At 42.1% G+C, this 144,179-nt stretch overlaps 1 protein-coding gene and 1 pseudogene across 2 annotated transcripts in view; both read left to right on the plus strand.

Annotated features, from left to right (window-relative positions):
* Positions 1–8,654: 8,654 nt before the first annotated feature.
* AMPH (amphiphysin) lies at positions 8,655–110,806 on the plus strand (the record flags this gene model as incomplete). The annotated part of the gene is made up of 22 exons (XM_079538207.1): positions 8,655–8,723; positions 51,418–51,498; positions 63,588–63,642; positions 69,719–69,813; positions 72,254–72,349; positions 73,654–73,761; positions 74,134–74,219; positions 76,011–76,086; positions 76,972–77,054; positions 79,839–79,977; positions 81,425–81,553; positions 84,343–84,450; positions 87,629–87,652; positions 89,164–89,187; positions 91,790–91,822; positions 93,171–93,221; positions 95,465–95,581; positions 100,874–100,930; positions 104,980–105,129; positions 106,122–106,379; positions 108,010–108,111; positions 110,699–110,806. 22 exons carry the CDS (start codon positions 8,655–8,657, stop codon positions 110,804–110,806), a joined length of 2,049 nt encoding a protein of 682 aa, XP_079394333.1.
* Positions 110,807–143,452: 32,646 nt separating this feature from the next.
* Positions 143,453–144,179, plus strand: part of LOC306948770 (AT-rich interactive domain-containing protein 5A-like) — a 1,333-nt pseudogene continuing 606 nt past the window's right edge. The window contains exon 1 of the transcript in view: positions 143,453–144,179. This exon is cut by the window's right edge and continues 606 nt beyond it. The product of the transcript in view is annotated as an AT-rich interactive domain-containing protein 5A-like (transcript).

Consider the following 144,179-nt stretch of genomic DNA (forward strand, 5'->3'; position numbering starts at 1 on the left):
AACGAGGCATGTTTGGGAAAGTGAGACTCGGCACCTGATGCTGTTAAGTGCCTTAAGTCGTGAGTTTTCTTCTACGGATAGGAAGGGTAGGAGGTGAGATTGTTACCATGCTCTTGTCTAGTAAGAATCTGTCGTTCAGAGCATCTACTCTGCAAAGGGAGATGCTGGTTTTTTTGCTCTTTACAAAAAGATTCACCTCTCTCTCTCCCTGAGAGAGCTGTGACCCTGAGGCCAGAGATCATGTGCTCAGTGATAGCAGCTCCTCCTGGCTCTGATGGACACCTGCCCATATGGGGCTGCTCCAAGTAGTGTTTGGGAATGGCTCTGCAGCAACACAGGGTAAGGCTATGCATGAGGCCACCATGGAAGCTACAAGGGGTCTCCTGGCATGAGAAGTTCCTTACTTTCCTCCGCTCCCAGTGGAACCCTAAAAATGGACCAAAAATGTGTGGCCACACTGGATTCTCTCAGATATTATGGTCTGCCGGAGAGATCTGACTCTGTTGGCACCCCAGACTTTTTTGGTAAGGGATGGAAGTATCGTTTGAGGGGGAACTTGATGTGAGTGGTTAATAGATCTGATCCTCATGAAACAAAACCAGCTTCTTATCTTTAACTTCTCCAGGAATTCTTTGGATATCATGACATCTCCTTTTGATTTTTCATCCCATTCCTGCCCTGGGAGTTAAACTCAGGGGGAAAAGCCACGTGCCTGCCCTTGTTTGAGGGACTCTCCCATGAGTGCCTCCAATATGAGTGTCAGGGCAGTTTAATATGGAGAAGTGTGCTCCCACTTGCGAGGTGGAGCTCAAGATACCTCACTTCAGCTTTCCCTAATGCCAGTGAGGCAGAGTGAGACTATGTCAGTCTCTCAGGTATTGCAACAGGAAAAAAAGATTCTCCTCTCCTTCCTCCCTGAAAATGCCCATATATTTTCACCTCAATTTTGGATTTTAGAATCACGTTAGAAGATACTGACTTATGGGGGAAAAAGTCTTCTTGAGAGACGTGAAGGGAAGGCTCAGAAAAATCCTTTTTTGCACTCCACGTGTGGAAGCAGTGTAGGCTTCACAGACTTGCTCATGGGTGGATATCAGCTACACTGGTAATCAGTGTTGTGCACATCGCTGTTCCAGCTCATGCCTCTGTACCATTTCCCAGCTGCCCTGTTGAGCTCCTCGTTAAGGTTTCAGCTGGTTAGCGTCCTGTTTGTTCTCTGGCATTCTGAAACTATTGACACCAGCACTTACAATACTGACAATTTATCTGATGTTCAACTTAGGTTTCCCTGCCCTTTGCCGGATTTAAACAAAAACAGTGTGGTAACTGAAAAGACTGTTTTTTTAACAACGCTGTGTTCAGGTGATGAGAAACCAGTGCACAGTGAAGAATACTCATGAGATTCTACTCCTTTTCTGCAAAGCCCCACAAAAGGGAAATTTTTCTTATTGTGGTGTTGCACCAAGGGGTCTGAACCATCAGCCTGCCACAGCGCTGCTCTCTGACCCTGTTCTTCAATTTCCTCATCATGGCAGGCTGTATTTCATCTGCCTGTTTTACAGGTGTACTGGGAATGCAGAGCAGTATAATCAGTCCGCGACCTCTCTCCACAGAGCAAAGCATTCATTATTGATTATACAGGGCGTACTGGTCTAAAGGCATTTGCAGGGTTTTTTGTGTTTTTTTTGCTTCTTGTTTTTTACTTAATTGATCAATTTACTTAATTGATTAATAGTAATTCATGACTATAGTTTCTTTTCTTTCACAATAAAATGCAAACACGGCTTTTAACAGACGTAGAGTTATGAAATACCATCTCTGCATAGTTAGCACTGTTCTCTCACTGTGTCACTTCTCATACACAACAGGGAGAACAGTGGCAATGTGTGAACATTTCCCAATACCGTTCTGAGGAGGGAGAAAGGAAGGGAGAAGGTGTTAAAATTTAATTGGATTATGTAGAACTTAAACTTTTACCAAGGCTGCCACAGATGAAAGATGCAAAAAAAAAAAAAAAAAAAAAAAAAAAAATTGCAAAAATATGCTTCTAAAATAAAACTAGCATAACATTATTAGCTAGAGACTTCTACTTTTTCACTTCCCCACGGTGTGAGAAAAATCACTGTCTGGCATGCTAAGGACTAGGAAGCCTGCAACAGTTGCAGTTTGGTTCCTATAGTGACTGTTAGAGCAACTCCTAGCATATAAATTATCTTTTCATCTAGTTTTTGAAATACTTCAGAGAACCTTCTTCCAGAGACAGTTACTTAGAGTGCAGCTTTCATTATCTTGTATACATCTCCATAACAAGGTGACACAGATCAGAAATGGCTTTCAGAGAAAGGTCCAAAGAAGTTTTGCTGGGGGTCTGAATGTAGGCTGTTTTCCAGTCCCTGTTCTTTGCTTATAGCTCTTCTAAAAGCTGCACAGATATATTGCAGGGTGAAAAAAAAAAAGAAAATAAACTTGGATCTCATCTTTTCAAATATGCTGAAAAACACATGGGCCACAGTTAAATAACTGTCTCTTAAGCCAGTCGGGCTTAGGACTGCTTTAACTCACTCAAAGTCTGCTTTCCCCTGAGCCTGGCCAGGAGAACTCTGGGAGGAATGACGGTAATGGAAGCCATTGTAAATGAAAGATTTTCCTCGTGCAAATAGGAATGTATGTTGTAACTTCCCAGCGTGCTGCTATTACTCATTTCAATGCCTGCAGTATGCAGGCATGACATTCAATTTGGGGTTCCTTGGAACAACTCATCACAAGAAACTGAAGAGAAATGAGGACCAGACTAGCTCAATTAAGAACGAGTTATGCAAAAAGAAAGAAGAATGAAGATGTGAATAAGAATCCTTTTTAATCAAAAGCTGGCAGCGTGATCTTCAGAGTCCGTGGTTCCTTCGACCTGAAATTCGACTGCACAAATAACAACAGATTCTAGCAACAGATGCTAGAATTTGACTGAGTCCTGGGAAGGGATACGGCTTTTTGAAGTTTGGGTTAATCTCTTGCTGTGTTCTATGAACACATCTGTACCCAGATGTGGCATTTTTTTGGAGGCCTCACGCTAGTAGCAATGGAAAGATATCTCCTCCTTAACTGTTTCCTTGAAATCACTGGGAGTCCAAACAAGATTTGATGCTTGAGGGGAGATTTTCAGCTTCCATAGCGTGGCTGCAGGGGACTAGGAGGAAAAATATTCTGATATTTACAGAACACTGTGAGATGCTGAACCAGAACAATTACCCCACAGTTGTTCACATACATGTGTTTTTCATCAGAAAAAAAAAAAAAAAAAAAAAAAAGTCCTGTGATCTTTATAATAAAATGAACTTGCCCCTTATATTTCATGGCCTTTTCAAATAAAGGCAGATGCAATCAGAATAGTTACGGCTCTTTAGCTGTCTTTCTCCTCACACAGATTTTAAACTTTTCAAGATTAGGATTATAAATCTGTCAGGCCATTCCTCCCCTTAGACAGTGTGAGTGGTGGAGGCGATGGCACTGTGTAAATGTGCACTAGTGCTAGGAATACAAAATGGATGGGTGATCCTATCAGGTGTTCCTGATGCAATTATCCTCCAGTTCATGAGCAAAGAGTCATTTAGGGAATCAAACTGATGTTGTGCAGCTGTCCCCTTTACAAGTGCCTAGTCTAAGTGAGGAACTTCCCACCAGTGAAGGATTCACCAGGGAAAGCAAGATCTGTGGTGGAAGTGATTTTAAACAACAGAGACATTAAACTTCACAATATTCATTGCTGTTGTTACACAAATGAAAAGTGTGATTTTTCTGGATTCTCACTTTAAAGAAAAAGGAATATCATAAATATATTTGATGGAAAAGAGAACAGGAGGTCTATGGGAAAGTGTGTAACGGGGGAGCACACTATTTAAGCAAAAAGATTGTTTTTTTCTTTCAGGAGACATACAAAGGGTGTCTTGACAGAAAGCCTATCTGTCCTTTTCAGCTGCCACTTAAAAGGCAGATATTTCGGGTTCTGGCCTGTGACCTTACGAAGGAGAAGATGAAACGTGCCAAGCACATCTCTGCCGAGATTCTTCAAAAGCAGTTTGGGGTGACTTCTGAATGCTGAGTTCACAGACTGAGGGAGCCTGAATTTAGGGCATGGGGGGTTGGTATTTTCAGAGAAATCACACAGATCTTAAGACTCCTTAGTTTGGCAGCTTCCTTGTTTGTTTGTTTGTTTGTTTGTTTGTTTGTTTGTTTTGGAATCTTTCCTGCTTAGGTGTGGGAGCTCATAAGTTGTACTCACTATTTTCCAAAATCCTTTTTCTGTACTACTCCGTCTTTCATTTAAAACCTGACATGCCAGGATAAGGCCTACTAAACCATGAATATCCTTCTCACAATTAGCTCCTAAAGCTTGAATTGACAACGTACTTACAGCTGATCAAGACACTCTTCCCGTCTAAATGACAAAATATAAAGCCAATTTTGTCGTGCAGCCCCCAAGCAGTTTGGGGTGACTTCTGAATGCTGAGTTCACAGACTGAGGGAGCCTGAATTTAGGGCATGGGGGGTTGGTATTTTCAGAGAAATCACACAGATCTTAAGACTCCTTAGTTTGGCAGCTTCCTTCCTTGTTTGTTTGTTTGTTTGTTTATTTGTTTTGGAATCTTTCCTGCTTAGGTGTGGGAGCTCATAAGTTGTACTCACTATTTTCCAAAATCCTTTCTCTGTACTACTCCATTTTTCATTTAAAACCTGACCTACCAGGATAAGGCCTACTAAACCGTGAATATCCTTCTCACAATTAGCTCCTAAAGCTTGAATTGACAACGTACTTACAGCTGATCAAGACACTCTTCCCATCTAAATGACAAAATATAAAGCCAATTTTGTCGTGCAGCCCCTTCTGCAATGGGGTCCGTACTGACTGTAACCCTTGGTAGGGGAGGGAGCTGTGGATCCCAGGAGCTCTAGCAAAGCAGAAATTCATCATGGATCTCAAGGATTTTCCTTCTCACCATCTAGCTTTCTCCTGAAGTGTGTATATTATTGACACTTCAACTGTGTACAAAGAAACAATGCCTAACACTAAATGAGTGATTATTCCTTACTATCCCCACCTCCTAAACCAAAAGGATTTTGGATGTCTTGTCCAAATGCTGTCTCAAACCTGGAAAGATTCTCCTCAAGGCATCAGTATTCACTCAGTATCATTGTATTCAATGCTCTTTTTGGGACTCATTTCTCTAATACCTTCTTTTCCCAGGAAGAGGACTTGGAAGGGGAAGGAACACTCGCAACCTAAAGTATAGCATGAGCATCTGTGTACCATGGGTGCTATGCAGGAATCCTACAGAAACATCACTGGTGCTCAGTTTGAGCATTAATGCTCATTAATGCTGTTGTCCAGACCATGTGCAGAGGTTTGGAAGGCTGAGGAGGCACCCAGCTGTTTGCTGACAGAAATTAGTGGCAGGATTGGACTTTGCTCCAGGGGAACAAAGTGAGGTGATTGCCAGGCACAGCCTACCTGTGTGTAGCTCTGTGAAGTGAGATAGATTCAAATAATCTAGCTGAAATCAAAGGGCACTTTTGCACCCCTCAGATAAAGGATTTCGAGTGATGAACTGCTGTTCTGTGCCAAAATGCAAGCGCAGGTTCAATGCATGTTAGCATGCTAATGACTCAGATAGAAGTGTTAATCTAGAGTTATGACAGTGAAAAAAACATGTGGGGAAAAAAAAAACACGCCTTGAATCTAGCTTTAATTATAACAATTGTAATTAAAAGCAAATGGTTAAGTCATTAAATATAGAACATACCTTTTTTTTTAAATTCATACTTTTATTAAAATCTTCCTATGTATTTTTACAGAGTTTGGCATGGCATTTGTCTTTTCTTTTGACAGTGCTCCTTTCCTTCCTGTTCTTATGATTCTGTCAGATAGATCTCCTCACTGTGATCCACATCCCAAGAGCAGTAAGACATACAGAAGCTGCCCTGATGACGTAGTGGGTCTTTTTCTGCTCACTGTATCCCAATTAAGCTGCTGGCATACTATAGTGGAAATGTTGTTTGTAAAAAGATGTTTTAAATGCAGGCCCGCTATATTTTAAGTCACTGAACTTCTCACGTTGCTTTCCCATGAATTCTAATCTGTATGTCCTGCCTGGTGTTGAACTTGGGTGCAGGCCTTCTGCTCTCTGAAATCCCCAATTACAGAATGATTTTGGCTCCCAGGCTGTCCTCTACTTTCATCTGGAAAATCTTCATTTCCCACTGCTCTGACCTGTTAACTGATTTGCTTATGATGGTGATGTCTTTTACCTACAGTATCTGAGGTACAGCTCTGTTATTCCAAAGCTATCAATAGTTATATTGTAGTTATCATTCCAGTGGAGATGGTTGCAAGACTCGCCAACTTTTTTCTCTTACTGACACCATAGAATTGACTGCTATGGACCAGTATCTTCTCATTTTATTGCTTTAGATGAATGAAGAGTGCTCAGAAAAACAGATGTAATTGGAAACCATTGTGGATGAGCCAGGAGAGGTGAAGACATGGGGTTTGTTCCCTAACATTTTGGGTGAAGTTGTCACCTGGCAAAAGAAATGCAAAACATGCATCTTCTCCCTGCACCTCAGAGATTTTCTGTTTTAAAATAGCCACTCCATTTTCCTGTGAATGATTATCATCTTTGCTATTCAAGGGCGAAACTGAAACAAAAGATCTCATTTTCAAGTAACGCCAATAACAAACAATACCATCACAACTATTAGGAAAAAAACAAGCAGGGTGCGTTGCAGGAAGTGATTCTCATTTTTAAACATTATCTCTTTCAGATTGAGCTATAAGTAATACAGAGGAAAAAGAATGCTTTCACACATATCTTAACAGGAAGTTTTCTCTTAAGAGAGATTTATGATAAACATTATACATGGCAGGCAGAGATTTTGCTAGCACAGGGAATATGGATCTATCAGCCTGATCATCTGCAGATAATTACTTTCCAAAATGTAGAGCACCATGCACATTCATAAACACAGCAGTGAAAAAGCCATTCCTGGCTTTTGTCCAAGGCCATTAAATCGGCAAAGCCAGTGCAGGTCGACTGACTAAGTAGGAAAAGACTGGATCTGTGACGGAGTACAGCTGATGTCTCCATGCTCCTTGTTTGCCAACATGAAAAAAGCATTTTTGGGCTTGGCACTGTGAGACCTACTATTGCTAGATCTGATATCTGGGGACTAAAAGGCATGGGAGAGTCTTTATTCCCATAGTAGCCTGCATGGAGCCCCACAACCAGACATACTCTGTTGGTGATACGTATCATGCTGGCCATCTTTTGTTGAGGACAATGCATGAGTACACAAAATTAAGGCACTTCTTTTGAAGGACTTTTTAACATTAAAGTGGTATGATCCTTTTGCAGTTTAAACTGGCCAGACAGTTGTCAATTTTTGACATCAAGAAGATGTCAAAAATTACTACAAAGAACTGGAGAGCCACAGGCATGCTGGGATTTTGTTTTGATCTTCCACCAGTCTAACAACGTTGTAAGACACTGTGACTTTTTGGGGAAAAAAAAAAAAAAAAAAAAAAGAAAGAAAAAAAAAGAAAAAAAAGAAAGAAAAAAGAAAGGAAAAAAAAAGCTTTCCTTGGTTGCAATGATGTGTTTTCCTTGCATTTCTGCTTTTGTTTTGTGCACGTTTTTTTAAAAGTTACGTAAGAATTAAGTACCTTGGTCACAAGTTTGTGCTAAACATTGTTACTGCTGCAGTTGGTGTGTTAATTCTGCTTCCTAATATTGCAGGAAAATGTGTGATGCGGGTCTATGACTGGACTAGGATCAGAAGTACAAGGTTTCATTAAACACAGTTTGACTTTCTGGCTATAGGAGATGTTGGCGGGCACAGGGAACGACCTTCTGGTTTGTGTTTTGCACCCATCTGAAAGATCAATGGGAAGTATTGCAAATACAGAACAGCTCTCTACAGAAGAACACAGGCACAAGGCTCAGAGCCTGGAGCTCCTCGGTGTTTTGCTTTGCAGCGCCTGTGACTGCATTCTGCTCTCTGGTTCAGGGAACTCCGTGAGCGGGGAATTTGGCACCACAGGAGCTAGGAAGGCTGATTTTGAGCTGAGTGCTGTCGCCAGCTACACCTGACCCAGCCCTGGGAGTGGGTCACCCCACTGTCATGGAATCACAGAATCGTTTGAGTTGGAAAGCCATCTAGTTCAACTGCCCTTCCATGGGCAGGGACACCTACAGCCAGCTCAGGCTCACAGCCCCTTCCTCTCGCCCCCAAGAAGGGTGCTGGAATGCTTGGATGCCGGCAGTCCCCCAGCAGGGCGGCACAGGGCGGCTTCTGGAAACTACGGTGTGTCCCCGGACCGTTCCTTTCTGTATTTTTTGTTACTTGGCGGAAAAACCCCAACGAAGGGATGCCGCCCATCCCGAGGGGCCAACGGCCGCCTCCCGGGGGCCACCGCTCACCTGAGGCGCCGGCAGCCCCGCCTCTCCCAGCCCTGTCTTTAAGGCCCTCCTCCTCTTCCTCCTCCTCTTCCTCGCCCTCCCTCCCTCCCTCCATCCATCCATCCATCCCCGCTCTCCGCCGCTCTCCGCCGCCGGGCTCTGCCTCGCCCGCCTTCCCCCACCCCGCTCCCCCCGCCGCCAGCCATGGCCGACATGAAGACGGGCATCTTCGCCAAAAACGTCCAGAAACGCCTCAACCGCGCCCAGGAGAAGGTGCGGGGCGGGGAGGGAGGGGGGTGCCGGGGAGAGGCAGCCTGACCGAGGGGCGGGCGGAGCGGAGCGGAGCGGAGCGGAGCAGGCTCCGGTGTTCCCCTGCAACGGGCGGTCGGAACCGCGGTTACATAACCGGCCCGGTTCCCAACGCGTCGCAGCGGCGCTCGGAACCTGGGCACCGAACCGGGTCCGGGTAGCGGCTGCCCGCTTCGGCCCGGCCCGCATCGCCGTCCCCCCGCGGGTACAGGCCGGGCGGGCGCAGGGCTGCAGCCCTCCTCCGCCGGTACACGTAAGGTTCGCCTCCTCTCTCCGCCGCAGACACGCCGCCTAAGAGGATTGCTTTTCCTTTAATATCCACGCCGGCTCATCTCGGGCTAAAGCCCCGCTCTCCCGGCCTGGCCGCCCCTCCGCGGGCTCGGTGGGGAGCGGAAAGGGGCTGTGGCGGCCCGCAGCCTTCCGCAGCGATTGCTGGAGTTGTGGACATCTCTTCTGAATGCTCTGGCTTTAGCCGAGGTGTCGGGTAGCCAGACCGGGTTGATTGCTTAGGAATCGCGGTGCCGGTTCTTGCAGCGCTCTCTCTAGTAGCCGAAGCCTAGTCGGGAGGGTGTTCAAGTTTCTGAGGAAAGACCTTTGCTAATGAAAGGCTGTAAGCGTTCTGCTTCAACGCCTGTTCAGCTGCCCTGTGCCTCAGAACAGGACCATGGACACGGGCATCAAACCAAGCAGGAAAGCATTTGCGTGTGACTGCGCGCAGCATCCGCACCAGCAAGGCTGTTAGGAAGCTGTTGTCAGCCTCAAAGCAGTCAGCGAGTGGCCTGCCACAGCCTTTCCGAGGGCTGATGAAGCCTCGGCGCCCCTCTAGCCGGCGTTCTGTGTTGTTGTTGTGTGTCGCTGTCACAGGGCTCTGCAGAATTAGAAGAGATTACTTTACGACCAATGTTTTTCATATCTCCCTGCCTAGAAATCGCTTGCTGCCTCTGCGCTGTGCACTGAGCTCTGAGGCGCTCTAAGGGAATACAAATCACTATTCATATGTTAAAAAGACTCATATGTAGTCATATCGTTATTTATGAACCTAATTGTTGAGACTGTTACAGTCAGGTAATGAACTTTCTCTTCCCAATGCTCCTGCCTAGCTCACAAGGTCATAAAGTACTTTTCAATACCAAAGCTGTGATGCACTGTCCTTCTTGAAGGTATCAACTGTGTCTGTTTTCAGATAAAACACAAATTCTTTAATTTTTTTTTATCAGATTTGGAGATTTTATTATGTAAGCTCAGCCGGGTCAGTAGTTGGAGCAGAGATCTGCCAATGCCATTTGTTTCCTGCAGGCTTTGTCGGTGTCGTTTGCTGGTGTTGTTGCTGTATCTGGTAAATCATAGGTGTAGGTCTTAAAATCATACGTTCTGCTCCCAGGTGTGTCTGTTCTGCCACAGGACATCTGTAGAAACATACAAAGCACATCTTGACTTGAATACCTGATGTTCTGGTGTTGTGGCAAATTCAGCTCATATTCTGTCCCTTTCCATTACTCCCTCCCCCCTTTAAAAAAAAATATATGTTTATATAGAGAGTAATTTGTTACAGGATAGATTAAATTTCAGGACTTAGAAGTCTAGGAATTAAAAGTCTGCTATTTGATGGTGTGAACAGGATGGCTCTGTGATGAGTACGTAATACCGTGCTGGCTTAAAGAGATTTTAAACACACTCTGAGTTGTTTTATCTTGTTACTTATATTGGATTTGAGCACCTGCAGTTTTCTTAATGTGTTCTTACAGTCAACTGGGTTTATAACGCACTTATAAATAGTATCTATTATTTGTTATTGTGTGGCAGCTATATTAAAGATATGGAATGGCTACAACATGTGAGCCTTTATTTATGAAAACTGTTTTTGTAATGATGCACCCATTATTTTCATTTCTTTGTCATCTAGGAGGAATTTTAGTAGTGTGGTCTAGGTAGTGTACATACCTGTATATGTAACTGCTTACTATTTATATGAGAAAAGCTAAATAACTGATGGAGAAACAAATCCTATTGGACAAGTCTAGCTGTCTTGCATTAGCAATGCTTAATCTGACAGTTCCACAGTTGTGTCATTTGATGTTATTTTCCTAGTTACAAAAACAAGTACTAATCATCTGTGATACAGCAGGCTTCTGGTATTTTTTTATATTAGACTTGGTAATATCTTTCCTTGTAAGGTTCCAGAAACTTTGTAGATTCCTTTACACTGTGGAAATGAGTGAGATAAATGCAGCAATGTCTTGATATGTTACTGGCATTACAAAATAGCCTAAATTAAAGAAAGAATGAAATCATGAGCTTAGAGTGCTAACGAGAGGAAGAAGGTGATTGCTCACACTGGGCTGGACGAGTCCAGTTCTCAAAAAGGGACAGGATTTGAAAAACCAGAAATAGTTATTGGTCACTCCATTATTTTTTTTTTTCCATGTCTACTGGAATGCAGTACTTCCAGCAGCATGTGTGCCATGGCAGCTTTATTTCTATGCAAGAATGCCCCCCGTACTTTAGCAGTTCTACACTACACTGTTCTCCCCTGCATTTCTTGAATGACTTTTTCCCCACTATTTGGGTAGCATAGACATGCTGAGCTTGCAGCACCTGCTGGCTGCTGCCGACAGTCAGCTGAAGGATCTGGTTTAGAGTTCTAAAAGCATCAGAGCAATTCAGGAGCCTACATGCTAGTCATAAAAGTAAATGAAACACTGATGTGTTTAAATGTCTGCTTATACTGAAAACTGAACAGATGTGTTTGTAACCGAAGCTGGCTCAGTCAATCCTGAGGACAAGCTGACTTGGATGAAAACACTGAGTTTGTGTCCCTGGATTCCTCTGAAAGCTTGAACTAAAACTGCCAACCCAATTTGAAACAGTGGTTACCACTCATACCTCCCCATCATACCTGACACCTTTAGCTGCACAGACTGAGAGTTGTCACAACACATCTGAATTCAGTAAGGCCCGCTCCTGGGAGCTGAAGTAGCTTTTGAAATTCCAACTGGTGTGCTATTAGATGTTCAGCTTCCTGTTAGCTGGCTGTATGGTTACACCAAAAGTTAAAGTCATAAATGCTTTAGGACCTTTGGAGGAGAAACTAGTTTTATTGCAAAGGAGGAGCTGCCATAAATTGAAAGATAACTCTCAAGAAGGCAATTTGACAATTCTAGGCTCACCACGTGCTCTGCTGTCACTGAAACAATGGCTCTGAAGAACTGAATGGGGATCTGCATTTGGAATGCATTCACGAGAGACATGTAATGTGTATTCCGACTGCCTGCAAGTGTGATGATGTAGCTCTAGAAACCTCAGGCTCTTGAAAGAAAATTACTGTCCAGTGGTTTAAAACTTTGGCCCCTCATATGTTATAAAATGTAGCACACTGAACCCATAGAAGTGTTATGACAGACTCCAACATCTGAATCTTTACTAGCACAGGCACATGCAAGGAAGAGGCACTTCCATTTGCAAAGAGCTGTTTGCTACGCTATTTGTTTGCTGGCAAACAAAACTAACCAGAAGTCACTGAATTCTTATGTGAATGCAATGTCTAACCTCTGCAGCCCTGATTCAGGGTGCAGTATAAAAAACCTTGAACTTATTTACCTTTTTTTTTTCTTTCTGTCACAGAAATTGCAGAAAAGAGGGAGCACAAGTGGTCATCTGGCCCATTTTTCTAAGCAAAGCAGAACCAGCTGTACTTAAATAATTCCATAGCAATGCTTTTCTTGCCTGCTTTTGAAAATAGCTGATGTTGGAGATTTTGCATTTACCCTAAAGTGATCTGTGCCGTTGCTTATGTATCTCCAGTCAGAAAGTTCTATTCTCACTTAATAAAAATGTCATTGTTTGCATTTTAAGCCCCTTATTCCCCATCTTTCCTTGATATTGAGGGTGTGCTCTCTTTTTGCCTCAAAATTTACAAGTGATATTCAGACACATACTGTCTGTATGCCCTTTGATCTGACTGAAGCTACAGCATGACCCTTCCAACCAGCCCAAAGAGTAGCTGCTTTTAAAATATTAATTTTTTTTATTAATTGATTTTGATCCTTTTGCTTTCTAATATGACATGTAAAACATAGAGGTAGATTGCAGTAGTCTGGCTGCCGAACGTGTAAGAATTGGAAGAGGAAATGGCCAGAGCTCCTTCCTTTTATTCCTTTGTGAAGATTTTTTTGTTACGTGAAGCAGGGAAATCAGTTTCCTCATTTCCAGTTTTCTCCCCATATACAATAATAGCCATGATGCTGTAAGTCACCATGTCTTTCCCTTCAGCTTCCATCAAATCATCAAAAAACAGCATAAAAGTGCTGTTTCCTAAGTTTTATGGGAATCAATATTGCCACATTCACTGACCAAAGTATCATCAATACCAAGGTGACCTGTTCCTCTGTTCTTGCTTGATGGCTTCATCTTCTCACTTTTATTTTTTGCCCATCTCCTTTTTTAGTTCTTGGGCGCATGCCTGTTCCTCAACCATTATCTGTGAAAGTGGTTTCCTGAGATCTGTCTGTCTCTTCATACATTTCACTGAGAAGTAAAAGGAAAAAAATATCTGTTGCTGCTTTTTGGGCTTGGAACTCAACTCTTTCTTTACTATGTCTTGCCCTCCTTTCTCTTGGAAAGCAGATCCTTTCCCTTGCTTTTTTGTATCATCAAAGAACTAATGCTCCTGAATTAAGGTCTGCCCATGACTGGTGTTTGGTGGGGCTACCATGAGTGGTCCACAGCTGCTCTGCAGCACAGTGCTGCCGTCATACTGTGACACAACTGAAAGTGAGACTTAAACGGTGTGTATGGGAGAGACATTGGGCTATCAGCAACTTGGTTCCAAGTAGCTTTGGCATCTCCTTCTACTAATCTTGCAAAGAAATGAGGGACTGTGTTGCCATGTTTCCATGCACCAAATAGGTTTGAAGCTTCTAATTCATCCATGCAGCTTCCTCCAGGAAGACAGCTGTGGCTCTCTGAACTCACTTGGAGATAGCAAGTGGATTCTTTCACCTGCCTAAAATATAAACAGTGGGGTTCATCCCTACCAAAACCTATTGCAGAAGTCACTGATTGCTATGCCAGCCCTTCTACTCTCTTCAGGAATTGAAGAGCAGTGGGGGAGAAGGGTAGCAGATGGCTCTACTGCTTCAGGATGGAGAGTGTTTTCCTTGGGGAACTTTTTCCTGGTTTAGTTCATTGGGCTCAGCTGCAAGGTCAGCTGCGTGGAATTTCCAGCCCTGAATGTTTCAAACACTGGGGTTCTGGAGAAGTTAGGGAAAAGTCTCCAGCATCCATGCTGTGTGGTGCTGAGCCTATGCTGTTCTTGAATATGAGCTTATTTGATCCTGACCTGATGAATAGCTGGTTAGTCAACAGTTGCCAGAATCTTAAACCAATGGCTGACTTGGAAAAGCAGATGAACAATTTTGTAATGCTAACTGGAGTTTATCCATCTGAGTGTTGCATAAAACAGAGTCCTATGATAAAGATACGCGTAGCATATTTCTCAAGTTCCATTTGTGCAACAAGAAAGCTTATGTGGGAAGTAGCCTATCCCTCTTCTTGGCTGCTCTACCTTTCTTTGTTTTCTCAGTAATCTTCTTCTGTATCTGTAGAAGAGCAACATCTTTAAGACACTGTGGAATTGAGGACTGGTGAGGACGAGCACTTTGAAAACATCTAAACAGCACTGTACCAGCTAAGAATGGTGGTAGGGCAGTGGGAGAGTTCAGAGGCCTTTCTTTGGGCAGAGACAGAGAGAAGTAAGGGGCTGGACCACTTTTCAAGTCTCTAATTCCCTGTGCCCTGCTGCTACTTCTCAGTTGTCTCTTGTTTTTCTTCAAACCACCTTCTATTTTTTTTTTTCCTGATAAAAAAAAAAAAAAGCTCCTGCTTACTCCTAGTCCTCTCAGATAGGTTGCCTTGTTTCATTCTCCTTGCCTCTGTAGCTGATTAATTCTTTTGATGCTTACTTGAGTTCTCAGCTTGGAGTCTCTTTCACCTTTTTTTTTTCCACCTAGAAGACTTAAATCTGTTGAATCTGTCGTTTATAGTGATACAGAGCCCAGTGCTGCAGTCCATGAGCTGCAATCAATTCTCTTTATCTATGATACAAAAGAGGAGAGGAGGCTTGCCAAAGTCTTGGATTGTCACTAAAACAAGCCATTTGAAAACTAATTTATAGTCTAAGTTAACAAACAGAAACCCTTATTTTTCCAGAAACAACTCAAAAAAATGCCATCGTTATAGTGCACACACGCACATCTAACACAGAGGCTGAGAAGAGCTGCAATCCTATTTTTCCCCTATTTAGGTTTCAAATTGAGAAACACTATAAGAATAGCGTGGTGTCACTGTGAGGTTTGTTTTTGCTTTTTAGCAAAATTCTATTTGAAGAAATAAAAATTGCCTTAGGAACACAGAATGTGACTTTCTTTTCTAGGGCGTCAGCAAACATTTGCTTTTACAGAAGTAGAAGGGTTTGGTGGTGTGTGGCAGAGGTAGATGATGGTGTGCAGTGCTAGAGGAGCACAGTTGCATCAGAAGCGATCCCCCTGCATGAGGATCAGTATGCATAAGCATAAAATACAACCAGATAAAAAGCTTCATTCAGATAAGTCTAACTGAACAGAGACTCTGCGTTTTCCATGAAAAATAATCAGTACTTGAGATCTGAGAGAAGATGTTTTTTTCACATCAAATGCATATGTTAGATTTAGATTCAGAGCGTTAATATTTTGTTTCCATGTAGGGCATGTAGAGGAGTAAATAAAGATGTGGTATGTTTATTGCACTCGTAGAGCTCTGTGTGGGTGCCATTATCAGATAAATACCCTTCCAGGTAGTTTTATGTGGATGAAACAGTTTCATCTTTTCACGCTGGTCTGCATGCTATGGATGATTTTTTAAATACATGAAGCATATGCTGAGAGCATGAAATCATTTTGTCAAAATAAAATTATCAGTAATTTTGGGTATGGGGCAAATATTAGGCCTGTTTTTACATATGGAAAGGTTAATGAGGCTAATTGAAGACAAAACTGATTGTTTCACGTAACTCAAATCTCTGCTAAGCGCACTGGTATCACAAGAACAACAGAAATACTAGGATCAAAGGAAAAAGAAAAAAATTATGGTAGACTCAGGCCTGAAGAGAGGAAAGGAGCAGGGCTCAGTTCAGAAGCAGGTTGGTGTAGTGCTGGCTTAGGGCAGTGGTCTCCAAAGCTGACCTTGGTAAGGGGAGAAGCACACAGGGAGAAAAGCACATGATGCAAGACAAAAGGAACTCCAGGGCAGGCACAGCAAGATGCTGCAACCACAGCACTGTCACTGGGGGACCACGTTTAGGAAGCATTAAAGGAGCAGATTCATTATATGAGAAATGGCAAGAGAGAAACAACCACGAAAGAACGAGGTCAGTTTTCAGGTGAGTTGTCTGGATGAGATCCAAAAACGAATCTGATGTGTTGTGATAGGAATTCAAAATGTATGGAATTTGGATAACAGTGTATAACAGTGCAAGGGAGTTCCTTTGAATTTAAAAAATACTACACTCTTTCCTCTCTGTTCTGTGGAATCTTTTGGATTAATTAGTAAAGAAGTGAACGTATTCCTTATGATGTGACAGTCTTGCAGACTGCTAAAATGTGTCTCGTTGATAGCTCATCTCTAAGTGTTGCCCTACTTAATTCTCAGCAAAAATGTGGGCAGAATTCATCCTATCAGAACAGTTGCTTTATCTTTCATGTTTTTTCACCTTCCATCTTCCTTTTTTTTTTTTTTTTTTTTTTTTTTTTTTTTCCCCCCCATCATGCTTTCCTTGCTTTTAATTTGCCTTCTGTTCCACATTAGAGGTGGGTCAGATGGAACCTGGCTATTAATTTAGGGTCTGACGGGCAGAGCAAGGCCCTCCCATTGATAGGAAGCTGAGAATAAAGTGACAGAATACCACATAGGCAGTACATTTATCTAGTAGTTAAAGATGCCAGTGCATAAAAAGCAAATGTCAGCTGAAGCATTCTGCAGTGGGCTACGCTCACAAGCATTATTTTTATAGGAAGCTCCAGCTAGATCCACAAGAATTTCACCTAAATGATTGCCTTAGAATGTAGCCCAGCAGTGCTGTTACTCCCAATGCAGTGAAGTCAAGGTGCTGTGTGTATCCTAGCGCTTTGGAACCTACTTCTGCTCTCTGCTCCTGTTTATATTAAAAACAAACAAACACAAAACAACAGAAAAACTTCCTATGATAGCTGCATCTCAAGGATCTGAAAAGCATGTTTCAGAGAAGGCAAGCCTTGCTGAGCTGAAGAATTATTCTTAACACCACCCTGGTGTTATGTTCCCTTCTAGCACCAATCCAAGATTCTATTTGTTTGAAGCAGAGTGCCAGATCTTTTGTGCTAAGTTACATTCTAAGGCAAAAATAAATGGTAATTCACAAATTGGTCAAAAATCTAGGTTGATTTGACAGCCAAACTGAAAAACTGGGAGGGCATTAAAACAACTGTGAGCTAACAAGCTCCTGCCTTTTGTGTGTTGTCTTACCTAGTCACATCTCCAGGAGTCAGAAGAGCAATAGGCAGGACAGAGGGGGGGAACTCTGAGAAATACCTGGAGTCAAGAGCACGTGTTTGCAGACTGCTGTAAGAGTGGCAAACTTGAGTATGGAGTATTTTCATCAGTGTTTCAACTTGAATTGTGATGTTTAGATCTGGCTTCTACTGAGAGGGCCGCTCTGAAGAATAATTTAAGAAATTATACCCCACTGAAAAGTATATCTTAAAGGATTCCCTATGCAGTATCAAGGCTGCTAAGCTGCTGTTCAGAAAGATCTATTTTTGTGAGCAGTAAATTGTGGGGTGTCTTCCCCCTCCTACAATCCAATTTCAAGTTTGACTCAAAGCTTTTGTACCAGTATCCATTTGTCAGTGTCCACTGGTGCATGCCCATCCTGCCAAAGGCTTATGCTGACATATGCTGTTTAATAATGCTGTCAGATTGCTCTTTAATGTGTGGTATCAGAAGTGTTTGTAGGATTGAAGTTTTAATATCAACCCTGCACAGACTTGCTCCCTCCACTTGCTGAAAGCATTTAGTTCTTGGTTTGTGTTTTTTTGGTTTTTTTTTACACTTTATATAGAAATATTCTTTACTTGCATGAAAACAGTCACCAATCAAGCAAACTTTATTACAGATTAATGGGTCTTGGAATATTTGCACGTTTAATGGATCTGGAAAAGAGTCATTAAAAAATCAGTCTCGCAAGCAGATCACTTAATTTCCCCCTTTTCTCTCTGCAATTCAGGGTATTTTCAGTTCCACTTCTGGCAAGCTATTATCATTAAGTGTTGACAAAAAAAAAAAAAAAAAGAGCCACCTCTGGGGGGTTGTGAATGAATTTCTGCCTTTTTTTTTTTTTTTTTTTTTTTTTTAATTAGCTTTTACAAATCTGAAGAGCTAAAATAAGTGGAAATAGCAAAAAAGTGAGGAAAGGTTTTCTGGAAAGTGTCACAAACTCCCTTGTGTTCTGCAGTGTAGAACATTAGTAAAACCAAGTGTTGACTAAATACTAACAGGTTACGTCTTCATCTAAACCAGCTTCATCTGTAGCAGTAGTGAACAAATGCTATCCTATGGAGCCAAATCAGCTGCTGTACTACTCAGAAGTGTTAAATAAAGACCGTATTTCATTCAAGGTCTTTGCCCCTTTCCTCATTTTATTTAGGGCTGTTGGTTCTGAATTCCTTACTCCTGAAGTACCCTTTCTGTGCAGCTAATGCTTGGCTGACTGTGGTGCAGGAGGTTTCTGCTCAGCACTCCTCAGCTGCCTAGAATTGAGACTCCAGGCATGAGCTGAGAGTAACCTTGTAAGTTACTCCATGAAGACACAGTGTGTTGTCTGCATCTTCATCCAATGTCAGCTCCAGTAAAATAAGAACTCTCCAAGCCCTTACTTGGTGAGGCACAATGCAAAGTATAAAGCCTTCCACTGGGCAGGGGCATATCTCTGTGCACTGCAGAAAAGAAAGATTGCATTTGTGTTTACAGTGGCCCAGGAAAAAATGGGGTCTGAATCCTAAACACAGTTTGTCTGGTACTTACAGTATTAGCAAAATAAACAGGGAGAACGCATTGATTGTTTGTTTGTTTTTTTTTTAATCCCTATTCTGATGCTTTTATGCATAAAAGGGAAGAAGAAAAATTTAACATCAGACTAGTCTGATGCACATCAGCAGAGTTGTTGAACAGTTCTAAAATAGAGACATGTGAAAGACATTCACTTGACAATGACACACGCTCAGACTGAACATCCGTTGCAGTGAATGAGAATAATCAGTGGGAAACCTTGCATTCACTTAATTGAACATCTGAATGCAATGGGATGCTGGTAAAAATGGAAATCTGATAGACAACCAGTGTTTGTTCAAAATAAAAGAAGTGCCAGCTGAGTTCCTTTGCTTTAATACATTTGCTGTAGGAGTCTATTTGTCCAAAATGGAGTACATGTAGATTTTCTTCATGGATGTTTTTTCACGATGAAATGCAAATGTTAGCAAAACATCATTCACATATGCAGTCTGAAGAGAATTTTGTCATAACTTCATGTCAATAAGGTGAGAAAACACACCCGTGTTAATATAAATTGAACCCAAACAGATGGCTGCGTTACTTTTATATAATCTATGATTCCATGAAAATTAAATAGCTCAGTCTTAAAGCACTGGCATTTTAGTAAACAATGAAGTAGCTGGGTCCAATACCCATGAGATAATGCTGGTATAAGACTGAAGTGGTGCTATGGTTGATTAAGGTCAGCTCTTCTAGATGAGAATTTGACTTTCAGTGGGTTTACCTGTTTAGAATTAAAGGGGAAATCTATAACTTCTTAATTTCTTTGCATGTACTGAAAAATAAGAAAAGAATAAAGGTTCAAATAAGGAAAAAAATCAACACTCAGTTATACAACGTTTTTATAGAAGTATTACAAAAATGACAAATGTCTAGGATTTACAGTTAATATCTCGTATCTGTTAGAAGAGCATACGTGCTGTCAAATATAAAATCCATCTGTTTGCATCACGTAAACCTGACTTGCAGTAAAGAGCTTTAATTTCAAAACAATGGGTTGTTTTCTAATTCAGGACATGTAAATGCATATTATTGCTTGGTCCATAAAATCTGCAGTAGCTAATTTTACCAGAGACACATGAAAATGCCTCTACTCCCACCTGGGATCTTACTGATCCTTTAGTCTTTGACAAGCGTAGGAATAACAGAATTCTTCCTTTCTCGCTGCCTGCATCAGAAAAGGCAGTGATTTAGATGCATTGGATAGACCAGGGGAAAGGTCCCTCTCCAGCACAAGCATTTATGGGATGCATACACATACCAAGAGTTATTTTACTCTATTAGTAATCTCACTGACATGTGGTGGGCTGCTACGCAGCAGAAAGAAATGCACACCAATCATTGTCAGCCAGCTTCCCACCTGGGTTACATTTACTCCCATTGTCTTTTTTATTTATTTTTTTTAAATGTTTTGAGTTGTTTTAATACAAAACCTGATCTTGAGTTGAATCATGTAGGAGTTCAGTCTGTATGAAAGAATTCAGATCAGAGCCACACATTGAGAAACAGACATTACACCCATCATAGTATTTAACCTTTATTTCTATTACAAATTGTGATGAACTTGTTATCAAATGACTCTTAACAGATGTCATACATAAGTTTTCCTGCTTGTGTTGATTTTACTGGCAGCAGAATATGGCTCTGCTGGTAAAATGTAATCCACTTCAACATGCTAGCACAAGATTTAATGCTACGTGGTCTCTGTAATGGCTCTGCATGGGACTGAATTTAGCCATATCTAGTTGCATGATTTTCTGCAAATGACAGCTGGTCATATGTATACATATATTCTGATGTAAGAGGAACTTTTACTTCAGTATCAGAAGCCGTTTTTCTCCTTGTTTTGAGGGAATCCAGCTGGCTCTGCCAGCAACAAATCTGACCTGTGATCATAAAATTCCTAGATTCTATGATTCTATAAAATTCCTGGCTGACGTAGCTGTTGTCTGCACAAGTTGATACTTCTGTTTTGCTGATACTGCCAGTTTTGTGGCTAATTGTAACTACTTCAGGACACCTACATTGTCCAACAGAGAAAATGCCCGACATTGACTTTGTGCTAAGATTTAGCAAGGGAATATGCATGTTCACTCCCTCAAGCCTTTTGCTTGCTACCTTTGCATCAAACGCCTACACACAAATACAGAGGACTTAATAGAAGAGTCTGGGACCGTCTGTCACTGTTTTTAATCCTGCTAATTTTTCCTTGCCTATTTGTACCCATCAGTTGGAATGTACACGCAGTTTGATTGCTCCCTTTTCATTTTGTACACACCAACAGTGTGTTTTGTTTCACTTCATTTGAGGCCTGAAGGTGCAAAATGTTTAATCTGAACCCAAAGAATTATTGACCTGAAAGATGGTTTTTCATCACCTCCTTTGCTTTTGCAGAGTAAATTCCAACATTTTGTTGTTCTGTTCAAAACAGTGAAAAAAGAAATAAACCAACAGGGAAGGACAGTGACAGGCTGTATTCTTCATACTTGGAAGTATAATAGGAATTTCTGTGTTCCCTTTCATCTTATTAGCGGCATAGCATGAATTTACTGAAAATGGGAGCAAATAGTTATTCCCCTCATTCCCTTTGATTAGCGTTTTTCACTTTAATTTTTAATCACATGCACAGCCCTCACAGTACCCATCACTGCTTCTTTCTCTGTTTCCATCAGGACAATGTGTCAGACTTCATGTAAGTTTGAATTTAGAAGCGTAGAATAATTTAGGTTGGAAGAGACCTGTGGGTGCCATCTAGTCCATCTCCAGCTCAAGGCAGAGACATCCTCAAAGCTGGGTCAGGTTGCTCAGTGCTGTACAGAGACAGAGAGTTGTGTTGAGTGTGGCAGGAGCGAGGTACTGCCTGCCCTGAAGTGGAAACCAGCCTCCAAAATAATGTAGGCATTCACTACACATGGATCAGTTAGACTCTGAATCACAGCCAACCTTTGGCTCGTGTAGGTGAGTTCTCTGGAATCAATGGAAATGCATCTGGCGCAGCTGAGAGCATTTAAAAACAAAACAAAAACAACAAAAAACATGTTGATTCACAATTCTGTGATTCTGTGATTCTGTGATCTCCACAAATGTTTTTGCTTAATCAAGACTTGAAGTGCTCCTCATTACTTTACTTGATGGCCTTGAAAAAGAATGGCAGTGTCTCTGTGCAGAAGTTCCAGATTCAGGCCCAGATGGCCTATTAGTTAGCCTATGAATGAAATCCCTGATTTCACTGGAAGGGACCATAGGGAGTGGGTAAATGAAGCCCTACTTCATAGATATTTAACTCCATACTATTTGTGCAATAATCTTAGAGTTCCATTATGTTTCAGTAAACTTCATGAGTACAGCAGCATCAAAAATATCATAACTTCATCAGAATCATAACTGCAGAACCTAACAGCTTTGTGGTATCTGTGCCTTGCTGTTAATTTGTTCCTGTAACACTTCTGTGGAGTCCAATATCAATAAACATCATCCTTCTGCACATGATGCACCAGGTGGGACTGTTCTTATTTCTCATAGCAGAGAGGAAAGACTCTCACAGACTCCTTTAGATGTAGATACGCTTCATGTGGAGAGTTTGAGATTCTTTGCATTTCATTTGGCATTTCCTGGATGCATTTACTGTGTAGAAATAGTCTCAGGCTAGTTTGTTTTGCCTGTGTGCTGTATGGTTGTTTCATAAGTGCACACAATGCAGTCAGTGCAGGAGTACATACACCTTTCTGCCTTGAAACTGGAAGTCCTGGAAGGAATAGGAGTGTCCCTTCACATCTTCACATTACCTGTGGTGGTGCCATATCCATGGTATGGAAACATCTTGTGTTTGATATGTATCAAAACAACTAATCTGAAGATAACCTATTGCTCTCTGCAGTAGAAATACAGGGCTATGTTCTCAGGTGCTGTATCAGCTCACGACAGTCTGCTGACTTCACTGACTTTAATGCCAGATGAAAATCTGGCTGACATCTGGTGATTCTACCTGCATTAATTTTAATGTCCTTGCTATGGAAAACTTTGTGCCACCCTGATTCTTTGTCTGGATCAAGACTCTATGGCTCCCAGTATTTGTGTTTTTGGAGGGTTTGCTAAGGGCAGTAGAACCTGCAACATTACTTCCACCATTCCCCTTTGCCAAAAACTGTAACTTCCTGTTTAACAGCTCTTCATAGATTTTCAACTATGTATATATTTAAATTTTGAATATATTCATAATTCTGCAACCTATTTTGCTCTCAGTTCTGTTATATTCCTTTATTTTAACTTTTCTGATAAAGCAGAAGCTTTGGAGAAGGGGTTAGACCTCTAATATCCTATACCTAACACCTGATTTTTTTTTTTGCTACCTGATTTTGCAGGCAGTGTTTATTTTTTAGTTTCCAGTCTGTGTTTAACGTGCAGTTGGCATCCTGAAAGCTGAAATGCAGAGCAAATGTAAATCCAGTGATAAAACTCTGTTTTGTTAGGGACTACAGATCTAGAAATCTACATTTTGCACTGTGTAGCATCCTTTCATCTTTTGGAAATGGATAAATAAAACATCTGCATCATCTCTGAAGCCATTCCTAAGATTTGTGAAGTGCTGGTGTATTTTGCCATACAAAGTGGATTTGATTGTCTTTTGTCCCTCCTTTATTAAAGCACAAAGCAGAATGTAGCATGCATTTTCTTTTTCTTGATAGGGCATACTCTTTAGGAAGAAAAAAATAAGTTTTTTTTTCTACTTTTAAGAAACATCACCCACTTCTCACCCTTGAATTATGTAGGGATGGGAGAGAATGGCAAAGGTGTGGGCAGAAGACTGTTAATGCCTGGGCAGCTCAGAACAGAATGTTTCAGATTTCTTTCATCTCTTCTGTTATATAATGCCATCAATACTTCACTGAAACTTGATTTGATAAGCTCAGGTTGAGTCCAGTGACAGTTAGAAAATACCTCTGATACAGAGTGCATGCATGCATTTTTCATTAGAGGTCATTGTTTTTCTCTGTGGACAGAACAAAAGGGGCTACAGAAATCAATTAACCTGAAGGAGCCCAGATGATAAAAAGCTCGTGCCAGCAGTTTTGCCCTTAGAGTGGAATGATGTCAAGAAATCTTTAGATCTCATCAACTTTAAAAAGATTTTCATCTTAACACTTCTCAGATTTTTCTAGTATTGAGCCTTTTTTTGCAGTGTTCTGCTGGGTCATTTTTGAGAGTGTGGGAGACTTACCTGTTTATTATTTTTAATTGCATCTGCAAATCAAAGCACAGTGACCAAGCAATTTGAATATTGTGTACGTGATTCCTCTGGTATAAATTGTGAAGAAAATGAATACACTTAATACAGCTGGCAAGAGTTTTCCCACTGAAATTCTTCCCTGAGCTGAGAAGTTTCTACTGAAAAATGCCCCTTAGTATGTTAAATACTGAGTGTGTCTTGTTTGTTAATAATTTAAAGACATACTTTTGTTATGGCTTTAAATTATTTTCTTTTAATTCATAACAAAGCAAAGCAATTACTTCTTGCTATTACCATTCCAAAAGCCTCTTCTTAAAATGTTAGAGACTTCAGCATGAAGTCAGGTCATCTAATTTTCTTCACTATTATAAAACTTTCCTGCTAGAAGTTCATTTTCCATTTAACTTGTATGAATTAAGCAAAATACTTTGTCAGTGTTAATTGCCATACAACCAGAAAAACAGCTATATTCAAAACTGATGAAAAGACTATCTTTCCTTATTAAGTTAGTTTTTGGGAAAAGCCCTTTTTTTTTATTTTAATAAGATAAATATTCTAAATGTGGTAGAAGCACAGCATCGGACTGCATCAGAAAATAAGTAGATCTTTTCTTTGCAATCTCAGATGATACTGTGAAATTGGCCTGCAATTCTGAACCTACTGATTTCATTATTTTTCTTGCTCTTTTGTTTCGGGGGGGGGGGGGGGGGGGGGGGGGGGGGGGATGGTAGGGTGGAGTGCTTAGCTTTGGAGATGATTTTATGCAATTGTGTTCAGACAGAAAACTTGTTCATCATAGATGTCCTATGGACGAGTGCAGCTTGAACCTCCAGGAAACTTCATAAAAATTGTAGATATGATGCAAATGTTTCAAACAGGAAAAAAAAAAAAAAAAGATATTAACCAAATGCTGAGCTGCAGCATAGCAAATTAGAGAAATGATTTAATGTGGGCTGGGTTGAATGGCATATATCTTAGATAAGGTACCCAGGGCAAATACACATATTTCTAGAGGGTGTCTGTCATGAACGACCAGAAGACAGCTTTAAATGACTTCAAGTTTGAGTGCTGCGAAGACAGGTGGGATGGTGGTAGGGAACAGCATTTAAATAGTCTGTCCAGTTATCTCTGGACAGGTCAGAATATAGAAGTGTTGGAAACTTATCAAAACAGCTTACTAAGAATTTGAGTTTGTGTAAATACTTGTAGAGAAGACATCAAATGCGTTAGAGGGAGGAGACTAAATCCAGGGATGTCAGCAGATGTTGTTTTTAGTGGAGACGGATTGAGCAGAATCAAGCAGAGGGCGTCTTTATGCATATATAAATATATACACACATTCATATACAGAAAGGATTGTTTGCCCTTAAAATTATCACTTGTGATAAGGTGCAGGTAGAAAAGATTCTGGCGAATGTCCCCACTGTCACACAAAGTTGGCCCTGCAAGTGTTACTGCTTGATGGAATGGAATGGATGATGTATTTGACTGACATCAGACTGTGCAGCAGCCCTAGGCAGAGTGGCAAATGAAATGATAATCCAAATTAATTTGACAAACAGAACCAAAAAGCTGAAATTTGGTAAAAATGAACAAATGTCAACAGTACAAGGCTAGTCAAAGAACTTTACTTAGGAGTGATCAGAGCTAGTCGAGTCACATTTACAAAAAGGCAAAAGGTAAAAAAAAAAATAAAATATCCAAGCCATTGATGTTAACAGTTCAGTTGATGACTTGTGTAGTTTTGGGTAAGAATTACTTGAGAGGTGAGTAGGAAATATACAGAGATCGAGGAGGAAAAAATGGAATGCAACAAAGTATTTGAGGAAGTTGACTTTCCTTAGTACAGAACAGAAAACACTAAGTGGAGAGGTGATGTCTTCTATGTGAAACTATTTACCATTACCAGACTGGGATCTGTTTAACTGATAGGAACTCTTTTCTACACTGTCAATTCCTTGAGAGCATATATGTAAAATTTCACTGTCACACAACTTGAAAATTTTCGTTCATGAGGTGTGATTTGACTTGAAGGGTATCTAGATATGATTCGAGTTCACTAAGATGATATTATATGGAAAGAAATAAAATCCTGCTATTTGGGCATATATAAAATGCAAAATAGGGCATGGAAAGGGGACTGTTGTATCTTCTGTGTTTCTGCAGCTTTGTTTTTTTCTTTCCTTAAACCTCTGTTGTGGTTGGTTAATGAAGGTCCGCACTAGAACACGACAAGTTGCAAAAGCTGGTCCATAAATATTTATATATTTATGATTTTTGCTATTTTAGATAAAATGTGAGCCATTGGAATCATTAATGCCTACGGGAAACTTAGTTAAATATTTTTTAACTTGTCTGGCTTTTCCTGAGCTTACAGTATTTTTTCTGTTGTCTCCTGTTAGAGCAGATTTGTGAACAACAATGGGGAGACTGTAGCTTTCTCTTCTATGGAAAAAAAAAAAAAAAAAAAGGAAAAAATAGAACATAAAATAGTCTGTCATTTAGGATCTCTGTCATTTGGAGACAGTTCAGTAACGTATTTCTTTCTAGCTTTTGCTCTGTTAACAGTATTAATGTGTCTCAGTACTTGTCACTATGCAAGCTAGAGAAGTTGATCTGTTGTGGCACAGCAAAAAATATTGGTCTCAAGATTTGACTTTCAGAACCTCTTCAGGGCACTGGGAGGTTCCAAAAGGAAATTTCCAGCCTGAAGATGTTATATGCTAGAAGGAATCTCTCCAGTTACAAACCAGGCTGAGGAGTTTGTAGGTGTCATGCAGTTAGGTTCCTTTTTTCACAAAGCAAAGCAAGTGTTGCTCTGCTAGTAGCAATCTGTTTGCAGTATCTGGACTGTGAGTCAGATTCGAGCTGTGGCTTAATTGCAAGGGGAGAAAAATGGAAAGAAATTACTTCAAGCCTGATATTGTACTGCCCTGCTCTAACAGTCCTTTGAATGTGCAGAAGGCACCAGGCTTGGTGGTGCATCCAGGAATTGTTTCTAGAGTCAGGCTCCACCTCAGAAGCCCAAGAGAGTTCTTAATTATTTATTTTGAGCATAATTTTTTTCTTGACTTTCAGTATTGAAAACTACCACTTTCTGCCAAGGCTGGAATGAATTAATTGTTGATTGCTCACAGTGTTGTTCTTAATCCTCAGTTGTGAAGTTAGGAACCCAGGGAACATATTTTAGTTTTGATGAATCCAGATGTGTAGTCATCAGGAACAGGACGCACCTACTAGTGTGAGCTGTAGACACAGACAGCTGAGTGAGACATCCACTGATCAAATACTGCCCTTGTTGTAAAGGCCATGAAACAAACTGAGGAGAACTGTGATGGGTAACTAAACACATGCCTGCCATGAGCCTCACATTGCTCTGAAGTACCTACGCCTCTCTGTTGAACCAGAGAGGAGTTATGTGGTTACAGGTGACCAGCCTAGCAAACTTCGTGCTGGAAGATGGTGAGCATCTGTGATCTCCACTAGCAAAACTGCTCCAGCATTGAACTAAAATGTTTTCCCAGTTCCAGTTTGCTTATGGACTTGGTATGCTAACTGCTGACTCCCTTATGGTCTTGCTAATTCGTGCACCCTCTGAGTGAGGTTCAATTCCCACATACCTATTATGAAATCCTTCTGGCATTCCTGTAATTCTATTGACATCTTCCTGGATGGGAAATGAGATTGAATAAAAATGCCATGATAAAAATCAGATGGAAATAGTTAACATAACTAGAAAAATCACTCTAAGTAGTGTCGGTATAAAGCAACGGTTTGTGTGGAAGCACTGAGTCTTGTGTTGCTGTGGAGTGTAACATAATCAGAAGTGTTAATTTACAACACAGAATACAGCACTTCTTGCTTTCTCTTCAGCTCTTTTCTTCTTAGTATCAAAAGGAATTTAAACAAGATGAATAATCGAAATCTTGAAACAACCATCTATATGGATATTTTCAAATTAAGATTTGTTATGATAAGAATAGCACAGTGGGATTCTTTCTCTGCTAAGTGGTGAGAATTTGCCAGAAGTTTGGGGAATACTGTATGTCTGTTCAGATGTTTCAGGTATTTGTTGATTTGGTTCATCTGTGTTTTCTTTCCATTCTTAGCCAAAACTGTTCAGGTGTCAGTAGAAACAGGAGGAATAGATCCATTTTAAGGTACAGATATTGTATCAGCACAGCCATTCAGTGAGTGGTAACTCAGGTGTTCGGCTCTGCCTGTGTTGTTGTGGCTCTCTGATGTCTGAAACCAGGGGTGTAAAACACCAGCTGGTTGTCTGTGGAGACAAACAGAAGAGGAGAGGGTCACCTTCCAAGCCTTCTCCATGTCATATGCTCTCTCTACCTGGCATCACAACACTGAATCATCTGGCCCCTTGCCATCAGTGTTTTTCCAAGTGCTTTCAAGCATCCAAGGTTCTGCATGCATTGAGGAATCCCTAGCAGGTTTACATTATAGATACATTTTTTGTAACTGTCTTCAGATAATTTCATGGTATAATTTAATGTTCAGTACTCTCGTGCTTACTTGTTCTCAGAAGAATGGGTGGTTCTTGGTGACCTTGTGCACACCAAGCACAGGAGTCCAATGGTGGTATTTCCAGGAACCCCTTCCTACTATCTACTTGGGTTTGCATTTCAGTTTTGGTTCTTTTGTTTTGTTTCTCATTCCAAAAGGGTGATATTTGAGTTGGCCATAAGCTGTGGTGATGGGGCTCCATGCTTCTTGTCTATGGGCTTGCTGAAGTAGCTCTGCATGCCTCTGCATTGTGCCTGATTGGATGTCAGGAGGAAATTCTTTACAGAGAGTGGTGAGGTGCTGGAACAGCTGCCCAGAGAGGCTGTGATGCCCCGTCCATCCCTGCAGGTGTTCAAGGCCAGGTTGGATGGGGCCCTGGGCAGCCTGGGCTGGTATTAAATGGGGAGGTTGGTGGCCCTGCATGAGGCGGGGGGTTGGAGATTCTTGATCCTTGAGGTCCCTTCTAACCCTGGCCATTCTGTGATAGCTGTATCCTTTGTTCACACTGAGGAAAACTGCCGTTAGGCAAGTAAGAAAACACAAACTGAAATTTCTCTTTTTGAAAGCTTCTTCCAGCGTGGGATTGAACAGATCAGTCCTGAGTTGCGTTGGTTTTTGATGACTCTGGTTAGTATAATCCTTCTCTACTGAGAAAAAGCTTGCATTTTTGTACTGTTGGCTCATACTGTCCATAAATTCTCAAGAGAGAAAAGCAATTATCTGAAAATACATAAATGTGAATGATAGGTTGGATTGCTTTCTGTACCCTCTTCTCCATGCTATCTTGCATCTTCAGAGTTGAGATGCAGTGCCCTATGAAGCATTCTTCTCACCTTGCTGTGCTCCTGTTGAATAATTTTTCCTTACATGGAGTAAGCATGTCAAGGAACTGCATATAAATTCCTCATAAAAGATTCATTTCTCATATTGTAAATGTAATTATATGTAAAATGTTAATTAATACAAACTGTTCATAGTACAAACTTAAAAGAACAGCAGTATTTTTATAGTTTACTCTAAACAGGCTTTCTTATACATAAGATACATAAATACATAAGATGTTCTTATGTATTTATGTTGCAGTTATATTTAAGGAAAAAATGTTTTTTGAGGACCAATTTATGCTATTAAATGGAGAGGTAATAAAATCTTGAGATAGACAAGGAGAACTGATACAAGTAAGTCAAAGCATTTTTAAATGAGTGTTTTTGTTTTTTTTTTTCCTAGCTGCTATTGATTTGTATACTGCTAATAAGCATTTCACATGGTTAACTAGCAATTAGTGCTTCATAACTTGTTAATGAAGAGTAGAAGCTGTATGCTGCTACTGAGGATTTGGAAGTGCAATAAACAGGCAGACTTGACCTTTTGAGGTCTGATTAGTTCAGATAGAGAGCTCTGAGATATGATCTTATTTAGTCAGAGCCGGGGAAAAAAAGGGAATGATATATGAAATAAAAAAGTAATGCAGATTTTTGTTGAAATTTTTCATCACAGTTTTTAAAGCAATTTCCAGATTTGTTACTATGATTTGCTGCTGTTAGCAATATCAAGAATACTGTGTACAGTGTGGAGGCACTGAAGCCATTTTTTTTTTATAGTTGCTTTCATCATTTTGTCCAAAAATGTAGGGGTTGTTTGGCCCTGTGGTGAGAGATGCACAGCAAGAAAAGCAGTAAAAAAAACTCTATCTTCCTTCTGAAAGTAAACCAGATTGAACATTATTCTTGCAAAAATAAGAGCTTCCTGGTATTTATTTGCAGGAAAGGCTTATGAATATGAACCAACCTACCTCTGCTGCATAAGCACAGAAGCAATTCCCAGTTCTAAGAGGCTGATGGGCACTGCTGTGACTGTAAGGAGCGCCCTGAGTGGGTGGGAATGGCAACACCAAAATGTGAGCAGGTGTCTGGTTACAGTGAAATTAACTATTCTGATGGCAATCATGTTTCTGAATGTGATCTGATTATCTTCTTGCATTGTGATTTTGAACAGATTTCAATTTCTTCAAGTTATTTATTACTTGTCACTTAACTAGCTTGTCCATAACCAGAGCTTTAAAACTGATTTACTTTTTTGTTTTAAAAATACTTGAAATAGTCACACAGGTGACTATCCAGTCACAAAGGCTGGATGTTGTGTTGAGGGACATGGTTTAGTGGGAGCTATTGGGAATAGGTGAGCGGTTGGACTGGATGATCTTGTAGGTCTTTTCCAACCATGGTGATTCTATGATTCTATGATAGGTATAAAAATAATTATCCTGTAATTTAAATAAATTATTAGTAAAAAGCAGAATATTTATATATTCAATATTGATGAAATTTTCCTTTGAATTTAAACCAAGTATAAGAGATAAAAAATGGAGCATTTAGTCCTGAGCAAAGTGTCAAGACAGACTGTGTGGTAAGGTTTCAGGTGGAGGTAGAAAAGATGACCAAGGTGGTGAGCTAGGGAGAAAACTCGAGAGAGAGACAGGAAAGAAAGAGTTGGACTAAGGGCCAAAAATCATGGAGATGCTGTGACAGAATAACAGACAAACAAAAGAGACTGAAAGGAAACTGAGCAGAGCTGAACTGTGTGTTTGCACGTTGCTCATTAGTGTCGATACGTGTGTTTAATTTGGGAGAAAAACTTGTTTCCTCTCAAAAACGCTGACTAATTCTGTTGTTTTCTCTCGTGATATACCTTGGGGACTTGATGCAGTTTTGCTCAGGAGTATTTATAATAGGATGGAAAATCCTGATGTAACTCTGCACACTGCCTGTTTGTTATCAGTGGGATTTCCAGCACTAAAAGCATGATGCACAGAAGAAATCTGACTGCATTTTACCCTTAAGGGCTTTCTGAAAGATGACTTCCTGCCTTAGCAAAGGTTACTTAGCTAAAAGCCCATCATTATTTCCTCAATCCTGCTACAGCAGAAAAAGCCACCATGAGTTTCCCCATGTAGTTTGTATCTAGCTAAGGTTAACTATTTTTTCAAAATCGCCCTTCATTTCTTCAAGTGCTTCTATAGCCAATATTCAACCAAATTGGTTATCAATTGTACTTTTGTGGGGAAAAAAAGACACAGCACTACATAGAGGTACCAAAGGTACAGCTCCAAGAGCATGGGACCATGGGAGCAGGCCCACCAGAGCTGAGGTTTTACTAGGATGGAGCTGCTGCTCTTGCAGAGCTACGCAAACCCACCCAGCCTGGTGTCTCTGCACACCCCTACACTTATGTTTTGTGATAAACCATCTGGCATTCATTTAGCTTTTGTATCTGCCTCTTTCCCTTGCTGCAACAGCTTCCAGATCCTTTAAGTCAAACAACTTTAGACATTTGACAGCATAATTAAAATATCAAACTATATGAAGGTTTTTCAGAATTGAGATATTCTTGGATTGTAATTTTCTGCACCAATCTGGCCTTGCAATAGCAAAAATGAATTTAGGGGGGTTTATTTTATTATTTTTTTTAAATACGAAGACCCAGCACTCAGATAATGGGTGAGCATAAATGGAATACTGCATATGCTAACAGTACTGTCTGTACTTTCCCCCCCCCCACCCCAGGAAGAAAATACTCTGTGTTCTTGCCAAAAACCAGTGTACTTGTTCCACCCTGTAGGTCACTGGTGTACATGTGTGTGTGGAGGCTCTGCATAGAGGTGTTTCCTGGTGCTCCCCTGAGCTGTACTAAAACTAAGAAGCAGGTGACCTCCAGTGGGGGCATTCAGCTAAACTCAGCTGCTCATACGTTTACTTTCTGGCAGCAAGCTCCTTCCCACAGTTTCCTCAAGCGATGACAACAAACAAGCATTTTCATTCTCATGCTCAGCCATTCCTTGAGCTGGCACTGGCAGGACTCACCTTGCTCAGGGACTTGGTGAGTCAGCAAAGAATCTTGCAGAGGCACAGAAGCAAAGCTGCAAACCCGTGCTTGTGAAAAATATTCATTTACTAAAAGCCCTTTTTGTTCAGCAGGGAAAAACAACTGAACAGATGCACAGTTGTTTGCCAGACTTCTCACGAATAAAGCTTTTCAATTTACAATCAAAAAAAAAAAAAAATCCCTGGTCTGATAGCTTGGCATACGCAACCCAAAATGTAAGAATTAAAACAAGTTCTTGCTGTCATTGATGATAAAAGAGATTTTTCAGACAGGATCTCTTTCTTAAAGTCTATGGGTAACCTTAATGTAAAATATAACCCAATTCCCTTGGCAAAGCAAATCTAACAAAGGGAGGTATAATCACTGTGTTCTAAAGCTCGACATTAATAGACACCCTTCTTGAAATGCGTCAGAAATTGTTCTGCTAAATAAGGATAAATATTTTTATAATGGGCTTTAATCACATGGTAGCAAGATTTACTGAATAAAAGGTCAGCTCACGCGGAATTGGTCTTCAAAAGAGCCATCATTTTAGACAGACAAAAAAATCATCCCTGGGTTTGATTGGTGAATTTTGATTTTCCTTGGTTGTAGGAACTTCTTGCTCAGTTTCTTGCATTAAAATGTGTATAAAAATGGAGAGCTGAGCAGATTAGTTCTTCTCAGAAAATTTTCATCCTGGAATTACTCAGCTCTCACCTCAATTTCCAGCTAAAATTTGAAGATGCCAATGGAATGACCTCTTTGTGCAGCACACAGCGATCAGACTCTCTGGATCCCGCAGAAAAAAGATGAGTAATAACTGCACTGAAGCAATGTGGGTTGGAACTGCAGGGCAGAACCACGTCCATCGTGTCTCTTGCACTTAATGAAAACTGCTTCATCCTTGTGTTTTAGGGAAGGGGAATTTATTTTTTTGCTATTATTTCCCTTATAAGTGATAGTGTATTTATAGTTGATCTGTGGTACTCAGTAGTCCTTCACAAAATGAGAAATGGGGAACTATGACTGCAAAAGGAAAACTAGGACCTGCAAGCAAGTGAGAAATCTCAGCGCTGTGCATGTAGAAAGTGGGAGCTAGAGGTTCTGGTGATGTGTCCCTTGCCGCACAAATGCACCACCTTCTCCTGATACACAGCTTATCTGCAATATTTGGGAAAATCTAAGTCTTCAAGTTATGCAGGGTATGAAGCATTAACTTGGAAAAGCTGATTACCTTTCATATCACAGAGGTTGTTAAGGCTCTTCATCTACGTGAAAGCTGTGTATGAGATTCCAAGCTTGTTGTGTTGAGTGATATGGTGCAGAGGGAAGGTGGTTTCTCACAGTAGAACGTTTGTATTTGTTTGGTTTTATTTCAGAAGGAGGTGTTTAAATGGACATCATGGGTTTGCTGGGTTCAGACCAATCTTTTTAACATCTCTGTGCTTGAGGCTATTTATTTATTCATTTTTGTCGGTGTGTTTGGTTAGCTCCAGTAAATCTTACTGCAGCAGATTCTGAAACCCTTTTGAGAGTAATTTATCTCGTGGCCTAGGAAACTGGCAAAAGGTTTTATAGGTTTTGGATTTGATAAAGGATTAAAGCTTATCCAAAAGTGAGTTTTCCTGCCTATGCCCAGGCACTTTCATCTGTGTGATGCTCAATATCATTCCTAAATGTTTATTACTGTAACTTAACTTTGAGCCATTAAGCTTTGGCTCTGTGAGCAACTGTTTGTCTTCCAGAGTTCATCTCTTTCTTTTGTCGTCTTTACTGGCATCTTTTTGGAATGTAATATCTGCTCAGAAGATAAATAATTTCAGTGTAATTAACGGGTTGTAATTGTATGATTGTGTGGGTAGAAATTATATTTCTTAGATTTGTGGGTAAAATGTTGTAAAGTTAATGCTATATATTTTATGCACCATTTCCATTATAAAATGATTATTTTATAATGGAAAACATGCTTCTCTTGAATTTGTGTAAGACTCCTTCCTGTGCTTCCTGTGCTTTCTGTCTTGAACTAAGCAACAGGAAAAATTCCCCTATGGCTGATTCAAATTCTCATCTAAGTTATCCTGGCAGGGGAGTTAGATGCTGCATTTTTATTTCTTGATTACTTGATTGATTCCTTTCTGATAACCATTTGATTTTACTCTGATGGCTTTTTAAGTTATCCTGACTTACAGTCAGTTATTCCTGACTTTTCCAGGCTCCAATCTATGCTAGAAATTAATTGTTTGTATTTTGTTTTTCATCAAAGTTTACACACAATTATTTTTGAGATTGTTATTGTTATTGATCTTGTTCAAAGAACTGACGGACTTCAAGCTTCAAAAATCCAAATCTGTTTAACTTTTTTTCGTGGCATGTGGAGATGTGGGAGTCGTGGGGAATCCGCCCTGAGCAAAGACTAGCAGATTTCCCAGGGGTTGTTCAGCACATCCTTGCACATGCACTGCACTTCACAGCAGCACATGGCCAGCAGCTGCCCTGCAGGTAGGACAGCACAGGAGCTGTTTCTTCCGAAAGGCATCCTCTGGGGACAGGGTTCAGTCTTGCAGCTGTTGTGTACCCAAATGCAAAGACTATCTATAATTATGAAAATCTTTGAATCATAGAATCATAGAATCGCAAGGTTGGAAACGACCTGCAAGATCATCCAGTCCAGCCACCCTCCCATTCCCAGTACCACAAGCACTAACCCACATCTCGTAGTTCCTCATCCAGGCGCCTCTTGAACACTGCCAGGGACGGCAACTCCACCATTTCCCTGGGCAGCCATTGCAGTGCCTGACCACCCTTTGAGAGAAAAAGTTTCTCCTACTGTCCAACCTAAACCTCCTCTGGTATAACTTCTGGCCATTTCCTTGGGTCCTACTATTTGGGAGAAGAGGCCAGACCCTTTTTCATCACAACCTCCCTTCAGGAAGTTGTAAATTAATTCTGCTTTAATTGAAGCGCACATTCTTGTGGTAAAGCCTGCAAAATCTTGCTGTGACTCCTCATACATTTAAGGCTTCTTGATGCTGCCAAGGAAGCAAGGTCTTCCATTCTGCAGTAAATTGTTCTCACCTGCATGTCTTTCATTGCTGTGATTTACTTGTTGAGATGCTGTGCAGTTGCATGGTCATGAGTCCTTCATTTTTTCAAGAGTCTGGCATCGTTTAATATAAATAAATAACAAGACAACTCTTGAGATCTCCCCTTTATTTCTGGTGTTTTCTCCACTGAAAACTCCACTCTCTATCTGTTGTTTCAGGCCGTTAATATTCATCCTCAGGTGCTGCCATTCAGAGGAGCAGGTTGCGGCACAGGAAGGTTGCTGGGGCTGTTACACAACAGCTGGAGCCTGCAGTGGTTTTGAGAAACAGAGCGAGCTCTGACTCAAGCTACGTGAGTGAGGAAGCAGGGCTGTGCTCTCTGTTGCCTGCAGCAGCCATGTAACCTTTTTGTGACCTGAACATGCTTTCCCACTGATGAACAGAGGAAGGTGGCCATAAGAAACAACAGTGCTTTGGGCCTGACTCTTCCTCAGGATAAGTGATTTTTAGAGGTTTTTTTCTCTGAGCAGAGCATGTCTAACTACTTGATTTCTGAGCAACCAAGCTGGATTCTTTCCCATCTGCGCCAGGGTTTGAGAATTTTTTTCATCCGTTTTGCAGATTTTTAATGCATTTCACGTACTTACAAATGCCACTGTCATACTTGATAATAAAAATCCTTCCTCGTCCATATTCATAAGGAATGTTGTATCACTCTGGTAAATCTAATTTTTCTCTTAACGTGACCCCAGAATCTCTGAAGCATCTATATTTAGCCAAATGTTGTAACCCACATGCAGCGTTTTCCCCTGGAATCAGCTACTGTGTCACTGTAAGAGATCTTTAAGCATTCATGGGCGCATATTTATTTTGAAGCAAAATAGTAAATAGCTGGAGATTAGAAAAAGAAATGCTGTACCAACACGGTACTTTGAGTCTGAAAAATGCTTTAAATAGTGTCATCCTAATTTTGAAACAAATTTAGAATCAATTAAGTTAATTATGGAAAGAGAAAGCAGAGGACTGATGTGTTGCAGCTCTGTTAATCACACTGGCTTGCACTTAATCACACAGTTTCACATTAATCGCGTAGCTCTGCATTTACATTCTTTTATCATCCATGAGGACCGCTGTGTTTCATGCAGAATCCATTTCAGGCACTACTGAAATGCAGTTTCCTTTTGCGGGATGTAGCAAGTGTTTCCCAATGCAACACTGACAACAGCTGAGAACGGGGAGAGAAGAATATATCAACTGGTAAATGGAGAAGAAAGTTAAGAAAGGTAGAACGTAAGAACTTGAAATTATTCTTCCTCCTAGGAAAAAACATGCTGTGATCAATGCCTGGGACTAACAAGATTTAGCTTTGGTACTTGTGTGAAAATGTAGCATCTCCAATGGGCTCCTAGCAACCAGCTGAAGTACTGGGATTAATTTAAATTTGAGGAAACAATGGCATCTACTGAATAGCTAATACAGTTTCTTGCAGCATCCAGGATTTCCATTGCAGTTATCAATCACAGTATATGTAATATATATATATATAGTGCATCAAATTCAACATTCAAAGACATATATAATTTTTATTCCTGGCTTTGTTCCTTTTAATATTTCCTCTGTCCTCTTATTAATTTGCGTATTATGAAATTTTCTTGTAGAGCCTTTAGTCTTCACAAACAGAAGCAAGTGGGCTACCTAACAAAAGAGTTATCCTGATAGGAGTAGCATCATTATTTAGGCAACCTTTCATTTAGGTTCATTTCATGAGCTTTCTTTGCCTTAGCACTGTTTCACAGCCTGGAAATGCCTCAAAAAACCACTTCCTTTCATTTTCCTCACCTTTCCTGCAGTGCTGTAGGAATCGTAACAGTGATGAACATCACATGGATGAATTAGTATGAGTCACATAGATATTACAATGGAGGGGGCATTAGAAGACCAGGAACACTCATACAGACGTCTTCTTTTTACTAAAACTTTATCACGCCACATTACATCTGCCTAGTTTATTATTCAAACACTTTATTTGCAGAACTGTTAAATAAGGAAAAGGACCTGACAACAGAAAATGTTTATTCCTCAAACATCCTTCCAGACTATCTATCTATGACCTCTCAATTTATGAAGCTGTAACTGGTGCTGCTGCCCCTGCTGTCTGCAGTGCATCCCATTCTAGGGTGCTGGTCCATCCCCTGCGTGTGCTTGGGGAGAACTGCTGGTGCAACTAGGGCAGTACAGGGGGAATCCATACAGATTAAGCTGACTAATTAAGCTTTTCGTGTTTTCAGACTGAAAAACTCTCAAAGGTCCTTTCCTTCCCAGTACTTGTACCTTAAACATTTCTTCATTGAGAATGATACAGATTCCACTGTGACACAAGATCATCTTAAATTGGTCGCTTTCAACCAGTCATAGAGTTTCTCTGGAAAGCTGAGGGCTGAGAAGATGCTGGCTTTGTCTTTGGTCTTTTCAGAAGAAGTATGAGGTAAAAGTTTGATTTCCTCTTCATCAGAAAAAGTTAAGAGAATCCTTTTCTTCCTTTATCCATGCTGCTGCAGCATCATCCCAAGCTGTTCCTTGATGCTATCCTGGGGGAACAGCAGAAGGGGAGCCTGAGGGCTCAACAAGCTCCTCTGGATCAGAAGCAGAAGACGTTTCTGATCCAGGTGGCTCAATTTTAATTTCTCTTTTTTCAGTTTGGTGGAGGTTCTCATGCAGAGACACTTCTGCATGTCTTTGCCCGGCCAGTTGGCAAGCAACATCCAACAGAGAGAGCGTCCATAGGAGGTCTGCATGATAGGAAAGGGTCTGGAGGGCAAGGAGCACCTACAGTGCCTTGCTTTGCTCAGCCCAGAGCAGAGGAGCTGATGGGAGGCCTGATGGTGGCTGCAGCTCTGCTCTGTGTGACAGCAACAGGGCAGAGGGAATGGCATGGAGCCGTGCTGGGGGAGGTGTGCATTGCAGTGATTATGGTCCTGAGCTGCTGGAGCTCAAGGAGCATTTGAGCAACACTCTCAGACAAAGGATTTGAGTTTTGGGTGTTCCATTGTGGACCCAGGAGCTGTACTTGATGATCCTTGTAGATCCCTTCCAACTCAGGATATTCTGTGCTTTTTAACTTCAGTGGCAACAGGATAGATCATGAAATAATTCAATTCAATTCGTCTCTTGCCTCTGGGATAGTTACTATGAATTAAGACAGCTGATTGCTTGAGTATATAATATGTATTAAATAAAGCTTTTCCTGCTTTATTTTCCTGCAACATTTATGAAGTCAGAAGAGGTTTGTGTGTGGTACATGATAATGATTTCCTTAATAATCATGGCTCAGATCTCAGTCCAAACTGAGTTCTTCACATTGTGGAAGTCTGATTAAACTTGGCAAATTTAGGTAGATTAAAAAAAAAAAAAAAACAAAAAGAAACCCTTTTTGCTTAGTTTAATGTATTGACTGGTACTTTATGATTGCATTGGTGGAAACTTTTTTGAAGTAAAAATATTTTTCAAGGAGTCTTAAGATTAAAATAAGCTAACTAACAAATCCCGAAAGGTTAGACATTCCTGAAGTGCATGAGACTCAGGGGATCAAATCTTCAATCAGATGTATTACATCAACTGATATTAATTTATGACAAACCACCCAGATGTGGGAAACACTGACTCTTGAAGAGGCCACAGAACTCTCCCATTTGGAATAAGCTGGCATATAGTGCAGTCAATTTGGCTTTATCAGTTTCCTTGAGGCTAACACGAGAGGAATGAGAACTGATAAGGACGTGTTTCTGGATCAAAACAGCAAGTGTGGACGACCTGGCAAGGTAGAAAAGTGGTGATACAAATATCTTGCTCTAGAATGATGACTTACAGTACAGTTTAATCTTGTAAAAGTAAGCTGTTTAATGATAAACTTCTCCTGTGACTGAAAGTCAGTGCAGTGGCTCCACTCCAATATTTGCAAAGACAAACATTTTATTACTGCTAGAATACTTGTTGTTCTTCTGAGTGGAAAAGACATTCTCTGCCGAAAGGCAGCAGATGCTGCTTATTTAGAAGGAAAGTGGGAGCCAGAGAACTGCAGCAGTAGTTACAATTCATGAACAAGGTCGGGATTAGTTAATTTGGTGAAGCCCAAACTAATTATAACACTAACGATTGAGTACATTTTCCCTCATGGAGAAAAAGCTTAACTGACAGCTTCTTAAAATCTCTTCTCCACAGTTTAAGGATACAAACCAGCTGCAGAATAAGCAACTTGCAAGTTTCCAAGTACAAGAAGGGACTTTGCCCCTTAAACACAATTGGATAAAGGGTATGTCATGATACCTTTGACTCATAGCATTATTTTTTTTATTTTCTTTTCCTCCCCTAATCCCCACAACACACTGTTTTTTTTAACACTCTTAGCAATCTCATTGTCTGTACTCTGAGATGAGCATTAGGAAAAATTTAATAGACTGAATCTTACAGTACACAATTTGGTATAAATTTTATAATTTTACTCAGGTAAACTGTGAAAGAGGAAAACATTGAACAACTTTTACAGCTTTTAATTGTCAGCTGTTCTGGACCTTGTGCTGTGGAGTGTATTAAATCAGTTAGAGTATTATTTTACTGCAATAGTAGATGAGAAGGTTCTTAATATGATCATTTATTTCCCTGGAAACCATAGTCTTCCTGGGAGCTGCTCTCTTCAAGGACATCTTGTATGAAATAAGCTGGACAGTAGAATTCAGCTGCAAGAAAGAGCTGAGACATGGATGGAAGCACAGGTACTTACGTAGGTATTTTGGATCATGAGGAGGTCTATAACGCTCCTTTATTATAACAACTTAGCATCATGTGCAGAAAAATAATTTGCCCAACATAGGACAGGTGCATGTCCTCTCTTTTTTGTCTTTTTATAGCCATCTCTTCAGTGTAGCTTGGTAGCCTGCATTCAATATCTTCTACTGTTAATCCCACAGACACTGAAGGGTACTGTGTGATTAAACCTATGATCTTGTTCAGTCAGGTGAATCTTGAAGTTATCTGAAATATATATCTCAGCAGCCTGTGAGATATTTGGCCTTTAATTTCAGTTATTCCATTAAACAAGCTCCTCTGCTATTACTATGCATGGACTGATCTTCTTTAGTCATAAACAATGTCTCTAAACATTTAAATAAAAAAACAGGATTTTTTTAAAGACACCCAAGAGTATTATGTGTTTCCTGAAGTACTTGTAGCCTCTTTCATTACCTTTGGGTGATAAATACATCTGTATTCCTAGACATACTCTTTGTATACCTGAACAAAATGGTATGGCTGTGATGCATTTCTCATCTGTTAGCTGCAGCCAGAGGTTACATTTGTATTTATAAACGCCTATAGTTCTGCTTGCCGTTATGGTTCAATTTGTTAAAAGCATTCCTTATGAAAGAATGTAAGAAAAATCATTTTAAAAATGTCTTTGTTAAGAAATTACATACTGCAGAAGCTATTTTACACAGCTGAAAATTTCAAGGATAGTATTTGATTAAGAAATGAATCAATAAATCTAATCATGCCACACACTTACAGAATTATCCACAGCAAGTTCTGATTTCCTTATTTTGCTCCAGGATCTTTAAACTGAATTTTAATTTCTTGCTATAAGAACTGTGACAGCTTGAGTAGCTATGATAGACAGTATTAAGCAGTCACTGCCATATGCATCATTTTATTTCTGGAAGTGAGAGAGAAACTAATCCTACCTCTTTCTCTCACATATTCAGATTCCCAAGTCTAATCACACCAGTGTAATAATCAAGAGTGGCCCCTTAAATGTATTTGTACTCTCTCACACATGCTTTTCTAGTTCTTTGTGTTGTTGAGTTGTTGTTGCTGAGGGAGAATTATATTCATGGGAGCTCTGGAAGTGTAATTTTCTATATTTCCTATCACTTCGTGATTTTTTTTTTTATCCCTCTCAATGTATCGAAAATGTATTTTTACCAAATCCTGAGTTCATTCACGTTGATCATGCTGGCATTGTCCTCTGGCTCGTTGTTTATACAAATAAAGGCCACTAAAAGATATAAGAATGTGACTGCAGTTGAGTGGGGACTTCGGGAGTACCTCTCACTGTGAGGGCTTTGGAAAAGTAGTGTTCTTTTCTGCCAGTTCTTCTCTGTCATTAGGAGATATGCTGACTTTTCCTGACAACTTTTTTGCGTGGAAACTGTATCTATTAGGGAGCTCTTAAATCTGTCGATTTTGCCAAGTAGAATAGAACAGGACTGCTGTTTGCTTGGCAAAGAAAGAACTTCATTGCAAAGTGGGCCTAACTGTGCTCTGGGTGCTGTGGATCCAAGCAAAACACACCAGTTTCCATGCTCAGCAGCTCTGAGCTATGTCCAGGGGAGTTGCCAGGGAAAGGGCTAATTCTGGGGTCTCATCCCTAAACCTTGCAGGAGAGAGTAGGGCCATGTTTGCTTGCAGCATCTCAAGCAAAATCTAGATGTCAAAATGTGGGCATTTTATGCTGCTGTGGCTTGTAGACCTTGCTAACACTGGCACTAATTTAGAGCCTTCTTTAACTTTTGCCTGTCATTTTAAAGTCCTGTTTAATTTGTACTATTTCTCCAACCTCAGTTATCTGCATCAGCGTGGTTATTTTCTTCCTTGGTTCTGAAATAATGTCTAAATCATTTCAAGTACCCGGTGACCATGACCTGGGGTAAGCATGAAGAAATGATGCACATAAACTCCTGAGAACAAGCTTATCCTTAGCAGCTATCAATGAGAAATGTACAAAAATGCTATGTAAGATGAGCTCCTTCAGAATACTTTAGGTTTTTTGACCATGAGTAATGCAAAAATGTTGAATAATTCTAAAATACCATGAGATGGGAAGCTGGTAACTTTTCAGAAGTATTTACTAGTATTGTGCTAGTCAAAGCTACCACGTTATGCTAGGTTAGTTGTAATTTTTATAAAGCTTGTCTTGGGGAATTTGTGATTGTTATGAAATGCCCTCAGATTCTTCCAGTAAGTAAAATAATTCTCTCATGAATCAATAAGCTTTTGAAAAAGCTATTTTGAAAACACGAATGAAAGAAACGCCTGGGTAACATAAATGATTTCCTGAGTTTTCAAGTTTCAAGAATAAGTCTATGGGATCTATCTAATTTTTCATATACCTGGGACATAATTTTCTCAATTATTGGGAATGGAGACGTAATTATCATTCCACCTACAGGGGAGTGAATTCACCTGGAAGTATCAGGTCACTTCCTCTTGCTTTGGATGAGGGTGGAGCAGAAAGCTTTGGCGCAAGATGAAAAGTAACTCATTAGCAAATGCTGCCATGTCAGGCACTTCACTGGTATTTAGCTTGCAATGTATTCGTGCTTCATGAAGAAACAGTCAATTCCTCCACAGATGAGCATCAACCTGGCAAATGTTTTGCAAAGTATGAGGTGAAATGTTCTTCGTGTTCTTCATTGCTATGTGTGGCATGACATGAAACTGTCTAACAGGTGGTGAGATATTCTATTGGCAAGCCACCAAACCATGGTGGGAACTCTTGATTTTGCTTCCAAGCGTTTTACTCTCAGTCCTGTAGTGAAGATTGCCCTGAGCCTTCAACAAGGATATCCTGTCTTGACTGGGCGTCAAGGAGCCTCTGGGTAGACAATAACTGCACTTCTGTGCTGGACCAAAGGTTAGCATTTTGTTTAGCCTCAGACAACTCCTTTATCAAGGAGTAAGAATATCTGTGAAAATGCCACAGCTCAGACTGGAGGAGGCAGTCAAGTTTAGGCAGCTGTATTGCTGCATTCAGCATATGGATTAATTTAGCAGCCAAAGGGACAAGATACAAAAACATGACTAGCCTTGCATATGTAACAATGAAAGGAAAGTAAGTTCACCTGTTAACAAGCTGCACAATGAGAAACCTGTGAGCTCCATTATTACCCATGTTGGAATGGCTGAGCTTTTGCTTCTGCCATCATGGCTGTGGTTATGGATGTTTTTGACATTCGAGGCCTAGGAATGTGGATTGAATCTTACTGCAGAGTGGGAAATGGAGCCATTTCTCCTGAACTCGCAGACAGCGGATAGAAAAGCACATTGTGTCAAAATGAAATATCTCTCTTAAGTATTTTTTTGCCTTTCCCTTTGCAGAAAATTCATTAATTTTTGAAACTTTTTCTCTGGTTCTTCGTCCAGATTTTAGTTCTCTTGTAAATTGACCTTTATTTGCCTTTTTTTTAATTGGAATTAACCTGGAGATGCCTATAAAGTTATTGAATGGAATTTACAGACAATATAAACCTGCTGTGGAGACATTATGTTTTAATACTAACTCTTTATCTATTTAATGTCAAAATCCATTTCTCTTGTTATAAGTTGGTTCTGTTTGGTGAGTTTAATCAAAACCAGTAGAAATTGTTGTTCTTGACTCTTGGAAATAAGTACAGAAAATCAGGTACTGCAATGCAAGTAGAATGGGAAATAACCTGAAAAGCATCATTACTTAAAGTGGAAGGCAAGTTTCTTTATGAATTCTTTGATCCACTGAAAGCATACCATCAGAGCTAAAAAGAATAAAATAGGAATCTGCTATATATATCCAGTTGAACTAGACAGGGGAAGAATGCCTGTGCGTTTTTGAATTCAAGGTCTGTCGTATTGAACGTGATCTTTATTTTGGCTTTGTTACTGAAAAGCTTTTTGCTTGATTATTTTTTATTTGACTGCCATTAGACAGACAGATAAAACATCATTAAATACTTGCTGCAATGAATCCAGAGCAACAATTCTGAGTCTGTAAAGGACAAAGTTGTCTTTTTCAAGGTAGAATTTAAGTGCATAAATATGAAAGCAGAACTGAGCTAACCACAGATAAATTGCAATTTTATCTTTGAAATCTTTCTTCTTGACCCAGGAAAAGCTTAATTAGTTTAGAGATAACAGAATGGTGCTGCTGAGGACTACAGTAGGGTAGATAAATTTCCATGTGCAAGGGTGAGCTTCGGTAACACTGTTGTACAGAAGACAGGTTTTTTAATCCTATTGCAGCTTTTTCCAGATTAAATAATTTTTCACTGAATGTCACTGTAGTTGATTTTAATGTTCTATTTGCAGGAGCTCAAAAATTAGTTTTGGGGAAAAAAGAAAGTTGTTTATAGGCATTGTACTCCTTTTTTTTTTAACATATTTGGATCATTAAATTGTTGTGAATAGTAATTCTTCTACAGCTGGTTTGATGCTACTTCTTATGCTTTGAAAATACGATGAAAAAAAGTTTTGAATGGCTGCTTTAACTTTTCTCTCATAGTTTCTGAGGACCAGAATTTTCAAGTAAATAGTGAAATAACTAGCTGGTCACTGGGTAAATTTAAATTGGAAGACAAGTTGTAAAATCATGGGGTTTTGGGTAGGATCTTCAAGCAAATCAATATAAGTACTGCCTTGTCTTCAATACAGTGAAAGGAAAGTATCAGATACTCTCTGCTTTGAAAAGTTTGCAGCCCAAATAGGGGAAAAAGTGAATAGAGGACTGATAACATGAAGTTATAACATGAGCTGAGTGAATAGTTGTCAGAGTGGGAAGTGTTTCTTGTTAGTACTTATTGTAGAGTGTGCACTAAAGGAAAATATCTGCTCAACAGAAAGTGTAGAGGATAAACCATAAGGGAACAGAGAAGTGAAGGAGCTGGTAAGGAAGAGGGAAATAAAATGTCCATGGCCTGGATGTACAGATAGGACGTACAGGTCTGAAATACTTGTCCTGAAATACAAGTACTTTCAACTAGATGAGTAAGTTTAGGCAGAAGTAATAGCAACTGACAGGATGCTTTATTAATTCAGCAGAGCAGTACTTTTATTTTTGTGGGATGCAGTAAAGGATGTGGAAATTCAGCCAAGGACGTTATTGATAATTGTGCAGACAGTTAAATTTAGCTCCTGTTCAACCAAAGAAGTGATCAATCTTTTCAAGAAATACAGACATCAATAGCTGGAGAAGGGCATACATATTGTCTTTTTGTTCTCTCTTCCTCTTTTATTCTGTACAGGTCTAAACACAGCAAATTTCTGTAGTAAGAAACTCCTCCTCATAGGAGGAAGGCCAAGAAGTTAAGATGCTTGTCTGCATTTGCTACCCTTCTGTAACTAACTTTCTCTGAAGTTGGTGAAGAAGTTGCTTGCTCTTACTGTACTTCAGTTCCTCAGTGGTAAAGTGAGCAATAAATGAAATATCAAACTCACAGCTTCTCAATGTTCATTTTTCTGTTATAGGTTACCTTTAATGTAATGCTTTCCTTTTAATTCCTCATTTGGTTTCTTACTTTTTTTTCTCCCCTGGTTTTTTTTAACCTTTCTTTCTATTTTGTTTTCCTCTTTAAACTGCCTTCTGGATGAAGGTCATCCACCATGCCCCTTCCCACGTTCTCTACCTGGATGCCCTTCCCTGTTAGGCTGGTTGCATGGAGCACACAGGAAAACTAGTTCCATGGCTTGCCTCTCCAGAGTTTAACTTTTTAAGTACACTGCAGGTGTGCTGTGCTAGGCTTTCACTTTCAGTAGGTATGCATACCTTTCAGAACACATATGGAGAGCGATGAGCCACCCTTCCAGCTGGGAGGGTTTATAGCATTAAGCTCCATGCAAGTCCCCAGAGACAAGCAGGAAAAAGTCCTTAGCAACACTTTGCCACTGCTCTTAACATTTCTTCTTTTCTCACCAGCAAAACAAGCCTCCAGAACTCCGAAGTTTGTCTTTAAGTCTCCTTAAATTCCTACGGACCAGCTAAGCTGTACTGCTCAACCTCACAGAATCCACTTAGGCAGAACAATAGCCACCCATCATGTTAAATGTTGCAAAGGTGCCTAGTTACAGTACAGCAAGTTTTCTGAGTGCAAGAAGGAACGGTCAGTGAGAAATGGTCTAGCATTGTGCTGCACTGCAATGTGCAGGTCTGTGCTCTCTGTAAAGCACTTTCTGGCTTTAACCATAATGACCAAGGGCTGATGTAGAAGTCTGCCTGTGGTGTTACTGTGAAAAGAATTATGGTGTATATTTTGCAGCCCTCTCTAGAGCTTTTTAACATAATCTGGTCAATGATCTGGTACAGTTAGATTCTGTAATTTGCAGAAACGTTGTTATAATCATTTCTCATAGCATAATGTTCACATTTGTCATTCAGGCTGTGTAGAAAGATCACATTTCCCTCTTTCAATTTCATTTAAGAGAACATATCCTATCATAGCATTTTAGGCTTGTCTGGTTATTATTTAGTACTCTTCCCATTTGTTACATAATTACTTCTATATATTGTAGTATTTTACAGCACTCAAAGCACCAGCAAACAAAATCTGATGTAAAATTAGCAAAAGAAAAGCAGCCATGAGAAAGTGAATATTCGTGCAAACAGCAAATCCCTAACCTGACTTTAACAAGGACTAGACTGTCATTAGGAAAAATCCAGCAGGGATTTAAAACCTGAAGACACCACACCAGAAGATGATTGAAACAGTTTGCTAGGTTCTGCAAGGATGTTCAGAATTGCCACTGCACAATTGCTTTGTATCCTCCCTAAGTATCTTCTCCTGGGAAGGCCGGAGAGAGGTTGGTAGGTCATGCAGGTACTTAGTCTGACCTGTAGAGTACTTTTCGTGCTCTTCCATTCTGGTGAGCACTTGGTTCCACTTCCATCTCTTAGGCCATATCTCATGTATTAGTGACGTTCAGTATATGACTTTTCTTTTTGTCTCCATGCAGCAGAAATTGTCATCTATTAGGACAGCAGTGGTGAAGTTGCATTCCTCCACTAAATATATTTTCCCAAATTGCAGTTTGCTTTGAGGCTTATCTTCTACTATGTGATCCACCACATCCAGACTTCAGCAGTAAAATTTAACTGGAGGTGGTGGGTAAATAAGGGCTATTATACCCGGTATAAGACAAGCCCTAACAGGGGACAGGGAAACAAATGGAAATACAATAATAGAGATACAACATACATTGCACAGCAATGAGAATTGACTGCAGAATGTTGAATGATCAAGAATTCTCTGTGCATCATAAATACTGTAAGTGTGCAGGGACAAATAGAGTGATAACTACAGATCAGCTAGCATTGACCTGAAAACCTGAATCAAGTGTCATCATTTCTTACAGTAAGTAATGATAATGATCCAGACTGCAGGTAACAGAGGAAGAAGAGAGAGTGATCAAAGAAGGGTGAGGATTGTTCTGCATGGAGAAGGCTCAGGGGAGAGCTCATTGTGGCCCTCTGGTACATAAAGGGGCCTAAAGGAAAGATTCTTTATCAAAGAGGGTAGAAATAGGGCAAGGGGCATTGGGTTTAAACTGAAAGAGAGGAGATTTAACTCGGGTATTAGGAGGGCATTCTTCGCTATGGCATGTACTATTTGTCCAGCCTTGGTGTTTCTTTTACAGGTTGTAGAAGAGAAAAATGTTAAGTTTAAAGCAGTGCTGTAGAACAGTGATGTAGGTGCATGAGTTTGCTTCTGCTGAGGTCCTGAGCCATTTGCTGCTCTCAAAAGATGTAAGGCAGTGACTTTTGGTCTTTAACTCAAAAGTGTTTGTTTTGCTAGGGTTGTTCTGTAATATCCTTACTTAAGAGTACTTATCGCCAGTTAGATTATCTTGTTTTCAAGCTTTTAAGTCCTGAGAATTTCTGATGAAGACTTGTCCTGGGTATTCCTGTGTGAGCAAACCTTAAGTGGTTTGGAACACGTTGGTTGTTCTTTAAGAATATCACAGCTCCTTATTAGCGTTGGTTCAGATCTGAAAATCACTATTTCCCTCCCCTTCCCAGCAGTACCATAGTTTGGGAAACATCTGTAAAGAAGGATGGATAAGCCCTTCAGAATGACTGCCTCAGCAACTATTATAACACTGTCATCCTTGCCACAAGATATGAGTTTTCAATATAATCAAGTGTACTCAATCCTATCAGTAAGTTTTTCTATTATATTAATGTCCTTTCTTTGACATGTTGGAGACACTTAGCAATATTTACTTCACAGTCCTTACAGAATTCATCATTTTAATTCAAGATCAGCCAATTATTGACGCTTTCTTTTCTAGCAGTTCAGATCTTCACAGATCTGAAATTTATTGATTTTGGTATATGAAGGTGCTTAAATGACTTAAAATGGAAATTGTCAAGTCTCGTGTTTTCCAAAATGGTAACTGAAGATGCAACGTCCTCACATGGAAATATGCAAATGAAAACATTAATAAATGGTATCAGATATGGTTGATGTACTTACACAAATTATGTGTATTTAATCTGTCATTTATCTGTCTCAATACCGTATTGCCAGACCATTAATCAGTACATGTATTCATTCAACAGAATCAAGGTTTACCATCAGACCAAATTTAGCTTTTACCTTCATTCTCAATACCAATACTAATACATTTTAGATCCTTAGCACAATTCAGTGCATCGTGTGGACCGTATTGTATCACATTTGTAAATTACAGTTAAATCAGGAAAAAACAGAGCAACTGTTTCAAGTTCTGCTAATTAAATGAAATATGTGCAACATTTTTGCCTATTTTCTTTTTAGATAGGGAGGTCAAGTTTACCAAATATTTTAAGCATTCTTCAGAAAACTACAGAACAGTTGACTGTAGAATGTTTCATGAGATTCACAGAATCATAGGACCACCAAGGTTGCAAAAGAGCTCTAAGATCATCCAGTCCAACCGCCCATCTGTCACCGATATTTCCTACTAACCCATGTCCCTCGGTACAACATCTCCAGTTCACATCTGCTTCTTCAACTTTTATTTTTCTCTGTACGCTTTTCAATAATATAGGCTGTTCATTGATGGGTGTTCTGAAACCTAGTCCTAAACATTCTTTCTCTGTGTGGGCATGCTAAGAAAAAAAGTGCACTAGCTACCGATCCTGGACTCTGAGTCCATGTCTCATTCTAGCTCTTCTGGGCCATGAGATTCTCAGCAACAGCTTTGGTTCTTCTGCTTGTTTGCAGAAGCCAGCTTCTAACACCATCTCTTACTCCAGCTTACTTTCAGCTATGTAGCTGAAAATAGGAAGAATTTAAAAGTCAGAGATGAGAGTAAAACAACGCAGAAATTCTGTAAGGGATTGGTTGTTTAAGCCTTGTGCTATTGGACCCGAGCATCCATTTGGAGACATAAATGTGTGCTGTGAATATAAAGATAAAACAATTTATCACAAGTTTTTTTGCCCTGGTTTGTTACATATGCTATGAATGTCTCTGACTCTAATTAATGTGCCCGCTGCTTGTTCCTGTGCGCGCAGCTTGAACGTCTTGGTTCAGTGAGGGGGTTTACCTTGCAGCCAGCACTTTGAAAGCAAACATGCAATTGTCAGGGAGCCATTTGGTGCAGATCAAAGCCACGCTGCAGCTGGGGGCATACTGTTGGACTCATTGGTGACAGCGAGCAATGGGTACTCCTGTGATTATTTGAAATGTTAAATTAAATGATTCCTCTGTAAAGCCGACTGTTACACTTGTTTTATAAAAGGGTTGGTGATGAGAACACGTGAGATCTTGGGGACTTAAAAGCAAGCCAAAATGCCCAAATGAGCCATGGGAATGAAAACTTAAAACATGACTATGGTCAGAAAAAATCTTTTTTTTTTTTTCTTTTTCTGATTTCACTCTTTCTTTCTGCTGTACGTATGTCAAAACTCCCTTGAAGTCCCACATGCCAGGTGCACAGGTCACGTTGCATCAGCTTTTTGATCATCTTTAGCTCTGGTTTCCATGATAGCAATGCTCTCTGCACCTTTGTGCATTCTGGCTTTTACGGCTCCAGGCAGACTGGAGTTTAAATTCAAATGAAATGACACAAAGTATGCCAGGACTGGGGCTGTTTATATGTTTATTCATGGTATCAGCTAGTATGGATTTTTTACGTTGATTGTTGTTGTTTGATTTGTTTTGTTTGTTTGTTTGCTTGCCTTTTCTGTGAAAATAGAAAAGTTGGTTGCTTTGTATTGGGAGAGCAAACTCAATATCACTCTCTGAGATGGTTTATTCCTCTAGCAGTGTTCTATGAAGCTTGGGTGCTTTTTTTAACAAGGGTAAAATCTATTTTCTTTTATATGCAAATCTTCAGTGTTAAAATGGCTTTGCAGTGGTGTGATTTAATATCATAATATATTTTTTGTAGTTTAGCACTGTATAAAGTTTAGCGGTTCAATTTATTTTTGAGATTGCTATCACATGAATAACCTTTGTTGCTGACATACTGCAATGTATTTATTGTTTAACAGATGACAGTCAACTCCTGAATTAATGAGGATGGTAAATATGAAACAATAGAAGTTTTAAACATGCCTCACAATTCTTTAATCTCACTTAATGCTGAAAATCCTGCAGCTAAGGATAGCGTTAGTACCATTGGACGTAATGAGCCATAAACAGTCAAAAAATATGACTTGATTTTTTAGTCTAACTGAACGGGAAGAGAACTTGAAGTGACAGCAAATTTATCTAATTTTTTCTTGCTTTGAGACCCTGGGATTTTTTGCTGAAGGAAAAGTAGGTTTATTTAGAACAAAATAATAATAATAAAGGAAAAGGAAAGAAACAAAACCAGCATACACTCTCCTCCAAGAAACTCCATACTTTGAAGTATATTACCACATACCTGCCCTCACCAAGTATATTTCTGCTCGTGCACACAACATATTTTGCTTTGTCTGTAGTCACCATTTTTGATTTTTGGTTTCCCAGGTAAAGTTTGTAAACAGTGGTGCATGCAGCACTTCAACAAAGTGAAACGCAATTTCAGCCTCGCAGAAGGAACAAAAGTGTTGAATGTAACAGCATTTTTGTTTTGTGACACTAATACTGATCTGTTTTTGTCTTTCCCAACGTAGGTACTTCAAAAACTAGGAAAAGCAGATGAAACAAAGGATGAACAGTTTGAAGAATACGTTCAAAATTTCAAACGGCAAGAGGTCAGTTACTTCCTTGGTTTCTTAAGAAGGATGCAGTGTATTTTAACTTGCTGATTTTGAAGAAGATGGTGAAGGGTAACAGGTGAAAGAAAATGCTTTCAATCATATGAGTGTAAGATTTTGTTCTGAAATTTAAAAAAAAAAAAAATTAGTTGCATTTGTGCATGCAGACATGTAATACATTCATATTAAATAGGCATATTCTAATAATTCATAATCCCATCATGCCATCGGGATTCATTGGAGTGTCAGCATGTTTTCAACAGTGTGATTTAGAACAGAACCTAACCTCAATTTGATATTGCTTTGTAGTTGCCTTCTGACAAAGAAAATGATTTGTTTCCTTGGTTTCATGTTGTGGATTGTTTTCATCAGTGGTATGTAGTAAAACTGGTAGTATATTAAGTGAATAACTGAACAGTTTTAGACTGCTGTGTGTTGTCATACTCCCCACTAGTGGAGGGATGGTGAGAGCTGTGGTGGCAGTGTTGATGATGCACTACAGGGCAGCAGGACTGCTCTTAATGTTGTAAATACATACATACTAATTGAGTTTCCCTGAACAGTTCATAATATACTCCCAGTGCAGTCCTGAAGTCTAACTTCAGTTGCTCCTCACTTTTTTGGATGGGGTTTTTAGCTCCAGGTGTTAATGTCAGCAAGAAAATAATCTTGTTATGCAAGTATATACAGAGGTATCAGTAGCCTTCATGAGCTATCTTTCAGAGCTCATATGTAAAAACCATCGAAGGGTGAGAGAACTACTCCCACAAAAATTACATGACTTAAAAGTTGGTTCATAGTAGTGTTTGCAATTCCTACACTGACTCAGTCCAATCTACCACATGCCTTTCTGTCCTTTTTTGTATAAACACAAATCCTGAAATCTCTCTGCTCAGACTCTGATTAACCCTTCTGCATCTTACAGTGACTTACAGTTATTTTCCAATCTCTAGAAGGACAGGGAGGCTCGAGGACTAACTGAACTATGTAGCTCATTCTTCCTCTGAAATGATGATAATGGGAAGTAAAAGAAGCTGTTTCTCTGAGGAGAGTGGTTCTTTCCTCAGTTTTGCTAAGGTCAGGTAGATACTGGGATTTGATAAGGCTGAAAAAGCATTCAGAAGCTTTGAAGCCCCGTATTTTCCCTTTTCTTCACCTTCCTCTTTTCCAAATCTGCTGAGATATCAATAGAGGATTTCTTTCTTTCTTTCTGATTTTTCTTATCTTGTGGCTTATCATTGTTTTCAATAACACAGATGTTTGCACAGCTAGTAACTATGTCAGTAGAAATAAGGTGCATCTGTAAGACTCTTACTGGATCGGAGAGGAGCAGCTGGAGTATCCCCATGAAAAAAATAGAATTCTGTGGGTTGTATTTTTAGATGCAACTTCTGAGTCAATTAAAAAAGAAGAGATGAAAGAGAAAAAAAAGTCATTATCAGCAAAATTATGTTTCAAGTGTGTGTTTCTTCTGTTCTCTACCAAGAATTTTTCTGTAACGTTGTTTTTCAGCTGAAACTCTTGCCAAGGGCTAAGGAGGAACTTAGCATTTCTTCATTTTTATTTCCTCCTTCTTTGAAGTACTGAGAGACAGGAATAAGCAGTCAAGGACTCCACAGGAACTGAATTGATGTTAAATCTGAATGCAGATATGACTTGGGGCCACGGGAGGAAATGGGCAAGGAATGAGTGCTGAAGGAAATACTACAACTCATTTGAGTGACACATGCAGTAAAGGTTAGATTCAGTGGCATAACAAATGAAAGATCATGTGTACATTTATTAACCTAATCATGCATGCTGCTGCTGTGTTCTGCTAGTCTTGCTCTCAAATAATCCTGTTTTGCTCAATTCCTCAAATACAAAGGGGAAAAAAATGCTGTAAGAACACTGTTTCTACCAGGTACCCCAAATAAATTGCTTAAGTTTTCAGTTTTACCTATGCTTTGATATCCAACTGACTGGGAATGCAAAGATTCAAAGGATTACATTGTGCACCTGAATTATCACTCTTAGTGATCAGCGCTTTACAGAACTGCTGTCCTCTGTGGACTCAAGCAGCCATCTCTTGTTTTACGTTCAATCCTGCTGTCAAGGTTACCTCTGCAATTCTAGAGCCCTTAGAAAAAGAAAAATCATACTCGAGGTATTAAAGAGTTAAAAGGCAGATGAGGTGATGGATCATTGTGTTGAGATCCACAGAATAGTTGGTATGGGCTTCCAAGCAGAGCCACCCCCTACTGGAGACTGCACCATCTTTTCCAGATCTCTTCAGGATTATTTTTCTCTGCGATGGTTGTTTGTTATAGTAGTCCTTCCTGTGACAGGGGCAGCTTGAGAGAAAGTTCAGGCTAAACTTTGTTTCTTGCAATCTCATTTAACAGTGATTTGGCTCCATTTCCTGGCTATCTCACTTTCCTACATTTGGTTTTGAGGAAGGCTGTCACAGCTAGTGATATGTGGGCTCTGGGTAAATTGAAAGGTGTTGAAATGGACTATTTGTCTTAATTCTCCACCTCACTGACCTGATGTCACTTGGGAGGTCAACTGGTTTTATGGATAGAATTATCCTGTTTTGATACTCTCCAAGGATAATAAATAAGGACTCCCAGTTTAGCTCAGGGAAAGGACAGAAAAAGAGCAAAGCACTTATTATCCAGGAAACAGATAATGCAAAAACTGAGATCTTAATAAGCAATTCCTTGCCTGAAGAGCAGGTTGGATGATAAGTATTTACCATGCTCAGCAGGATGCTCAGTATAAGGGTACATCCAGAAGATCAATATAACTTTATTTAGGATAGCATAATTTAAGCTGCCCTGAGGTCCATTCCCACCTCTGTTTGAGTACAGCTGGATGAGAGACCCCCATTTGGCATGAGACTCAGAGCTGAATTACCAGATGAGTCCCCATGGAGAAACTGAGTCATCCCATGTCTGGAGAGAACAGTGGCTCTAGAGAGCCTCCAGATTTTCCTGTCAGAAGCAGTAAGCTGCTGCAGCTAAAAAAAAAAAAAAAAAAAACCACCAAAAAGATTGGATTTTTAGCAGTGAGTAAAACTGCTTCCACTTCACCGTCCACTTAAGTTGTGAACAGGAAATTGTCACTTTAAAACAAATCTTGTGGACCTTATATAAACTTGTGTGGCACAGGTTTTCAGTATATTGCAAGAATTTACTTGGGACTTATGTGTTTCTTTCTCCATGGCTAATTGTGGATGTTCTCAGCCCCTCAACTGACCTTGAAGTTCAGAGAAAAAAAAAAAAAGACAGTTCCTGCAAAATTCTCTACTCTGTGAAAATATCATCAAGTCCAAAATTTCTCTCTCCATATAACTGTAGATATCATCATTCCAGCAACTGCATTTTACACTTTTTTTTTTGTCAGAAAGTTCAGTAGGAATTTTCTTATTCTCTGCTATATTTTAATGACTCAGCACTTGTAAAACATCAATATTCTCTTTCACATCTGTGAATATTTACTCTGACCATTTTTCCCTACATAGTTATGAGATTTCTTTTATTTTATAGACTACAGTTTAAAATGTTTCAGTGTTTAAACTATTAGCATTATATATTGTATATGTACACGCAGAGATACACCAGTTGCTGCTATAAAAAAAGCATCTGCCCATGAAATATTGTCAGAACAAAGCAAAATGTTGAGTGCTGCTGTTGGTGGTTTATGGTTGCTGTTTGGCGGGGCAGTCAGCAGATGCTGAAGTATTCTTTTCATGTCAGACATATCACTAACTTTTTATAAATTTATATATTTATATATATTATTATATTATTATAATATTATTATATATATATTTATATTTATATATATTTATATATTTATATATGGGCCCCTCACTGCAAGAAAGATATTGAGGCCCTGGAGCGTGTTCAAAGAAGGGCAACGAAGCTGGTGAGGGGTCTGGAACACAGGCCATATGAGGAGAGGCTGAAGGAGCTGGGAATGTTCAGCCTGGAGAAGAGGAGGCTCAGGGGAGACCTTATTGCTCTCTATAACTTCCTGAAGGGAGGTTGTAGTGAGCTGGGGGTCGGCCTCTTCTCTCGTGTCATTAGTGATAGGACCAGGGGGAATGGTTTCAAGCTACGCCAGGGGAAATTCAGGCTGGACATGAGGAAGTATTACTTTTCAGAAAGGGTGGTCAGGCACTGGAATGGACTGCCCAGGGAGGTGGTGGAATCACCGACCCTGGGGGTGTTCAAGGAAAGACTGGATGTTGCGTTGAGGGACATGGTTTAGTAGGAGCTATTGGGAATAGGTGAACGGTTGGACTGGGTGATCTTTTAGGTCTTTTCCAACCTTAGTGATTCTATGATTCTATGATTCTATGATTCTATAATTCATTAATGAGGGAAGATTTAGGTTGGATGTCACCTTTACAGAGGTGATGTGCTGGATCAGGCTGCCTAAAGAGGCTGTGGATGCCCTGTCCCTAGAGGTGTTCCAGGCCAGATTGGATGGGGGCCTGGGCAACCCAGTCTAGTGTTAAATGGGGAGATTGGTGGCCCTGCATGTGGCAGGGGGGTTGGAGATTCATGATCCTTGAGGTCCCTTCCAACCCTGGCCATTCTGTGATGCTGTGATTTTGTGACCTAAGACAGCAAAGATGACATTCGTGGCCTACACACAGGCATTAGATGTGCCTCTGCGGTCCTCTCAAGAACACCTTGGCATCTCCAGGGACATGTTTTTGTAGCTGAACTCTGTCACTGGAGGCTCACCCATTCCCAGACTGCAATACTTGAACGTAGGTACCTGTATTTGACTTCATTTGTGTTGAACCAGGCAATGTCATCAGAAGGGCCAAAATAGCAACACATTGTGTTTCTGGGGGCACCCACAGCCCTAATGGCCCTAATCAGTCCCACTCAGGACGCACAGCCCTTCACTTGGGCCCAGAAGTCCTATTTTAGCTCATATCCCTGAGCCATATTGTAGAAATGCAGTCCCCAGTCCTGCTTCCCACAAGGACTCTGGACATACATCCCAGCTGTGTCTCCTGCTGCTGCCAGCTGGATCTCCTAGGCAGCATCTGGATCTGACACATCCCCTTCTTGGTTGGAGGTACGTTAGTGAACCCTCATTTCACTTGTGGCTCCTGGCGTAGCCCTCTTCGTGGTTGCCATGAGGAGTGTGAGTCAGTTCTCTAAATGTTAGCACCCACTGCCATCTGTGAGGCCCCTTCTTGGCTCCCCAGCACCATCCCACAAAGCTAGGAGTCTCCTTTAGGATCAGTTGTGTTTGTGGATGTGTTGCAAGGTGTCCCAAAAGACACTAGGCAGCTGTGCTGAGTGAGTGGTCTTGACTTTAGGATTTAGTTCTCCTTCTGACTCCATAGACTGCACCAAAGAGATCTGCACTAGCTCTAAGAGGAGGAGAGGCACTCAAGTCATGTGTAGGCAGTCGCAGATGTTTTGATCTGGGGTTGAATGAAGGGCACGATGAAAACATTTCACAAGAAATTCAACATGTTCTGCAAACCCTTCTTTCTTTTGGAAGCTATGTGCATCCCGTATATCTATTAATTGTCTTTTGCACCTCATGTCTACCCTTCAAGCCCCTCATTTTACTGATCTTGTGCATAGGGTTTAGGAAAAATAATCTGGGCAATAAATGAAAAGTGCAAGTTTTAAAATCACTCTCACTGGAAGAGTCCATTTTCCCTTGGCTCATATGCAGGTTTCCTTTGTTGTCTGTGGAGTCCCACACTAAACTGTAGGGGATTTTTAAAATCTGCTAAACTACAACTTAAGGTGGATCAGTACACCTCTCTCCCTGGGAGGCTCCATTGCTAAACAAAGTTGATTCCAAATGATGTCCCTGACCCCCCAGAATAAACAGGACACATGAAAACTCCATCTGCACTAGCAGAAGGGAGCTTTTGTTTCTGTAAACCTAGAAGTATTTGCAAACTGTGTTCTGAGGGACTTCATCTGACTGACATCTTTTCAGGGGCCATCCTAAGGTCCAGATACTAGATGATCACAAAGCCAGATACCATCAAAACGATGTGCAGATTATTCTGGGCCTGTGGGAGGATGTTCTACGCTGATTACTATTTCTTTCTAAAATGCATGTTTAATAATTATCTTACAAACGAAATTGTATTTTTCGCAGCACAAAAAGAGAGATAGCATGCAGTTATATCTCAACCTCTCTAATTTCCAGTCACACAGGATTCTCAGGAAGGTGAAGCACTCCGTTCTATGCTACAAAATTATCTCTGCAGGAGCGGCTCAGATCCTTTCCAAGTAATTCTTCACTTGAAAGGACAGAGTGGCTGATCTGATGTTATGCTTTTTCAATTCTGCCTATTGACTGCTCCAAATCTAAAGTCTAAACTGCAGTCACACTGAGCTGCTTCCGATTGTCCCTTGGATTTAACCAGTTGTGCCTCTGCAGCTGTGGTAAATGTGAGAATTGTTTTCTCCCAGGATGTGAGGTTGAATGATCAAGTTCTTTACATTTTTGAAGCAGGCTGGTGTGTGTTTTTTTGGGAACTCTTTGAAATAACTGGCCCTGGAGAAAGTTGACATAGCTGAGCTCTGTAATTCAGTGCACCAACAGAGCACAGTCCAGTGGACTGTAAATGGTTCTGAACAGTTTTCTACTAGATCTGTTAATACATAGCTTATATATGTCATTTGTAAATACAGTTATTAATATGCATCTGTGGGCTGCAATCTATTCTGAAAGTGCTGTTTTCAGAAAATATGTGTATGTACAGAAAATCTTTAAACAGAAAGTCTGTATGAATGCAATACTTCCATCCATATTCTTGTAGACTACACTTGCTGACCTTGCATGCCCAAAATATCCACTGAAAACGTTAGTTTGAGCTGTAATTAAGGAACATGAGTATGATTGTAAGGTGATGTAGTAGATATGAAGACAGAATCCTAGCTTGGGAAGGGAGATGTTTAGTTGTGAGGCACTGGAAATAGAAAGCAAAAGGTTTGGGTTTTTGTTTAGGAAGGGCACCAAGAATTCTCTGTCTTCATCTCTGCATCATTCTTCTGTCTTCATCTCTTCATCATTGCTCTGTCTTCATCTGAAGCAGTGAGAATTGGTTGTAGCAGCAGGAGTCAAAATTAAAATGGTAGTTAGAGCATTGCAGCAGGCAGTGAGTTTTCTTACTTGGTCTGTTGGGTACCACTGCTATTGTGAGGCAGGAGATGTTGGCATTTATCTGTGAAGTTGACACTTTTTGGATTAGTCCAAGCTCTTTGAGGAGCATGATTGATTTGACTCATGTTTCCTTTGACTCATGTTGTCACTTCATTACCAGAATGATTAAATTCTTATCTTGAACCTACTTGGTGGGTGACCACAAATTTGATGCTGTCCTGGTATAACAAAAATACTCCATTTTCAGTGCACTAGACAAGTAGTTCAAATGCCAGTTCTTTCACAGATGGTAGAAAGAGAAAAGAAGAAATATATTTACTTGAGAAAAAAAAAAGCTTGAACTTGGAAGACAGTTCTAGGAACTACAGAGGGGAGAAAAACAATTAAATAGGGTACAGTGGTACACGGTTCCATTTCATTCTGAATTATGGAAGCATCTAAGTAGTCTCTTGTTGTCAAGCTTCACTTAATTACACAGACCTTTGCATTTATACTTTTCCCTATAAGACCCATCAAGTCAATACTACTTATCTGTTTGCAAAGGGAGTGACAGCCATGCTGTATGTTGCAGCTAATAACTGCACGTTACACTAGAGGGTCCCTAACAGGTGATACAGATAATGCTTCCATATGAACAGTTTCCCCGGTGTGTTAGTGCTGGAATTCCAGTATTAGACTCTGAGCTGCATTAATAATTACCTGTTCTGCATTTCTATGGGACAAGTTAGTGCTCCAGCCTCAGCATCAGCTTTCTGCTAAAGCGGAGGGATTTATTTGATTTTGGTATCAAGTTAGTACACTGTTTTGACCTTTCTATTAAAGATGTATTGTGTTTATATCCTGTATGTGACATGATGGAAAAATCATACTCTTCTGTTCTGCCTGGAAAGCTGTGAATGAATGAGCCTCCCAATAGGTCGTCTGATTCCAGCTTACGTGCAGACAACATGGCCATTAATTTCTGAGTGGAAACAATTTTTCTGATGCATAAACTAGTAAAGACAAACCTTGTTTTGTATGGTGTTAGTATTTGAAAGTTTTAACAGGTTTTTTAACTCTTTCAACCTATGGTGACTGTGCTATAAATGTCTTAAGTCCAGTACTAAGACATACCTAAATACTGTTCTTTAATAAAATAAGACCAAAAATATGTATTCTGAGAAATCAGTGTTGCTGAAAATGCTTAATGCTTCTGTAAACGTCTGTAAGGGCTGTGACTGCAGACAGCAGATGCTCCTGAAATACTGAGCCTCCTTATCTCACTGGGTACCCATGTCTCTACCAGCTACATAGTACTGAGCACATAGTAAGAGCAGACAGTAGAAAAGAGCATCTGACAAGCAGTACTGACTCTGTGCTATAATGTTCAAAATAAGAAATCGTTGCTTGGAGAGAGCTCTGCTGATTTTTCTAGTAAGAGATGTTTCAGGTGGTCAGCACACCCCACCACTCATATGTAAAGACTGCCTGGATTGCTTGACAGACTTTTGGGAATCTGCATATTGAGTTTGGCCAGGTGAGCTAGGAACTCTTGATTTCTGTTGCTGGCATCTGGTGAGAAAGGTCTGCTGTTCTCAAACAACCAGACCATGAGAAATTTGCTATTATGTACACTATCAAGATACCTCCCTGGACTTTTCTTGCATATTATGATACTCTGACTCATTTTACTGCGTCATGTAAAACAAATAAAACAAATTATGAAGTAATAAGTGAAGCTGCAGTGCTGCCTTTGGAAATCTCATTTCAGAGGAATACAGCATCTGCAAAATTACATCTATTTTTCATTCTCCTTCACAATGCTTCATCTCTATTAGTGAAAGTGATGGCTTTAATGAAGAAATTTCAGGCTGTGGTTTCAGAGCCACCACATGCCTTCATCTGATAGACCAAAAAAAGGGGAAAGATTGTATCAGTAAGGGGGAAAATTAAATGTGTAGAAAACTTAGAAATTGCATTGAATATGCACAATCTTAAAATCGGTGTTTTTTATGAGCTGTATGTGATGGTTTGCAAGGGATGCAAAGCCATCAATGCAGGATTTTCATTCTGTGATCAATAGTTATTCTGTTAGGTGATAAAAGTACATGACCTTTACTAATGGGGAGCTTACTGTTGCAAAAGGTGCAGAGCAGAAGCACGTTTTGCAGGATTCTCAGGACCTGAGATTTCTTATGCAAATTTGTATTTGTTTATTTGTTGTTGTTGTTGTTGTTTTTAATAGAAAGGCGTAATTTTGTTACCACTGCAATTGAGAGGTTTGCTTTCGAATTCAATGAAAGCTGGCCCTTGTCTGTGGGTGCTTTAATGTCATGTGTCATACAATATTTGCTGATGAAGGAAATTTCATGTGGCTCTATGTAGCCTATATATTTGAACAGCTTTGTGACTTATTAATAAGAATTAATAAGGCTTATGGAGACCCATGTTCAAGGTTATTCTTTTGAATGAATTGCCAGAATTTGCAGCAGCACTTATTGCGCAATATTTGCATCATGTTTTACTGCTTCTTGACTTCTTCTTCAACATTCTCTTAAGCAGTGGTTGCTGATGACTCGTAACACTAGCAAAGCCCAAAGGATCTCACAGTGATTTAGGACAGCAGGAGTAGAATATAGGCAGTGTTTGAGTAATCTGTGGCCATTGCATGCCATTTGTTGTAAACTATGCTTACTGTAGAATAACTCCTAGTGATACAAGTGTGTATGAGTAAGTACAGGGCTTTTAATGGAATTAAAGGCAGGCAACGGAATTAAAGGCAGACAACGGAGTTCAGAATGTTCATGTTCAGCTGAACCATGATGAAGAATCTAGTTGCTGAACCTACTTCCAATTCTCTTCACAAGTTAAGAGGCTATAAAAGCATTCATGCTAGAGAACATACAAATTGGAAAGATAATTCCTGTACCTTTGCATGACTCCAGAGCACAAGTATCTTCCCAGAAGGAGAATGACATGTATGAAAAGAGAGCTGCTTCTTCTTTCTGTTGTGTGCTTACAGATACCCATCTTCAGATCTTCCCATGAGAAACTCAGTCATCTCCTTTCTTCCCTGTCAGTGTTGAATTCTGCCACCTCTCTGCCTCCCTTTTTAGCATGGAAAGTAGAGAAAAGATTGCCTCCGCAGTGCGTTAGGATGTTGCAGTGTTACATAGGACAATAAAATGTGCTGCTACTTGTGAGGATGGTACTTTTTACTAACCAATATGAAGATGTATGTGTGTATATTTTCATAAGGGACTCAATATCAAGATACCACTGCTCTTAAAACTTACTCTTTGTTGTGTTGTAAACCATTAAATCTGAGGCTTAATTCCCTGATTGCTGCAACTGGTACCTGTCTGACCCCTTCCTTGATGTGCAACTCCAGTCCTGAAGCAAGGGAAGGGTTTGCCTTTCCTTGAAGCACCGAAAGTAGTCCTAAACCAAAGGCAGATGAGTGGGCTAGGCACTCCTGTGCTTTTACCATCACTCTACATCTTCTCTAACATCATCCTGATGGATCTTTTCCCATGTTCGGAATTTAACTGATTAATGAATTTAGGCTTAAAAAGTTTTGCTAGAGATAAAATGAAAGCTGCCTTCATTTCTTAAAATCCATAAGTGCCTTTTTCTGATCTAGTATTTCCAAGGCTGTAAAACATGTGCTCTCTTCTTCTGGTATAATGCATGCTAGGGACATTTGATTCTCAGATGTAAAGGCCTTCAATTCCCTGTAGACAGGGACAGGCAAGTGAGTTTGGCACATATAACCTGTGTGTTGCAATGTGTGTGCAGTCTGTGCAAGTGAGTATTTTTTGACCGAGACCAAGATGATCTCTTTCAATCTGAGTTTGTTATGATTCTCTGCCTCTGAATGCCCTGACCATTGCTATAATTCCTTTACTGACATCAGAGATCTTTTGGCGTCAGTGGAGTTACAACAGTTCATACCAGTTGAGACTCTGCCTCCTGATGTATTCACACACACATCCTTTTGAGGTCTAACTCTCACATGAAAAACATGAGAAAATTTCCCAAACCATCGCTCATATTTTGCAGCTGATTCCATATGGCGTAGCTGTATGTGAGAAAATGTGAGGGATGATGTTCTTATAGATTCTGAGCACTTAAATGAGCACTTTTAAGGATACTGGTAGGTAATAATCACAGAGGGTTTCCAAAATCTTCAGGCTTTTGAGAGTGTCCTGGAGAGCAGCTTTGTAGCAATGAAGTTATGTGCAATAGTTTAGTACAGATTTTACTGTAAATCCTATGAGTTGTGAAGTCCAAATTGTGATACAGTCAGAGATAAAGTAAAGCAGTTTGTTTTCTCCCCTTTAGTTTTGAGTTTTTAAAGGACTATTGCTATAAGGTAAAGAAAGAGCCTTTTGATGCATTTACCAAAGGAACATTTGAGACTTCACAGCAAACTGCTGGAGCCAAACTAAATGTAATTACTAGCACTACTGGCTTTTTTAGGAGATACACACTTGCAAAGTATTACAGCATTTGGAATACTGTTCAAAAAATAATAAGCAATGCATGTAAGGGCGTGGACTTTCTATACATCTAGTGTGGCCTCATTTTGAGTGGCTTCAAAAGGGAGTACAGTATTCATGGTTATACTTCTTTGTCCTTCTGAGGACATTAGCCAGGTTGACATGAACTAGGCTGTAGCTGTAAAATGTATCTGTTGTTCTTTGATTGGATTTCTTCTCCATCCAAGTGACTGATAAAACCAAAGCAGAAATTTTAGCATAGAGAGTACATTTTGTGGTCTGTTAGTTGATCTTACATGCTTACATCATGTAGCACCATTCATCGGGAAGCTCATGGAATTGCTCTTTTTTGGTAAGTCTGTATGCGTGTAAAATGTAACTGAAACTTGTTTGCAATAACATAACTGTAATGTCTTTTTTACTTACTAGTTGTCTTTCTTGTCTGTTTTTCTTTTCCAGGCAGAGGGTTCCAGGCTCCAGAGAGAGCTGAGAGGATATTTAGCAGCCATCAAAGGTGATTTTTTATGTTCTATGTCGTTTTCATAAAGCAAATTTGATAAAAAGTGAGATAAATATTCTTATTTAAAATGTACAAAGACAAGGACAAGTACAGCTGCTTTAGTCATTAATAATCCACTTTTCTGTTTTGGATCTGGCATGGGCTGTTTAATCTGTTGATAGAGTTTCTGCTTCTTCTGATGACAACTCATGTGCATACATAGCCTTGCACGCATGGCTTACCCTCAACTGTCCTCTGTGTGCAGATCTGCTGCCCAGAGCCCCAACAAAATCTGTGCATTACTCATCTTTTAAATGCTATAAAACAAAATACTCCATGCAAGGCAAGAGATCCCTCGCAGGTTTCCAGGTTTCCTTACATTTCCTGGTGTTACTATTTGGATGATAGGTCTTCTCTTTCTGAAATCGTGTTCTCTAAGATGTTGTGATTTCTTGTTAGCTTCTGAATGATGGATCTATTTATTTTTTTTCAAAATAATTTTTTAAAATTGAAAATAGGATATGATCCCTTAATAATAAACATCCAAGTAGCAGAAGCTCAGTGATTAAATATCAGAGAATATGTAAAGAGCTGTTTAAATCCTAGTGGATGCTCATAAATCCAGCATATCAATTTAGTACTACATACAGCAATTATTCTCTGTCATCACTAATTTTCAGAGGAGATGGAGGCAAGGTCCTAAATGAAAGGAAATAAGAGTTTGTGACGTTTGTAGATTCATTAATAACTTCTTGAGATAAATAAAGAAAATCTGTATGCATACATATTTTTAGCCTGACTCCTGTCCTGCAGGAAAAATGTTATAAACCAGTTCTGACATCTCTGAAAGCCATTAACAAGCAGATAACTCCTTTCGATGGGAAGTGTAGGAGAGCAAAGCAGTAGCTTAAATCTTTGATTTTCTATTACTTGCTGTATGGTCTGGAAAAGGGAAATCCTGTACCAGACAGGAGGTAATTCTCCTTGTAGGGATTTGCACAGTGCTTGGGGTTTTTTTGGTGGAAGGAGGTTGAGAGGAATTTCAACATTCTTCATTTATTTGGGACCCATTGGACACTGACTTTATATTCTAATTTTTCAGTCATTCCATTCCCCACACACATTATCAGATGTATGCATAGCCAGAAGCAGTGTGATGAGGCTGTTTGGCCAGATGGCTTCTCTGTCATGTAGGCTGACTGTTTACATGCTGCTTTGATTTCTGTGTTGGTGACAACAACCCTCCTCCCCATGTTTCACTTTCTTTCCCTCTGACTCTCTTCTTATCCTCACACTTTGTGCATTAGTGACCCTTTTGCTGGCTTACTATCAAGTGGGCTATTCTTTCCACTGAGTTTTACTTTGAACTTCATGTGAAGTTTTTCACTGTGCAAATTTTGCCTTTTTATCTGTGCTTTTCTGTTCCCCATCTTTCTCTTTTCACAGCCTGCAAGTCCATATTTAAAAACGTCTTTCTCCCTGGGAACGTAAAGTGTTTGCTAACGCCTTGTTATCTTTCTGTCCTAAAAAAGACCCAGTCATAAGCAGCTCATAAAGCCTAAAAATATTTTTCTCCAAAACCAACAAGCTACTGGTGATCATCTTTGGCACGTATGCTGGAAACTGGGACAACAGCTCAGGGCAGCACTCCTTGATACACAGCTCTGAGGCATCCTCAAAGCTGATGAGCTCAGCAGTGGTGAAAACCCCTCCAGATTTTGGGTGGCAGAGATCATCAGAAAATGTCTACAATTGCTATTCTTTCTAGTACAGGCACCATCAGAAATTTTGAGGTGTCTACTCTGAAAAGCTTAGGAACCTCCACTACAGATATTCAGGTTCTGAGTGGTATTTCAGTATAAAGGACATCTGGGCTTTGAAAGTACACTGTGAGCAGGAGTTCATTTTGCAGGGAAGAAGGTTGATTATATAAATGCATTTGATATCTTTGTGTGCTTACAGATGGAAGAAAAGCTCACTTTATAGGGTTCGTTTTAGAGTGTTTCAAGGAATGGCAAAATAGCTAACCTTTCTCCAATTAAATGCATTTTATGAAGCTGGAATGTTGTCAGCTCTAGTAAAAATTGCCATTTTGCAGCACGACTTTTGAGTGGATATTGGAAGCTAAAAGTATAAGATCTGTCCAAAATTTAAGCTAAGGAGCCTTCTTAGAGCCCTTTACCCCTTTGTTCTAATATAGCATCTTCTGAGGTTTATTAGCACACATTCTTAAAGAGAATTTTTGCTGCATTCAGACTCCATCCCTAATTCTGATGTGCTTCTTAGCCTCAGTTCAGTCTTGCCTTTGCTACTTGTTACTTAAGGACCCAGTGGAAGCATATAATGAAGCTGTTGTGAATCTGAGTGGTTTATATGTGCTACTTTATTTAACCTGCATGGTAGTTTCATGTCTGCTGCGCATCAGTTGTGTTTGTACTGACAAAGCTGTGTGCTACTTCCCATAGCTGTAGTCATCTCATGCCTCAGTCTTTGCCTCTTCCTATCTCCTTGGCAACGTGCATCTGGATTCTCTACCATGATACTTTTTTGTGCTTTTTAGAGCTGTAGGAGATTTAAAAGGTTTTACAGGCCTGTAGTTAAAGAAACCCTAAATCAGCCTCCCAGTTTCTACCATAAGCTCTTTGCTAGTACAAGCACAGATGAGTAGATATACCCCGGGATTTGCCTGAAGGGAACAAGCTGACAGAGGGGGAAAGGAATCCTGCTTCATAAAATAGAGTATTTTTCAAGTAGCTTGATGTAGTGTAAAGTAGTAACCGGTTCATAGGAAGAGAAATGGAGATTCTGAAGGGCTGTAAGCAATTTTACTGCCTATTTGTCAGTCTGTGGCTGACAGAATCACAGATATCCTTCAGACAAATAAATCTTAAAATCACTTTTTTTTCCTGAGAAGCAGTAAAACAATTCATCATCTTTCTGCGACATTTAGCAATGAATTATGAAGTGATTGAGTTGTTCTAGAAAAAATTATAATGAGAAATGGGCAAAAATGAATGCAACTCATGTGGCAAGACCATTTCCTTGGAGAACCTTACATGAAGTTCTCTTCTCCACTCAAACGATAAAGTATTAAAATATAAAGCCAGAATAAGGTGCTTTGTTTAGTTAGGAAAATGGAATTTTCTCCTTAATTCTGCCTAGATTTCCCTGCCAGGACATGAGGAGATAACACAGTATATAGGTCCTGAAATTAGCATGGGTTCCAGGCCAATCTCAGTCTTCATGGGAGCTTGAGTACCTTGGAACTGTGATAGGAAAGAGTCACCTGTTCTCTTCCACCCCTAGGGCACTGTGATGGGAACACCTATACATACATCCTCTGAGGATCCCTACTGCATATCGTGCCTCTAGGAGTCCAGGAACAGAGGCTCTTTCCCAAAGAAAGAGAGAATATTTCACACGAGTGTCTCAAACTTCAGTAACGGAATTATTTAGCATCATTTTTTCCTGAATGATTCGATTATTTCTGGTTAATAAGTGATTTAATTATCAAGAAGTGGTACTTAATGAAACAGTTGATATTAAGTATAAAATTCCAAATGTTCACCAGCAGTAAAAAATATTTTCACATTTCATAGTGCCTTCATGACTTGCTCTAAACAATTTATCTTTCTCAGTGACAGCAGCTGAAAACAGCAGAGAGAGACAGCCTGCAGTCTATGGATGACACTAATCCTCTTAACTTTAGTGGTGATTAATACATAAAAGGTATCTGTGTGTAAGAAATATTCAATGTGAAAGTCAGCCAAAATGAAAAAATCTTTGAACATTGTAAGTTTATACCTGTAGGCACCAAAACAGAATGAGAAGGCACTGAGTTAGTACTTATCCCTGCATTCCTTTGAGATATAGCAGTAAGCATAGTATAGATTTAGTAGGAAAATAGTAGCCTGGGTGGTTTTGTCCTTTGGGAATTTCATATTGAAGCTTTCTGACCTAGGGAGCCAAATGTTATTATGTGCATCTTCTTCACACTGCAGCTGGGTTTGTCTGATGCTTTTTGCAGGGAATATGCTTGACTGAAAGACTGCAGATTCCCAGAAGTGAAGGAAATATAGAAGTTGGTGTAAGCTGATGTCCCTCAAGAAAGGGCTGTTAAGTGTCTTTTACTTGCTCTCTTAAGAGATACGTGCTCCAGTTCTGTAGTATTGAACAAATAATGAAGTATTTAACAACGTCTGTGTATGTACAGGTGCTCTACGCAAGGCAAGCCCATGACTGAGCTGAATGCAGATTGCAGGAGAGATTAGGGGAAAGCTGTGCTAGCAGGCTGCCACCAGAATGTAAGCTGCAGATTTAGAGTGCAGCGTCCTGAAGGGCAGAAGTTCAGGTATCAGAAAGGATCAGGTGTGAGCAGGGATGTGCAGACCTTCCTAGTTTGTGTGTTTGCCCTGAGTGGGCAGAGCACAGCCCTCCTAAGTATGGCGATACTGTGCTGGTTTTGCCTCACCTCCTGAATTGGTTAATTCCTAGTGACATTAAAGAAAAAATTTTGAGTGCTCCCTGCAAAAAAATATGTCATCTGTATTTTAGTGTAATCTGCCATACTAAAGAGAAAAAAACAAAACAAACAAGCAAACCAAAAAAAACACCTCTATTCAGTAATTCTTTCTGAGCACGTGACAAATTATTCTTAATGTTTACCACAAAGAAGAGAAGGGAGAAATGTGTCTTAAACCCTTATGCTGTACATTCTTCAAGCTAAGTTCTGTCATGCAGAAGCACCCCCACCAAAACCCCTGAAAAAAATTAGATATTCCAGTTTGGCAGAGCACCATTTGATCAAGGGGTGAAAATCTGTACCATCTGAACTCATGGTTCCCTTTCTTTGTAAGTATTCTCTCCCCTCCCCTCTCTTGAGGGACAGCTGTTTACTTGCAACTTTTTCCATACTCTTTTTTCCTACCATTTCTACATTAGGAAGTGTGCAGTCTTGCATTTACTTTCCTCTCATATCTTGAATGTGTGTTTTGGAGTGCTTGTTGGAATAGCAACTGACAGTGTCCAAACTGCTCCTCTAGACATACAAGTTCCAAGTGAATTATCTTCTGCTCCTAAATATTTATTCATGAAGAAAGCAGAGCTATTGATGCTAAATCTTGCCACTTAGCAGTTTAATCTGAAAATCGGATTAAAAAACTGCTGTTGCAGTTGGACTTGATGATCTTTAAGTTCTTTCCCAACCTGAGCAAGCAATTCTATGAATCACACTACAGATATTTTCAAGAAAGCACAGATGTGCTGCACCAAGCAGACTTTGAGTAATTTTTAGTTTTTGATTAAAGGTAATGCTAAGATAAAAATTTACAGGCTGCCCAGAGAGGTTGTGGGGTCTTTGAATGAAGACATTCAAAACCCAGCTGGACACGTTCCTGGATGACCTAATCTTGGTGTTCCTTCTCCAGCAGGGGGATTGGACTAGATGATCTTTTGAGGTCCTTTCCAAACCCTGACATTCTGTGAAAAATGTTTAGTAGTCACTGTTTAGATTTTGCAAAGAAGTTGAAAAAAAAATGTCATTTTGAAGTTACTGATCCTGAACTTAGTGTCTTATATGAGATCAGATACAGCAGTTCCCATGAATCTCTACCATTTAATCACCCAACCCTGGAAGTGCTTCATCTTGCACGCAGGCAGGCATGGACTCATTGTGGATAAGCTAGGAAACTATTCTGTAGGATGGAAGAGCTGAGAATAATCAGACATGCTGCTATTTGTTTGGCTTCTCTGTGATGGTCTTTTAAGTCAGTATTAAATGTCTTTAGGGACAGGACAACCCTCTGTGTTGTTTTCATGTTCCAATAGATTTATTGCAGAACAGCAAATGAAATTCCTAATCTAATAGGATTTTTTTCATGCATAAATATGGGATAATTCTGGTATGAAGGAGATTTCTCACTAGCCTGAGTGAGCTGATTGATCATAAAGGCTTTGTTTCAGCTCTTGAAAATTGCATTCTAAACATGCCAGAGGCAATAGTATAGTGAGTACACATAGATTAAAATGAACCTATTTATCAACTATTTCCTGTAGTTTGCACCTACATATTCCTTTTTCTGTTTAATTACAGGGATGCAAGATGCCTCAAAAAAGCTTACCGAGTCTCTCCATGAAGTGTATGAGCCAGACTGGTACGGACGAGAAGATGTGAAAATGATTGGTGAGGTAAGATATGTAGAAAGATGAAAGAAGTAGTGTTTCGACTGCAAATCGATTCGTCTGAGCTATCAAGGAGAAGAATACATCTGCAATTTCCCTTACTTCTATACTGTGTGAGAAATCAAATTTTCTAAGCATAGAAATTATCGGTCTTGTGAAGTGTACCTCCTGCTGACTAGGAGCCCTGTTTGCATTGCCAGTTTTACAAAGTGGTTGGCAAAAGCTCCTTCTGAGATCAGCATTACTATGACCAGAATTGGTCCTCAGAGCATCTGATGGAGCAATTTGTGCCACTCTCTATAGCCTTGTCTAGCTTCCTCCAGTGATTAGAGAAATAATTCTTTTCTAGAAGACATGGGAGAGTCTAACTTGAGGTACTCTCAATTGCTTAAGTAAAAATCCTTAATTCTGAGGGAATTCTGTCAGCAGAAGTGCTGGTGGTGACAAGAAAGTGCTAAACATTACCAATGTAACTTTAAATCAGGTGATGTTCAGGTGTGCAAGGCCTGCTGGATAATATGATAAACAAGAAACTGGAAGATAAAGCAGTCTTCCCAAATCAGCTGAATGTTTGCTTTCTTCTCTGTGGCTGCTTTCTTCTACCTTTCCCTGCTGCTGAAGGCATGACATATTTTTGATTTTAAAAGCACTCAAAGTCCAAATGTGTAAGAAGAGATACCACGCCACTTATGTCCTCTTAGGTTAAATGGCTGGATGATTTGCTGCTGCATCTTGCTGTAGCTCTTCACTGTGTGCCTGCAGACTATTAGATTTTGCACTTGGAAATTTGTAATCGCACATGCGAGGACCAAAATTTTGTGTTGTCTCTAGTAAGCATAAGGATAAATGACGGATGTATCATCTTAATAAGGGACTCATGTGGGCAATATTACAAAATTGTTGCTTCTGGTTTTCTCCCAGTATGGTCACAAGTGTAAATTTATGCATCTCTCAACCTGGAATAAGAATGGATTATTTGTACAGTCCGAGATATAAATGATTATTCAAAGAGGGGTCCATCAAAGTGACCTAGTACTGCCTGGCAGGAAAGATGGGCTCTTGAGCAATGTTTTTGGTCCCATTAGCTTTCAGAAAACCTCCATGATCCTAATATGTCTAACATGCATATCAACAAGATGCAAAAGCACGGGACTTGCCGTTGCTTTCTACAATCTAAAGCTGTGCTGCTCTGTAGACCACCATGAATGTTGCCTTAAATAAATGAGGTATTTTATAAGTATGATTAATAGATTGTGATAATCCCTTAGAGACCCTATTAGCGTAGAAAATGAATGAACAGAATGCTGACATCACGCAGCATTTGCAATGTGCCCTGTAGTGGCTCACAATAAAGTAAACACCAGGGAATAGTTTTTGGACTTGACTTGAGGATAATAGCCCCCTTTAGCCTCCCTGCCATCAAAGGGAAATTCAGTCATTTTGAAATGTGCAAAGAGAGAAGAGGAACAATATGTTTAACACATGCTAATGACTTGCTTAACTGAGAATCCAGGACCTGGAGACCTTTGTAACTATGTAATAGGATTTTGCTTTTGGCAAGAAATTGCACCCTACTGTCCCTGGGCTCCTTGTCACATCAGCTGCATTAACATGTTCTTAAAAAACTGAAAGCTACCAAGGGGAGCTGCCCAGAAGCTGCAAAGAGGACTGGGAAAAATTGCTATAGCTTGTGGGATTGATTTGTTTGTTCTGCTTATTGGTAAGTTTCAGATCTGCAATCCCAGTTTTCTAGCAGTGGGAGGTAGAGTTTAGCCTGTAAACCAGAGATTTCATCAGATGCACCTTAATGGCATAAAAGTTATGGGGTAGAACAATGGACCTTTCTTAGGGTGAATCTCCACAGTTTTATTTTAAAAATCATAGAGTATCCTAAGTTGAAAGGGACCCCCAAGGATCACTGAGTCCATCTCCCTGCTCTATACAGGACAACCCAAATTTCAAACCCCAAACTGAGCTTACAAAAACTTGTTGATCAGAATCTCACTTTTTTTTTGTTTTTCTTTTATTTACTTTGTAGTTGTCCTTCCTTTCTCTGTAAGGAAAGTTTATCATCGGTGAGCACAGTCAATGCTGCGGCCACTTCAGATTCAGCAGTGGTAATCCTCAGGAATCTGATATCCTGAGGAAGACCTTGAATACATGATACTCTTATTTTCAGAAAACATTTACTATCTGAAAAAAAAAATGGGGGAAAAAACCCTAATTTTTGAACTAACACTTCTTTTTTGTTATTAATTAAAGCTTGCAATGCGAAGGTGCAATTTTTTATTTAATTTATAGCTGCATTCTGAAGAATTGCCATAGAAAGAACACTTTAAAACTTCAGAACTATTAATATTTACCATTTATGTGTGTATTTCCCCTGGTTTTGAAGTGAGTTAAACTATTAAGTGCATTTTTTTTCTCTTTCAATCTGTCTTTACAGAAATGCGATGAACTTTGGGAGGACTTCCATCAAAAACTTGTGGATGGGTCGTTGTTGACTTTGGATACATATCTAGGACAATTCCCTGATATCAAAGTACAGTAATGCTTACCTACAAAGGAGAATTTGTAAATACCACCAGTCACTGTAGTGTCATCAAATAAACATAGAATTAGATTTTACACACACACAAAACACGGGGAGGGTCATTTGTTTCTGCAGTGAACACAGTCTTGTTATGTTAGCTGATCTTTGGCATGAGGCTGCACTGATTTTCCAAGATAATTTTCATGCTGTAGTACTTGTATGTAAATTAGGCTTTGTACAAACAAAATTTAGAATGTTTTTTCCCTGCTCCATTTTCATTTGCTATGAGACAATTCTCACTGACTTTCACAGGGACAAATCACGTTCTTCAGTTGTTAAAATGCCAGACAAATTATAAGATGAAAAGCAGGCCTTTTGTTATTGACCAGATACACCTGTGGGTGTCTAAGTATCTTTCTCTTAACTACATTATGGTTCCTGGCTTGTGATTAGTTGCAGTAAGATTTTGTGGTACATGCGAGGAGGCTCTGTTAATGCGGATTCCAGCTTCAAACCAATCATTCTCAGTGTGCAGTTCAAGGAGATGGTTGTTAAATGAGGATAAAGGCTCATTAAAAGTGTGAGGTAGAAGCATTTTATGTCACTGTATGGACAAAACTGGAAGTTCTTTGTGGGGATTTAGAATCAATCAGTTATCCTGCAGCCATCTCCTTTGCCATTTACATCAGGAAAAAAAAGATCCCTATATTATTGATACTCAGTTTCACACTTGCTGCTACATCAAACTGTACTTATGTCTTCTCAGCCTGCAGAATTCACTTGTAATATGGAACTTTGTAAAGTCAGCTTATAACGGAGGACATTTGCTTAGTTGCAAGAGAATTACAGCAGTTAAATTAAAATTCCTATTATATGTTAAAAGTTCCTGCTATATTGTATCTAACTTCTGTATCAGAGCAACTGTATTGAGAACTACATTTTAAGCATTTCTCCTACTCTAAAAACACTATGTTAACTATTCATTAAATTTGCACACTGTATGTAAGGTAAAAGGACAGTGTTACCATGAGTTTAACAGGTCCACTTATTCTGGAGAATGAGATAAATCTTGCATAACATTGTTACCTCACCACACCCACAGAACAGCCTTTCAAACCATCTGTATACATATTTCTTATTTAAAATAAGATTGTTAGTTTCTCTCTTTTTGCATGCCAGTGTTCTTCAGTGACATTATAGTAAGCTGGTATTGAATGGCAGATGAAGGAGAGTACAAACATGTTAAATGACTACATGGGTAAAATAACTTAAAGAAGTGAGTTGCACTGACTTTCATTCTTACCTCTGTACAGACGCGTATTGCAAAACGAAGCAGAAAGCTGGTGGACTACGACAGTGCAAGGCATCATCTAGAAGCCCTGCAGAGCTCCAAAAGAAAAGATGAAGGCAGGATTACCAAGGTAGGAAAGGATGCTGGCTGATGACTTTGAGAGCTCCAGTTCTGTGCAGAGACTTTTCGCAAAGCTTCTCTTCTTTTTCCTCTTTCAGAATTAGAGGTTACCCTTAAGGATAGAAGCATTTTAAGTATTTTGGTGGATGGGGAGGGAATACAGCTGATTTTAGGAGTGAGTCCTGTTTGAGCTCTAGCTTTATCTTTTGATGCGATTTAGGAGACAGCAAGCCCTGTATTGGCCTTTGTGGTTTATGACTAAGTCACATACTTTGTCAATAAAAATTCAAATTGAGTCACAAAAAAAATGAAAAAATAAAAATAAAATATCCCACCTTCTGACAGAAACAGTTTTTCCAGGTTTTTTTGTTGTTTGTTTTAGGCAGAAGAAGAGTTTCAAAAAGCACAGAAAGTGTTTGAAGAGTTTAACACTGATTTGCAAGAAGAATTGCCATCTCTGTGGTCACGGTAAGCCTGGGCAGATATTGCCTTTGAGGCCTAAAGGGAGACTAAGGAAAGGGAATGAGGGGATTTTAACAGGCTGCTAGAAAGTCTTTGAAATCCTATCTGTCATCTTTTGAAATCGTTACAGGGAAAATGCCTTATAATGACTGAAAATTATTGTATTTATTGTAAATGTATTTATGCTTATTTCTTTCAGTATATCTCAGTACTTAAAATTTTTCGTCACGTTTTGTTATGAGGTGCAAAAATGTTTCATTTTTTCTGGATAAAGAACTGTGGCAGAGAGCATAAAATGGCATCACGACTCAAAACCCACTGCTTCCATCACCCTTCTCAGAAACTGTGATGCTAGATACCTGATCCTTTCAAGAAACAAACAAAAAAAAGAGCCACTAGTTGATAAAGGATCAAATATACCCACTGTTAAGAGCAACCATATAGAGCAGTCACACACTGTTCCAGAAGATTTGCAATTGGTCTTTTTATAGGTCATTTTCTCTGTAAAATGTGTCAAAGCAAAGACATTTACAAAGGTGTAAAGATTGAATGGCAACTGTTGTTTTCAGTCTTCTATAAAATACTACCAAAGCAATGTGAGAAAGGAAAAATAATATTTAATTATAATTACTTCAGAATGCTCACTTCATAGTTTTACACTGAATATGTTCTTGATGTAAAGGCACTGGATGGGGTTGATCATTCTTTTGGGATGTGTACCTATGGACTGCATTTATACAGAAATTGCACACAAAATGAGCAGGAGGACAAAGACAGTATGGAAATAAGCATCTCATTAGTGCACTGCTTTCTTTAACAAATGGCAGTCTGGAATGAAAGTATCTGGTGAATTGCTGAAGTATATTTTTATTTCTCTGCCTTCTAAATTAATTCCTGTTCAATTTGAGATGACTAGAGAGTTCTCCTACTGTGTTTCTGCCTAGTTCAGGCTGAAAAACTTCCTTGCACTTTGAGATACTTGTTTTATGGGCTTGTGAACAATAAAACTGCATATTATTTAGTAATTATTATTTATTTAGTAAGGGCCCTCTTATTACAATATATGTTGCTCACTAACTTGTCTCAGAGAAAGATAAAATTTAATTTGAGTAATATGCATAGTTTAGAAACTGTGCTTTAGGTAGCAAATGCTTTCATGGTCCTATTTTTAGATATCACAGTAACTCAGGAAGAAAAAGATTCGTTGTGTTGACATACTGCAAGCTTATTCTTATGCCAAAGACAATTTGGACTAGTAAAAGCTTGGAGAAATTGTGCTTATAAGTTTTAAATAGGAGAAAGAATAATCCATAACCTAAGACAGCATCCCTTACTTTTAAAATGTGTGGGGGACATACAAACACTCACCCTGAGAAGGCAGATTTTTGAATGCATGTGGAAAAATGACTGTATTAGAAATGAATTTCTTTCATTTGCATATATTTCAGGATTGGTTTCATTAGGGTGGACTGAGCATGAGGCATTTACCCCTGGGCAGTGTACCCTATAGCTGTCCCAGAACACACCCAGCATCACCTAGATGCACTTAAACAAACTGAAGTCCCCTGCTGTGGGCTACTTGCAACTTGATTGCTCTGTGCAGTGTGAAACACAAACAGAAATAGTAAGGAACAAATAAGCTGGAAGTTTTGATGTTCAACCCAGTGTTAGGCTTTGCTGACAATAGTAGTCAAGGATTCTGCCTGTGGTCTGGAAAAAAATCATTCACTTTCTTTTGTGTCTCTGCTATCCCCATTCTTTATTCTCTTTCTCCTTTCCCTGTGCCATCCTCCATAGGCGAGTTGGCTTTTATGTGAACACCTTCAAAAATGTATCCAGCCTTGAAGCCAAGTTTCACAAGGAAATAGCTTTAGTAAGTAAAATGAATGTCTCATGTATAATGGAGTATGTGCTATGCATAACAGCAAACAAACGTAACACAGCAATAAAAAACCAGCAGCAGCACAGATCAAAAGTTGCCCTAGATTCAGATTTGTACTATAATCTTCGTATTGGTTCCTACTTGCCTTTTTTGTACTCTCCTTAAGAACCCACGCAATCTTAGAAAATGGTCCATAATATAGTAGCAATGATAATGCTATTACTGCAACATTAAGATACAATTTTATTTTAATATCTTCTCCATTCTTCCTAGCACACTTTGCCTACAGCATTTTTCCACGCCCAATTGCTAAGCATCTCATTGCTTTCATCAGTGCATGAGAAATGTCAATTATACCCTTCAGGACCATTACATACATCGTCAGAAATGCAACATTATATCTGTCACTATCAGGCAAATACAGCAATTTCAATGAGGATCTTTTGAACGCATTAAATACCTTACTAATTGGTAGTGTATTACCTATAGGAACCAATTAACTTAGTTAGGAAGCCAAGTAGCATGGAAAAATTGTTTGACCAAAGTCCCACGCGAGTTGAGATCAGACTTTTGAGGGGAGAGCAGGAATCATCTCTGCTACACGTTTCTCTATCAGAAAGCTGACAGCACTAAGTCACGTTTATAAAATTGTTCTCTGAAAATCAGCTTTTTTGAAAAACCATTATCTTTGAGAACACTTCTATGCATTTCTAAAGGTTTCCACTTTTGTTACGTATAGCACTGCTTATTTTTTGGAAGGAACTATTTACAATCTTAAGGAAATCAGAGCAGTAACCAGACCAGATTTATCAGCTATGTTTTTAATCACAGCTATAGTGCTTCACCTAAACTCTGACAAGTGTTTTATTTTCTCAGCTATGTCACAAACTGTATGAAGTGATGACGAAGCTGGGAGATCAGCATGCAGACAAGGCCTTCACCATTCAAGGGGCACCAAGGTGACTTTGTTTCTTATTTTAGTGAATTGCATTGCAGTAAGATTTGTGGATTTCAGCACTGAAGTAAGCACCTGCATAATATATAGTGTTTGCCATACAACCATACTGGGTTTCTTCTTTCAAGAGGGTAGATGAAAGTACCCTTGCTTGTTGCTGCTTCCAACATAAGTGAAGCTGCAGAACTTTCTTCATTGCCTACTTATTTTCCATTCTAAAAAAGAAAAAGGGCAATACTTCCTGCTGTTGCAATTTACCCTATTTTATTGTAGCACAGAAAACCAGTTTGCACCAGCTTAGTATGTAGTATGTAGCTCATTTACTCTTAAGTGTTTAGTCTTCAGTGAGTTTATTCTGAGTAATATTCTGAGTTTAACTGTCAGAATATTTTTAAGGCCTTGAAAAATTAGATGTGTTTTTAGGACCTAAAGGCATGTGATTAGGTGAGAATCTTGACCTTTCCATGTAATGCTCTATCTCCTCTGCTCATGGGGAAAAGTCAGGAAATATGATCTGAGTATATCATAAAAGCTGAAAAGCCAAAGTAAAATGAATGTCACAAAATGCCATATTTTTAATGACTTCCAAGAGCAATCTTGCCTTAAAATAAAAACAAAACCAAGAAATCTTAAAATCAGTGTTTTCTTAAGGTCATTGGAAGCCAGTGCACTATTTCTGGTTTTTTAACTTGCGAAGAACAAAGCCTTTCTGCCAGAATTTGATCTCAGTACTGCAATAATGATAGGCAGAAAAGATTGTAATTATAAAAGTGGTGCTTGTCAAAACATAGTGATAATTAGAGCGAATGCATAAGTCCCAAATTTCAAGCCAACCTTAGCTCATCCAGAAGCAGTCAGAACAATGTTATGGCTACTGTGAATTTGCCCTCAAGCCGGGCTCACATTAGCAACAATTAAGACTGTCCAAGAGCACAACATCTGCCTCAAACATATGGCTGACATTTCCATACTTCTTTTGATCTCATTTTAAAAGGACAAAAAATATTTGAGCTTCCAAACTACTGCAAAATTTAGAACTATGATATTAAGAATGTGTCCAAAATTTTCGTGTTGGATTAGTTCAGTGTTAATCTGTGATCACACACACTCCCTGAGCTGACAACTCATTTAGCACCATTTTCAGTCCCTGTAGGATGGCTACATTTCCCATACAGCATTCATAAAATACTGTTATGGGATAATAAATAATATAGTATTGGAAAGCTTAAAGTAGTTTTAGTAATAAACAAGTATTTGGCCACATGTGTCTCTTAGGCTGTGCCCAGCATGCACACATTCTTGTTATTACTGAATTTTTCTTCCCATCAGTGAGAGAAAAATAATAGTATTCTAGCTGCAAATGATTAGGTGTAGATTAATGCTTTGTGATGTCCTTATTTAAAAATGCTTTTTAAAAATATTTTTACTTACTGTGTTACTCTTTCATTTGAGCTCTGCTGCATCCCAAGTGAGAAAGTTGTAGTTATCGGTCACCAGCTCTAAGTGGTGGTTTGTTGCGTTTGCTTTTTTTGCTTCAGACTTCTGTAAGATTAACAGCTCATACACAGTGTGGTATTTTTGGTATACTGTTCACAGAGCCTTACGTGAAATTCAAGACAAATTTTGAGTTTCATTATTTTTATAGTGCTTACAACGTTACTCAGGAATGAGCCTTTTTGAGATGAAACAGTTTTCCTTTTTAAATATGTGAGAAATAGATTCTAGACAATTACATTATCTTTCCTTTAGAGTACCATATAAAAATAGAGTACCAGCTTAAAAATTTATATGCTACTGAATATTCTATCTTGAAGACAAATATTGTACCTAGGAAAGAAATTTCTTAATAACTGCTTATTTTTTCTTCTTTAATATTTCCACAGAAAGAGGTGGTGAGTGTGAACTTTCCAAGGAATTATTTTTTCTTGCACCTGTGTTAGGAACATGTTTATGGTGTGGTTCCCTCCATCATGTAGTGCTTCTGTTCTTGCTAAATATGTGTAGGACTTGCTCTTCTCTTACCAAGTACTGTGACTGTTGAATGCTGTAGATCATAGCCTCCCTGAGTTGTAAGCTTTCAGCATTTCTAAGTAGCTGAGTATGTCCCAGTGTTTGCACCAGGTCCTTTCACAGAAAGAACAAATCCTTTTACAGGACAGGACTTCATCAGATCTTTTCTTAGTATCAGCAGAGCTCTGCTGAAGTCTCTTGAGTACTGCTTGTTTATAGTTGTGGTGAGTTGCCCATCTAAATAGTTACAGCTATATCATAATCTTGTTTGTGTTTTGGTTTATTGAAACCTTCCTGAAGTTGCTGAGCTTTTAATGTTATTTGCATTATTCATTGGTGTACCATCTTCTGGGATTTTTTATCTTTAAAGCCTTTTATTTTGAGAACTGTGTGAAATGAAGGCAGTAATTCCAGCTCCCATTTTATGATGGTTACAAACTTATACATAAAACATCATTTCAAATTTAGAAAAAGAAAAAAAAAAGAAAAATGCAGGAATTGAGTTTCCATCAGGTTATAATGATCAGGTAAACAGATGCAGCAGATGTTCCAAAAGTAAAGGTCACTCAAAAATTAAAACGTCGTTTGAAACCATATTCAGATCACTGAATTTTGATTATATATAATTGCAGTTTTAGTTTTAGTGATTATATAATGATTTGGTTTATCTCCACTGTATATTGCCTTTTGTGGTTGCTGGCTTTCAACTATTCAAATTGTCAAGGTAATAAATTAGCATGATGTGTATGTCCTGACCATTACTTTGATTCTTGCCCAGTGATTCAGGTCCACTCCGCATTGCAAAAACACCATCACCACCAGAGGAGGTCTCTCCCCTTCCTAGCCCTACTGCTAGTCCCAATCACATGCTGGCACCAGCATCTCCAGCACCAGCCCGGCCTAAGTCACCCACACAGGTAAGTGGAAACTCAGCAAAGGAGACTGGCCTGTTGTGAAGTAAGCTGAGATAATGTATACAGTGGTGTTTTCAGTCTAGGCATGGACTTAGATACAGTGGGGAGACCATTGGCTCCACTGTGCTCTATATGGGTCATTGGGTGGGTGTTCATCTCTGTGTCTCAAGCATGGGTAGAAAAGGTTTTTTTTTTTTTAATAAAGGAGAATGAGGAAAATTTAAGGTAGCAGGTGAACTGGAGGCATTTGTTGTGCCTAAGCAAAACACATTTCAAAAACTTGCATAGTCTCTAAAGACCCAGAAACGATAACTTGAAAAATCCATTTCCAAACTCCCATGAATTTCAATACATTTCAATACATACCCCATCAGTCTTGTTCAAATTCATACTTACTACAGGGAAAAAAAACACCTAGCCAGGGAGTATTACTAGTCTGCCAACATGGATTTCCCTCTGAAACAGTAAATAACAGAGGTAGTTTAAATACTGCTGTGATATAATTACTGATAATTAGAGGCTTATTAGTGGTTACCAATACTAAATTGAGAAGTTTGATGATGCAGGAGTCATTTCTGTTCTTCTCAGTATCAGTGAAATTGATGAAGGGCATCCTCTGTACCGTGAGAACTGCATGTTTTCTGTGAAAACATCGAAGATGAGACTTGATGTTGCTGATGTTTTCAAAATTGGGTGTAGCTTCTGTGTTGATTTGTGTGCATTTGGAAAACACGTGAGCACACCTGTTTTCTTTGGTCTTGCACACCACAACCAAACATTTATTGAATAAAACTCAGATTTGGTCTTACTGATTTTGCATCATCTGAGGAATTTTTTTAGATTTTCTTTTATTTTTTTTTTAATATCATTTTAAAAATATCCAGTGATCAGTATTAATCCATGCAATACATTTGTCATAGTTACACGAATCTCTGGAGAGCAGAGGGAATTAGTGACCTAAGCACTTTGAGGTGCAGCAGTTCACAGGAGTGGTATATTCTTAGCATTAAGTAGGCTTTGAAAGATAGCAACAGGCAGGCAAGGAAAAAATCCCAAAGATATTCTGAAATGATTTTAAGAAGCAAAAAAGCTGAAAAGCCCTGGTTCTGTGCAGTATTGCTCATCCAACAGTGTGCTGCATAGGAAATAAAGTGCACAGCATTGTATTCCCGTCAGAGCAGAAAAATTCCATCTAATAAATGCTTTTGTGTGAATTCTTAAAAGTTGAGTTTGAAAAATAGAGTTGGTTTGCTTTTCATGCAGTGTTTCCTTCAAGGCACTTGATGATGAGCAGCCAAAAAGTTCCTTTGATTCCATGTGTTTTTTACTACATTTAAGGGGAAGTAGCAGAGACAAAAATCTAACTCAAGCTGTCTTAAGACTTTAACACTTGTCTTAAATCTCTCATCTATCCCTGAACCAGTCTGTGATATTTTTGTTGTCTGCCTAGCTGAGGAAAGGTCCCCCAGTTCCACCACTGCCTAAGCTCACACCCACAAAGGAGTTGCAACAGGAGAACATCATTAACCTCTTTGATGACAACTTTGTCCCAGAAATCAATGTGACAACTCCATCACAGGTAAGCTTCAGAGCATGGTGTGTGGGTCCAACCTTGCAATCACCTGAAGTTCTCCAATACTAAGGGTGTACGGCTGACCTCAACAGAGAGGGAGGCAAAGAGTTCTGGTAGAAGGCAGGGATGCAATGACCCTTTGTATTGTCTTCAAAGGTTCACAAACATAGTATTTTATCTTTGAAGTCTTGAATAACCATTCTAAAGGCATAGAATTGCTAGTGTATGGGAAAAAAAAAAAAAAAAAAAAGATTTTTCAAATGAGAAATGGGATTTCCTGGTGAGATATTTGACTAAAAATGTTATGAATTGCAGCTACGGTTGATGTTTAACTAAATACAGGTTTCATCACAAAGGGAAAGTTAAGCTAAGATGCCTTTTTTTTTAAATCCCAAACATGTTGTTCTTGGCTGTTTCTGTTTCTTCCATAAAAATTATTAAACATATACCTATTCGGGGTGTGCTTTTTTTTTTAAAAAAAAAAAGAGCTTTGCTCTTTAAATCAACCCTTTGCAGGTGTAAAAGGCTATGCCAACTACATACATCATTTGTTTTGATTAATAGGAACATTAGTTACGCAACTTAAAAGTGATCACAATTACTTTTGTTTTATTATTTTTAAACTAGGAAATTCAAAATGATTGCATAGAACAAACAAGACCCAGAGTTGTGTAAAATAAATATGTATAATTTGCATTTAGCTGTTCAGACTTCATGCAGATATGGTAACTGTTGGTTGTTTCATAATGGACCATTTATATTATGGTAATTACAACTAGAAATCTTAGCCTATGTCTGATAGACTGTGAAGAAATATGCAGATCTAGAACTTACGCTGAATGTTTACAAATCTTTATTTTCACAGGAATTATTGTTTTTGTACTAATTCTTTTGATAACACACAAAAATGTAGGCATAGCAATGAAAGAAAAATTTCAGAGAATTTGAGCATGTGATTTGGAGAGGACAAAAAGGCACTGCCATCTATTCCACAGGTACATATTTGGAAGAACAGAGAGTTATTTATAAATAAATTCCCACACAATTAACAAATTAATGGCAGCTGCCATACTGGGAAGCACATACACAGCCACTGCTGGGCCCTTGTGGAAGGGGCTGTAGTCTGATTTCATCATTGTGTTAGGTGTTCCAGTGTTGGCAACATAAGCCTCAACATCACTGGGGCCATGAAAATGACCCAGGGGATGGAACTCCTCCCTGTGAGGACAGACTGAGTGAGTTGGAGCTGTTTATTCTGAAGAAGAGCCCTGGGGGACATGAGGGCAGCCTTTCAGTATCTAAAGGGTGGCTAGAAGAAAGAAGGGGGCAGATTCTGCATCAGGGTCTGTTGTGACAGGACAAGGGGAAATGGTTTCAAACTAAAAGGGGGGAGATTTAGATTGAATATAAGGAGAAAGGTTTTAATGGTAAGGGTGGTGAGGCACTGGAACAGGTTGCCCAGACATGTGGTGGATGCCTTGTCCTTGGATACATTCAAGGTCAGGCTGGATGGGGCTCTAAGCAACATAATCTAGTTGTAGATGTCTCTGCTCATTGCAGGGGAGTTGGACTGGGTGATCTTTAAGGTCCCCTCCAGCTAAAACAATTCTATGATTCTAATGCCTCAAGGACAGCTGTGATGAAATCTGAACACATCGGATGAAAGACACAGGAGGATTTCTTGGCACTGCTGTTCTTATAGACTGATCTATTCATGCAGCCTTCCAGTGCTTCACGCTTCAGCCATAGTCAATGGGCAGGAGTTTGGACTGTGTGCCCTTTTGATCTGACTCTGTTTACCTTTCTCTTGTGAGATTACATGTGGATGTATGTGTACAAATTATATCCACTGATACCATTTCCAATCTGAACACTTTCCATAATTGCACTCTAACTCATTACGGCCTGCATATTCTATGCATCGAAGGCAAGCTTCTCTCACTGTTTAATAAACACTGAACAACAGTGGGCAGAATTAGCCTTATTACTAAGATGTGTGCCCAGAATATTTATCATTAGTGATAATTATATCTCAGCTATAGTTTCACCCTGATTAAAAGTAATATTTTGCATTGATGCGTGGTAAATTATTTGCTTATGTTAATTTGCAGAGGGAAAGACCTGTAGCCCATTGAACCAATATAGGTATTTTACACTGACCTCAGAGGCCTTGGTTAATTCATTAATTGTAAACAAAAAAAGGTTCTATTGTGTAATCCAGCTTTGTAAGAGCAGATGAAGGTACCAAGATTTATTTAGTTACATAAGATGTTTCTTACAGTTTAGTGCTAATTGCACCAATAAATTTGAATTCTTATTTGTGTTCAGAACTGAAATTTAATTCAAATGCATTTAAGTCCTCCTGTATTGACTTACGACTAGTATTTATAATTGTGAACACATTCACGTATTAAAATGTAAGGACACTGGATACAATTTATGCAGCTTTTTAATTTCGGTGTCGGACTCAGAGCACTTAAAATGGCCTTCACAGTCAAACAGTGAACACTTGGCACTTTTTCAGGAGGGCTAAAATTTGTTTAGCCTGAAAAGGCAAGGGTCCTCTACACAGATAACAAAGGCATCATAAAAATGAAGCTCATAAAAAATAAGGTTAAAAGTTCAGGAAAGTCTTCAGAGCTTCCTCCCATCCTTGCTTGAAAATTTGTTTGGTTTTTTGTTTGTTTGTTTGCTTTTTGTTTTTTGTTTTTCTTGGACCTTTCAATATTGAATTTCCTGGGACCACTTTTGAGAGGGTTTTTTTTTTTTCAAGGGTTATTTTTCTCTTCTAACAGAATGAAATTCCTGAAACCAAGAAAGAGGAATCTTTGCTAGATCTGGACTTCGACCCTTTCAAACCAGAGGTTGTATCGACGGGAGTAACTCATTCACCCATGTCTCAGGTATCTCTTTGCTTTTGAGACAGGCACAGCAGAAAAATGCAAAGCCCTGTGTTTGTTAGCAAAGGTTTGCATCGTGTACTAAAGAGCAGTATGCCTATGGTGTCTGAAGCACTTGACCTTCCTGAGGAGCTCTTGTCAGCCATCTTGTCCTTCACTAACCCTGTACTTGATAATGTACTGAAAGGAGGTAGGTGATAAAATAAGATGCCTGCCAGTGAGAATGGTTGCTGGTACATCAGCCTTGTCTTTGGCATGCTGCTACTCTCCATCCTTAGAACAACTATTCATGCTAATATTATAATCCTCTGGTGCCTTTTTTCCTGAGATTTTTGTCTGACCCAGCTTTGACATTTCATGTCTGGAAAGAGATGTCAGGGGACCTAAGTCTTATGGAGTCAACATGCAATTTCTTGCTGTGATGGAGTTTCTTTACCAAGTTTTACCAAGCAAGGGATATGATCTGAGTGTTTTGCTTCCATAAATCTATTTCGGACCTAATCTCATGGAAAGTGAAAGAATGAAATAGCATGTTCCCTTGAAGGATGCTGTGTTAAAGAATTATGTGTTCTACAATAATATTTGCCATGGTAGTTTCTCTCTGCAATACAAAAAAAGAAAAAAAGAAAAAAAGAAAAAGAAGAAGCACATATGAAAGTTGCTTTGATTTGCCCTAAAGCACCTGGCATCTACTATTTTAAGATCTAGAACTCACAATCACTATCCTTAGGGCTGATATTATGGTAGTTTCCCTGGCTAGCAGAGCTGGAGCTCTGCATTGTACACATACAAGGAAGCAATATTAACACACTGTTAGCAAAACCTATTATCCCTGTGGCTATCACTAACCCAGCTTGTAGTGCAAGACATGAGAAGACTAATAAGCTGTTCAGTAATGCAGCACTAGGAAAGGAGTGAGCAGACAAGGAGCTTTAAGGCTGAGGAAGCCCTTGATCTCGGTTAATTAATTTCTTATTTGGTATACAGTCCTAGTTATATAATGAGATCTGTACTGATCTCCAATGGGTTATGCACTGTTAGAAAAACAGTGCTCTGTCAGCACTCCAAACATCAATGGAAGTTTCTCATTGCTCTTTGCTGTATTTAGTTATAATAGAGGCTTTGTGCATCTTGTTATTTTTCTTGCTTTCTGCAAACAAGAAAAGAAAGGAAATGATCTCTTGGTACTCAGCAGTGACAGAAAATTCTAGCTTTGCCTTTGCTAACTCTGCCATTTCAGCTTGTCTTGAATAAACCTGATGAGAGCAGTGGAATAATTAAACCTCCCAGAAAATTAACTGTTGTGGCAGTTTGTCTTGACATCATACTATATAGATTGCAGTTTATTGTTATAATGAAAAAAAAAATTGCTTTAAGTTCATCTGTGCCTTGAAATACTGAATGTAATTAAATGTGGAAAAGTACATTACAAGATTTCATCTGGGTACACAGGAGGCATTCACTGAGCACCTTCCATCTCTTCTTTCACCTTTCATCTCAACAAACACACATGAGAAAAAGTGGTTAACAACCACAAGCATGCATGGATGAGTCAGAGCACCACATCCTTAACAAGGAGAGGATAGCCCTACCGTCTAGTTTCAGTCCCACTGAATATGACAGCATCATTGCAGTGGGATCACAGGCAGATTGACGTCTGTGACTGCACTGTTTGGAGACCCCTGTGCAGGGAGATTAAGTCAGCCTGAAGTGTTCTTTCTATATGTGTGCTGGTTTTACCTCAGTTGTGGTTATTTTCCCTTCAGAAAACTGTGCTGAAGCAGTGAACTGAAGGCAGGAGTTGTCTGTGCCATGATGCCTTTGGAGGGCAGGCTTGACTTCCCTATTGATCATTTAACTACTTCCCTCCACCACTCTGCTACTGTGATCAGATCACAATGAGAGAGCCTTAGCCTGCCCTTCCTCACTGCTTTCTGGTTCTATGAATGCCTCAGAAGTGTCCTTTCTAAACGTGGCTGACACTCACCTCCTTTTGCTAGCTATGGTCTGTTTCACCTTTCCTTCAGTATATTCCCTCCCTCTGGGCTTGTGAGCACTGAAAGAAAAATGAAGAAATGAAAAGGAGCAGTCTCCTTCCCTGAGAGTCAGTAGGATGTCTGGGGATTGCAACAGTTAAGGCTATCAGAAAAGAGCTACTGTTTTGCCTTGAAGTTTGAATTTCATCTCACAAGGTTATGCCAGAGTAAGCAGGTACACTTATGAATTACATCAACACAGAGGAAGCACACAGCTGGACTTAAACTGAATGAGAAATGGATGTTGATGTTAATTTGTTGTAAATCTGAGTAATGATTTATTACTGTGTCCTTTATTTGTGAAAGTGAAAGCAGAGGTTGTTCAGAGAGCCAATCTGTAGTCATTAAAAAAAAAAACAGTTAAGAAAACAAGGTATATGCAGCAATCCTTTCTCTTAATGAGTGTTAGATGTGACATTTAACACATGGAAATGTTTCAGGAACAATTTTACATTTTATTTCATGAATATCACTAGTTTTTATCTTTCATGGACTTTAACTTAGATGTGAATGTAATAGATGTGTTTCAAAGTATCTCAGACCATTCAAAAACAGACCTGATGCCTATTTTCTGTCCATTTTCATCTGTCCATTCAGCTCTTCTGTTGAAAAGTCATTAATACTGAATATTTAACAGACTGGACAAGAAAATGAAAACATTGATCAACACTCTTGTTTTCTCTCCCCGCAAAGTATGCAGTTTTCCTTCCTTGTGTTTGGATGTAAGAACTTGAATAAGTTGTTCTCAGTGGATAGCAGAATCTTTTCTTTACTGCCTAAAAATGCTGACCTATGAAGTCTTCTTAAAGCTTATACCTTGCGGGCACTCCTGCACCTGTTGAGCATCGTACAGAACCACCAGTTCAGAATGTATTTATTATTCAAATACCCAATGGAATGAGGTTTTTTCCACTGGAAAACAACTACTGCTTTGAAGTGGAGAATACCACAATCCATCACATACTGCTCATCCTACTTAACCAAAAATCATATTCTGCAAACGTGCACTCAAATATAAAATATATATATTATAGATAAGTGTATTTATATGTTCTTCTCTCAAGTTATTTATGTAGCATATCAAACACAGAATATATATGAGAGGCATTTTTCTAAAAGCATCTTTTTTCTTTTCCTTTTTTCAGACATTGCCATGGGACCTGTGGACGGTAAGACTGACATTTATCATTGTGAACTGGGATATTTTTGTGCATCTGATAAAGAGTTTACAGACTGTAACGAGTACTTTAAAGTATATGAAGCCACCTGGGATCTATTAAAACAAGCAGAAAAAAAGAATCGCTGTTGCTTGGTCTGCAAAATCTAAATCATGTTTGAAATCTAGACTAACAAAATTCTTATATAGTTTTTAGGGTGTAGGAATGTGTGCTAGCTACCTCTCTTAATTATCTGAAGACGTAGTTCCTTTAACCACTAGGTTTTTAACCCAATGGAAAACTGTTTTTTCACAGTTTGGGAGTGAAGAGAGAATTTGACTTGTTCTTTTCATAGTTTGCGTACAGTGGACTGGAGTTGCTGCTGCTTTAGGAAACTGCAGAAATACTTCCTTCCACCTCCTGGTGCCTAATCAAATACAATAATCTGCAGGAAGAAAACAGATAATTTTTGTGAGCTTTCTTTTGCCTTTGTGTCATGAAGATAGTTGGGTTGACTTGACAGAAAGCCTTAAGGACCCTTTTTTGATCTTTTGCAAACTCATGTAGCACAGAAATCTGTGGGTGCTTCTCATGCATTCAGATTTGCAGCACTATCTTGTGAACATACAGCAGATGTGATGCGTATTAAGTGCTCATCTCTTTCTATTGGGATGGTTTAAAAGAAGTCTGAAGAAAGGAGTCATGTATGCAGTCTAACCAAAATTTCAAGGTTGCCAAAATCTAGACCAGCTAAAATAACCCAGAAGTGTTTCAAATGTATCTTTAATATTACATATCTCTGTCAATTTCTTCCTTTCACAGGTTTACTTATAGCTTACATATAGTTTACTTATAGTTTACTTGACTACTTATAGTTAATATTATATATATATTCTACATTATAATTATTTTCCTATTTCCTCTAGTTAAAACCAAAAAAGGAACTATCAAGCTTCACAGCTAAATATTTGAAGCTAAGGCTTCAACCTTTACAGTTTTTCTCATAATCTTGAATGCCGAATAGTTGTTGATCTTCCTTGCAGTATCTGTATTTCTTCAGAGTGGTGGTGTAGATAGCTGGCTGTCTGGTTTGATTCCATAGTGTGTGTGAGGCTATAAATGCTTCTTCATGGCACAGCGATGGAGTATCAAAGCTGTCCGCTGACACCACTGGTGTTGCCTCCTTCTTTCTTCACTGTCCAATGGAATGATTCCTCCTTTCTATTGAGAGTACCTGTGATAAAAAAGTCAGTGAGTCACAGGAAGGCAAGGTGTGATAAATCTTCAGTGTATCTGTAGAACTTCTTTTCTAATGTAGTCTGGTGGCTAGAAGGCTTAAATTCAGGAGTCTGTCTTTACCTTCACTGGAGGGGCAGGAAAGAACCCTTTGCTGCTTCCCTACACCAGTTTGGTAACTGCTGCTAGTTAGAGAACAGATAATTAATGAACTGCTGCTTGAGTAACAACAGCAACAAAAAATGTATTCTTGTTTTCTGTGTTTTAAATGTTTTTTTTCTATACAGACAACAAGCGAATTGGTGCAGCCGGTAAGCAAACTTCCACCCAACATTGCAACTGCTCTATATGCATGCTTTAATCAATGTGATTTAATATATAGTTTTTTGTTCTATCAGTGCTGCTCTTCTAGATTGCAATCTACTGCCTCCAAATGTTGCAAGCCACATAGCTTTTCCTTAAACTGCTTAATTTAGTCACTTTCATTCTTTAGATTAAAATTGCTCTAGTAAAATATAAATCTTGTGTTTTCTCATCAAGTCCGCCTTTATCTTTTTCATCTTGTGTTTTTTCTTTGCTTTTCTGTCTGCTTAAAGCCTGATTCTTCAAAAAGTCTTTCCCTGTGTAACCTGGTCATGGAGGAAATCCCAAACAGTGGGTCATCAGAAGATGTTAACAGATCCCAAACTGATCTAGGTTCACTCAACTGGGGCCTAGATGTTAGCACACCCAGTGTCAGCCAGAAAATTACTACAGGTGGTTCTTTGCTTTTCCCTGGGGCAGAGCAAACCTCAAGCGAATCCATGGGTACTCTACCTGCTAGTGTTTGGCCTGCTGTAGGTCAGCAGGAGGATGCTGCACCAGGGTCTGCTTCAGAAAATGAAAACCAGAGGACTTCGCTGGAGCACCTGTTGGATGCTAAGAATGTCCCATGGGAAGATGTGGCAACCAGTCAGCGTTTAGAGAACATAACTGGTTTTGAGACGCCCGTCCTGGGAACCGATAGCTTGTTGGATAAACCCCTCCCATGTGATGTGCAAAAGGAAGAGGAAAAGCATGAGGAAGAAGAATCTCTGTGGGCAGGTGTCAAGCCAAGTGAAAAGGTAGAGAATGGAGCTGTTAACTACACGGAGGTAGAAGGTACAGAGGAAATGGAAGAGCGAGGTGGTGAAATAGAAGGAAATAGTGAGGCAGAGCTTCCTAAGTGCTTAGCTAAGGCAGAGTGTGAAACTTCAGTAGTCAGCACTGAGGTAGAGTTGGAAGTTAGCAGTGGGGAAGCTGGAAGAGCTAGTGTTGATAACCTAGAAATCCCTAGGGAAAAAGAATTCAAAGGAGTAAATGTCATTGAGGAGGCAAATTCAGAAAAACCATTACTGAGCACAGGGTTGGAAGATGGGAACAAAGTAGTAGTGGACAGCAGTAAAACTACAGAAAGCACTGGCAATGAACCTGAGAGAGTCTTTGGTATCTGGAATCAGGACCATGAAACAATATTTGAGGATGGCCTAAACCAAGCTGACAATGTTACTGGACAGAATACATCCACAGAGGGTATAAATGTGATGGTCACTGACCACACAGAAAAGAACCATACAAATACTGGGAACATTCTTTGTGATGCTGAATTATTCACTGCAGAAGAGTCTGGTAAAGAAGCTGAAGACAGTAGCATCAGCATCCTCCCAAATGGTAGTGCTACCAATGAAAGTCAAGCTGCTGCTGACAAAGAGTGCCCACAAGAATTGATGCCCGAAACACCTCATGCTGCTATCACAATCTGTGGTAATCCTTGCCTAGATAATAGAGAAGACCAAATGACAGGTAGGGCAGCAGCAGCAGCCACTGAAGAGCATCCTCATAGCAGTGGTGTTCCTGAAACCTTGGAAACAGACCCCTGGCTGGCAAACTGGGATCCAACAGTTACTAACGATTCCTGGGGGTTTTCTAATATGTCAGATGGCCAAGCCAATGGACTGGACAATTGGCCCTTTTTCCCCAAGCAGCAAGACTCAGAGGAAGGTAACATGGAAAATGCTTGGTTAGGCATTAGTGATAAGTGGTCTACACAGGACCTGGGAGGGACTGATAGCATCTGGGGAGAAGTAAGTGTAAGCACAAGCAGTAAAATTCAGGAGGAACCAATAAAACAAGGTTTGCCTGGGGAGCAGGCAAGTGTTGGCAATGCTGGATTTAGCAATGAGGTAGTTAGACCCTTGGCTCTGTTTCAAATGGGAAATTCCCGAAATGCTAGCACCGAGAGTTCAACTAGTCCTAAAGACAATGAGACCAACAACTCAGATTTATCTGAAGATGAAATTGCTAACCGGAGATATGGATTGTTGTACCAAGAAATTGAGGCTGATAAAGAAGAGGTACCTACCCCAGTGTGTAGCCTAGTCTAGACAAAGAGTTCCTTAGGTCATGCATAACCTTGTCGTTTAAAACCAATCCATCTGTGTGTTTCCTGCTACCCCTCCTAAGCCCTTGCAATTCTTGTTCAAAAAATTGTCACGCAACTGTGTAGTATGGTGCCCTTCAGCCGTGTAATGAAGCAGGCTGACAAAAATGCATCTCAAGAAGGTGAATGAAGCTTCACACTGTGAAGGCACACGGTGTCTCACAGCTTTTGTACTTTATATGTATAATTTTAAATGCATCTCCAGTCTTTTTTCTTTTTATAAAAATACTTAAGCCGCTCCGCTTTTTTATTCGTTTTGGTGTTCTCTTTAAGCCTGTGAAATCTGTTATCGAATAGCACTGTCATCAAGTATCTTTCTGCCTTGCCCTTCCTTTTGTTATTTATTTATTTTGTTTTATGTCTGGCCTGTTTTTATTTTGCAAATAGAAATGTTTTATCCATGTTCTCGTTTAGTAAACAAACGATAACTTGTTCTGATCTTCACTTCTACTTAGGCATCCAGCACGGCATTTAATGGATTTGCACAGGTAAGAAACAAGCAAGTTTTGAGAGGTTGTTTTCTTTTTTGTTGGGAAGAGGTTAAGACTAGCTGCACAGTTTTGAGAACTCTGTTCTGCAGACCAGCTGCACAATAATGTCATGCTGACACAAATCCTGAACCTGTCTGCCCTCAAAAAGTCTTCCTGGATGTTCCTAGAAGGTTGCTAATATTCTTGGCCCTCTTGGCCTAAATGAATTTAATTGGAAAACTCCCACTAGCTTAGCAGGACTGTCTTCTTATTTTCTGTGTGAAAGAACTGGGTTAGTATTTTTGTTACTCTCTTTTTGGGATTTTTCTAACAAGATCCTGTAAAGCATGGCTTCCTCATAGCTTTCACACCTGTTCAGTGACTCTATGTATTCATGTATTTGTGAAATGAGTTTTATTTGTTTCTGCAATTTTGTTTTCATTTAGAGGACGTTTTAGTCTGGGAATTAAATCTGAGCTGTTTATTTACTGCTGTGATAATGCTGAGAATCTGCACAAGGCACTGCAGCAGTGCGGTACACGTTTATGCTCTCAAATTCCAGGGCCACCATCCCAAGTGATAATGTAGATAATCTGGGGCCTTCTTAAATTCCAGCAGCCTTTCAGAGACTGGCTTACCCACAGCATGCTCTGCACACCATTTTTTAGATTTGCACACAAAAAAAGCTGGGTGTCTGCAAGGCTGAAAATGAGTCTTTAGTGCTTGTTGATTTTGCTACAGGCCTTTTACATTAGTAAAGTATTCAGAAGGAAGGGATAAAATATAAAGCTGCCACCACTTTCTCTAAGGGAAAGTGTTCACCTGCGGGTGAAATAAAATCCTTCCCACCCTCACAGTAGGAACAAACGAAAGCATTTTCCAAATGAATTGTTTCTGAATGAGACGTTGGAAAATCTGTTCTCAGCTTCTGTGCCTTATGAATGCGTATAAAGCTTCACATCTCTACTTAGCAGTGTATGCACTATTCAAATAAAAGCCCAGAATCCAGAGGATGTGTAACTTAGAGCTGGTGCACTCCCCATGCATGTGCAGTCTGGCAAAATAAAACTCTGGCATTCGCTATTTAGAACTGCAGTGTGCCTGAAGCGAAGTCCTTGCAATTTGCTTGTATTCAGCGAAGGATTCTTCAGTGATTTGAATAACTTAAAACATTTTAGAATCGTGGAACATGTTTGAAAGAGGAAGGTCTTTAATATTGATATTCATACCTATTTAGATTATCGTTTTTCCATCTAAGCTCAGTTACTGATGGTTATGCCTGAGTAAGCCACAAAAGATCAGGTCTTTACTAGATACAACCCATGTCAAATACTGTTACTTCGTTGTTTTTATTTTCTATATGTAGGATACCGCAGCATTTACAGTGCAGTCAAATGAGAATGTGACAGAGACTCTGGTAAGTGGTGGATTTTGCTTCCTTTCTAAATGTTATATAAAAAAAAAAGGGTACTGTTTTATTCTTTGTACAAAAATATTTGCTCCTTCGTACAAAAACATGGGTGTTTTCCATCCTCTAATTCATTACAGCTTGACCTGAAAGAATAGGTGGGTATACCATTGAGCTGTAAACCTTTACTTTCTGAAAGTCTTTCACAAGGATAGCACTGCAAAAAAGGAAAAACAGGATGCCCTAGATACTTTCAATTTTTGAAGGAACAGTCAGTTTACTTATTTATTGCACTTAAGAAGCAGCAAGAATGAGTACTGTGGTCCAGTGTACAGCAAGGAACTGCTCACGTGTAATGTTGGTATGCATACCTCTAATATTACTGCAGCTTTATCTATCTTCCACATTTTAGTAGGTACCATCTTTTAAGGGGTGGGAATATTGTTGAAAGTGATCATACTTTGGTGGTTTCTTAGTTCCTCTGGCTGTCCTCGGTTAGCCTGAATTAAGGATATGGAGTGGCAGCATTGCTGGGTGAAGGCTGCCGTTACTGAAGAGCAGAAGAGTGATACTATTTTTTAATGTGACTTTGGCTACTGAATACTGTGAGAGCATTTTGAGTATTTTTATTTGTAGTTCAAATGTGGCAAGTAGTCTAAAGATTGCTTGTCCACAAGTGACTCAAAGCACATCAGTACAATCTGCATTGTAACATGTTACCTCTGATTTTAAGCCTCAAAGTTTCTTCCAGTATTAAGCCCCAGGAAACTCATTAGCCATCTTACCTGGGATAAATCTGTCTTTTGTTTCTCACTCCAATCATGTTTTTTCTTTGTGAAATTCCTTGGAAGTGGTATTATCACACGAGACAGACTTCTGCACAGTGTGGTATAATAAATAATGAATGTTTCTTTATTCTTTGCCAAATCCTGAAGGTGGTGCTTAGGCAGACTTCTATATGCCTCATTAAAAATAAGCCTGCTAAAGAAATATATGAGAAAAGAATTGAAAGGTTATGTTTTGGTTTGGTAGAGGGTTTTTCTGTTTGGTTTTGTTTTGTTGTTGTTTTCTGAAAAATATCAGGGAGAAGATTTTAGTATTTTTAAGAATTTCATGGAAGATGTCTCTTCATTAGAGAAGACCATCTAACCAGCTGCATCTTATCAACTGCAAAGCAGCTGAATAGCTTTTGAGGTTCATATTATGCTGAGCAATTTGTTCATGGCAAATTAATCTACTGGGGTTATTTTATCTGGTTGAGTCAGCCATCTTTATAAATGGAATAAGCTGAGCACAGCTTGCATCTCTCTCCTTTAGTTGTGCATGTGTTTGCAAGGTTTTGTCCCTAGCAGAAATAGTACTTTCGCTGGGAGCTATTTTGCTACAGGACCAAACATGTTGTGGGACTGATGATGTTTACTAGATACACTTCCTAAAGAATAAGCATAGGCCAGAATGTTAGAGGGTGGGAATTCCAGAAGCATGGCTGATAAATGTAGGTGATTTTTTGTAGGTGATTGAGATCTCAGGATGAAATAAGCATTAAAAAGAAACTAGGGATGACTTTTTTTTACTCAGAAGGTGGTGAGGTACTGGAACAGGCTGCCCAAAGAAGCTCAGAATGCCTCTGGGTCCTGAACATCCTGATCTAATGGGTGGCCCATAGCAGGGGGATTAGAACTGGATGCTCTTTAAGGTCCCTTCCAATTCAAACCATTCTATAATTCTATGATTTTCATTGTCAGAATTCATGCAGTTACTAATTGCCTATGTGAAAACAGTCTGCAAAATGTTTCTTACTTTCAACAGAGAAGGGATCTTTTTGTCTGAGAACTAGTGGAATTAGGGGGATAGGGGATAATTTTAAAAAATCATATTTGAAATCATAATTTGGGACACTCCTCACTTTGCCCTCACTTTCTAGAGCATTTCTGAGCAAACTGATTACTTCTCCCCCCTTTCTGCTGCTGCTTTCAGTAACTCAGGAAGCTAGCACTCTCTTTCCTTGCAAGGGAGGGATGTAGGACTGACTCAGTTTATGTACAGGACACTGAGAATGAAGATGCTCTGTAGATGATCATTAGTAATGTAAGGCTGTCCTCTTCCTGGCAAAGCCATGTGGGACTGAGTCTGCTAGGAGTGAAGCAGCACTGTAATGCCAGGCAGAGCTCCCATTCCCTTTTTCCGTCCCCACCATCATGTGCTCCTCAACAAATTTTCCACTTTTTACTTAAAAATCAATAAAACAAAAGACTGAGGCTGAAGAAGCTCCACCTGGGGAACTCAGGGTCGAGGAAACCCCTACTGCTGCTGTTGTGGAAAAGGAGGCCATCCCTGCTGAGCCAGATGAGCCAACAGAGCAGGCTGCGGTGAGTGATCTGTCCCCCATGTCCATCTCCCAGCCTCATCTGAGCCATCTCTCATCACAGTGAATGTGCCTGCTGTATTTCAGCCATCCTCTCCGTCCCTCATTATGGCTGGTTTTATCAGCATCCAGCTGTGTCACAGCATGCCTCTCCAGCAACATTTGTTCCTTTTGGTCCTAAAATGTCATTGCTTTTAAGACTGGCATTTTAGCTGGAAGTTCACCTGAATGGTCTTACAGGCAGTCAGAGGTCAGTGCAGAGCATCAACAAAAGGCTTATCAGATATGCAGATATATAGCATTGCATGGATCTTTCTGTGGAGCTGATTGTGTTTCACATTCCTGCTAGGGGCAATGGCTCAGGCACTGCAAGCCTGACTGTGACATTTATTAACAGAGGGGAACAGCATTAGGAAAGCATACAGACAGAAGCGAGGAGTGGCTTAGAAATGGTCTGAAGCTCTACTCAACCCGTGTCAGGTTGGTTGTGTGCTGGTGGTGTTGGACCAGTGCAAAAGCCACTCATGATACCACGCAAACTCTCTTCAGCAGAAGGCTCTGGAGTACAGCTGTAGTTTAAAGAACTTCTCAAAGACAGATAGATGAGTTTGCCTGGATAGTTCCAACTGTGTCACTGGATTAAAAACTGGCATCAAATGTGAATCAGGCTTTTCCCCTATGAGTGTTTTCTTTTGAGTTGGTATAAATCACTGTAATAACTTGTCAACTCTATAGTAAAACAAACAGTGAAACTGTCTATCTGAAGCACGTTGTTCCAACAGACTGTTGTCAGAAATCCTTCATGGCTAGACAGAGTAAATTTGATGGTTTGGAATAAAGAAGAAAGAAAGGATGGTGAGTAGAGAAAGGATGGGACATCAGTCATTGGTCAGGAGGTCTCTTCTAGTACTCACTCTACTGAGTGGCAGTAAATAAAGTGAAGAACGGATATCAAAGAAGCTTAAAAGGTTGTTTCTGTATGGTTTGAGTCTGTTTTTTTCTGCAAGGATTTAATGAAGGAAAGAAAAATTGTGATGGAAATATTTTTTTCTAAAAGAAAGCTGATTCCTTTTCTTGTACTAAGACAGAGTTCTAAAATCTTCAGTGTCTGAGGTGCTAATTAGATGGCAGGCTGGGGTGCAGCACCACTCATCCTGTCTGGTCCTGTCACTCACCGTGTCACTGGCCCTGTCCTGTGACCCCTTTTGCTGCCTGACCATCACTGAGGCATTCTCAGTCCATGTTCTTTCATGCTCCAAATGGCTGCAGAGCTATTGGGAGCAGGGAGAGAAAGACAGTGGTGAGAGATGGGCAAGTTAGTGGCAATCCAGGAGGAAGATCATAGGCGTTAAATAGAAGTTATACAGTTCTGACTAGGTTTATTTTCATTTTTTTTGTTAGCTTTAGAATACAAAGTTGTCTTTACCAATTTGGAAGAGATGTCTAGGAAAATAAGCTCAGTGTTGATTTCTTAAAAATTCAGAAGTAGAATTATTCTTCATTTGGCTCTGAGGGGCTATTATTTCAGGAATTGCTTTCCAGGACTTGCAAAGGAGAGTCCTGAACATCAGGATTAACAACAACTGTGATCAAAGCTAAGGAAATTTCACTGAGATGCAAAATAGGAAAGCATGTCATTTCTCAGCAGCAGTTCAGCATTCATTCACTTTACGAGTGATGAGTTACTTAAAAGTGGAGTGGTGAAATATTAATATCTTTCTGATAGGAATCTTTTATTGATTTTACTAATTTCAAGTCTGTGGTGACAGCCCCTAATCAACACAATTTTTCTGTGGTGAATTTACTGTCAAACCACATTCATTTGTAGAATGTATGGCATTCATTAGCTGTTGCAGGAGCTTTGAGTAAATTTTCTGATAGGGCTTTCATTTAAACTGAGGAGAGGGTAGGCCAGAGAATAGGGTACAATTCCCTGCTCAGGAGTTTTGGGTTCTGTTATTTACAGTTTCATAATCTGCCTGAAGTGTATTGCCAAACACTTCATTCCAAGGGCTCGTCTTAATTGCTACATGGAATCTTATTACATGTTCTTGTCTTGATCCATCGGTGCCACAGAGCAAATAAAATTTCTATTAGATGCTGGCAACCATTGATTCTTATTTTGGTTGCAGGGAACAAAATTTTTGACAGTTAAAAGGACAGAATCACCACGTGCACCAGAAGAGCTGAAGCGAACCATGGTAAAAAGTCCTTCCATGGACTTTTGCCCACAGAAACTGTTTTGTTTCCTTATTTCCATAGTATATAAAATCCAAAGGATGCAGTCTAAAAGATACAGTTTATTAACCACTGATTGATTTCAGTTTCAAATAATAATATCCCTCTCACCACATCAATTTTTCAAAGTCAGGCAAAGATGACAGGTGTACAGAACAAAGAGAAATCATAGGAAGTCTTGTTATTTTGTTCTCCTATCTGTGAAATATTGCACCCACAGTTCACAGCATTACTCAGAGATCAGCTTTTTTGACTTCCAGTATGCTCATTGGTTTGGAAAGAACCTTTTTGTGCTTTGGGTCTGATTCTTGCCTGGATTTTAATATTTTCTCATTAAATCAGTCAGGCACTCAGCTAAACACAGTGATTTTCAAAGCTTTGTGTAGGCACATATGAAACTACAGCTGGAAGCTCTCTCAGACACTGAACAGTGACAGAGGCCAAGAAAGAGCCTTCAGCTTAGAGATGTCTAATTATGGTTGAATCCCACCGTAGGTACAATCCATGGCACCCAAATTGCAGATAATATAATCTGGGAGTTTTAAAATGTTCAGATCTAGAAGAGTGATCAGCTGTGTCCGAAAGCTGAGCATGGAGCCAAGTACAGGTACAGCGTTGGAGTATGAGGCCATTTAAAGATAAAATATTTCTTTCAAAAATGGGAGAGAACTGACGTAGAATACTGTTCTGTTCAGTCAGCAGAAGCAGATTGCACTCTGTTTGTGGAATTGCAGCATTACTTAGGCATTATTTCAGTAATCCTATTTACTAGGTGTTTACGCCTCGTGTGGCATAAAAATAAGAATTGCACTACCATGCTTCCCTTCTAAAACTCGGTCATCCTTACTATCCCAACTCCTAACTAATCAAAAGATCAGTGCTGCTAATTTTACTAATACAAAATAATCCTTAAGAAGTAAGGGCAACTCTCCTTACCTTTCTCTTTACCGAAAAAATCTGCTTCCAGTGATGCTTGAAAAGAGCCCTCATTTAAAAGTTCATGTATGAATGCATCAAATTTTGTAAAGAGGCCCAAGCTGTAAGCTTGGTTGATGGAATTCTTATGGGAGAGAGTTTCCAGGTTACTGATAAGAGAAGGGTAGGGACAAACACATTCCTGACGTAGAACAGTGCTCGTTTCTGAAGGCAAATTGACTTCTAAATACAGCTTATTGAAGAAATTCAGCACTTTTTAATATTGAAAGTCAGAAAAGAGTTTGTGTACCAACTTGCCATTGCCATTAGACACATAGCTTTTATGAGGCAATAGAAATATTTGTTTACATCTTCTGTTAAAAAAAAAAAGAGCAACATGCTGTAGCAAGCATGCATGCTTTGCTAAAGTAAGAAATAATTATATTTTGCAGTTGAAGCTCATGGGATTTTTTTCTGTTTAAGACCCTCTACAGTCTCTTTTAAAATAAAAATCAGGTCTTCACAGCATGGTTTGGCAGCTTGAAAGAAGAATTAATCCTATATATATGAAAGAAAAGGTTATGTAACACTGCAATTTTAACAGGGTAAAGCTATGAGGGGTTTCCATGGTAACACTGCTGTCAGCAACTGCTTTGCCCTGGCATCTGGACATGCCTGGGTCTTCTGAGGTGACTGCAGGAAGATTAGATTAGAAAACACATGAGTGAAGTGAAGTTTGGCTGTAACTCAGCATCCTTTTATTAAACAAAATAACATGCAAGCATTTCAGATGAAACTTGTAGGAATTTTGGTGTGGCAGGTGTGTGGAGGCAGTGAGCTGGAGACTGAGCACTTGAGGCCTGATCACAAGTGCTAAAGATGGCAATCTGATCTACCTGCACTCAAATAGATTTGCATGACTTGTCTTCACCCTTACAGGGCTTTTGAAAAACTTGACATATGCATGTTGGCACAGCAGCCTCAACATTTATTAGAGAAAGAGATTTCTATAAGGGGGCTTAGATTTACTTTTCCTTTGAAAAGCATCTTTAGAAATATCCTGCAATCTGCAGGAAGTCAAGATTGAACAGAAGAGAAAAGCACTTCTAAGTATTCCAAACGAGACATGAATTACAGCCATTTTGACTATTTGTTGACCTAAACTAGACCTGAACCTCTTGATCTAGGCTGAGCAATAGCCAAAACTGAACCCAAGCTCAAGCAGAAGGGATGTTGCTGACTGAATCCCAAAATGCTGCAGTAGAATTGGAAACCAGTGAGGGCACAACTGTCCCACAGAATTTAGGAGATTGTATGTTCTTTCCTCTTCCAAAACCTGGAACTCATGCAGTTTTACAGCTTCTGTAGAAAAGGACCTTGTGTTAGATATCATCTGTGCTATAAAAAGTGCTGTTTGGGGTGAGCCCCTTACTGTTCAGAGCAATTGATCCCTTGAACATCTTCGTGGGTGCCAGATTTAGAAAGCCACTGACACATGTCTAATGTTTTAAATGTCGGGCACCCAGTGCATGTACAACTGAGTATGGACCTAGAGAAAAGTGATTCTGCAAAAGCTGATGAACCTTGTTACCCACCTCTTTGAACAATGCCCTTAAATGTGTTTCAGCCCAACGTGTGTGGAAGAAGTGTTTTAGAAAGTTTTCCTGGAAACTGGTGAGTTACAGGGGCAGCAGCAGGTTATGATGGGAACATTCTGAGTCTTGGGTGGGAGAAATTTGAGGTAGCTGGAAAAAACTGTAAGGTCAGCAGTGTTCTGGATTGTTGCTTAATAAAAACATTCATCCAGTTTGGTGCTATTATGAGAATACTGATAGCAGAAGTAAATAAAATTGACATTAGCACTTCCAGTGTGGTGATCATTATATAATTAACAGGCTTCATTTCTCGTGGTTTTTTGCTGTGTTCTTGTTTTGTTCTGTTTTTATCTTATAGCTACTTTTATTTCAGATATATAGCAGCGAGAATCTTTCCACTCACTCTATACTATCCCATTTAGTTCCCACCGTTCATTTCATTGCATCCCATACATGCCATTCTTCCACTGAGCTTGATTAATGCCAATTTCTCTGCAGTCATTCCCTCAGCATGAGTAAGATGATGACCATATTTCCTCTTTATACAGGAGAGTATCGAGGCAGGGGATAAGGAGACAACTGGAATTGCTGAGAAAGAGAGCGAGGTACATATGAACAGCCTCAGGAATATGGTTTTGCTTTAATATCTTCAAGAGGAGCATGGCAAAAACATATATATGTCATTTGCATGTTATCAATATGCAGACAGTACAATATGACTGTGACCCAGCTGTGGTACCAGAACATTTCTCATTCAATGCAAGACCTACCTTAGAAACTGACTGTTGCAGCAGTACAGACTGATAAATATTTTGGGACAGAAAACAATACAGATCCATGAACAGAAAGTGGCATAATGCTGTTTCAATTGATATTTGTGGTAAAGAGAGAATATGCTACGTAGATTCACAGTAGCTTTTACATTTTCCTTGAATTTGTTTGTCTAGCCTTCCTCTAAACATCTTCAAAAAAAGAAAAGGAATTTTGATTCATCATTTGTTTCTCCTAGCACAGCTGAAAATAATCATGCTACAAGTTCATTTTCTAAAATACAAATCTGGCATTGAATTGGGTAAATTACAAAGCAACTGAAAAACTCGGTGACATACTTAATTTCTCTTTAGGTGGGCATGTTGAAATCTAAGGGTTGTATGGTTGTGTTTTGCTTATGTAAAGCAAGACACTATGAATCCTTTTGTACAGAATTGAAACTGTAATGTTTTCGAGCAGGCATGGAGAGCAGCGCAGGAAGAAGAGCTACCTATTAAATGCAGGAAGAGAAGTAGGGAATGAGAAAGAAATTGTTACTCCTCATTGATAATTGCTTAGAATCTGTATCTCAAAGAGCTGACCAACTGTTTGATTATGTTATTTCTCTTAGTGCCACAACATATACAAACAGATTATAAACTGTTTTCTACTTGTTTTGGCTTCATGGTAGGCTCAGCTGTCCAAGCTTGGGTTTGTTACACTGATGTAAACAGGCATCAGCCCTTCTGCAATCTGGGATATGTCCATGCTCTGTGGCTACCCAGGGTACCCTGTGTTGCAGGGAAGCCAGATGTGCAGCCAGCAGCTGTCCCTGCTGGGCAGCATGGCTGAGCCAGGATGAGGTCCCACTACCATGGGCTGCTTTCTTGCTGTGACCTGCAGCCCTGCCTCACTGGTGCCATACTCCTCACCAGACTGCTGTGTAGAAGCCAGGAGAATTATACTAAATAGAATTTACAGGATAGGAGAGGTAGATCAAACCCAGTTTCTATAGCTACAGGTGTTGATGTGCTGCACATGAGTTGCACTGCTTCTCTAGCATTGTCTTATCACTACCAAGTCTGGGCCAAGGAACGCCTTGCTAACCCCTGAGCACAAAGGCTAAGCCTTTGAAATGCATCTTTCCTCTGTTTTCCAAACAACATGCCCTCACAAAGTAACTTTTATCTGGTAAGTTTAGCCTGTTTAGAGGAGCAGTATTACTGAATGCAGAAGAGACGCTGTCAGGGATCAAGCTGTTTGCTAAGATTATATCCTGGTTCCAATGGAGGACTGTCCTTCTGATGCAATGTTCATAACCAGTTCTTCAGTATTACTCCAAAAGCCTTCCAAGACTTGTCAAGCAATTGGTGTGCTCACTAAAGCATGATAATTAGTTCTTGATCTTATATTAGGCGGCTTAGCTATAATTATGACTAACTGTCATAAAAATTACCCAGTCTTTTTCTAAATCAAGCCGTGGAGCAAGATCTTCAGCTCTGGAACACAGGGAGAGCTCAGTGAGCTCCTCCCAGACCTCCAACTGCAGACTTGGTAGCTCTCCTCCTCTTCATGGCCTCACTCTTGCTGCTGCTGAATCTGTGGCATTGCACTGAGCTGACAGTGGTGTTAATTAGAGGATAATCCAACCAGCTGCATCCTGGGTAAAGAAGCATTCACTTTTACTGCAACTAAAAGTCGTGTGGCTCTTTTATCACAGCCTTCATTATATTGGATGACCCTCATTTCTTCTTCTGCGTGGCTGTGCAAATTTCAGTAACACTTCTGTAGACAGCTAGTTTAGGATACTCTTAGTCTGCGTAATGTTATGGAAAACAGGTTCTCAAAACGAAGACAGGAAATACCTGCAAGTACGTGGCCCGCTGTAGCTGGGTGTGGGATTCTTGCTGTTCTGATTTCAGTGGAATTGAGCCTCCCTCTTTTTAGTTTAGGTTTTTTTTCTTCTTCTTAATCAAGGATATTTGATACTAATAGTGAGATTCATTCAGCACTAGGACACATGCTTTTGTAAAAGCCGTTTTTTAATTACTCGTCTTGCTTTGGTTTTGTATTCTAAGACACAGGAAATACACAGTTCTGCATATGTGAATGCGTTGTACATGCAGTGAGTTACAGCTACAGCTGTTGAGAGCATCACCCTTTCAGTGCTGACTATTTGAGAGCTGACTCATGTAAATTAAAATTCTCCTCCGCAGTAAAAGAAAATTGGCCATACAAATCCAATAAGTAGAAAATAAATGTTGATCCTAATCACAACAGACAGCAAGATCAATTTCTGCAGCATGCTGTTAGAAGCACATGTTATAAAATCAATCTGATATATTCTGTTCCCCTTCTTTCATACTGGTCTCTTCCAAGGCTTTCACATCCGCTATTTATTTGAATACTAGCCTGGGTCAAGACTGCTAAATTGGTAATACTCTGTAAGACAGATTTGCATGCCTTACAAGTCACAGGAGAAGTTGTCAACATTCATCCATGTCTTTTGACATTACTTCTGTTTGTGACAGAGCATCCTTCCCTAGCAGAATTTTTAGTTTAAGCTAAAATTTCTCCAGTGATTGCTGCAAAACACTGGAGTATTTTCTGCTTTCAAGGACTGCAGAAGAATTTATTTATCACATCAGATAATATCAGTCACTGGGGTAGATATAGCTAAAACAAAATGACTGAAGAATGATCGTGAACAAATGCAGGCAGTTCAAGTTGAGCTCAGATAGCTGCGTTAGTCTCATTCATAGGTGGAAAATCAAACTGAGAAAACAGAGCATCAGGCTGTTAACTGAATTTCTGCTAAACTTAGCTTGACATTGGTACCTAGAAAATAGATTTTCTTTAGTGCTAAAAACTTCCTGAAGTTAATTGAATTGACAGAACGTGGGTTTTTTATTTACCTTCACCATCCAAGCCTTAGGATTAAACTACAGTAAACTCAAGTATATCACTGTAAACAAATACCAGTATATACCAACACAAATGTTAGGGTGATACATAAATTATCTCTGCTGGAGGAAGGATTTAATGATGGCCTTTAGGAAGGTACTTTTCTATCCACCTTTCAATAACTGAAATAAAATGCATACTAACTTTTCAACAGACTAATGACGAATGATTCAGTCATATCAAATCTACTTGTGTCTTCATTTACGTTTCTTTCTTTTTTTAAATTGGCCTAGCTATAGGCTAACATTTTCTAATACCTGATGACATCTGAATATTTCTAACCTTTATCTAGCTGTAGAGTATATTTGCTTCAGCTAATATAGCCCAAGTTGCACATCTCTGTTCAAAAGGAGTCTAACTAAGGCAATGCTCTTGAAGGCAGTCCAGGTCTAGAGATTGGAGGCAGCAGCTGGAGAAGACTTGTAGCCTGTTCCTAAGAACAGACTTTATGTAGCACAGTGGACCTCTGGACAGTTTGCCAAGCTTCAACTCACCATGAACCTGCAGGGAATTTCTCACACTGAACAGCTTGGAGGCAAATCAGCCCTGAGAATGCAGTCCCATAACTGTTACAGAGAGCAGTGGAAGGAGCCCATTGTGAGAAAGAAGAGGCAGTGAAAACACATGAGCCTTGAGAAATTTTTCCTACATTAGAAATGCCCATCTGAAACTCTACTGCATGTTCACAGGAAGGTTTTGTAAATGTCCCTCTCCTGCCTGTAAATCAGCTTTGTTGTGCAATCCTACCCCTGTGCTCCCTACATGGTGCTTCAGGTATAGGATGGCAGCTTCTGGTGCTGCTTTCCCCCTTGGGTCAGGAGAAACCCCAGCGAAACCAAAGCCAGGGGTCGGCAGCAACTAAGGAGATTGCAGAGTACAGGATATCTCCAGCTGATATGCACAGCTCATGTCCTGAAAGGTTTCTCCTTTTATTCTGCAGGTGGTGAGTGCTGCAGATGGGGCAGTGGCAGTGGAAGACAGTGTGGTGGTGGCAGCAGGAGCTGGTGAGGGGGCTGCTCCCACTGAACAGGAGGCTGCTGCTGAAGGTGACAAACCTCAGGGAGAAGAAAAGGAGGGTGATGTTTCTCAGGTACCTCATGTTGTTGTGTGGGTGAGCATTAGAGGAATCCAGCCAGATCCAGCAGCTCCCAGCACAGGCAAGGCTGATGCAGCTCCATGCCCCAGGGTCCAACAAGCAGTGAGGATGAGCATGTATTCTCACTTGATGCACACACAGAGCACACACAGACATGGTATTTGTGCATACACAGACAGCCATGGAAGTCATAGATAGGCACACGGGGTACTCGCACAAACACAAGCATTACCAGAAGCCTCATCACGTTCTCCTCTCTGGCTGAGCAGGGTAGAGATCTGCTAGTGAGAATATATATATTTGTATATATATGCTGATGTCACTCAAGTCCACTCACCTGAATGTCTCCAGTGGCTGGCACCTGGATCTCTCATGTAGCTGGCAGATGGGCACACAGGCCCTCCAATCCATGATCTGAGCCTAGTGCACACACGGGCAAGAACAAAAGACAGCCCTCACCCTGGAAAAGAGTTAGCAAGCAACTTAATGAGAAGACAGGACAGACCATACTCATCAGGTGCAGGATGTGGCCAGATACTCATTTGAACTATCCACTACTTACATGCAAGCAGCCCATTTATGCTGTTATCTGTGCCTTTGTTGTCCCACACTTGTTCCTCCCCAAATCACCTCAATGCACCCACTGCTTTTGGTTTCTCCCTTAAACATCCCATAGTAAGTCTTGTACAGTAGTGTGTCCCATGGCTCTAGGCAACAACTTCCCTCAGTCCTGAAGGTGCTCTAGTGTACGATGGATTTCACACCTGGACACTGGCACAGCCCTGAAAGAGGTCCAGGTCACTTCTGCTTTTGCACCTTGTGTTCCTCTAAGCTCTTAGAACTTTTACTTTTCTGCACAATTATTGTTCTCTGTCTTGATGTAAGAATCTGACCTTCAGCAGAAGTAAAGAAACATGTTTTTCAACTTGAAATAAAGTACGAAATACTCTTGTGGTGCTTTTGTTGTATTTTATTTCTTTTCCTAGGAAAAGGTCAGCAGCATTCCTTCAGTCGTAATAGAGCCAGCATCGAACAATGAAGGGGAAGGAGAAGAACATGATGTGATCATGAACGAGTCCAAAGATGCTGCAGCAGAGATGGGCACTCAGGGCACTGACAGTGAAACTTCCCAAGTTGGAAGTGAGCAGAAACCAGCTGAAGAAATCCAGACTGCACCTTCTCGAGATCAGCCTTCATCAGCAGGAGACACAGCTTCTGACATGCCGCCAGGCTTTCTCTTTAAGGTCTGCTTGTTTGTTTTTCTTTTAGACATCTTTTCACATCTAGCTTCTGTGGATGTGTCTGAAAATTGAGTCATTACAATGGTTTACTGAGGCCAAAGGATGCCTAGTTTCACAGCCACATACTTGCATGCGCATATACTCACCCCAACCTTTGTTTTTTCTCCATACATGAATTTTGAGAAATATATTTTCTGCACTTGGATTTTGTTGGTTATATCCCTCTGTAGCTGTAAGAATCATTAGAGGTCTCCTTTCATCTCGCCAAATCAGTACTGACAGTGAATCTTTTAAGTAAAATTCCACTGCCAGCAATTTAGACAGCAATATCGTACGATCGTTTGCTACCAATACCAAAAAGGCATTTTTCTGGCCTGAGAAATCTGTAGAGGAAGTTCCAGCCCTATTGAAATCTATGGGACTTCAACAATTCTCTGTAATGAAGTTGAAGTGTCATTTTATGTCCTTAGTATTACTATACTTACAAACTGTTAGGGTATTCAGACAGAAAAGCTTAATGAAGCTTGTGGGAAATTCTCTCCTTGGCTGGTAAGACCCACAGAGATTCCTGGTTCACAAGGTTCTTTTCACTTCAGAATCAGTGAGCAGGAGAAACGCTCCTTGAGGATAGATGAACTTTATATGCTTCCTACTATAATTTGCATACTTCAGACTAATTAGTCCCATAGCAGTCCATAAATATGCCATTCTTTCTGATCCAATTTCGTTGGTCAAGATTTTCATCAAACAGTGAGAATAACGTTAAGGTTAGAGTGACCGGTATTGTGCAGTTTTGGTGCAGACCTGCTGCCACAGTTCATCTTCTGTTTTTTGTCATGCTTCCTTGAGTCAAACATAAATAAAAAGTGGCAGAATATATGACTGCCATCTGGTTCTCGATGCTGTGTTATTTCATTATTGCAGAGTTACCATGGAACTGTCTGTGCCTTTGAGAAAACTAGGATAGTATCTCTCTACAGGAGGAAGAGCTATTTAGTTACAATGATCTGTTCACGACAATGTACTACCTCCACAAATGTTTTAATAATCACCTCTTTGAAAGAGATATTTTTGGCATTCCTATCTGCTAGTAAATGGGAGTTCTTTCCGGGACAAACAGGAGTTACGGTTCCCATTATTAACTTCTTTTATCTTATATTGAAACTGGTGCTGTACCCTCACTCTAATTTCCAGGGATGTTTACACCAATAATAGTATCTAGCAGACAGCATAAGTAAGGGTCTGAAATAACATTTCCTGTGATTCTTTTCCAAGCTTATTAGCAAAATCCTGCCATCCCTCTCCCCAGGTCTAGTAATGATAGTAGGAAATGAAAGCAACTTCCTTGCATGGTAGGAATAATGTAACAGGACTTGTCCAAGAGACAGCACCTGTGGGATTCTGCAACCTTGGGAAAGGATGTTTGGTTTCTTTCAGTAGTTTCAGGAAGATTTACTGAAGCTGTACCTGTTTCTTAAGCTATAAGTAGAAACTTTGATGTGAACATTAACGACTTGAATGTACGTATCTATGGCCATATATTTCCATAAAGAAACAAGTGGAAGAGTACATTTTTTCTTTTTTCACAATGTCTCTATTTTGATCATTTCTGTATGTTTGGTACTTCCTTTAGGTTGAAGTTCTGCATGATTTTGAGGCAGCTAACAGTGATGAGCTTAATTTAAAACGAGGGGATATTGTACTAGTAATTCCTTCTGAGACCACAGCTGATCAGGTAACAACATGATTATTTATTTCTTTTGTTAATGTTTCCCTTTGTCTCAGTCTTCTTCTCACTGCTTATAGTTAATTTGAAATGTTGATTCAAAACATCTTTACTGTTAGAAAACACCAACATTCTTATTTTGCCCTTTTACTTGGTTTAATTTGTGACCAAACAGTACAGTTAACTAAGCTAAAGCCCCAGGTGTGTACTACCAACAGGATCCAACTTCAGTACATTTTTCTTGGCACTTTTATGTTACTTTGTAGTGAGTTTTATACAGGCTTACATACATATGTAGGCTTAATACAGAAGATGGCTTACAAATTGTGCATCCTGCTATCATTTTGTTGTAACATTGGGTCAGAACTGATCGTATATTCCCCACATGTTCAGAGTTTTACACGGAGATCTGGAGAAATACACATTTGCCCCGAGAGAGCACTGAGACTACACACCAACAGTTCTGTCCTGCAGCCCAATGGCACAGAGGTGTTCCTGCATGTCCTGTGTGCCTCTTGGAACCTGAGCCTCACATAGCAGTGCTCTTGAGCTGCACCAGCAATCACTTTGTCTTTGATGCAAGAACCCAACAGTTCAATGTCATTTAAGATATTTTATTTTGTTTTAACAGCGTGTTTCAGGTTAATTTTTAAACAACTTAATTCCACATGCTGTATTGATTTGCAGTCAAGTGAATTAATATTTGACTACTCCTTTAAGAGAAGACCGCCTTGTACAATTAGTACGAGCCACTTCGTGGCTGCAGTGGCAGCAAGTGTTGATGAAAAATATCCCACTGAACTAGGGGCTGGGAGGTTGGGGTCTGAATCCTGCACAGTGAGATAGCAGGTGCTCTGCTCTGAATGAAGAGCATTTCTTAAAATAGGCCCAGATAGTGTCTAGTGCGTATTTGGAGAGCCAGAAACTGTTCATTATCTAAGCTGAACTCTCTCTTAATACAAGAGACAAGTAATTGTTTTGGTTTTTGATTCCTTTTTATTATTGTTTCTGAATAAAAGATTATTTTTATTTTCCTTTTCACTAGGACGCTTCATTATTTTTGTAGGGACAGATTCTCTTATACTTATTCAAACTGTGCTGCGTGACACCTCTTGGGCTGTTCAACCAGTTTTATTGTCAGTATTTGCAGAACCTACTTTAAGGATATAAAAACAGGTTGTCTTCAGTTATTTTTTCTTATAATGTTTTGTATTAAATATATATAACCTTCACTTGGTGAATCCATTAATTATTTTTCTCTTGTGGTGTGCATCCAAAAAGCCCATTAGCATTAATTGGAGTAAATCGTGTGCAGTGATGGAGAAAATAAAGCTCCATGTATTCGTGTTTCTGAGATCATTCTGCTCACATCTTTATTACTCAGTGCATATTTGCCCTTCGTGTTTAACATCACCATAAAACTTAATTTTTCTCTTTTACCGGATACTTTACTGATTTACAGAGAGTATTTGATCTTGGTTCTTTTTTCTCCTGCAAAATTGATCTGTCTAAAACCATCATTCTGACATGGCTGGTGCTGTCAGCCTGTGCTCCCTGTTCAAAGCCAACCAATCCCACCCAGTGACTTCAATTTTTTTCCATAATTATTGAGTTGAAGTTATTATCCATTAAAACTTCAGTCCTGAGTAGAATCTACTCTGTCCATAGTAGAAAACTTCAGTTCCTCCGTCTCAGGTTTTCCAAAAGGTGAGCTTCAAAAATGTTCTGCCAGTTACTCCATCTCTTTTTGTACTTTCAGTAGAATAATAATGAATCAGCATTAGAAATTCCCTGTTAATCATCACTTTACTCTGACTCCTGTTCTTAAAAGGAACAAAGCACAGAGTTTAGTCATTTGGTGAGATGAAAACAGGCTGATCACTGCAAAAAACACTGAATGGATTTTATTCCAGGTGAAATGGATAGCACTTAAGAGAACCCAGCACTTTCCAATAAGAAATCTTCCTTTTGATTGATGGTGCTGCTGAGGGTTTGGATTGCAGTGTTGCATGTCAAGATCTGGCTTAGGCTAAAGTTTCCAGGAATTTTTGAACAAGGTAGTTGAATATCAACTGACTTTTAGTTTCTAGAAATTATGATGGCAGAGAAAACAAGAACTGTTATTTCCTCTGACTGTCAATACAGGAATGAGAGAAAAGAACTCTCAGAAAAAAAAAATCAGATGAAAACATTGATTTTTTTTTTTCCCCTCATCTGAGGCATAGTATAACGATTCTAGCACAGTGCTGTGCTCTTACTATGTAAGTATCCCAATATTGCTGTGAGAACTTTGAAAACATCTCCACATGCATTTGCACAAATGCAGATTTGCTGTGACACTGGATGACTCCAGAGGCTGATTATCCAATTTTCAGTTCAGTTGGAGGTTAGGTGGGTTATAGGCCATCTAATGTGCTCACAGTCTCACAGAACCATGGCAGAACAGAGAAAACAGTCTGTGCAAAATCAGAGTAGGCTGTGTAACAAATCGCCACTTCTTTTAGCCGTATGGCTCTAAAACTTCTCTGGGCTTGGAGTATGTAGAAAGAAATGGGAGAGAGCTGACACTGAGGATGCTCTGTCTTTTCTCTTTCAGGAGGCTGGCTGGTTGACAGGCATTAAGGAATCTGAGTGGCTTCAGTACAGAGATGCAAATAGTTATAAAGGACTTTTCCCAGAGAACTTCACACGCCACCTGGAATAGTTCTTCTCACAGGCACACGAATGTGGTTTGAAGCTCGGTCAGTGGGTTCTTAACCTCTTTGAAACACAGGAGCCCACTTTTTTTTGTAGTTCAGGCTGTTAATGGTTTACAGATTGGTGCCAGACAAAGATTGTTGAAGCATATCAAAATGAGCATGAGTGCAAACAGTTAAGCTAGCAATTTCTGAAGCAGTGCGTGGAAAAAAAAAAATCAAATAAAAACAGAAATGTCCTTTATTTGTTCACATGTACGTGGCAACAGGTTTGTTTGTGCTTTGTCAGAGCTATGGTGATCCTGTATTTGGTCCTTTCCCATGAAATCCAAAATTAGCCTCCTTGATACCAAAACCTTAACTTCTCTGCACTAAGTGTATTGTATTGAGTTGCACTGCAGAAAATTTAATTAGTAATCCTGTAGTAATGAGGTCAAACTATTATAAGTTTCATGTGTTTAAAAAAGATAATTAACTGCTGCAACGTTTTTCAGTGTTACTTTTGGACATGCATAGTATATATACACAGGAACTTGGATGTGTATATATAAGTGCATATGGGTATATATGCATTTTAACAATTTCATGGTAGTTCTTTGACTGTGTAGTGTCATCAGTACATGCATTGCTCTCTCACTGTCTGGCATTACAGGAAACAGTTTTGTTCCAAAGCAAAACTAGCTGCTCCATTGCCAAAACACTGAACAGTATCCATGTTAGTAATGTGAAATTTTCATTCTGAGATGATGAATAACATCATTTTCAAAGCTGCTAAACCTTTGAGAAGGCATGGCTCGGTTTCCTCTTCCAGCTGCAGTAGTTACAGTGAGATAATCTGGAAGGGGAACTGTTATGATGCTCATCTATAGTTTTTTATTTAATTGGCTGAATAAAAAAAAAAAAAAACACAACAAAATTAATCTCTGAGAAATAAACATATTTTCACAATAAGTATTTATGCAGCGTACCTTCACAAATCCTTTTAAATGAAGATATATAATGTATCCTGTATCAAAAAGTCATCTGTAACTTATGTTTTCCAGTGCTGTGTCATTAAAAATAAACCTTTGATCCAAAGACGTTTCATCTGTGATGCTTTTGAAGTTGTGTCACACTGAATTTCACGTGGTTCCTGTGTTCTATTAGGGAATCTAATTTTAATTTAGTGCCTCTTTTTCTAAAGAAACACAGCGCAACTGGAGCACCATGTAAACTCTTGCTTTCAACCTCGAGATTCCAACAGGTCTGATTCCCAGCTCAGCACATCTCCTGGCTGCTCCTCCTGGAAATGGGCTCTGGCCACCAGCAGCAACAAGGGAACTTGTCTGTGCCCAACTGTCACTCAGACTGCGACCTCTTATTCGTTTCTTGCTCGTCCATTCATCTTGTGTGAAAAGAAAATTCTCCATCAGTCTGCTCTGCTCTGTTTGCTGATGCATGGAAGCTACAACCGTTTAGGAACACCCACATTTTCCTGGCAGTTCAGTTATTTTTTGTGATATTTTGGTTGTGAGCTTTTTTTTTGTGCGTAGAAGTTCTTTCTAGTCTAATTTGTCAGACTTCAGTTGAAGAAATAGAATTTTATTGTTCCTCTGAAAGAGGAGGGAAGTTGCTTTCTTGGTATTTACTGAATCCAGTAGTTTTCAAGAGGAACTTTGATGGTGGAGAAGTGGAGTGGCTCGACTGCGGTAGCTGGGATTTTGGCTTTAAAATGTTACAGTGAGCAACTGGAGTCTCAGGGTGTTGTGGAGAGCTCTTTGGTTTTTTCAAACCTTTAACAGGCTTGGAAATCGATAGTGATTCAGGACCAAGAATTTCTCCAGGGGAACAACTTTTCATTTCTTTCTGACATTACAGTAAATTGCAGACTCTGGTGCACCCGGTTGTCATAATGACCTGTTAAACCTCATGTATGGTGCAGCTCTGATAACCTCCAGGCCACAGTTTCCTGCTTACCTAGATCTCAACATTTGCTTTTGAGCAATAGCTGTTCTACAGATCACTGCAGATGACCCACAAGGAGCCTCCTTTCCCTGTGCAATCTGTGCAGTCACTTCTCGATCAAGCAGGTCTGTCATTACAGCCATATTGCTAAAGAAGCAGAGAATGGTGTGAGATCCCCAAGGAATCTCTTAATCCAGTGATATCTGTGTGCCGTTATCTTTGTGCCCTCTTCTTGCTAGAAGTACCCAAGTCAAATTTAACACTCTTGACCTTGATACTCCTAAAACCTTGGTATAGGTGTATGTGCCAAATTCACTGATAGGGGGTTTGAGGTATGCATGAGATTGTACGTAGAAGGGAAGGGTGCCTAATCTACAGCAAATAATTTTCATGCTTCCCTCTGACATGCTCTTCAGCAATACTTCTTACTCCTATTCTGTGTTTCTAAAAATGTCTTCAGTATAAAGAAAAATACAATTTCAAGAGCCATCTAATGTCTGCCTCTTGCTGCAAGCACTGCCATTATTTGCTGAAAGTACAAAGATGTGCAGATGATGTCCCAGCAGCCATGCTATTGCACATGATGCGTGATCGGTGTGCTGCAGGTTACCGTGGACATGACACCGTGCTGGCGTGAAGTACATCTTACATCTCACATCCACACCTCGGATCCACAAAGCAAATAGGCTTCTTGTGGGAAGGATGAGGAGAATTATTAATGTTATCCTTAAAAGTCCCTGCAAAAATTCGTATAACAAGATGATAGATGCAAAAGGAAGGACATTGATAGACTAGCCAAAATATTATTTGTCCTAATTTTCTCTCTGAAATATGGAGCTGGTGAATAGAAAGATCATTTGGAATTTAGAGCTGTTTCTCATACTTGATTTCTTCTTACTCGTGTTTCATAAGACAATCAGACTTCTCTCTCAGACACATTTATTTCTGCAGCTCCTGAGATGCACAGCATAAAATAAATGTATTTCTTGGTCATTTATATAAGCTTATTCATGGGAAAGCAAGGCACATTTTTCTATTTTATTCTTTTGTTTGTTTGTTTGCTGCTGTTACATTCAAGTGATACCCTCCTCCCCAGAGCTGTATTAGCCCAGAACTATTTCCCACTCTTGCATTTCTCAGTTTAACGCACTATATTGCACTTGGTGAATTACCAAATTTTATGCTTTCCAGGTGATTGTAAAGCAATAGCCCGTTGTGCATTGATTTCTCTAGAGACCTATTTATGCCTAGGACAGCATACACTGCTAACCTACAGCAGCTATCATTTCTACTGGTACACTGAATGAACACTCAGAATATTTAGGGCCCTGATGTCCTGACCCTGTGGGTTATGGACGCTGGGCCTTGAAAGTAAGACAGAGTAACTGAAGATGGAGGAGCGTCTCATGGGAGTGAACTGATCAATTGTGTATTTGCAGCTTGACTCTCCAGTTTGCATCCTTTCACGAATAATGGAAAGTGTGCAAGATGAATGGCACTTTTGTCCCATTCCTCATTCTCCTCCTCCTCTCCCTCCCCCTTGCTCCTTGTTCCACCCGTTCCCTACCTCACACCTGGATGCATCTGCCCCTGCCACCAGAAGAGAAAGCGTGCTGTGGTACCATCCTGCTCGAACTGCATGGGACTTGTTTGCACGGTGCTCTGCTTACTGATGCCCTAGCACCAGGAAAGCACAAAGTAAATCATAGTCTCATTAAGCTCTTGCTTAATGAACGTGTTTAAGTATCTTTCTGACTCGAGGAAAAAAGACATTGAACAATGTTGCTATGATGGGTAAGGTAAGTGGATGAGGTGGTGGGTGTAGGTGCAGTTTGCAAGACTGGGCAGGCAGAGCACAAGCAGCCATTCCACTGCACAAAAGCTCAAATAGGATTTTATTGTCAGTTTGCAAAACAGATTTAAAAGATCTTCTTTATTTGAAACAATACGTCACAGGTGATGACTCACCATTTGATAAGCCAATTCCTGTCTACAAAAAGTAGTTAGCCTAGTTAACTAAGGTCACATTTCTGAAAGCAGTGCAAAAGAGCATGGAGATGTTTTTCTATCTGCTGTAATGAGCAGAGCTGGCTCTGATGTGTTCTCTGGCAGCAGAATGTTTGCTGCAGATCAGAGACTGCAGGCAGCCCGTGGGGCTGAAGCCAGCTGCTTTTTGAGAGTAAAGCTTCGTTGTCATTCAGGGGGAGGAATTTGAGGTAATGTGATCTCAGTCCACGCCTAGAATCAGAGAATACAAAGTGGGGGGTGGTTTTAAACTGAGCATCTCCCCAAATGCATAGATACTTGAGAAGATAGCCACTTTTCAAGCATTCCTCTCTCAGATCTGCACCCACTGATTTCAGCTCCGATGCTGTCTTTGCATGTAGCTGCCTCCAGCAACATTTCAAACAGATCTGTGTTACTCTTGTATGGATGTCTTTGACCCATCAGCATCACATGGGGAAAACCACAGCACTTTCCAAACACTTCCTTCTGTAAATTGACAGGAAGACTTCATAATTAACATTATTCTAGCAAAGCTGAAATCAATCAAAAGTCAATTGTGCTTCATAGCACAGTGTGCTTAGTAGCAGTTAACATAAACTTTGCTGAGAGAAAATGCTTAGAAAATAATGGAAGTACCACTCCACACACAGACAGGACTTCTGCCCAGCCACAGGCAATGAATACAGAGCAGAGCAAAGCAGCATGCAGCCATAGGAAATACGGTCTGCAGCAGTCAGAGGCTCACATGTGCCAGAGAGCATCAAGCTCCTCCATCCTGGTGGGTGTGTGCTGAAGTACCATTGTGCAAGGCCAGCATCTGCCATGCGCTCAAGCAAGGCACGCGTCTACACTGCTGGGCACTGCCGGTCCTAATAGCACAGGGTTCAAAAGTTCTCCGTGAGCTGTCAGAAAAAAAGGCCCAATGTGAAGCTGGGTGGCTCTTCTGGAACAAAGCACTGCCTCTCTGTAGCTAACAACAAGCACAGAAGTCCCGGATGTATCCTGAGCACGGCTTTAGAGCAGAAAACAAACTGGAGCCTCTCCCTTCTGGTGCTGCTCTGGCATTCAGTTTGCTGTGTATCAGTGAATGAAAAAAAAAAGAAAGAAAAGCAAAACAAGAAACCATCATAACCATGTACTCTTGAATAATCTGTGTGTCAAGATCACATTGCTGAATGTGAAGGTGATACAAAATTCTCTCAGTGGCCAAAACCTGACAGACCCCAGACCTGACAAAATGCTGTGACCCCACAGGTCCTGTAGAGAAATAACAAAGTAGAAACTGCCTGTAGTCATTCACAGGGGTTCAGAACACTTAAAATAAAGTCTATGTATGATAAACGTTTTACTGGAGAAGCTATAAAAATCCTGAGTCTTTGAGTATCTCCTGGTGCAGCAGTGAACATCGTGCTCCTGTCCATTTAGAAAAGTACTCTTCAAAATAAAAGGGATTGGTGCACTGTTGTTCTGCTTGAAAACGTCAGCATGCTGTAGGAATTCTCAGCATCTGCCAGCACTCATTACACAGCTGCTCAAAAAGTTTACTCCTTTACTCCAGCAGAGGGTGGCAGACACTAGAATTTGTGTTTAGGGATTGGAGATAGCGTTTGATTCAGTCTTCAGATAGGATTTTTTTTGCAATGACCTCTCAGTATCTAAACTTGGCTCACAGCTGTAGATGCACAGAGCAAATGAAATGAGTCTTATGTACACAGCAACTGGCTACTTCAGCATGCTGGCAAATGAAGATGGAGCAGCTCATTACCGAGCTGTTCTCTGACTCATTGCTGCAACACATCTCTCCACATCTCATGCGTGTTTCACGCATGTTAAAACTTACAATATAGATCAAACTGGAACAGCTGCTCATGGAAAATCTGTACCATGTAATGAGATATTTGGCTACTTCAATTCAAAAAGACAATGTTAAGAAAGAAAGTAATTTTCTATGCTACCTCTGTTTAAAACAACTTCCTAGTTCATCTTGTTTAAATAAACAGCCAAATTACTAAAAATGAGAAGATTTTAAAACCTTTAAGTGGTCTCATGCTCTAGCTCCTTGGCACTACTTTGATCCTATTAAGCCAACATCGCTCACAATTTTCTTACATATCTGCTCCTGTTTGCAGCCTGGACTAGTACGAGATATGGAGGTTGCTGGCCCTGCCTGTGGCAGGGGGGCTGGAGCCTGATGATCCTCGAGGTCCCTTTCAACCTTTCTATGATTCTATGATCCTCTGCCTCCATCTCTCTCCGTTCACTTACCTGTGCTTAGCTCTGGCCTCACTGGGATAAGTGCTGTTCCTCTGCATTCGCAGTGCTGTGGTGTTTGACTTTCAGCTGAAACACCAGAACTAAATGAGCGTTAGCAGTCTTTTCATGCTGAGTGCCTGCAGCCAACAAGCCAGTCCCTGTGAGTGTCCTCAAAAGGACAGAAAAGGAGGTAAAGGTGTGTGTAGGGATGTGCTTAGGTAGGTTTCATGTACTCCTTAGGTTTCGTGCCATGATGACATGGCATGTCATGTGCCCCTCTCAGCACTTGTGTGTGCCTGTGTGTCCCCTTTCTCTCACTGTCAAAACCTGAAACTTTCAAAGAGGCCTGAAGCATCAGCAGCTGGTAAATCTCATGTTTCTATCAGAGGCCTCGGGAGCCTGCCTCCTCTTGCTCTTTCAGTCCCAGAGCACTTATTGCTGGGAGCCCTGCTTCTGTCTCCCGAGGAGCAGCAGCAGCAGAGGCACATCAGGCTTCCAGACCCAGCAGGGCACTGATGTCCGAGCACAGGGGCATGTCTCTAGCTGCCGCCTCCTCATCACTTCTCTCCCCCATCACTTTCCAAACACAGCATAATGGTTTAACACAGCCTGTGGCTAAGCACCACCCCTTCCCAGTGGGATAAGGGAGATAACTGGAAAAATAAAAGCAACCACAAACTAGAACTCATGGCTTAAGATAAAATTGTTTACTAAGATAGAGAAAAGAGTTATAGTTATGACTATATGTATACAAAGAATTATAGTTATGACCATATGTATTCTCCAGTTCAGCCAGTCTTGTGAGAGGTGGTCAGGGGGCTGCCCAAACTGACTGCCAGACTTAGGGTCATTGCCTTTTATATGGAATTAGTGATGGTGTTACGAAACGAAAAATGTTTAGGAAATGCTTGATAGGGAACTAGAGTTGTCCAAGAGAAAGAGAGCAAGGAAGGAAGAAGTGGTATGGGAAGTGGCTAGGAGACAGAAGGGCATGAAGAATTAAGTCACTGAGTTTGCATCTCAAATGATTTTCAAGTTTCACCTCAGGACACAGAATCCTGAATGATGAGCATTCAAGCCTGGGGAATTGTTACAGGATGAAAAAATGTAGTAAGAGCTCCAGGTTTCCCCTGTGTTTGTCTGCACCTGCCAGACAGAGCAGGAAGGAAAACCTGAACCTGCACTGCAGCAGTGCAACTTCCTCCAAGCTCCTGGTGCCTGGATGCCCTGAAGCAGCAACAGGCAGGATCAAGGCCAGCACAGCACTCCTGCTCATCTTCCAGCTCATTGGACAGCTATAAATTCAACTTACATATTTTTCCCCCCTCACCAAACCACGTGCATTTTTTCTAACAAAACCAGGCTTTCATTTCTGACTGTTTTGCCATTAAGGCAGGAAACCAACAGCGAGGTTTATAACAATCTAAAGGTTATGGATGGCAAGCACTTCATCAGAAAACGATCAGCTGTTGTCCTGGGACCTAGACCTTGCTCTAGAGACTCCCTTGGATATTGTTTTGTTCATTGACTGGTACTGCAGGAGGCCTGGGGCCCTCCCAGGCGCATTGCTTACATGGCAACCAGGCTGTTCCTTGAGAATGAGTCCGATGGGGGGAAATTCAGCATCGAGAAGGACCTCGCCAAGTCCCAGTGCACCCTGACAGTGGGCAGACTCACTGCACAAGACGCTGCTACCTACTACTGTGCCAGATGGGATGCACAGCAGCACAGAGCCATGGGGAACCTGCACAAAGACACGCTCTGCTTCCTGAACGAGACGTTACAATGCAGACAACTTGTGGGACCTTCCCTCTGCATCTTTATTCTAGGCACATCCTACGTGGGCTCTAAAACGGTTGCGTTTCTTGTACCGTTTGGCCCAGCCTAGAAGGTCCCTCTGTTGTGCTGCTTTCTCACAGCATCACCTGCTGGCTGCGCAGGGCCCCTCTCTGGGTGGCCGCCAGTGAGTCACATCCTGCCCTCAGGCACAGCCCCTGTCCCTGCCACAGAGCTGGGGGCTTTCTCTGGGGCACAGCACGCAGGCACCACGAGAAGAATGCTGCTGCTGCTGCTGCTGCTGCTGCCACTTCTGGCCCTGGCTGAAGCCTGGTTGCATCCATTCCCCTCCCCGTGGCGGCTCCACTTGCAGCAGCAGCAGCAGGCTGTCCTGCGTACACCTGCGGGCAGCAGGCTGGCAGTGCTTGCTGCCTTTTCTCTCCTTCTGATACACGGACATGCACAAGTGCTGCTGCAACAGAGTCCACCATCTGTTACCAGATCCACAACTGTGACTATTGAGTGCCAAGCCGAGGGCATAGATGACTTTCAGAATGCCTACATCCACTGGTACCGACAACTGCCTGCCAGAGCTCCTGAACGGCTCCTTTTTGTGACAGCAAAATCACAAGTTTCCTATGATTCAGAATCCTATAAGGGCAAGTACTTCTCTTCCAAAAAAGGGAATAACATTTGCTATCTGAGAGTTCTAAACATACGTGATGATGATAAAGGTACCTACTACTGTGCCTACTGGGAGACTCACAGCAGGAGCAGCCTGCAGGCAGCCATTACAGAAAGCTGGCTGCAACCTGAGCAGCACACTTTGATACAAGCGCCGAGAAACACAGCTGCCTTCCTGCCCCCATCTCTCAGCCTTCAAGGCGTCCCCACAGGCTTCAGCAGAGGAGGGAATTCCAAGATGAGTCCATCGTTTCCTCTCCCTACCAGCAGCCGTCCTGCCCCTAATGTTCACTTTTTTGCCGCTGGAATGGCAGCACTGAAGGACTGGATGCAAAATGATGGATCTGTCACAAGGAAAGTGGCAGTAGGAGTTTACAGAACGTGTCCTGACGTGAGGTCTGTAGTGCATGCTGCAGTGACAGAGACCTGGAGAAGATCCAGAGCAGATTCACTCTCTTAGTCAGAGAAGGGGAAACAACTCTGGAAAGAACATGCAGTGGTAGGGGTGCTGTTTGTGGAGACAAACAACATGCAGGGCTGGTGCAGGTGGCTGAGGAGGCCCATGGAGTTGTCCCAAGCATGAGGAAGTCAGGAGTTCACCATGACCTGGTCCATTTGTGCTACAAAAGCAGGCAGCACTTTCTAGGCAGGGCTGATGAAAGATGCTTCTTGGACAGCCCTGGGGGTCTGAGGAGAGCAGAGTGACCTGGGGAAGGGCACAGCTGAACAACCCTGCTTTCTGCATGTGTGCTTAGCAAGATTGATGGGTAAGATGAAATGGAATGTAGCAGATAGACAGACAGACAGACAGATAGATAGATAGATATGTGCACACCAAACAGTTGCTGGATTGAATATTTTAGGTCCTCTCTACAGTGAAAGAATTGAGGCAGATGGGGGGACATATTTTGAAAATTCCCTTGCAAATACTTGGGCCAAAGATCTTGGCATCAAGTAGATTTATCTCATATTCCCTTGCATGCACCAGCTGATGGTTAAAAAAAAAAGGTACAGTAGGTTGTTGAAAACTATGTTGAAGGCAACGGGGGGAGGAACATTAAAGCAGTGGGAGAAGCATTTGGCAGAAGCCACCTGCTTGGCCAGTGCTCAAGGACCTATGAGCCTAGACCATTGCAGTGGAAATGCTGATACCACAAGGTATCTTACTGTGAAGACTGTATGGGAACTGCTGAATCACAGCCTGAACCTCTGATCGATCACCTGAGGCGAGCGCTGATCAGCCCTGGGAGCACAAGTGAAGGCAATTTGCTGTGCTGCTGGAAGGGATGGAGCCTGGCTGCACCTCTCCTAGACCCCATTGAAGAGCTGACTGCCAGTGGGGAAGGATCTCTTTTGGAAATACCTCCTTTGGAGTTTTCCAGTGAGCCCAGCACAAGGGTAAGCCTTTTATCTGTTGTTTTTTTTTTGGTGTCACAACGTGCTTAGTAAAACTCTCTTGCGTATTTCTTAATTATAACACCTGTATAATCATTGATTATTCTGATTATCGTTGAAGACTAAAGAGATTAAATGAGAATTTAAGTCACAGAAAAGCATTCCAACTCACTGCTCCATCACAACAATTGTTTATTGGAAGCATCACAGAACAACTAAGACATATAACTTCAGAATTAACGTAAATCCTTATCATATAAAAGGTGTGCAGGTGGTGGTTTCAGAGGAACCTTTCCTAGTGTGAACTTCTTAGCTTTAAACAGCTTCAGCTCTTTGGCTGTTAATTCACTCCTCGGTGTGTATAACTGGCCTGGTTTGATGCGGTGTGAGGATGCACATTTAAGTACTCGCCAAATGTAAGGGAAAAACGGGGATTTCTAGGATACAAAGCCACATTTAAGGGGAAAAACAGGGATTTTGGGGAGAAAACAGCCAGATTCTGGAGGGAAAAACAGGGATTTTGGGGAGAAAACAGCCAGATTCTGGAGGGAAAAACAGGGATTTTGGGGAGAAAACCCCAGATTGAAGGGGAAAAACAGGGATTTCGCGGTGAAAACCCCAGATTAAATGGGAGAAACAGGGATTTCAGGAGGGGAAACCCCTGATTTAAAAGGGAAAAACAGGGATTTCGCGGAGAAAAACCCTGATTTGATAGGGAAAAACAGGGATTTCGGGGAGAAAACCCCAGATGTAAGCGGTTAAGCAAGGACTTCGGGGAGAATAGAGCTAGATTTCGGGATAAAAACAGGGATTTTGGGGAGGAAACTCCAGATTGAAGGGGAAAAACAGGGATTTCGGGGAGAAAATCCCACATTCAGGGGGAAAGCTGGAGATTTCAGGAAGAATAGAGCCAGATTTAAAAGGGAAAAAGGGATTTTGGGGAGAAAACCCCAGGTTGAAGGGGAAAAACAGATTTTGGGGAGAAAACCCCATGTTGAAGGGGAAAAACAGGGATTTCAGGGAGGAAACCCCAGATTTCAGGGGTAAAGCAGGGATTTTGGGGAGAAAACCGTAGATTTAAGGGGAAACCATGGATTTCTGGGAGAATAGAGCCAGATTTTGAAGGAAAAACAGGGATTTTGGGGGGAAAACCCCAGATTGAATGGGAAAAACAAGGATTTCGGGAAGAAAACCCCAGATGTAAGGGGTAAAGCAGGGATTTCGGGGAGAATAGAGATAGATTTCGGGATAAAAACAGATTTTGGGGAGAAAACCCCAGATTGAAGGGGAAAAACAGGGATTTTGGGGAGAAAACCCCAGGTTGAAGGGGAAAAACAGGGATTCTGGGGAGAAAACCCCAGGTTGAAGGGGAAAAACAGGGATTTCGGGGAGAAAACCCCAGATTTAAGAGGCCGTGTTGATTGTCATTAAGCTTATGTGTGCCTAGCTCTCAAGCTTCTCCAGATCCTTCTGGAGGACATCCCTTCCTTCTGTCATACCATCTGCACTCCCGACCTCTGAGATTGCATCTGATCCCACTGTCTGTCATGGACACGTACCTGAAGAGCTCCAGTGACAAGACGAGCCCCTGGATGACGCCAGTTAACACTGGCCTTGATCCGCACACAGTGCTGCACAGCACAGCCCTCCGCCTCGACCACCCAACCAGTTCTTTACTGACCGAACAGCTCACCTTTCAAACCCTTTGTCCTCCAATGACCACCCCAAAGGCTTTGCAGGAATCCCTTTAAATGCCATCGGTTGCCCTTCCTTTGTCCGCCAACGCCGTCGCTCCATGACAGAAGGCCTCTGGGTTGCTCAGGCACGGCCTTCCCTTGGTAATATCTGTGGCTTTTGATTTCTCCTGAAACTAAGGGCACAGCGTCAGAAACCAGCATCACCCAGCACTGCTGTGTGACGAGCAGCAGCTCCACCGTGCCCGAGATTTCCTCTTCTATAATACGCATTATGTGCACTTTGTCTCCTGTATGTCTTGTATCTTGCATTTTTTTTGTCTTTTTGACTCATTTCAGCATTCTCCCTCACGGACTGTGGGAAAACCTCTGCACGCACTAACTACTTGTGCAAACCAATTCTCACACTCCTCTCATCCTTTCCATGACGCCGGGCAGCACATGTTGAGCAAAAGGGGAATCGCACCGCTGACGTTCTCCATCCTTCTGCACCACCAAGCATTCCTTCCTCCTCGTGCTGCGCTGCCATCAGTTCTTTGTCCATTTCTCAGGCTGTTGCATCAACTGCTCCAAGTCCTGATGTTGGAGCAATTTCTTCCCTGCCACCAAGCTGCACTGTCCCTCCTGCTCCAACAGCCCTAAGCTGGGATGCCTTTTTTCTAAGGAGTTTTGTAGTTTGTTCTGCAGCTGACTTGGATTTCTTCTCCCACTGTCTTGCGAAGGAGTTGATTTGCTTCAGTCCATCCAGCTCCATTCGTGTTTCAAGTCTCCCTCATTGCCACGCAGCCAAGCTCCAGCCCCTTCCCCAGACCTTGTCAAGGTATTTCCCTACAGAAACACTCCTGTCCTTCTGGCCCCTTAGGCCAGTTCCCAGCTCTCCAAACCGAGACGTGTGGCTGCAGCCCACCCCATGTCTTTGGGGCAGCTCTGGGGCAGCCCCACCCCGAGGAGGAGATGCCTTTTCCCCACACACGGCTGGTTCTATGGCCACATGGGGTGACAACACGGGGTGCTGGCTCACATGGGGGTCCTGCAGGGTCACAGAGTTGCGGGGTGGCGTTGGGTTACAGGGTTGCAGTGAGTTATGGGGTCAGATGGGATTGTAGGGTCAGGTGGGATGGCATGGAGTTATGGGCCACATGGGGTTATGTAGTCAAGGTGAGGTTGGGGCAGGGATCCCAGAGTTCTGGGGCCACACGGCATGGGGTCGCAGTGTGATGGGGCAGGCAGGGTCAGGGAGTCACAGGGTCGTGTGGGGCTGTGGTTCCCACAGGGCCGTGGGTCACGTGCAGCCATGGGGTAGCGCACATACAGGGTTCTGTGGCCATCTTGGGGTATGGCTCATGGCGGGTTACGGCTCACGGGGACCCCCAGTCCAGTTTCTCAAGAAGAAATAAACACACTCCAACACCGCCCCACACCCCCCCCTTTTTACCCCAAAATCCCAACCCCACATCCTATACCCCACATCCCACTCCATCATCCCATATCCCACATCCCAGCCCCAATTCCAAATCTCATTCCCAATCCCTCACCCCAGCCCCATCTCAATCCCAATCTCTCCTCCCAAATCCCAATCCAACATCCCATCCCCTACGGCAACAGGGAACACCCCGATCCGCCCAGCTCCCGGCCTCTCATTGGTCAGTAACAGCTCCGGCCCGCCCCCGGACTCTCATTGCTCAAGGGCAGTTCCGGCCCATTCGTGCATCTGATTGGTCAGTGGCAGCACCGCCGGCTCCGATTGGCTGAGGCGCAGGGCGCGGGAACGGCTGTAGGTAGCCAGCTCTCCCCTCAGACGGCGCCGGTCCGACAGCCATGAGGCAGGAGGGCTGCGGGGCTGGGGCAGTGGTGTGGGTGCAGCACATGGGGCCGTGAGAGGGCGTGCAGCAGGGAGGGCGTTGGGCCCGAGCCGCGCTCGTGTTTGTCGCAGCACAGGGGCTGCAGGGGATGGCAGGAGCGCAGAGCGGGGAGAGCCGGGCTGTATGAAGGCCGGGGCATGAAATGTTCCCTTGGCAGCTCCGTAGCTGCTGAGCTTTTCCCCCAAGTCTTCAGACTGTGGGGTGATAAGGCTCCGCAGCACAGCCAGCCGGGCCCTCCTGATACTTGGGGGTTAGGAAAGGGCAAAACAAATCAGTGTCTTTCAAGAGCACAAAGCAGTGAAGCACAGCACAAGCCATTCATTGCCTGCGTAGGTGATCTTCTCCATTGTCCATTGGAGATGTGCAGACTGAGTGTGGACAGAAAGCAAACGGAAGGGAGGGGAGAGGAGGGGAAGAAAGTAAGAAATGAAAGGAAAGAAAAAGGGAAATGTGAAGGGGAAGAGAGAAAGAGAAAAGGAAAGGAAGAGAAAAGAGAAGCAAGGCAAAGAAAAGAAAGGCAAAGGAAAGCAAAAGGGGGAAAAAGGAAAAGGCAGAAAAGGAGAAGAAGACAAGTTGCGTGCCGCCGGCGCCACCCGAGGGGAATCCGGCAGCGGCCCCCCCCAGCTGCCCCTCCCCGTCCTCCAGGCCCCGGGCCGCCCCCAGGCCGCCCTCAGCAGCGTGACGCCGCAGGCGGTTGGTAGGGCCGGGGCAGGAAGTGCTTCGTGCCGGCGGAGAGCGCTTCCGGGGCAGCGCGGCATGGCGGCGCCGGGCCGGTGAGCGGGGCCGGGAGGAGCGGGCTGTGTGCTGGGAACGGGGTCGGGCCTCGGTGCGGGGGCATGGAGGGGCGCTCGGGGGAGGAGCTGGCGGTGCTGCCGGCACGCAGAGGCGATGCGTGCGGCGCCGGCGAGTGGTGCGGGGTCGGGGGGCAGCTTCCTCTCAGGGAAGGCCGTGCGAGTGCGGAGCTTTGTTGGTGTTTGGGGTGTGTGAAGGAGGAGGCCCCGTCGGGCCTAGTTGTGGCCAGCAAAGCCCGGGCGGGCGGGCGGGCGGGCGGGCAGTGGCGCAAGGCGCGTGGGTGCTGTGTTGGCCGGGGGGTGCGGAGCTGGAAGAAGGTTTGTGAAGATGTGCTTCCTGTGGACGTCCCTTGTGGGGCCGAGCCAGGGCTGCCGTTGTGTGTGATTGTGTTTGTTGCTTGGGAGAACTGCTGCCTTAGTAGAGTGGGGGGGAGGGAGAGGGAGATTTTCAGACTGCCATCAGTCAGGAGCACGGCACGTTTGTGCCTGCTTTGCTCATGCTGCTGTTTGGTCCCCGCGAGGCATCGGAGAGCCAGGGTGGCCCCGTGTGTGTGTGCCAGCATTGTGCGCGGGTGTGGAATGGAGTGAGAGTGATTGTAACGAAAATGCAGCTGGCGGTATTTCTGGTAGGGAATGGCTGAATCCCCAGCCGTGAGGCGCAAGAGGAGGCGCTGGGTGCTAAGGTGGAAAGCGGAGCTTGTGTGTGGCAGGAGGCAGGTGTGGTGAGGTGCGCTTTGGAGCGTGCTGTTGTTGGCGCTGGGCTCGGGAGGCCCCTGAACATGGCGCCGTGTGGTGCGTGTGCCAGCCCCAACAGATTCCCGTGTGGAAGAAGGGAGAGGATGAAGGAGGCCGGGGGCCCTTTTCTCGGGGCCGGCTCCTCTGTGGCCTCTTGCTTGCCGGAGAGAAGAGCAGCCCGCTGGGCACGGGGAGTGCCTTCTAGCTGCCGTCCCGTGCCCTGTCCTCCAGCCCCCTCCTCGTGCCATGTGGAACGCCATTGCCAGCAGTGCGGCTGCCATTTTAGAACCTTCGCCGCATCACAGCCGTCACCTTGGTCACCGCTGCCCCGGCCAACGCACTCGCTCTGAGAGCTCTGGCAGCCATGCCTGGAGTGAAGAGAGCGAGGGGCACAATTTGCCCTATTTTAAATGGGAAGAGGGAGCTTGGCTTCCCAGAAGCGAAGAGGAGGAGGGGGGCCGCCTTGAAGATCAAGCGGAGGAGGGGGCAGCGATTCCGTTTCCATCGCGCCTGGACCAGCGCTGTGACCACCTCCGTGGAGCCCATGGAGGTGGATCCACCTCCGGATGAGCCCATGGAGGTGGATCCACCTCCGGATGAGCCCATGGAGGTGGATCCACCTCCGGATGAGCCCATGGAGGTGGATCCGCCTGCGGCACAGCTGGCCTGGCACCACACCACCGTGCCAGGCCCCGCATCGGCGCCGTCCCACCGCCGCTGGTCCAGGCGCTCGGCTCCCTACCCGCTGCGCGGCCCCCGCCCCCAGCATTAGCTGGGTGGCATGAGTTTCCATCAGCTCCTCCTCCGAGCCTCCTGGGGAGCCAAGTTCTCCTCTTCCCATTTAAATGCTGCAGGAGTTCTAGTTTAGTTGTTGTTGTTGATTTTAGTGTTAGTGTTAGGAGTAGATTATTGTTCGTATTTTAGAGTTAGGCATAGGTTCCTTGTAGTCTTTTAGTGTTAGGCATAGGTTCCTGTTCTTATGTTAGAGTTAGGCATAGGTTCCTTGTAGTCTTTTAGTGTTAGGCATAGGTTCCTGTTCATACTTGACAGTTAGGGGTAGATTGCTGGTGTCAGGTGGCAGTGAGCAGCGCTCACTCGGTAAGCACACGCCTGATTGCTCATGCGAAGACATGAGTGCGAGTGCCGTGAGCACGGAGGCCCGATGGCATCTTGGATGGATTGAATTTCCAGCTTGTGACTTTTGTGTTGCAGACCGTCGAGGAGCAGAGTGTGAGCGGCTGCGACATTGCGCTGGGCCTCAGGAGAACAGTGTGTGCCTGTGTCTCGAGCATCCTGCGTGGCCGTTGCCAGGTAGGTGTGCCTTCCTTGGCAGTAAGCAGTGCTCAGGCGTGAGCCCAGCTCATCCCCCTGTCCTCAGCAGATGGGCTTTCTGCGTGCTTTATTGCTGTGCTTGGTGCCGTACGGCACAGCAGCAGCAAGGCCGTGAACACGTACGTACCCAGGTAGATGCAAATGTGCAGCTGCTGGTATGAATACTGTTGTTGTTAGTGTTGGTGAGACAGTGGTCGTGCGTGTGCGATCAAGCTCAGGGAGCAGTTGATTCCTGCCTGTTCAGCTCTTGCTGAAATGCAAGTTTGGCGTCCCTCCCTCCTTGTGGTTGGGTGGGAAGACCAAGGATACCTTGAGAGCACGTCTCTAAGTCAGGCTGGGAGTTTTTGCTAGCAGGAAGTCGCACCGTCGGAGCGCACGAATGGAATGATGGCTCTCGTTTCCCCCTTGTAGAAAGCAGCCTCCTGGAGAGCAGCAGAGCTGCAGGCTGTGTGCGCTATGGCCGCTGAGCTGCATTTCTCGCCCCCTGAGACCCCTGAGCCCACGCTGATGGAGAACGTGCTGCGCTCCGGCCTCTTCTTTGGAGCCGTTTTCCAGCTTGTGTGCGTGTGGGCCGTAACCCTGCCGGTTCCCAAGTGCCCAGAGACAGTAAGTAGCGCTCTGTTTGATAGAGGTTGCTAGCAATGCTGAGGAAATGGGCTGGGAGGGAAGCAGCTGGAGCCGTTGCCTACGGTAGCGCGCCCCGGCAGTGCTGAGAGTGCGGCAGTTTGTTCTGCCCTTCCTTGGGCGTGCGTGCTGTTCCTGGTGGCACGCAAGGAGCCTGGAGGTGCAAGCTCATCTTATCGTGCTGCTGCTGCTGTGCTGTGTGTGCTGCCAGGCAGTGTCCAAGCCCTGTGCAGGCGCTGCCTTGCAGGAGATGGCTTTGGGTTCCAGTTCGTATGGGACTTTGGGGAAGGAGATGGAGGTGGAGTTTCTGTTGTGCCCTGATGGCAGGGAGGCGGTTTCCAGTGCTGGCAGCCACAGCTGCCCGGGCGGTGACTTGAGCTCCCCACGCGAGCTGTCAGCCACTTGTTACCTGGGAAGGTTGCTTGACCGTTTGTGCATTGATTCTTGTAGGACTGGCACAGTCTTGGGACTCGGTCTGGCGAGACAGTGAAGAAAGCCAAGGCAAGTGCTGCTCTGCTGAGGAAGAAAGCCCAGAAGGAGAGCAAAAAGAACCGAGCAGGGCTTGAGCGAGAAGGCCCACGGGACACTGGAATCAGCTGGAATGCTTCCTCGGAGGTGGCACCAAAGGCAGCGGACTGAGTCAGCGTCTGGTTTTGTGGCGTGGCCGTGCTTTCCCTGTCACGGACAGTGCAGCGGAGCTGAGGCACCTGGAAGGGAAGGGCTTGTGCTGCATTCCAAGCAAAGAGGGCTTGCCAGAGGCAGGTCTTCATCTATGGCAAGAGATGGAGAGGCTGTGTTCCTTCAGGCTGCGTCTCTTCGGGGCCAGGGCCGGTCTAGTGTGAGATTGAAGTACGGCTAGCCGGGCCTGGAGGGAGAGGAGCTGACATAGCCACAGGGTCAGGCTTCTCCTCGTGTCTGCCTGGAGGCTGAATGACTCATTGCTAAGCAGAAACCCTGAGCGCTGGGGTTTCATTTTGGGCTGTGTTGATAAATACAAGCCAGAGCCTTTTACATTGAATAAAAGCGAAACCAACTTTTTCCACACGGTGCTGCCTCTTTCCGTAGCTGGTCAAAAGGTGCCGTGCTTGGGCTGGCAATCGCGGGGCCGTGAACCGGTCGGCTCTCCCCTGAAATTCTGCTGGTTTTCCCCCGTTTCCTTGTTGGTCTTCCCAACGGGTGGCCTTTCAGCCCACCTGTAGCTGCTGGCCACAGGCTGTGAGCCTGCCCTTGCTCTCCAAGGACCGCTAGCAAAAGCACGAAGGAGGGGAAGCGGCCCGGGAGGAAGAAAGGCGTCCCTGCACTCAGCCCCTGGAGCTTGCCTCTCTTCCCGGTGGCTTTCTCAGCCTTGGGCTGTGCTGAGGGTTGCTGTTTGCCCCGGGAAGCCCAGCTGCACGCGGGCAGCCGTGGCCTGCACATCAGCCTGGCGTTGGGGCACGAGGAGTGGAGGTGTGGGTGGGATGGTGTGAAGAGCAGCGCTGGGAGCGGGGAGGAGGAGAGGGCAGCGGGTGGGCGGCAGGGGAATGTGCCTCGGAGCAGAGCTCAGCCTCGAGCTTGGAGGACACTGAGCCGTGCTGCGCTGCTGCAGCTCCAGTGGCTTCAAGCGCGTTACGGCAGCGCCGCGTGTTGTGCCAGGGCGCTGCGAGGGCGCTTTGCTGAGCCGTGAGGGGCGACTGCTTTGCCAAGTGTTTTCCTGTCGCTCCTTGGAGTTTCTGCGTTTGAATTACTGCACGATGATGTGCTGTTTAAACTGCTCCTCGTACCTCTGCATCATCTGCAGACTGTGCTGCCAGGGCCCTGATGGAGTGGTGGAACGTCACTGGTGCTGGGCAGAGGCCAAGGCACCTTTCTATTAACTGGCTTCCAGCTGAGCTTTTTGCCAGTTCTCGCAGCCCTCTCTGTCTGGCCCTTGGGGTAGTTTTGTGCCCACCTCGTAGCCCTCTTTTTTAGCTGGTAGGTCATCAACTTGCCTATGAGGCTGTGGTGAGAGAGAGTGAGGAAAGCCTTCTTGAGGTGGAGAGAAACAGAACTCACTGGTGTTTTCTTTCCCACCAAACTTCCCCGCCCCTCCCCCCCGTGGGAAGCCGTCACATTGGTACCCAGTGGTTTCCCCTTTGTTCTCTGTCACCCTTTTCCTTAATGAGTCCAGGGACGACTTGAGGGGAACGGAGCCTGAAGTCTGGAGGACAGGCAATGTCACTGCGGTCTTCAAAAAGAGCAAGAAGGAAGACCCAGGCAATTATAGGCCAGCCCGCCTCACCTCTGTCCCTGGAAAGGTGAGGGAACAGCTGTGCTGGATGTCATCTCCAGACAACTGGAACAAGAGGAGGTTATCAGGAGTAGTCAGCACGGGTTCACCAGGGGGAGGTCGTGCTTGACCCACCTGGTGGCCTTCTATGCTGTTGTCTCTGGCTGGGTGGATGGGGGCAGAGCAGTGGATGTAGTCTACCTTGATTTCAGCAAGGCAGTTGATGCTGTCCCCCACGACATCCTTATAACAAAGCTGAGCAAGTGTGGGATGGATGAGTGGACAGTGAGGTGGGTTGAGAACTGGCTGACTGGCAGAGCACTGAGGGTCGTTGTTGGTGGTGCAGAGGCCGGTTGGAGGCCTGTAACCAGCGGTGTTCCTCAGGGGTCTGTGCTGGGTCCGCTCTTGTTCAACATCTTCATCAATGACCCTGATGAGGGGACGGTGGCCACCCTCATCAAGTCTGCTGATGACACGAAGTTGGGAGGATTGGCTGACACGCCTGAAGGCTGTGCTGCCATTCAGCGAGACCTGGACAGGCTGGAGAGCTGGGCAGAGAAAAACCGGATGAGGTTTAACAAAAGCAAGTGTAGAGTCTTGCATCTGGGGAGGAATAATTCCATGCACCACTACAGGTTGGGGGATGAGCTGCTGGAGGGGAGCTCTGCGGAGAGGGACCTGGGTGTCCTGGTGGACGACAGGTGGGCCATGAGCCAGCAGTGTGCCCTTGTGGCCAAGAGGGCCAATGGCATCCTGGGGTGCATTGCACAGAGCGTGGCCAGCAGGTCGAGGGAGGTGATCCTCCCCCTCTGCTCTGCCCTGGTGAGGCCTCATCTGGAGCACTGCGTCCAGTTCTGGGCTCCCCAGGACAAAAAAGACAGGGATCTCTTGGAAAGAGTCCAGCGGAGGGCCACCAAGATGGTGAGGGGCCTGGAGCATCTCTGCTATGAGGAAAGGCTGAGTGAGCTGGGTCTGTTCAGCCTGGGGAAAAGAAGACTGAGAGGGGACCTGATCCAGGTCTATAAATATCTGAGGTGTGGGGGGCAGAATGGCGAGGCCAGACTGTTTTCAGTGGTGAGTGGAGACAGGACAAGGGGAAACGGCCGGAAACTGCAGCATAGGAAGTTCTGCACCAATGTGCACAAGAACTTCTGTACAGTGAGGTGACGGAGCACTGGAACAGGCTGCCAGGGAGGTGGTGGAGTCTCCTTCTCTGGAGATCTCCAAGACCTGCCTGGATGCCGACCTGTGCGACCTGCTGTAGGGAACTGCTTTGGCAGGGGGTTGGACTCGATGATCTCTGGAGGTCCCTTCCAACCCCTACAATTCTGTGATTCTGTGAAGGAGTGAAGCAGGGGCAGCAGGGCCTGCTGTGCAGATAGGCATAAAGATCCCTCCCATGCCCTGGCTCTTCTGCCCCCACAATGCTTGCAGCACCATTTAGCAATTCCCCCTCCCACTAATATTTATAGAAGTTAGCTCAAAAAATCCAGATTGTTTTTATATATTGTTTTTAATTAAAAGACAACCCTGCAGCCAGTGCTGTCAATCTTTTTCACTGGACTGTGAGCTGCTCCTGGCAGTGAATTCTCTCTCTGCACCATTGGTTGTGTAGCAGTTACTGTTTGCCTCGATTTCCCTCTGGGGTCTCTGCATGTTTCCCCTCTCATTGGGAAACACCCTCACACCATTCCTCTTAGCTTTTGTGTATGGAACATCTGCAATTTACCCTCCTTTGCATGAACTTGATTACAACCTTTGGGCTGTAATACCCATGACAACAAAAACACAACTTGCATTTTCAAGTGACGCTGCTGTGTTTTGTGCCAATTTCCAGATCAGTGCTCCTTTGGTCGCTGAGGTAGGACAGGGTGAAGGGGAGCGGTGTGAAGCTGTGTGCATTCCCTGCTGTGGGGGGTTGGTTTGCTTTTTCTTGGCAGGGTGGGCAGGAGCTCGGGGTTAGAGGAGCATCCAGATGGCATTCGTGGGATCAGCAGCTCTGCCCCAGGAGGAGCTGAGGCTGCACGCCGAGCTGCAGTAGAGGAAGGGGAGGAGGTCCTGGCCCAGCTCTGGACGGTGCTCTGCAGCACTGGGCAGCTCGATCCTGGCTCAGCAGTGGGATCACACGAGGAGCGGGGGAGGCAGGGAGGGCACTGCCAAACACAGCCGGGGCGTCTCTGTGCAGTTTTGCCTTCCCGGGAGGAAGCCAGAGCTTCCCGATTTGTTTCTGCTCCTGTAGCATTTGTATGCAGTGTGAGCATAAGCTTCTGCTGCCTTATTCTTCGTCTGGCCTTTGGTATCTTCAGGGGGGCTGCAAGAAAGAAGGGGAAAGAGTCAGAGAGTTTAGATTGGACGTAGGGCAGAAGTCAGTTACAATAAGGGTGGCACTGGAGCAGGGACACTGAGGGACCCTGGGGATGTCTGGAGCCCTGAGCACTGTGTGTCAGGGCCTGGGGATGGATGGGATGGAGGGCGCCATCCCTGCCCCGTACCAGGGGGACCACTGCCACCCGCAGAGCTTCCCTCATGCTTTGGACAGCTGTGCAGAGGAGGAGGGTCTCGAGGTGTCCTAGGGATGTGATCAGCTCTGGCATCCTCCAGTGATCAATAAAGCCCTCAGCAGAGCCACGCTCTGTGTGTCTGCGTCCCCATGCTCAGCAGGGGCTGTTCATGTCTGCTCTTGCCTGGCAGAGGCCACCTCTAAGTGGTGGGAGGGGTCCCCAGCTCCATACCCCGCACCCCATGTGCTGCACCCATGGGCCTCTCCATCCCCTCTGTGCTGCCTGCTCCAAAAAGGGCAGAGCTCCCCGTGCTGCCAAGCAGCCCCAGCACCCTCCCTCTGCTCTCTCCCAGTTCCTCCTTCCAGTTCCTCCCAAACCCTTCATCCTTTCTTCCACCTTCTCTACAGCCTCTTTTTACCCCCTTCTCTTATCACAGCCAATTGCCCCTCACTTGGATCTGCTTCAGCCCTTCAGTCCCACTTCCCCTCCATCACTACCTACCCAACAAGGAATCCCCAAATCCCCTCCCTCGGGCTCCTCAGATCTCCTCCCTGATGACCCATGACACCCTCTGCTGATTAGCAAAGCCCTCTGACCTCAGTGAAGATCTCTGATGATCAGTGGAGCCCTGTGACAGCCAACGAAGCCTTCAGTGACCGCTGACACTCCCTGATGGCAAACTGAGCCCCCGATGATCAGCGGGCTGCTGTATCACACGCAGGAAAGGGAAGTGAAGGGTGAGAAAGAATATTTTGACACCATTTGGTAGACAGCATGGTTTGCTCATCATAGAATAAAGATTGGTTTGGATTTAATCAAGCACCGAAGTTGGAGAGAAGTGTGACTGCATCACCCCTGTGTGTGCTGCCCGCTGCCTGGGACCAGCTGCCTGATTCTAAGCCCTCCTCCAAGAGGCTCGGCTGCTCCTCAGCGATGCCCACCTGCTCCTCGTGGAGCTGCTGCTGGCCGGGCACTCGGACTCCGCTTGGCTGGGCTGCACTGCAAAGACATTGGGTCACAATCCAGGCAGGGGACTCCGATGCCTGCTGGGCTCGGGTCAGCATCTTCAGCAGAGCCAGGAGAAATGAGGGCCGGAGGGTGGATCAGCTCCTTATCCCCATCACTGTTGTCCTGTGGAAGGCAGCCATCAGACCTGCAGCGATTTGTGCTTCCTGAGAGCTTGGCACTGAAGGAAGCACTCAGTGCCCCACCACTGGGCCTGGGTCGAAACCACTGAGATTCACCTAGGAATGAGCAGATACACGGGGCGAGTGTCAAGTGTGCAAGCAGGCCACGCCACTGGGCTGATGGCCAGAAGCTCGGTAGCACTTGCAGTCCTGTGTCTGACTGCATTCCGTATCTCCAACCACGTCCTTGCCCCAGATTGTGGGGGTGGACAGTCCATTCCTGGGTGGCCCACTGTGCAATGCAAAGAGTGAGCCCCCAGCACACAGCCCAACCATCTGTGCAGATGTTCAGGATGCCATCACCGGGTCCCTTGCTCATAACCATCCACACGGCTTGCAGTTCTGCCCATTGGCTGCTCTGACCATCCCCCTTGTCGAACCACATTGTCACGCTGGAAGGATGGTACGCTGCTGCTCTCCACTTGCTCGGGTTGCCCTTGCTGGACCCATCTGTGCACCAGGCATCTTCAGGGATTGGGTATTTTCCCTCCTGAACTGGACTCTTCTCTGGTGGAGCGACCAGTGTTTCTTTTGGTGCATCACTCCCTGAAGCTCTGGAGACAAAAGTCAGCTGAAAGACTAGAACAACACAGAGCAGGAGGGGGAAGTGCAAGTGCTCACCCAGAGACAGAAAAAAGGTTTATTCAAGTAGTACAGTATGACAACATGCATTGCAAATACCCCAGTGAAGTGAAAATCTGCAGTCAGTGCAGGAAGCCTGAGGTTTCAGCATTCACAACAGAAGCCAGCTAACAGAAGCACTGTGGGAGCTGTACCTGCCTGTGCCCCTTCTCCCACGAAGCCCAACAGCAAACATTTGTGCTCGGCTGCTACTTTAAAACACCACAGTCCCTGTTCCAACAGCCCTCCTGCTACCTCTTCCATCAGAGCTGTGCCTGCAGACCCCAGACAAGGCCGGGGTGCTCTGCCTTATCCAGAATAACAAAATCGGGCAACGGCAGGAAGAGAAGAAGTTTGCACCTGCAGCGCCCTGCCCATTTCTCTCTTCTGCTACTTGGTGCACTGCCAATACATGACCAGCCCCACCACTCCAATTTTTCTTTCTGAATTAGCAGTAAGGCAAGTAAGTGGGAACCAAAGGCACCTGGGTGTGATGCCAGTCAGCTCCTGCAAAAAGCAGCTCACCTCATACTTGGGGCCAAGTGAGAACGAGGAACACCCCGACCTGCTCCTGATCACAATGCAAATGTGAGCCCTTTTCAGACTGGAACCCTTTGGGCATTCCCTCTTTAAAAACAACAGCAACAACAGCATCACTGGAAGCTTGTTGCAGTCCACAGACCAAATCACCAGAACAGAAACAATGGGAGAGGGCAGAGGTCTGAAGTAGCTGCAAAAGGAGCGGTAGGGCTTCAGTGGGGTTGGTTAGTTTGGTCTGTCATAGCAGTTAAGAAAGCAGGGAAGGGAGAGAGTTTTGTATTAACAAAGTTCAAAACAGACCTCAGAGCTCTGATTCCGGCTGGGAGCTCTGTGCACCGTACCCAGCACCAGCCATCTGCCTGTGCCTTGCAGCACTTTGCTCCAGCAAGCAGGCCGTGCACCTACTGCATTTTCTCTGCTATCTCAGACCACACAGAACAGCATCATTTTAACCCCAACTCCATCCTGGATGCAACCCCTGGTTGTGTGCACGGAGTCCAACTCCTCATATTGTGCAGAGCAGGCAGCGCCCTGCATGATGCCACAGAGATCATCACTGTGACAAACCAACAGTAAACCAAAGCAACCGCTGCTTTTAGGGTTACCAACACTACAGAGAGAGGTGCTCACCACACTCAAATCCCAGGCTGGTTTTGGGCATACGTTCCCATCTTTGTCTTTCCCCAGGGTGAGTTTAACTCTCACCTCACTACTTATACCTGTGAGGGCAAGTTTATGCCACCTAGTTTTACACATCCAGCAGTCAGTTGCCAAGACCCAGCTAGCACTGTCTAGGCTCCCTGTGAAGTTAATCTAAATAAATATGCATCTCCAAAGGGCAAATAACTGCAGAGCTGTGGCTCCAGAGAGCAACTCCTACCAGGAGCTCTGCAAAACACTCTGCTCCCAGATCCAACCTATTGCTGCAGTGTGAGAGATGAGTCTGCACTCAGACGTTCCCTTCCCAAATCACACTGCACAGCTGTTTCTCTCCTGGTGCTGCCTTCATGCAGTGAAGTCACCTCTCTGAAGCTTCAGGCCTTCAGGCTCAAGCTTCCTCAAGCTGCCAGCTTGGGATTCCGTCCATCTTGGGTTCTACTGGTGAAACAGCAACAGTGGCCACTACAGGAGACGTGACAGGATTTAAAACTTAGAAAATAATTACAAAGAAAACCACAACAGAACAGTCAGGTAACGGTGACCTAATTTCCCAAACTGTCTTTCTGCCAACCACAACTTTAGGGTTTCACAGACCTTGGTGCATTATCAGCTTGCTCTAAAAATGCCTTATCTGCAAACCAGAAATGAGCATATCGCAGCTTTCAGACAAGCACCATCCAAAACAAATGGAAGAATGCCACAAACTTGCATCCCCCCGAGTAAAAAGCCAGAAACTTTATTATTCATACCAAACTCTTACACACAAAAGCTCCTATGTCTTTTAAAATACCTTAGCTCTCAGTCCATCACAACCACAACGCGTCACACAAATGGGCCATGCTCAGACCCCTACAATACAGACTTAACCTTCAGTGTATCGTGCCAGAAAAGCGTTCATTTCACTGCCACTTGGAATCAGGTCACGAGAAGAGTGGTAACACTACAGCCAGAATGCTGAAAATCACCTGTGGAGAGGAAGTTTTGGACACAACACGCCGTAAGAATGACATGCTGTGGAAATGCAGAAAGCTGCTTGCTTGAGCTGCGCTGCTGGAATGAGGCACAAGAGGTCAGTGAGCAAAGCCTCTGGAATTCCCTGAGGACGGCACTGCAGCGGGGAGAAGGAACTTGGGGACGTTGTGCACTCAGTGCTAAGCAGCACTCAAGGGATTCTGCACCAGACAACAGGTCAGGCGCAGGGCCTTGGAAAAAGATCTAAAGTGGAGCCTGTATAACAGAGTTCAGAGCCAGAGCCAAAGGGCACCGAAAGTGAAAACACTGCAGGGCGGTGTGAAATGAGGTGAGCAGCAATCCAGAGACCACTTCAAATCCCTTAAAAATATACAGAGGGACTCATTGAATTACACACTGGACACAGCCAAGAGCAGCTTTGGTTTGCTCTTCTCTTCCCTGTTTCAGCTCGTTACATTTGCACATCATGTTACTGTTACAAAACAACCACAAAACCCACCAAAAAATGCAACTAAGCTGAACAAGGACTGGATCAGTGAAGGACCAGAGCCATCGCAGCTGTGCTGCACAGCCCACCCTGCACAGCCACAGTGTCAGCACTCAGCCACAACCCGCCGTGCTGCTCAGCAGAGGGCTTCAGCCCTACGTTACACTGCTCACAAAGGGGTTCTGCTGAAAGCCAGGGAAGCAGCAGACGTGCAGGCAGGAAAAGCTCCTCCATCCTTAATATGGCTCACGACCAGATACGGGACTGAGAAATTGCACTGTGATACCCCAGAATCAGTAACAAGCAAAGCACGTGGTCATTCTTACAGCAGGTCCAGAAATGAAAGAGCAGCGTAAAAAGAAACACAGAGGTGAACAGATTTGCTTCAGTGCTTGCTTAACTCAGGCAAACCTAATTTGGAGAAGAAAACTGAAGTTTGTAACTGAGCTTGGAGGGATTTACTAAACAGCAGGTCAGCCTGGATCCAGCTGAGCTCCTGGATCAGCTGTTTTCTGTTGGCCCAACCTCCTGTGAAAAGCCAACAGCAGAAATCCAGCTCCAAGGGCTCAGAAAGAATAAATGACAGAGAGCCCAGGCAACCTCAATTGTTTTTTGTTTTTTTTTTTTTTTCCAGGAAAGATGTGAAGAACAAAGTTGTTCCAAAAACTGTCCTCAGTTTTCCTTGTTCCACTACCAAGGCGACAAAAAGCATCACCTTCTCTCATGTGCACTGAGTTCAGTCCCTCAAATGCTGTGGACACTGACATCGTTTGACAGAAAACACCTTCTTAACACAGAACATTTCTTGCCTCCAGCCAAGCATCAGCAAAGCCTCTCGCCTCCCTCAGAATCCTCCTCCTGAATTGCAGCCCTGAGCTCCCTACCATGCTGCTGCACTTTGCCAGGTGATCATTATTCAGCAGAACTGCCATGGGAGCAGAGGAAGACACTTCTCATCACTTCCCAGCTTCTAAGCACACGTTTTAAGTCAGCTGTTTGGCTTTTCTCCAGCTTTACTTCAAGCCTCGGGCACAGATGTCCCTGGATCTGTCGGGTGTTACTAACACTGCTAATGCAACATTTAAAGGCTGCTGCATGAACAGGAAACTGGGATCTATTTGTGCCCACATTCCTCAGCTTGCTCCAGCAAACAAATCCCTTGATAACAACAAGGCACGTTAGGTTCACTTTTCCACTTAAAGGAAATAGGCAAAACTCAGTGCTAAGCTTCCAGCAAAATTTGCACTGCATTCCTTTTGTTAAGCAGCTCTTGCAGAGACAGTTACCCAGCAGTGGAAATAAAGCTGGGCAAGGAAACAAACCTGCAAGAGCCAAGTCCTACTTGTCACACTGCCAGTGAGACACTGGATCACCGCATCCCAAGAGCCAACTTCAGAGCAAGCAGGCACCAACCTGTGAACCTCATGAAAACCAAACACCAACATCACATTCTATGCACATGCATGCACAGCCCTGTCTTGTCTGGATTTGAGAAACAAGGTCCTGAGGTAAGGTGGATTGGAACAGCTTTTCTTCTGAATAACACCACAGGGACATGCTCCTGCTTAAGTACAATGAACAGAGTTCTCTGCAGAACAGCCCAGGCTCTTCCACTGTCACACCAGGCAGACCAGAACTGTGACAGCTCTGTGCTGAAGAACTCCAGCTTTCATTTCAGCCACCAGCAGTAATTCCTCCCAATGCGTACATCCCATAAGATCAAAACCTACAGCATCAGGAAAATCCTATTTCAGTCTTTAGAGAACGCAGCAAGCCTTAAAGTTGCATCCAGGAAACTTCTGATGCTTAACGTGTGTTTCCACGTGAGCCCATGGGGTACGTGCACAAACCCCACTGCTTGTTAGCAGGACTGGAAACCCTGGTTTGAAAACACACCCAGAGTGTTCTGGCGCTAGCAGAAACACTGACAGATCTCAAATGCATTGTAATAAATTCCTTCTCAGAAAATACTGGCCTGCTAACTGTTGCCCAGGATTCTTGTCAGTCAGGAGCAGTGAATCCCTTGTCTCATTCACCATCTGGGCAGCACTCTCGGTTCGTCACAAGAACAGGACGTTGCACCATCCCACCTCATGGCAGAAGAGTGAATTACAGAGACACTGCAAGACTCAACTGCACACAACGCACATAATATGGAAAGAGACAGCCCGTATTCCAACAAGCTTTAGTCCCCCTGACAATTAACATCCACACGAGCTCGTGGGTTTGAAATGTCACTGTCTGGCCAATGAATCAGCCAGTGAGATATTCCAGCCTGCGTTTCTGATCCACCTGGTGAGGCAGCACAACAGCTTTAAGTACCAAGGATCTGCCAGGGGCTTTAGTTTAGAAATACCGATAACCCCACCATGCAATCCCATCCTCACCGTTCTGCCAACCAGCAGAACAAAATGCTCATGGGTAAAAGCCAAAGGGACGTGAAAAAGCCTTTTGATTTTGCTGAACAGCCACACACCATCTGCATGAGCACTGCAGAAAATCTGCAGAAAAACGAGCTGTCAGTCAGCTTCTGTATCACATCCATGCTGGATGTATCACAGCCATCCTGGGCTGCTTCTGCCACCAGCTCTTCCATGCACCTTTCCTGAGACACAAGCCTGTGAATGCTGAAACACATGAACAATTCTGCTCACCTGGGTATTCCTGTGGCTTGCTCTGCTAGCCAAAGTACACGATTTGAACCAAAGGCAAAAACGTCTTATTCTATGCTTGCCAGACCTCTGGACATAACCTGAGACTCTTGCACCTGAGAAGGGAAGACGTAATAAACGTTTTTGTCTTGCTCTCCCCATCTCAGAACTGGAAACACTGGTGAACAGCCACACATTAGAAGTTCTCAGGACAATAAAAAGCAGCACTCAAGTTGCCACATCCTCCCCAAGACGAGCGTGCTTTTATTGGGGTAGATGAGAAAACAACGTGAAATAAGACCTGGACAACAAATACAGCAGATGTAAGATATGAAGATATCATCAAGGAATGTCTCACTTTTCAGTCAGCAGCTGAGCTGCCTAAACGGAGGACATGGTTTAGTGGACATGGTAGTGATGGCTGCACTAGATGACTTCAGAGGGCTTCTCAGCCTTAGTAGCTCTACGATTCTAAATTACACCTGAAAAAATGTTTCAACCCATTCTAACAAAACGTAGAGGAAGAATGAACACAAACAGTAAGGAAATAGTGTCAGCACTCTTAGTCAGGTGTTTTGCAGCTCCTAGCCAAGGCCCACCAAAGTCAGTAGATGAGCACATTCTTACTGCTGTAACAGCATTTCCTTTTCCAATCCTCTACTTTCCTTGTGAGAGCAAAACTGGACCAGCTCAGAACCTCGTGCTGTAAAGCTGAGCCTTCCACAGAGAAACTGAAGTAGTTTCCCAGACCATCATACAGTCCATTATTTGCCAGCTGTGAACAGCTGTGCTCTGAGATAAAGAGGTTTCCAGCTCTCCAGATCGGAGCATTACTTGCAACAGCATCTCAAAAACAGGCCCAACTGGGGAGAACTCAGAGCGAAAGAAGGAAGGAAGTCCTGCAGGACACGGCGGCACCTGACGGCCAAACTCGTGATGTTCCATGAGGGCTGAATGAGGAGGGAGAGGGAGGAAAGGGAAATGGGCTCGAACCACAACTCTGCACACAGCTAACACGGCCCTTCCAGAGCCCTTCATGGAGAAACAGCGCGTGAACCTTCATCACCCTCATCCAGCAGGGACGAAACTGCGGAAGAGAAGAGGGGGACTTTCCCAAGATCAAAACAGCACTGTGGGGAAAGGAAAGCTCACACAGCAAGTTGAACAGCCTCTCCAATGGTGCTGGTGTTACCATCCCTGTTTTTCCATCAGGAAAGAAGTGGGCCACCACACAGTCCCTTTTCTGACACAGCAAAGGACGCTGAACTTGGGAGTTGAGAGGAGAGGAAGGGATGGAGAGGAATGACAAGCCTAGAATCAAACCTTTGATGCTCATTTGTGATGTTGTACAGAAACTGCATTTCAAGTTGCAATGATTACTGATTTCTTAATGCTGCACATCTTTACAGTCCCCTCAGATACATCAATCTTAGGATAATAATTATAAACCTGTCAGACCACAGAGCATTGTGACTGAGTAGAAACTTATCGCCATCTGCTGGGAAATGACCAGTGCTCTGTTTCTCCCTCTCCAACCACATCATAGTGTGGCAAGCAGCTACTGAAAAGTACAGGCTACTATAAAGCAAAGTTTGCCATAGCCACAGGACACACCTCCAGCCAACTTTTATTAGATGGACTCCAACTGCTGCCCTTAAGACAACACTTAATCCATCAACGAACAAGTTCATTAGTTATTAGAATCCTTTATTTTATTTTTATCATGGTATTGCAGCAGTCACAGCACAGAGAGAGGCAAGGTACATTCACAAACCCCTCTGCACACACTATTTCTGCCTGCTGGCCTACGGTCAAATGTTTCCACAGCTAAATACTTTTATTTAGGGAAGGTTCTCATGGAACAGTTGAATAACCAAACTACCAGGAAGACTCCCACTGACTTCAAGAGCGGACAGACCAAACACTGGAGACTGGGCACTGCAGAAGTTTGCAACTCACTCTAAAACAAACTCCAGTTCCCACAGCCTGTACAAGGCACAGGAACATGGAACACTGTCGGTTTGGTGGTTCCCACCCAGTAACATCACCTGCCTCCAGCCCCCTGCTTGACCCAAGGCATGATGCAAGGCTGCAGCCCAACGCCAGTCATGGTGATCTGCAGGAGGGCTGGCTGTGAAGCCGTCGTCTCCCAGCTGCTGGCCCCAGCTCTCTGCAAGGCCTGACCCCTTAGCACAGCCATTTACAGACCTGCTAGCTCCAGCCAGTAGCACAGCTCAGCGTGCTCCTTGCCCTCTTAAGGAGCACCAGCAGTCCCCAGCCTTGCTCAGCCATCACCTTCTCAGTGTGAGACCACGCACTGCACCACATTACGGAACTGATCCAAGCTAAAAACGCCCTATTTCATTTTTGTCTCTTCACTTCAAAAACAAACCTGACAGTATGACTCTGCTTATATGTGTGCCTAGAGAACAGTCATCGCTGACAGAAGGGCACGAGGACACTTGGCAGTCCTAACATCTTCAAACAGCCTTACAGAAATGTCCCAAGGTAACGAGTGGCAGCCCACAAGTCCCGTCCCATTAAAGCACGTCCAGTTTAAAACCTAGCACACACCAGTTGTTCCAGCTCCTGTGATACTGCTGGGTGCAGTTTGCTTCAGTGCAGAGCTGCAGTTACACCTCGCTAAGCACCAGGCCCCCTCATACCCAGTGCTGAGTCTCACTGCAAGCAGTGGGCAACAGTGCTCATAGAAACCAGGGGCAAGAATTTAAGAGGAAAGGCAAACTATTCCTCAGCTGTAAACTGGCTGTTCTCTTCCATGCCTGAACATTTCATACACTAACGTGGCCAGTCAACATCCCTCAAGACTAAGCTTTTCACTGCCCAGATCTTGCCTCCAAGATACAGGTCTGCTCCAATATGGGTAGAAACAGATGGAGAAGCTCAAATTGGGAACTGGGGATCAGGTCCCAGATTATTCCTGAGGAAGTCCTCCAGCTACACAGCACAGTATCAGCACCTTAACTTCCATTTGTCTAAAAGGCTACAATTCAATTAGTGCAGCAAATCTTCCCTTTTCTGATAACCTCCCCTGGTCCAGCACCTACATGTAGCCACCACAGGAAAGCAAGAACATCCCTAATAAATCTTATCTACCAAAAAGGTGGCTAGCAAACAAAAAAAAACATGAAAGAAAGCACCCTCCAGGGTACACAGGCCACAGAAACTAAAAGCAAAGGGCCCAAAGCACAGCACTCGCCATCAGCATCAATTAGCAGCAAAGCAGGGTTTGGCAAAACAAGGGCCTCTTCAGAGCTGCTATAGGGCAAGGATGAAATCACAGAATTAAAAACAAAATCCCCACACACACATTGATATTCAGAGGCAATTAGTTTCAGCTTACAGTCAGCCCACACGCATCTTACTGCAGCAGCTCTTAGAGCAATCCTGTTCACAACTGGAAATGGATTGCATCCTCACAGCTCCACCATCCACGTCATGCAGAGCAAACTGTCAAACACGGAATCACAAAATGGTTCTTGTAAGGTACCCAACTTCAGCGTAAGGATCCGACCTACTTTATTACTGAATTATTGCTCCCACACAAGTTTCCATCACAGATATCCATCAGTGCTGACATTTTTACACCAGTGAGGTATTCTCAGATACATATACTCTTCTTCCCCATCTTAAAGATGCATTGAGCAGATTTGCCCCTCCGGGTACCTCCTGATGGCTGCATTCCCCACCCAGGAAGACCAAACAGAGGCCCACAAGCAAGGCTGGCCAGTGGAGCAATGTGCCAGCCCCACGGCCCTGGCACAGCCCCTCTGGGGGGTGGCCCGGCACCCGCTGCGCCCACAGTGAAGCCTGCAAGTGCCTCTTTTCCAGCTTTTACTCCAAAGGCAACCACCCCATCACGTCTCTGCTGGCCAAGAAGAAGCTGCTGGCCCAGGTGAGTGAGGCAGAGTCCTGCCACTAACAGCACTGCCTGGAGGGCAATGGGGCGGTGAGCAGCACTCACCCCAACCCAGAGCCCAGCCAGCTGGCAGCCAACCCCCATTTCAAGGAGCAGAGGAGCCCGGAGACACAAGGATTGAAGGACGCATCCAGGGGAGGCTGGAGTGAGGCAGGACCCATGGCAGTGCTCCCCTGGCAGGACAGACAGCCTTACCCAAGAGCTGAGGATGGGGGCCCTGCACCCGCTGTCTTCACCGGCTTCTTACACGCATACTGCAATCAGCTGCTGAAACACATCAGCTGCCACCCCTTTGGGGGACACTTCTGCAACTTGAAGGATTTCTTGGAACCACAACCCGAGGACACGGAGGATGACTGGGAGCAGCCCAAGACCTGTGAACCAAAGCGTGGAGCAGAGAGAGCCTGCAGCCAGCCACCTCTGCTGCTGTCAAAGCCTGCTGGGTGCCCCCTGGGGCCGGCTTCAGCCCACTGGCACAGA

Source organism: Tetrao urogallus (genome assembly GCF_951394365.1).
Source record: "Tetrao urogallus genome assembly, chromosome: 7".
NCBI classification, from domain to species: domain Eukaryota; kingdom Metazoa; phylum Chordata; class Aves; order Galliformes; family Phasianidae; genus Tetrao; species Tetrao urogallus.